Source organism: Cyrtonyx montezumae, unplaced genomic scaffold (assembly GCF_038088225.1).
Source record: "Cyrtonyx montezumae isolate F1298 unplaced genomic scaffold, pur_monq_1.0 scaffold_13, whole genome shotgun sequence".
NCBI lineage: Eukaryota > Metazoa > Chordata > Aves > Galliformes > Odontophoridae > Cyrtonyx > Cyrtonyx montezumae.
Genome location: NW_027071859.1, coordinates 37,974,855 through 38,119,033, shown reverse-complemented (window position 1 = coordinate 38,119,033; position 144,179 = coordinate 37,974,855). Strand labels below are relative to the sequence as shown.

The window sequence follows — 144,179 nt, the reverse complement described above, 5'->3', positions numbered from 1 at the left end:
AGACAGGCTAAGGGAGCTGAAGCTGCTCAGCCTGAATATGAGGAGGCTCTGGGGAGATCTCACTGTGTCCTTTCAGCACTTACAGGGATCCGACAGGAAAACTGTGGGGGGACTTTCTGGAGGGCATGTAGCAACAGGATAAGTGGTAATAGCTTTAAACTAAAAGATAAGAGTTTTAGATTGGGCATTAGAAAGAAATTATTCACTAAGGGGATGGTGAGGCACTGGCCCAGGCTATCCAGAGAAGCTGTGGATGCCTGGTTGGATGGGGCCTCGGGCAGTCTGATCTGGTGAGTGCCAACTCTGCCCACGAGGAGTACGAGGGTTGGGACTTTAAGGTTCCTTCCAACCAAAGCTATTCTGTGATTCTGCAGTTACAGAGTCACAGAACTGCAGGGGTTGGGAGGGACCTCCAGAGATCATCGAGTCCAACCCCCTGCAAAGCAGGCTGCTTACAGCAGGCTGCACAGGCAGGCGTCCAGGCGGGCGTTTAGTACCTCTAGAGAAGGAAACTCCACACAACCTCCCTGGGCGGTTTTGTGAAGGTGTATCCGTCGTACCTCTCTGTCTTTGAACTTGCAGGCTAACAGGGAGATTGGTAACACTGGGACTACTTCAGTGCTAAAACAAGAGCTGGTAATGTTGAATTTGATCTGCACAAATTTGTCAACGGCTGTTCAAAAATTTATGAAGTCTGCACAGCGTGGCATCTTCTAATTCTTTCTGTGCCCCAGTGTGAAATACTTCATCCAACGTGTAGCCTGCCTGGTGGCACAGCATAACCATGTGCCACAAGTCCAACCATCAATGTTTTGAGTATCACCACTAAAACATGTCCCTCAGTATTACATTCGTACTTCTTTAAAGTACTCCACCACGGCTCTGGGCAGCTTGACCATTCTTTCTGTGAAGAAATTCTTCCTGATATCTGATTTAAACCTCCCCTTGCATAACCTGAGACCATAAATGTGCTCTGTCAGATGATATTTAATATTCTCTGTCAGACAATGAGAAGTTCAGGTGATTTAAACAGCTGATGTGCTGTGAAAACACATCCTACCACAGCTGGGAGTTGGAGGGGATCCTAATTATCTGCCTCCTCCGTGTTTCTTTCCCTCTCTGCTGTGACACCATCCGTGTTGAGCTTTAGTGTGATGATTATTGGAAGATGCATCTCTCAGTACTCTTCAAGACAGATTTTTTGGAGGAAGAATCCTATTGTATTGTCTTGAAATTTTCAATGATAAATAAACACGTTGATGCAATGAATTATTTTCACAATGCTACTTTTGCCTTTTTTTTTTTTTCACTGCCCTTTTGGCATATAATCAGTAAGCTTCATTCACCTCCTCAGTTTTTTACTCATGTTGTGATTTTCTCCCCAATTGCAATTCTTTTTCCTCCCATCCACTCCACTTCTCCTCTTTCCATCCACTCCACTTCTCCTCTTTCATCTTTGGACCCATCACCCCAGGAAGCTTGGTGAGCATGTCTTACATACAGGTGCCACAGGACTCTTAAACATGCTGTGGAGAATCCAGTTCATTCTTGGGCACAGGTTTCTGAGGAAGGTGGCTATGTTACTCAGACTCACTCTGCAGAATACAGATAGACTTTTGTGCTGCTGCCTAACTCTCTCCACCTCCTCCAGCATTACCAGCACAGAGCTACCTTCATTAACACATTCAAACTGCTGTGCACATGCAGCATCAGTGGCCCATGGATGCGTGTTTTCTGTGAGATGAGCTATATAACCGGGTTACTTTCACTGGTCAAAGCCATCTTCTTCCACTAGCGAACAACTTAATTATTTTTTCTTCCTCCTGGTCCAGGGGGACAGATTATTGCAGACAGATGGGCACAGAAATATGCAGACATTAGCGGGGAAGGCGGGGTGCTGGCTGCCAGCTGCACTGTCACATTCAAGCACCTGGGGAATTGCCTGAGCCTCCCCTGTGTGTGCTGGTGACCCTGTGCTGCTCTGATGGGTTCAGGCTTCCCATGTCACACATGAGGAGCCCCATGCAGCCTCCCAAGCTGTGCTGCACAGAATCATAGAATATCCAGAGCTGGAAGTGACCCACAAGAATCACTTAGTCCAACCTCTGGCTCCACACAGGACCACCCAAAAATCAGATTGTATATCAGAGCATTGTACAATGCATGCACTAGGCCACAGTCACATGGACACAATTCTTGCAAAGCCATCTGCTTGCGTCAACACTGTATTTTCCTTCCCTATAGCTTTACAGCCATCCTTTAAATTTGATGCCATTGCTGTCTCTCTTGCCACTGCTGCTTTCCCCCTTCCTGCAGGGTCCCCAAGCTGCCTGGTTGGCAGGCCCAGTTCCACGGTAGGGAATCAGGTCCTCTGCAGGGTTTGTATTAGGAGGGAAACTCTGATGCTACCTTACCTTTTGAAGGCAGGTTTGGGGCTGTGTGGGGTGAATAAGCAGAGCATTCAGAGGTTTCAGGTCTAAGGGGCTGTGCTCCTCTTACCACACCTGCAGCCAGTGCTGGGGTTGTGATGGTCACAATGACAAACAGCCATCAGAAGTCTGCGTACTCCAACATTTCCTTAGCTCAGAGAGTAGCTGGGCTTTTCAGCTAGTGAGCCAAGGCGAATGCAGATTGTTGGCCCTCCCTTAGTTTAATTTTTTTTTTAAACGCTTAATTAATTAATTAATTAACTAATCAATTATATTTAAAAGGACCCAGTGATGAGCGGTTTTGTTAATCCTCCCACTGAGCCACTAAAAAAACTTTGAAATGAAGTCAGCAGCTGGAAACCCTGTCTGCAGTCTGCTTACCCTCATCTGCATTTTGATTTCTCTGATTTAGTGGAAGGCACAGGTTGTCCCTGCCAAATATCCCTCTCCTACCAAGGGATGTACAAGGTAGAACTGCCCAAAGCAGCCTGACTTATGAGGACTGCCACCGCAACACAACCAATGCATCCCTAAACATTTAGTAATAAAAAATCTGTTGTTCTTTGGTCGCCAGGATTTAACAAGCCTAATCCCTGGGAGAGGTGATAAAAATTCATTAATCTAATTAAATACTTCTTATTGCCAAAGTGACTTTGTAGAGTAGCTTTGCTGAAGGATAAGTGCAAAGTAAAATGGAGTCCCAGCAGAGAAACAAACGTTAGACTTCAGCAAGCTGGTACATGCTTCATTAAACTCATAATTATCCTTTGGTTCTAAGTAGCTGATAATATTTAATGAGTATCCAAGATAATTTAAAGAAAATGTTTACTAATGAGGAACAAACAGTGCTATGGAAAACTGATATCTGGGGTACCATATCCGTGTATCTTACCTGTATCTCATGTACTTGGTTTGGTACAGGAGATTTAAATGTTCTATTTAACCACAGGCAGCCACTGCCAGCTTCACTGCCGCCCCATGTGAAGCACCAGGATCCCATGGTAGGAGGACATGATGCAAGCAGGCAGTGCTGCAGGGGGTGACAATGTGAATCCCAGATGCTGAGCACCCTGAGGTCTGCCCCTCTTAGTGATGCTGATGGGTTTGCTTTGCCCAGAGCTTTCTCCAGCTTCTGGCTTCTCCATTTTATGGGGGAGACCTAATTTTTGGCTTCTGCAGGGAGATCAGTGTGGTCATGGCCCCTGGCTGCACGAAAACCTTGTTATTAGGGCAGCTTGTGCCTAGGTGTCTTGCAAGATGGTCTGAAGCACTTTCCTCCACTCCAGCACATGGAGGTGGCAAGCAGGAACAGACAATGTTGGCTTGGAGTCTTCATAGAATGATGGAATCATAGACTGGGTTGAGCTGGAAGGGCAAGGCTTTGTCAGAGCTCACTTGGTGTGAGCTGGGTGTCCTGAGAAGCCCCTAGGTGCTGGGATCGGCACTGCTCCTGCTGCAGGAGGATAGGATTTCTCCTGGGAACTCATCTGGATTTCATTTTCCTCTTGGAAAATGTTACTCGTACCCTGAATATCTTGATGTCTGCAGTTCAATATGTGCTTATTTACCCTCTCACCCTTTTTCTTCTTTTCCTGTTGGAAGTCTTTTTTTGTCTAGTGCTATGTACAGTGGTGATTCCTTCTAATTCACGGCAGCTTTTACAGTCTTACTTTTTTTTTTTTTGCAACTCTACCAATTTTTTTGCAAACTTTAAAGGGAAAATAATTGGGCTTCTGGCAGACTACATCTCATCTGTTGGTTGGTGAAGCAGCCAAGCACAAGCAGGTTGTTCTCCCCCAGCATTCCTTCATAAGGATGGCTTTCTTCAAGGGAGATGTTACTTTAGCTCAGAACACCCTACATTGGAGATACAGAGGGCTGGATCCATTTCTGGGAGCTTGGGCTGATTTTCTCAACACCAAGTCTCTCCCCATCCAATAATTTTCCTGAGGCTGCCCAACTGGAGAGATGCAGTCCTGCCTCAGAACTGAGGTTGTGGTCAGGACCCCTTCTGTCAGCCTTAACACTGAGGATTTGGAGTGGATATTGGCCACAGAGCCCTCCAAAGCCACACAAGCTTTCCTACAATGTGTAGTGAACCCTGATAGCAGCTGATGCTTTGAAACCAGACAGCAAACAGCAGAGCAGAAGAACATGTAGATATAAAATTAATGTAGATATTTCTCACTTTCATCATAACAAGAAAGCATCCTCTGCTCCAATATACTTGCATATAGCCTTGTCTCCTGATGGCATACATGTATTATTGCAGGTATTCTGGAGCTGGAATAAAAGGACATGACAGACCACATACACGGGCCTATTTTATGACTGTGATTATCTTTATAAGGTGCTTAAATGTGGCAAGTGCAATATCCTATAAATGGGTAGGTAGATTAGATCTGCATTTCTCAGCAAGGGAGTTTATACCTGCTTGGCTCACTTGGATGCTACATTTCTCTTTAAATGCGATATTGCTAGCTCTTTTTTTCTGCCTTTAACAACTGGGTTTCCAACTGGCAGCCTCATAGGGCTTGATGCTGCAACTTTGATCTCAGATGGATTTTTGTATATAAAAACATATTTGACAACAGCTTTACAAGCAGTTATGTTAATTCATTGCTTGTCTACTATCCTGGCTACAATAAATGTTAAAAATGTACATATGGAAAAGTCTAAGGAATATGTACAGTACCACCCATCCTTGCACCCAACCCTGCTCCCCAAATAAAATCCAGGACAAACCCCTCTCATGGAGAAAGGGGAGGATCATGTTCCAATGCCCCGTCTTTAATAGACAGGACAGTTATCCAAATGGTACTTGCCCTGACCTGGAAGTCCGGGACGGGGTGCATAATGCACCCCCTGTGATTCAAGCAGAGACGGTCAGAGATCTTCTCCTCCATCTGAACTGCCACAAGTCCATGGGGCCAGATGGGATCCACCCAAGGGTGCTGAGGGAGCTAGCAGAGGTGATTGCCGAGCCACTTTCTGCCATCTATCAGCATTCCTGGTTATCTGGAGAGGTCCCACAAGATTGGAGGCTTGCCGATGTGACTCCCATCTTCAAGAAAGGCCGTAAGGTAGACCCGGGGAACTACAGGCCTGTCAGCCTGACCTCGGTATCAGGGAAAGTTATGGAACAGATGTTATTGAGGGAGATCACACGACACGTGCATGGCAATAAAGGGATCAGACCCAGCCAGCACGGGTTCACCAGGGGCAGGTCGTGCTTGTCCAACCTCATCTCCTTCTATGACTGGGTGACCAGACAGGTAGATGAGGGAAAGGCTGTTGATGTAGTCTACCTGGACTTCAGCAAGGCCTTTGACACGGTCTCCCACAGTATTCTCCTAAGGAAACTGGCAGCCCGTGGTGTGGACAGGTTCACTCTTCTCTGGGTGGAGAACTGGCTGGAGGGCCGTGCCCAGAGGGTAGTGGTTAATGGAGTTAAGTCCAGCTGGCGTCCTGTAACGAGTGGTGTCCCCCAAGGGTCAGTTTTGGGGCCCATCTTGTTTAATATCTTTATTGATGACCTAGACGAGGGAATTGAGTGTACCCTCAGTAAGTTTGCAGATGACACAAAGCTGGGAGGATGTGTCAAACTGCCTGAGGGTAGGGAGGCCCTTCAGAGGGATTTGGATAGGCTGAACAGCTGGGCTGAGCAAAATGGGATGAGGTTCAATAAGACCAAGTGCCGGGTCCTGCACTTTGGCCACAATAACCCCATGCAATGCTATAGGCTTGGGGCAGAATGGCTTGAAGAATGTAGAGAGGAAAAGGACCTGGGGGTGTTGGTTGATGCTCGGCTCAACATGAGCCGGCAGTGTGCCCAGGTGGCTAAGAAGGCCAACAGCATCCTGGCCTGTATTAGAAATAGTGTAGCCAGCAGGAGCAGGGAGGTGATCATCCCCCTGTACTCAGCTCTGGTACGGCCGCACCTCGAGTACTGTGTTCAGTTTTGGGCCCCTCACTACAAGAAGGACATTGAGGCCCTGGAGCGTGTTCAGAGAAGGGCAACAAAACTGGTGAGGGGCCTGGAGCACAAGTCTTATGAGGAGCGGCTGAGGGAGCTGGGATTGTTTAGTCTGGAGAAGAGGAGGCTCAGAGGAGACCTTATTGCACTCTACCACTTCCTGAAGGGGGGTTGTGGTGAGGAGGGGGTAGGCCTCTTCTCCCTGATAAGTAATGACAGGACGAGAGGGAATGGCCACAAGTTGCGCCGGGGAAGATTTAGATTAGACCTCAGGAAGCATTTCTTTTCTGAAAGAGTGGTCAGGCACTGGAATGGCCTGCCTAGGGAGGTGGTTGAGGCACCATCCCTAGCGCTGTTCAAGAAGCGTTTAGATGAGGTGCTAAAGGACTTAATTTAGTAGTTGGGTAGAGATAGTGATAGGAGGATGGTTGGACTAGATGATCTTATAGGTCCTTTCCAACCTTATGAACTTATGAACTTATGAACTTATGAACTTATGTGTACCATCAGATTGTCCCTTTTTGGCTAATGGAAAGCTTATTTCAGAGGGGCTGAAAAATAGCTGGTACTTGGACCATAATGGCTGTGCTAGTGTCACGTCACAGTGCTTCACTGCAGCCAGGGTTCTTGTTCAGATGCATTGGCAGAGTGCCTGGACAGGCGTTTTGTTGAGTTTGGTGGTTTGGAAGCAGGAATTGAGGAAGATTACTCTATAACAATATTTGTAAGCCTTGCAACCACTGATGTCTTTAAAGCAGAAAAAGTGTAATTCTAACATCTGCCTTTGCTGTATTTGAGAAGGGCACTGCAGATGTGTTTCCTATTATGCTCCACAAAAGGTGCCAACCTAGCAAGCAGTCATCAGTCTATCGAAAAGAAACCGTCTGTTCACATCTTGTGAATGCAGGCATGTGAATGCGAATGGTTCGTGCACCTCATCTTGGAGACAGGCAGGCTCCCAGCCAGTTAAAAAATGCCCTCTCCCATTAAAACTTGTTCCTTTCAAAATCCAAAGTGCTCTTCCTATTTATCATCTTAGAAGTGAATAGAAACATTGATATGTTTACAGCTATGGTGAAGGGTAGAGCTAAGTACAGCGGTGATACGAACTGCAGAGATCAGTGTAATATAACATTATCCTTGTGAAATGCAATTATTCTAGCTCTTGTTTCTAAATAGTTGTTTTTCTCAGTGTGAAAGCTAAATCACATAACATAACAATTTTATATGTAAAAATGTAAGATTTCTGTTCCCAGCAAATTTCCTTTGATTTTACAGGTGAAATTGCATGTAACTAAACCATTTCTTAAAACCCACAGGGGATGCACAAAGCAAAAGTGAAAAATGCCCTCCAACAAACCAGCCCAGGGGAGTGAGGCTAAAAGGGACATCTTCTCCTCTTGTTTCCCATGGACATGTAAGGGGAGGTGGAACGCAGACTAGGAGCTTCCTAGTGAATCCTTCACAGTGTGTCAATTTCTCCGTTTACACAAAAGTATCATTGGTTTCAGTGAGGGAATAATATGTGTATAGCACTAAAATTAGGCTGTGATTATAGGCTTAGAGCATTAACCAGACTGTGATTCTTAACTCAAGGTGTTTCAGTGAGATTATGACTGCAACTCTTGGCTGGAAGTGTTGAAAAGAGTAGGAGGAAGCAGGGGTCCAGCTCTTCCAGCTCAAAATATTGCACCTGAAATACTATGAAACTGGAATTTTGTCACAGTAATGGAAACAAAGGGATATAGAAAGTCAAAAGTTAAGAAAAATGAGAAACTTTGGTTAAAGGGTAGAACCCTCTTAGCTTGTAAATTAATTCTCATGCATTCTTCATCATTCGGTATGTAACATTTGACTCCCACAATTGAGATTTAATTACAAAACTGCACCAAACTTTCACAGGTAAGCTCTAAACGCTGCCATCATTTCACTAGGACAGGCTGAAGACGTTCTCCTCAATGATTTATGAGCAGCACGTATTAAGTATCCAATGCATGCCAGGTAATTGTACTGAGATACTAGGTTTTCACACCAGGTAAACAAATAAGAATAATGGAAAAACAACTGATTAATGGTTAGCTAAGAGCACCTGTGGGCAGTGTGCTTCGACTCCGAAATGCGAGGCTTATCATGCAGACAATAGCTGCTGTCCCGTACAGGTCACTAGCTCAGCAGGGGTGAGAGCTGGAGGCCTGCAAAAGGGGACCCTGAGAAAGGGCAGAGGAAAAGATGGCGGGTGTGCAATGGTTTTTGTGGTAAACAGGTGGGCAACTTGACTTCAGAGCTCCATCTGTGGCAAGTTCAAGCAAATGTGAAAGAAAATGTGCTATACATGCCATGGACAAGGGCACTGCAGGCTGTGTGCATCTGCATGAAATTATGCCTGCCTAGGCCCTGCTGGTGAGCAGCCCTGCCTCAGCCCTAGATTTATTCCATCTGTTATTAATGATGACCCCGAAGAACTGAAAGGAAGCTGCCCTTGCTCCTCCTGAGGGTCACTGACACACCGGTGAACCCAGTTTGTTTTCCAGCATCAGGTGTCTGGGCCAAGGGCCTGCAGGGTGCCCTACCCCAGCCATGCTGTGGGAGCGCAGGGCTGAGCTGCCTGCAGCCCCTGGGCCGGGAGCAGGGCTGGTGGGCCACACTCGTGGGGTGTGCAGCTCCACAGGGCTGGGGTACTGCTGGAGTGCACCAAAAGGCACTGCTTCACGGGGCAGTGCGGCAGTACTTAGAGAATTGAGCTGAACCTGCCTATGGTGGTGGAGACACTTCCATTTTTGCACTTGAAACTTCACATCCATTATGTCACGGGTACAGCATAGCGTTCTCTCAAATTGTTTGTAATTCAGCATTTAAAATGATACGGTGTTGTAAGTTAAGCAATTATCGAGACCTCAATTCCGAGACACAGAGGTTCCAGGTTATAGGTCTCCTGAGTTTTATTTACTTTAATTCATGTCAGCTCATTATCAACCTCATCAGCAAGTGCAGACTTAAAAGTAAGCCTGGATCAGTCATTATTCTGGGTACACACATGTGGATTAGGGCTCTTTTCATCTGCACAGTTTGGGAAAGGGGGATGGAAATCTATATTGTTTCACTTTCCATTATTCAAATTTGGAAAATAATTTTTAAATGAATCAGGAAGGCCATGGAGATCACTAATAACATCTTTTGTATCAGAAGTAATTTGGTTTGTAACTCTCTATGATGAAATCAAATAATCCTTTTATATCTGACCAAAATTACCTTGCAGGGTTCATGTTCTGTTGCTAATAATTATCATCCCAGTGTGTCTTTGAGCCATTAGGCATTACGCTATGCCGGTTTTCATGAGGAGGGTATGAGAACTGGAGACCTGATGGCTGTGTCCAATGGGCTCCCTGAGATGCACAAACTTTTCAGGTGACTCCTGAGTAAGGTCAGCACAAGTGGCCAAGCAGCACTGAAATATCTCACAAACTACAGACCACTCTGCATGTGCAGGAAGGTGTCGTAGTCCTCCGCTACCCCGACCTCCTCCACTCAGCCCAACTTAGTCTGACTGACTTTTGAAGGATAACAATCAACTTTAAAAATCAGATCAGTTGGTAGCTAATTAAGCATGATCATTCTCATTTCAAACGATGTTGTTTCAGAGTAAGAACACAGAATTTCTAAACTTCTGTCGGAAAGTGTCAACTTAAAGTTTAACTTATTTTTTTGTAAAACTGTGGGAAAACTTCATCTCTGCAGTCATGTCTCTGTCCCCAGGGATTTTTTGCTGCACTAAATCTCATAGCTATGTTTCTCATTTTGGGCATCACTCCGCACAGGTGGAGAAATATGATTCTAGTTTCTTCTTGAAAGCTTTACTTTATTCAGATTTCAACATAAAACATAGTAAGTGTTGGTGTGCTAGTCAAAATTTCATAATTTATTGGCCTTGTGCTGATGAATATAGAGGTGAAGCCTCTTTATATCCCCTTCCACTCAGAGGTCAATCTAAAACCTACAAAATACAAGCTGTTTTGTAATGTAGCCTCTGTATTAATTCTAGTGCAGGGATGGCATCCTTATATTCATTTTTAAGACACACCCATCACCAGGATTTTGCCTGGAGCACAGGGCAGGTCATGCACTGGATGCCTGCTGCCAGGATGCACACTGTGCATGTGATAACAGCAATGGGACAGAAAGAAAAGCTGTCATGTTGCACTTTTAGAAACTATACACTCTTCTTCCAAGGGGCATGGAGTTGCAGAACCTTAGGGTTGGCTGCGGTGGGTTCTGCCAGCTCTGCCATTGAGCTCAGCAGTCATAGTGTCCTATTTAAAGGCAGATGTAAAAATGAGGCAGGCAGGGAGAGATCATTTCTCAGATAATCTGGAGTCAGGCCATTCGGGCCTCAGCAGATTGTAACTGATATCTTGATTTTCAGCAGGAAGGAAATGGGTGGCCAGGACAGTGTAATGAAAGGCTTTATTACCATATGACACCTTGAAAAGCTTGACTATTGTACAGTGACAAAGAACGAAAACTGCTTATTCAGAAGAACCCAAAAAGGAGAAAATAAAATCAAACTTTGCCAAGAGCCTAAAGACAGTGTGAAAAAAAAAGACTTGGCTGGCACATCAAGTATGGTTCCCTCCCTTGTGGTTATTGCTGAGGTGTTCCACTGAGGTGACATTACTCTGCTATCTAACATGGTATTGATACCAAAGTGCAGTTTTTGTCTGTGCTATCGCTGTATGACTGGTGGGCTTTGTCCCTTCTGTGGCAGAGCAATAGCAGGGAAGGCCAGCAAGGAGCAGCAGCTGCTGCAAGGGGTGCAAAGTTCTGGAGTGTGACAGAGCCTTGCCAGCAGTGACTAGCAATTGTTTTCCCTCACTTTTGGTGGAAAAGTGTGTCAATGGATGTCAAGGTAAATTCTTCTCTTTCTCCCTTTCTTCCCTTCCCCCTCAGCTCCCTCTTTCAAGGCTGTCTTTGTGTCATCTCTTCAAAGTACACTACCTGTAAAATATTGATTCACAGCAGGCTGAGCTGGCAGGTTTAGATTTCTTTTTCACTGGCAGCAATAATAAACTACTACAGACAGTGCAGACTCAGTACCAGTCTCATCATTGCACCACAAGCACATCAGCCTGTCTTCTGTGTGATAATGAAAAAAAGACCCAAAGGTATGTGGAAAGGAAGAAGGAGCTGAGCAACAACCACCAGAGACATCAAAGGTGCCTAAGGAGGCTGTAAGTTGAGGATGTAGCAAGTGCCACCCTAAATAGCAGTAACAGCAGCTCTGTTTATTCAAAATAACATGTCAGAAAAAAACAATACAATAAAACAACCAGTGCCACCTGAGACAACAAACTAGAACAAATAAACCCTCTCCTTCCTCTGTTCAGCTTAAAAACAGGAATACCACCCACTCCTACCCTGGTCTTTATGTTGTTGAAAAAAGTGTCAGAAGTGATTACAGGAAGGTAAAACGACCCTCAATAGCTTATGGCAGTGCTACAAAGATTGTGCCTGGTGGGAATGGTGGGTAGATGTATGTGTGCTATGAAATGTGTTCTGTTTTGATCACAGGCACAGCTTCCCTGGCTTACTAGCAACAAAAGGAGCAAGAAGAGGTCTTGGCATAGGCCAGGGTCCTGCTCTGCTGGCACTTCCCTGCTCTGCAGCACCGAGGTGACAGCAACACACCAGCAGGGGACAGAGTACATGCTGTCTGCAAACAGCTGGGGCCTGGGACATGCTCAGGTTAAGCTGAAGCAGTGTATTCTTTTCTTCAGGATAGTACACCTGCTGTATTACTATTCTACTGAATATATATATGTATATATGTAAATCTGTATATATGTATATATGCATATACATCTGGCTTTTTTTTCCACTCAGATGTCACTATTTTTATTCCAAAGAGCTCTCAGGTAGGAAAAAAAATAGGAAATCATTATATTATCATTGCTGTTTTCTTGTTTGTTTGTTTGTTTGTTTGTTTGTTTTTTGTTGCCACCTCCCACACTTTTAAGAGCTTGTTGGTAGGAAAAGCAAACTAGTGATGCCAATAGGGAGGGATGAGGGCTCTGCCTCTGTGTTCTGATTTTACTGAAGCTTTCAGAAAGTGGTTCAGGCTGTCTAGACATCCAGCAGAGGAGCTACACTTGGCTGGGGGCCTCCCCAACTGTCACCACGTGGGATCTAGTCCTCTGATGTCTTTCTTGTCAAGGGCAAAAAGGCAGACTATAACAGGAGAGCATTTTTGCAGCAAGTCGTCCTAGTGCAGGCTTGTCTCATCATGCTGCTGGTGGGGAGAGGTTTGCAATATGACAAACTAATCATACATTATTGGTTTACTTATTTTGAAGGGTGTGAGGCAGCTCTTGATTCCTCTTATTCAATGTCTGATATTTTCACCTGCACATCTCCAGCAAAGTTGTTGATCAAAGGGCCAGAAAGCATCTCTGAGTCCAGAAGAGACAGTCCTGCAGGCTCCCATCTGCTCCTCTTAACTTTCAGGGCCAGCATCACACTGGGAAGCCCTTCCAGCAAAGGACCTGGCTAGACCAAGGAGCCAGTGCTGCAGTGTGGCCACTGGGATGGAATTTTGGCTGTATCCAAACAGATGCTGAGGGACTTTGGAAGGCAATGAGAGGAGGAATACTGCCTAGCTTTGGGTCTTCCCAGATGTCTGTGTCTAAGCTAATCCCCTAGACAGGCCTGATGAACATGAGAAAGCACTTTCAGTGTGTATTTTGCCAGGGCTGCTAAGGAACTTCTGCTTAGGGAGTCCTATCACAGCAGTGTCTGTGCACAACCTCCAGTGGAGGGCTGTTCAGCTGCCATCTGACAAGGTGGCCAAAAGGTGTCACACTCTGACAGTGCTGTAAAGTCTGGCTGAGTGTAAAGTACTCAGAAATTGCAAACGGTGTGTCCAAAATAATGAAGTTGGCTCAAGAACTCTAGATGCTTGGCCAGCAGTGCTGCTGGGCCTGGGGATGGCAATGGATGTGTGAGCACCCATCAGGCATCCAAGGCCAGGCAGTGTCTAGCTGTGCAGCCCATGCTGAGTACAGCAGGGATTCCTGTCCCTCATTATTACTCAACTGCTCATTTCCATGAAACCCATAGGAATACTGTATCTTTGTGAATTCTTTCTCCTTTGTCCAAGGGGATCAGAATTTACTAAGGAAGGACAGGTACTTAAACATCATTTCCTTGGGAACTAGGGATTGTACTGAAGACAAACTCACCCGGGTCTAGGTATAAACTCTGTTTCCAGGATTCAGGTCTCAACAACACAGAAGTCAGGAGGTGGTAATGCTGTGGTTACAATTTCGATACTGTGGCTTTGGTGCTTGATGCCAATAATTCAGCACCAGGTTTTGTCAGTGGGATTTTCCTGCTGCATCTAGTAGCAGCACCTGGAACTGGATGTAGGCTGCATCACTGACAGAGTGCAGGGAAGAAAGCGACTCCCTTCCCACGTATCCTCTGCTTGTTTGGATGTAGTCTTTCTTGTATTGTGGTCCAGGATCTTGGACCTTCATTTTGTGCATCATAGGCAGGAGGCCATGCTCCCCTCTGGAGGAAGGTGAGGGTCAGTGAAACGGGGGACCTGCCTCCCTCTTGAGGCCATTCCTCAACTCTTAGACATCAGGAAAACTCAGTCACGAGTGGTGTCTCCCAGGGCTCATTTTTGGACTCCTGGCTCATTGAATAGGACTCCTATTCAACACCTTTATCAATGATCTTGATGAGGGAGTTGAGTGCACCCTTAGTAAGTTTGCAGACAACACCAAGATGTAAGGAAGTGCTGATCTTCCAGAGGATAGAAATGCACTATAGTGGGACCTGGATAGACTGGATCAATGGGCCAAGGTTAACTGTAAGAGTTTCAATAGGGCCAAGTGTTGGGTCCTGCATTTTGGTCACAACAACTACAGGCTTGGGGTGGAGTGGCTGGAAAGCTTCCTGGCGGAACAGGACCCTAGTGTACTGATGGACAGTTGGCTGAATATGAGCCAGCAGTGTGCCCAGGTGGCCAAGAAGGCCAATGGCATCCTGGCCTGTACCAGGAATGGTGTGGTGAGCAGGACTAGGGAAGTAATCCTGCCCCTGTACTCAGCATTGGTGAGGCCCCACCTTGAGTACTGTGTTCAGTTTGGGGCACCTCACTACAGAAAGGACATTGAGGTGCTGAAGCAGACCCAAAGAAGGGCAACAAGTCTTGTGAAGGGCTTGGAGAATATGCCCTACGAGGAAAGACTGAAGGAACTGTGGCTGTTTAGTTTGGGGAAAAGGAGGTGGAGGGGAGATCTTATTGCTGTCTTCCAATTCCTGAAATGTGATTGCAGTGAGAGCGGGGTTGGTCTCTTCTCACTGCTGACAGGTGACGGGACAAGGGGAAATGTCTTCAGTTGTGCCAAGGGAGGTTTAGGTTAGATAACAGGAAACACTTCACAGAAAGGGTTGTTAGGCACTGGAATAGGCTCCCTGGGGAGGTGGTTGACTCACTGTCCCTGAGGTGATGAGGATAGTGAATTTGACGCAATCTGTACCATATCATTCCACGTGAAGTATATTTTCATATCACTGGAGTTGAAGCATGTTTTCCTCCTTCCTCTTCTTCCTCTTCTTCTCCCTCCCCATCCCTAGGCCACGAACTATCTACATCTGTTTTAACTTCTGCTTCACAACTTAAAACATTGGTAGGCAAGCACCATGTACTCTATCTGCCTGAGCCTCTTTAGACTGCTACTAAGATGTCTTCCATTTCCGTTGATCAAGGCAAGATGATTTTTCACTTTATTGTCATTTGCACTCTTTCTTTTCATTTATTCTCTGTCTTGATCAGTGCTTTTTTGCTCGCATTTGGGTACAACAATCATGTGGTGCTGCTTCTGTCCACTAACAGGACTTCTCATGCAATAAGGCTACTGCTGCGAACACTTGCCAGAAGTAAATGTTTGAAACATGTTTTTGCCTAAGATTAAAGAGTTTTGGTGAGTGAGGCTGAAATTTGCTTCTGTGATCATTTAGCTCAGCACAGCTCAGTGAATGAAGTGGAATTCCCAGCCTGTCATTCACAAATTCCATCTGTAATCTGGTATCGTGATGAAGACTAGACCACCATGTGAGTGGTGAGGCAATGGTACAGGTTGAAGAAAGAAGTTGAGGGTGCTCATCCCTGGAAGTGTTCAAGGCCAGGATGGATTTGACTTTAACCAACCAGGTGTAGCTTTTGTCCTAGAAATAATATTGTGCATAGTCTTTCCACTTTATTCCCAGTTTATGGTATACATTAAGCATGTCTGATTAATTTAGACTTAATTCAACTTGGTGTTTTAAAATCTTTGTTTTTATATGTTCAGGCCTCCTGACTGGTATCTTTTAAATTCCTTCTTGGTTTCATGTGGTAGACTTCAAAATTTTGCTCATGATTTAATTCAGTGTGTCTGTTCCTTGTTCTTCTCAGTTAATAAAAGTACAGCCATTCACTAGAGGTTTGTCTTTTGAGGAGTTAGTTTTTGGTCACAGATTCTTTTCTGTCTGAGAGAAGAATCTCAATAAGAGATGTGATTTAAGAATTAATGTGGTGGCTCTTGGCAGAAAGCATCCCAAAAAGCTCTTTTGATTTACTATTTTCACATGAAGTCTTAAAAGACATTTTTTTGGAGGGGGAAATCCTCTTTGTTGAGATAGGATTGATAACACCCTTGGCAGTGCTGTCCCAATTAGAAGGTATTGAGCTTATTAATAGGGGGATGTCCAGGCGGTTTGTGTACTTTAAGGGGCTGCTCTTAGAGGGAAGCTGAGCAAATCAAGGAGAAAAGAGCATCATTTTGTGCAGAAAGAACTGCTGTTTAAATTATCACCTATTGAGAAGCCTACATCTTCTAAAATAATACTGGGTAAACACTTGTCTGCCAGGCAATTAAACCTCTTTTTAATTTATTTTTTTTTCTTTAAGAGGACTGCTCACATATAGCAATTGAGACAGAATCATGTCCTGATATTGCTAAACTCTGTGTTTCCTTATGCAGTTCTACAAGCTGATATATCAGGGAAATTTTTATCCCACAGTAGTGTTTATGTTAACCTGAACACATGCAATGAATGCCAATAGCCAGAGTTAAGGTTACCTTGGCTGCCAAATGGAAATTGTCTTTTAACATATGGAAAATAGCACAGAAGCATAAAAAAACACCCCTGCTGGCATGTAAGAGAGCATGAAGCATATGCACAGAAGACCTTGGGTCTGAGCAGCTCCTGTGTGGGTCACTGAAGGTTTTGCCTGGAAGGGGGGAGAGAAACTAACTCCTGGGTGCTGGGCTGAGAGCTGGGCTACTCCAGCTTAACATAGTTGGTAGAATACAGTGCGTCTTGAAACTGGACCTGAAGTCTGCACAGCTGCAGCCATACCACATTTGTAGATTCAAGCACTTCCATCCTTGGTTAAGTGTCTGCCGTATCTAGCATGGCTTGGGGCAGAAGCTGATGCCATCAACACCATCTTGGAGAAGGGGAGTTTCCTTAGACTGACCTGGGTGATGGCTTGCACTAAAATGTGGGTGGGGCAAGGTAGGCTCACTGGTGACCAGGATGGTGGAAAGGAATGGGTGAATGGTGGGTGTGACTGAGGACAGCTGGGGATATTCCAGGAGTGGAGTCAGAGCTGGCAGAGACATCGTCCCCAGGCTGGCGTAGCACGCAGAGGGCAGTCTGGGCACTCGCCCCTTCGCTCCTGGCTTGCAAAGGGAAGGACAAAAACGCACAGACTGTTCTGAGCATTTCCAGCATTTAAGAGCTGATTGACTACCCTTTGCCGGGAAGTGGTGAATGAGCAAGGGCAGCCAATCCATGAGTTATGCTAAAAAATACTTGGGCTCCTCCTTGCATCCTGTTGGTGCTCACAAACTGTAGCCAACCTGCTTATCCCCTGAGTTTCTTTTTCCTCTTAAATGAGATTTGAGTGCTACTTCGTAGCAGTCACAGTTTTCTCATCATTGGTGTTAATGTATGAGTGAAACAGTCTCAGAAGGAGATGGAGAACCTTAATAGTTTTAAAATAGAAGCGCCAAGACCTTTGTGTGTGTGTGAGAGTGCGTGTGTTTCCTCTGCCATTTAATTGATAGCCATGTTCCCAAGAAAGCTACTGCATGATGAGGTGTTGACGTATCTCCCTTTAACTTGTTAACCCTAGCACTGACCTGTTACAATTACTCTGCAAAAATCACCACATAAAACAGCACAGTAAAATGGCTACGTACTGAAAATGCAAAAGATGGGACTCTGCTCCATGACTTGCACCAGGAAACCAAAGCTGGCCACGGCCTTCACAGGGAAAAGCACACTATTAAAACTGCACCAAACTTTGAATAAAGCAGAAGCATGAGTACTGCACATTTGCAATATGAAATAATCAGCTGTGAAGATTTTGTTCTCAATATACAGATGCAAGATGATGAGACCCAAATCACCAAAATCATTCCACATTCAAGGCATGTTCATGGGGCCTCTCCTCCCCAAGACGATAAGCAAAAGCCACACATAGTAATTAAAAGAATCACAATCAGTCTCTATTATTTGGTCATTATTCAAAATATTCCAGGGTTTGTGCAAGAAGGTATAATGGGTAGACGAGACAAATTTTCACTATGCCAATCCTTTTTTTATTATGTTTCTGAATTTAGTGTAACACAGTGATGATCAATCCCCGGAGACACCTCTGGCCAACATCATGACCAAGGTAGAATGGAAGGCCACACTGCTTAGCTATTCTTCTGAAACAGTATTGTCTAGTCCCTTTCTACACATAGGCTTGGTAACAACTGCAGTAGACACCTGTAGGACATTTAGAAAATGATGTGGTAGAAATAGGAAGTCTTTGGGGCAGGGCATCATGCTGGCTCTTTTGCAAATCTTTTGCTAGGCACCAGTGCTGGACATCATGGAGAGCCCATTGGCCCTGCTGTTTGCAGCAGAGGTGCAGCCCCTGCGATCTGTGCATGGAAAAATCTGCCTCAGTTGTCACTTAGGATGCAATCTGCACAGTCCAGGAATGCCCAGACATCCTTGCTTGGCTGGTTCACACCAGCCTGGGGAAGCCATCTCTGGGCAGGTACAAGTCTGCTCTGCCACATCCTCTGGTGTCTTTTTGTATTCCTGCAGTGATAGACCAATACTTCCATGAAAACAGAAGTCCAGAACAGTTAGAACTGAACAGATGAGATACTGTGAAAGCAAGGATATGTCCTATTCCTTTGACAAAAGGTAGATGGCACAGGAAATCTTTCAGCATTTTCAGTACAAACAGTTTCTGCCAGTGCTAGATATTGATTACAAAAATGTATCTGCCATGAGACTGCTTTCAATTAAGCATTTCACCTTCAGATGTGAAAATATCCATTAACCTTGTTGGCTACACTTCAGTTGGCTCCCAAAGTGAAGTGTAGGTTTGCACTGTTTTCTCTAGTCCTATTTGCCTGTTCTGCAGTACCTGTTGATACAGTGCCACACAGAAACTACTGTTTCCTGTGCTCTCTGTTTTACCAGTGGCAGGAAACACACCTGAGCTGGGATACTCCTGCAGCAACATGTTCTCCCTTTGTTCTCCCATCCTCCTGCTCAGTACCTGTGCTCCTGCCACAGTACCATTGCATCCATGTGCACGGCAGTGGGCTGTGGAGCTATTATAGACTCATATTCCTTGTGTCAAATCAATGATGCAGGCATACTGCTACCTATGACATTTGTCTATGTGGCCCTATGGGTCAATTCTCTGCAAAAACAGGAGGAACCCTTGTATCAGTGCTGCTCTGATGAGAGCCAGCTGGCATTGCCAAAGCCCTTAGGGATTTGATTTAGTAGTTGGGTAGGGATAGTGATAGGAGGATGGTTGGACTAGATGATCTTGTAGGTCCTTTCCAACCTTATGAACCTATGAACCTATGAACCCTGTGATGCTGTTATTGTGGTGTGAAGGGTCTCTAGGACTTGGTGTATCATTGCCATCCTTTCTGAAAGCATAAATGACCGAATCCATATTAATAAAGAACAGTAATTTTTAACATCACATCACTAAGGGATTGTTCTTACCAGAAATACTGCAGCAAATGTGATTGGCAAATGAGGTAGGATGTTATTAAATGGAAAATGTTGTGATTACTTGTCTGTCTTAAGTGTCTTTCATATAAAACAAACTGACACGCAGGAGATCGGATTAATATCATTCTATTAGTGTCATGATCTTTTGCAGTTTCAGATGTCCCAAAATTCCCCGTTGCTTGTAAAACTGTAAATATGATATCAGGAATTATTGGTGTGATTATATTAGTTGATCAAAAGCCTGGCAAAAGGACCCTGTTTTAGACTATTTAGCAGAGTATAACAATTATCAGATGTGATTATATACCATTATAAACGGAGGAGGTGTTAAAGATTTTTGCTCAGTCTGACACTCCGGTACTGGAACTATTACCTTTAGACCTGGCACTTGTCAACAGAGTACATGTTTGAAAATGTCAAGCCACTTGGAGAATGGTTCTGAACATTCAGCCCCTCTTACAACGTGATTCTGGTGAGGGCAGCACGGCTGGGTCCTGCCCTACTCTCTTGGGAATTGATGGCAGTTGCCTTCTAATGAGAAATGCACTGAGACTCCGTACCAATGTCACCGTGGAGTCCCCGCTGAGAAAATGACACCAACAGAGAAAAACGCTCCTCTTTTGGTAGGGTGCATGAATATAAAGAGACTTATAATTGGATTTCCTTAAAGACTTGGAGAACTAACACTCTTACAACTCTTCGCATTGAAAGGAAGTTCTTTTAAATTCTATTAGTTCTCCAGCCTACATTTTTTAGAAAAGTAAGATGTACGGCTTCTGAAGCAAACCAGGAACAATGAGGTGAGCAGCATTTGCATTCACAAGTAATTCTGTGGTGGCACATTGTCATCTTTTGTTGAAATATCACAACTTTCAAAAAGAATCATTTGAAGCTAAAGAATTATGTTTCATCCTGTTTTCTAAAAAGTTACGCTGAATACACACTTTGAAATGACAGTGTGAGATCTGACTGCCCTTTAGCATTGGTCTGTCACCTAAGGTGCCTGTGTTCAAATCAAGGTCATTGTGTTTTCTCTCATCTTCTGATCACAGTATACACGGGACTATATCTACACCACTGACATGCCAACATTTGGCCTGAAAGCCTGTGACATTCCATTTAGAAGATGATCAAGAGTGAACTAATAAGGGCATTGGATTTAAATACCAATCTCTGCACTGAATGGTTCCTCCAGATCAAAGTTAAAATCAGTGTAGATAGACGCGCCATACAGAATTAATGCTCTACAAGATTGAAAGGCGATGTTTTAAATATCTGAGGAATGTGGTGCTGAAGGACTTCTGAGCTTCTGAGCTCACTAATCAGTAGGAGAGCATTGTCCCAAACTTTTAAGACAAAGCAACTACTGCAGAGTTAGGAAACACGAGACTTCTCTAGTATGCCAACAGTTTCTTCCTCTAGGCAAATAGAGACGAATAGCAACAACAATGTACAGTCAGGCTTAAAATAGTCATTAAAAGCAAATCTGCTTTAGTATTGCAGTTTGGATCAGGTGTATGCCTTTGAAACACACCTTTACCCCATGCTGTGCTTTAGCTGTGCTGTGTAAAAGCCTTTGTTCTTACAAACTTTTAAATGAAACTAAACTTAGGGATGTGCTCCAGGAGTGCACGCCAGCCACACATGGGCATTCAGCTCATGGGACCAGGCTCAGAATGGTCTGAAAGGAAACGTGTATGGGATCAACATTAGGTTCTCAAAATTAATGGTTAGATTATCAATCAGTGGTTATCAACTAATGGTTGATACTAGAGAGGCTCTAGTATCTGCAAGTTTTCACCCTGCTCTGCACTGTTGACTAATGTAATCGGCACAAACAAGAAATATTTGGACCTTTCACTGAAGAAGAATTGCTCTGTGAGTTCCAGGTTTTTATTTGCTTATTTACAGCCTCACTGCTGTCTTATCTGTTAGCAGTGTGTGCTTTTGCGCAGATAGAGGTCTGGAGTCCAGTCCCATCCTCCATAACTTCTCCTCCACAACTCAGGCATAAAGCTTGCCTCATGTGCTGATTTTTCCCCATTTGCTAATAGGAGAACAGTACATCTGGGGAAAGTGGTGATGCTTGTTCTGTCGCCCTGGGGAAAACAGGTTTTGAAAGTGAGTTATATAGCAAAGTTGGTTTTCTGGTTTGTTATTTTTTTGAGCCAAGTTCTGGATAGTTTAAACAGGCAAAGCTCCAATCTAGACTACTTCTGAGGAGAACAAGTGACTAAGACCGGGGTTTTGACATCAATTGGGAGATCTGAATTTAATGCTGCAGCAGAATGCTAAATCATGGCCTAAATCAATGGTTGAGCACGAGATAAGAAGGTGTGGCTAATCCAGGGAGCTCAGGTGCAAGCAATGAACCTGAGTGACTCTGGGTCCACCCCTCCTAGCTCTCATTTTAGCGTTAGCAGCCAAGGGAGAAATTCATTACTTGGCTCATGGAAAGATCCATCTCACATCTATTTCCAGGCAAGGAGAAGCAACCCATTCTTTGCAATGATGGATATCTTTGCTCTAATACTGAGGGAACTTGGATCACTGCATCCAGGATGCCTCCCTTAGCCTCCAGATACCTCTAGTGAGGTCTCTGTATTTTTATTACTAGCTTTCTCTGATTTTCTAGGGCTGAGCATCTGTATTGAAGATTTTTGTCACTGCGAATACACTAGGGTGCCAAACATTTCAGTACCTAAATTCCAGAGGGATTTTGGCACTTCTTTGACTACTGGGAACCTCATTTCTTTGTGTGTCAGTGCCTTATTTGTATAGTGGAGATAACAGCACTACCCCATCCCATGGGGATTTTGCAAGCTGAAATCCATGAATATAGTCCTTAGGATTAGCAGAAAGGCTATGATGTTTGGGACCATAAAAATAGCCAGGTACAGCTTTTAAGGAAACAGTTGGGTGAGATATTGGGAGGGATTTAATTTCACTCTGAGCAATTAAAATGAGAAAATGCCATAGTTCTAAATTACAAAGAGAGTGTAAAACTGAACTGGACTGGATTTTACTCCGCTAAAATGAGAAAATATGCAGATTTTGTAATTAGGTAGTGGAATTCTCTGATACATTGAGTTGCTTTTACTATCCAATGGTTTACAAAATAAGAGTCGTTTCTGAGACCTATTGTAATGGGTTTAAATATACCCAGTGCCAATTAATATGAATGGAAAAGGTTGTACCTGAACAGTCACATGCCTGGAACAGTGAGACTGTAAGTGGTGTGATTTATGGAGAAATCAGTTCTGTGATATCTAAAGCAGAATTTACTTGCAATTTAAGGAGGAATTAAATAATCTCCTGGTGTTCCTGCTGCTGAAGATCATCTGTAGGGACAGATGACAGAGAGACACCAGGTAGAAACCCTACTATGGTGGCCTGTATGGGTATGAGAAATGAAAATTATTTTAAAATCCACAAAGAGAATGTACAAGTATTATGACTTGTGATGTACGCTGCTCCATTTCTACTCTCCTAAGCTTCTATACAAGTGATTGCCATGTTGAGTCAAGTGGCCAAATAGAGGGACCTCAGCCCAGCCATTACACACATTTTCTCTTGATAGCAACGTCTCAGGTGAGCAGAAAGGTCCAGGTGACCATTGTGTTTTAGTGCCACAATATTCACTGCCTTTGCAGTAAATGCTGATGACATCTGCTGCTGACACTGTCTGTGAATCCTCTTCTTTGGGACTGAGTATTTCTTAACACGCGTCTGGTTTTTATTCTTCTGCATCCATCAACATTCATTCTGCAGTCTCCTAGCTTGCAGTTATAAAAACTGAATGTTTGTTTTGAATGATCAATCTTTGCTATAATACCACCATTGCAATGGTATCAAAGTAATCTCAACTCCGCTGCTGTTTATTCTATTGACCTACAGAGAACTACGGTGTGTGGTTACCACTCATTAAACCATACCTGCCATCAGTTGAGCTTGCTGTTTGTGTCAGTCCCAAACTTAGTGGGATAGTATTAAGGAAATGTCTGTGATACACAAAAGAAAAGAAACTTCAAAAAACAAGATTGTGTCATGGAGTCTCATCTGCTTTCTGTATGAATTCCCCGCTTAGCAGTTCCTGAGGACAGCACATAAGGTGGGAAGATGGAATCATTTCCACATGTTGCAGTTGTTTTTGGGGCATGTGGGAAGGAATGCAAACATCAGACATCCTCAGCATCTAGAGAGGACGGTGTCCTTAAGTTCCAGCCACCTGTGGTTGCAACAAAGTTTGTCAGTAAGGACTGAGCAAAACCTTAGTTCAAGAGGCAAGACCGCCAGCTCGTAGACTGGCAAATACATTAGTCCTCAAAACTGAGCTGAAATTCTGTTTTTTAGTAATCATACTACAAGAAAAATGTTTCTGCTAATCTTAATATGCAGAAAGCATTTAGAGACTTATAGTAAGCAAATCAAGGAGTGAAATACCTTACCAACTTTGCAGCTTAGGGTTTGATGCTTGTCCATGTTCAAAGTGGCCTCTCTGCACATCTGCTGCACCTGTGCCTCAGGCACTGAAGTCATCTCTAGTCAGAGCTCCTGAGTGACCAGTTCTGATGGTAGCTTCACGGAGAGGCCTTGATAAAACAGCCTGTCATTTACTTACAGAAAAGGGAGGATGTTTTGATTTGCTTTTGGTGGAAATGAGACATACTGGGATGAATATAGGTGGGAAAATGATGTCAGAGAGGATAATCAACCTTTGTTACAACGACAGTACTGGCACATCTGGTTGCATGAGAATCTGAAACAATACGGTGATGTTAATGCATGGAAAGTAAGCTTAGAGATTTCAGATTGTTCATTGCTGAAAATGCTGTCTGAGAGGAGAATATGAGTGCATTTTATGTTTACTCCTAAAATCTCTTCTCTCTTGGGTTGTGTCCATAATTCAGCCCATTAATAAACAGGAACTTTCCATGAATCTATTTTATTTAGAAGCAGAACAGGTGTGAGGATTTAGTCACCCATTTAAATTGTATCATCCAGTGCGCAAGCTGGAACATATAGTTACACAAATACTTGCTGACATTTCACATAAATAAGGTGATCAAAGGCAAGACAAGTTTTCTCGGACTCTGAAATTAGGCAAACCATGTTTCCAGAAGACATCCTGTTCTGCCAGCAGACATCTCCTAAGAGATTTTACCACGCACAAGGTACAATTCTCTAGGAAAATGACTTAGAAGCAAGGGTCCCAAGAGCAACGTGTTCAATTAAGATCAACCAGTTTATTTCAAGCTCTGGCACACAGCTATTTCCTGCATATGAGAGGAACAGCTCTGCAGAAGGAGGTGCTGGAGGAGATCACTTCACACTGGGGCCTCTGGAGGGGGCTGGGAGCTCAGGCCAGGCAGGAGGATGGGGAGGCACCTGCGTTGTTGGGCCGGGAAGATTCTGATACCGGCTTGGGAGGCAGCTGATGGGGGCACTATGCCTTCTGTGCCTGGGTGCAGCATTGCTAGCTCCAGACACAGCCACACCAGCGCTAGAATGTGTGGCTATTGTCTCTGACTTCATGCTTAAATCTCTAGGACAGGAAAGGCTGCATCCTGCCATCTTTCTGTGTTCAAATTCAAATAACTCACGTAGAAGAGAGCTCGAGTGAGAATCAGCTAGAAGGAAGGGACCCAGGACTTAGCTTGGTTTGTTACAGCTGCACATCTCTCTTCTACACTAGCCGTTCTCATTATTTCATTCCGTTAACAGCAATTATTTCTGTCAGAAGCTTTTGCTTTTTTTTTTTGGAAAAGTTAGGAATCACTTTGAGCAACTTGATTTTACCAAATACTGCATTCATTATTTTCTCATCAATGCAACTGGTTGATTCTCCCATGCTTTGACAGGAGCATTAATAGAAATTACAGTCCCCTTTTACGAGAACAGCCCCTTTGTGACTGCCTCCTACTCCCTTCTGTGATTTTCAGAGAAATTCAGTTTCTGAAGACTTCAGTATTAAATACTACTGTTGTCGTTTCTTTTCACCGAGCACTATGTTTCCTCTTTCTTATTCTGAAAAGAGAAACCTCACCTCTGATGTAGGATTTGCATAATATGAACAGCAAAGCACAGCATCCAGGAGAACCTTCCACAGTTTTTTCCTCATTTTCTTTCCTCCTTCCTTCTCTTGCGTTATATTCTTCAGGTGCTGTTCTACTTGCTATTGAATAAGTAATCCTTGTGTAACTTAACATTTGCTTTGAAAGCAAAGGCATTTGTGTTAAATTTAAGTGTTGTATATGCTTCCATAGCCTTCCCTAACTTCTCTCAGAGTTGAATTTATAGATTTAAAGATAAAATTTCTTTTTGAACCCATGTGTATCTGAGACAGTGCTGAAAAGCATTTTAAAAGTAGGAGAAAATACGAGATTTTCGTGTTGCAAGAAATTCTGGGGGATATTTTCTGAGATGTTGTGCTCCACACCTAGATGTTATTGTATTGAAAATGATGTTTCCACACGTGCAGTGCGACTGAAAGCATGAATTTAGCAAAGAGTCATGCTGGTGCTGCCTATAATTGTTTCAACCATTTTCCATCTTAGAAATGCCTGGATATTTATATTTTTTACCTCTGCCACTTTGTCTTGCAAATAAGTCCGTTTAAAACACAGTAAAAGACCGGGCTGAAAGTGTCAGCAAGAAGGAAAAGAATTCCCACTCAACTTCCCGCCCACCCATCTCTCCCAATTTCCACTTATGTTTTGATAAAGAAACACTCCTCTACTTCATATCCCATAGTTGGAGGCACTAAATTTTCCACACTTTTATTCATTTTCTTCTGTTTTAACAAAAAGAAAAAAACCCATGTTCTTGCCAGAGAGGTACAGAGTGGATATTATCTAAACTTCCAGTGAATCACAGCTGACAGTGTTGCTATTTCTGGGCCAGAGAATCGCTCTTTGAACAAAATGCAATCGCTATGTCTTTTCAACCTGCGCTTCAGCAGAGTGAAACAGCAGGATTCCCGTACTGTATAATAACTGTCAGAAACAATTTCTGCTCTGTAAGTGAGGTGAAGCAAAATGTCAAAATATTTGAATACATTTCATTGAGGATATCTTCTTTTAAATTAGTGAAGGCTAGAGAAACAGAATCCTATTCTCTCACATAATAAATATGCATGGAATAGAGGGGACAAGTGAATTCTAATAAAGCCTGGTCCTCGCTCGTTAATGTGTTAGAGAACCACAACAATAAAACACAATAATTATTAGTTAAAGAAATGCCAGCATTCGCTTTTTACCAGTGCTCCTGAACGTATAAATTGCTATAAATTTAGACTGTCTAAAAGCACTGCGTTAATTACCATATTTTATAAAACGTCATGGGTAGAGGAGAGCAATCACAGGAACCCAGCCTAAGTACGTATATCTTGTTATAAGCACCACTGCATTCCTTGCAACTCATTAAGTGATGCGCATTACCTCTGCTTGTACACAGAGAAGAAAGGTGAGGAAAGTTTGCTAAGCAATGCCTCATAGTTTTACTGTATTTTCTGTCCCTGTACATCCCAAAGCACCTTATGAAGGAAATGACGGAGGCTTTGCAAACTTCTAGATTTGAGAGTCTTCAGTACTGCCTCCAGTTTGCAAACAACTCTCTTGTGTTCTCATTTGGTGCATGCACACATGGACCAGAGAGAAGGCTCTGTGTGTTAACAAACTCATGCCCTGCACTAAGCAGCTGTACAATGGATTCGCGTTCAAGAGAATGGGTGGATTGAATACCCAATCCATGTGCCCCAAGAGCTGACAGCCACAAAATCCTTTTAGGCAATTTAACGGTGGGGTCAAGAAAGCTACAGAGTGCCCCAAGAAGGGAGCAGCAACAATGGAAGGCACAGCTGGCATCTGAAGACCCTGAAGCAGTAAGGAAATTCTGTGCAAGTTCTGCAGCAGCTCTAAAATGTGGATCACTGTTGCATGCCACAGACAAGTAGACTCACTATTTTTCTAGAGTTGCTGCCAATCTGGCAGACCAAGCACTGAGACCAGAGATGCAGCTGGCACATCCAGCTACAGCCAGTGGAAAAAGCCATACTGAGCAATAAGGAAAGGAAAAGCTACCCATAGCTCCTGTAGTCATCTGTAGAAAAGGAAATGCCACTCTGTGAAAAGCAAGCTAAATACATATTTATATGAGTATGATTCTAGTAAAAGGAATATGTTAGTCTATAAAAATTTTACCTCCACTTTCCTGAACGAATGTTCTTGGTGACTATATTGAAATGTTGAAGTGTTTTTATCATTACAGTGGCAAGCGGAAATAACGAGAGCACTTTATGATGAGATAGACACACGTACACACACACGTATCCAAAGGCAGGAATTGTGTCAGTGAAAATTTGACTGGCCCCAAATTGATTTAGGATACATTAGTTCACAGAGCTCATTATGTCACATTAGGAAGTAAGATATCACCCTTATTTATTGTTTCACAGCATTGTTTTTTCATGTGATGCTAAAATATTCTCATCTGATAAGGCAAATATATAATTATTCGGGTATTTAATACTGATGGACACTACCTAATTCCTACTCTGTTTGACATTTTAACCTTTGCCTATCTAGAATCCACCCAAAAACTCTCTGAGGATGTAATCAGACCTTGCTAATGCAAATTACCACACTGTTTCAGAATGAAAGACAACAATCTTTGTTAGAACGTATACATTTATGTAGACAGGAAAAATAACTTTGTTGTGTGGGTTTCTGCTGAAAATAGTGTTAGTCAATAATGTCGTTTTGAAATGTTAATCAAATTGTTTGCATTCCCAACCCTTGCTACTAACCCAGATTAAATCTAGTAAATATCTATCTAGCTGCCCATCCATCAGGAGGGCATTTTGAGAGTAGTACAGTGCAGAGTGGGTAATGATAGATTACAACACAATGCCTGTACTGAGTGCACTTCAGTTCTACCAGTTCTAACAAAAGACATTACTATTAATATGGGTGATATCTTTTTGTCTGTTTTTTCTTTGCATCTGACTGATAGATTTCAGCTGTAGACAAGAAGAGAGTTGTGACTGCACTCGTTGTTTACACTTTTAAGGCAAACGGGCTATTTTATTTTGAAGGCAAGTGATAGCAAACAAATCATCTTGTTTTCTTCCAGATAAAACCTTCCTCATTTGTGAGAATTCTGATTGTTGATGTGATTGCTCAGCTGTATTATTTAAAATCATGTAGCTAGAGATTACAGGTTTCTTTGGTAATACTGGGATGAAATTACAAACCATTTCGGCAGTGTTCAGGGGATGATAATGGCAACTCTGGGTAATGTACAACAGTCTGCCAGAATTGCTGAAAAGAAACAGGAAATTTCATCTAATCCACATAAATCGAGTGTGGGGAATATCAGACTCTCTGGAAAATGCTTGCTTTCGTTCTGGCATGTCACAGGCAGCTATCTGGGGTGAAATTTTATCTCAGCTCATCTAACCATAGCAAATGCAGGATTGGTTGCAATTGCATGTTTGCAAGTATTTTGAGTAAATTCAATAATCATCATTGCCTTGTTTTCCTCCTCATTTCTTTCTGTTCCCCACTCTGCTTAATCTCTACCTTCTTCTTATGTTTTCTCATCCTGAGAATCAAGGATTTGTCACTAATATGGTTCAATACATCCTTCATTACCTATCTCTTTTCCACATCACTTTAACTCTGGCTAATTAAATCTTATTTTGTCTATAATATCCCTGGCTATGGTAATTGCTCCTTGCCTTGCTTACACTCTTTTGCCATCAGCTCTGATAGCAGGTTCCAGAGGACTTGCTTATGAGCCTGTGCTGTCCATGCAGCCAGGTGGAAGCCATTCAAAGGAGAGGTTCAGTACTTTTTTTAATGAACACCTTATAATGTATACAACTCTTTTTGCTCACTGCATAAAAGACGTGATTAATTATTTTCTCCTTTTAGTTGAAGATGATTGCTCAGGTTTTAGTAGTTTACCTGTTACTTCAGGCCAATAGCAACGAGCAAATTAAAATGACAAACTTTGAACCATAGTCCCACGCAACGACGACTAGTTTCAGACATACATACACCAGGGTAACAACTTGCTTTTGGAAGAATCTACATGGCATATATTCAAATGGCTTCAATTCCTTGAACAGCATTTTAAGTGTATGAAAGAATATGCTCCTTGGTAAGCATTAGGGAACACGCCATTTGCATTTCATATGTCAGTATTTTTTTCCTGTTACCTTGGCACCAAAGAACAGACAGTATTACTGTGAGTTTTCCAAAAGCTTAAAATGTTTTTCTTTTTGCTTATTTAAAAACGTTGATGGGGTTCTATCTGAATTTTCAGAAAATGTTTACTGAGGAGAAAATCAACCATAAAAAGGTTTACAAAGGTAGATATTTTCCTAGAGTCATAACCTTTCCTTACTTGCTTACAAGAAAAAAGTCTTGCAGTCTTCAATGTGGGAGTTCAATTGACTCAGTGGAATAAAGATGGTTTTCAACAAATAAATAATCGAGGAGGTACCGTAAGTCTGCTGTTGCCTTTCATGTATGCAGTGAGTCCTGGGTAATGTCCTCCACAGAAGCCAAAGCAAGAGCTGATGAATATAATTGACCCTATCCCAATTTAAATTTCCTGGATGATTTGATGTAGAAGGTTTGGATCGAATGTATTGAAGCAGGATAGCAGGTTTGGATCAATGCTTTTTTATATTACTGTAAGAGTAGAGTATCAAAATTCCTGTAAATATTTCTCATGTGGTTGCCAGTAATTATCCACGTAAACTACAAATGAAAAGCTTTATAACTCCCTGTAATTTAAAGTATTAAATCAAGTGCCTTCCCTATGTTTCTCACTTGTCCTGAGCTTTTATCTTTTCATCTCCTTCCTACCATAGTCTATCTTTCTATTTCCTGCATCCCTTTTCCTTCTGTCTTTGTCTGATCACACATTTTTTTTTGAATATCAGCCAGTTCCTTAGGTTTGTGGTCTCCTTAGGGCCTTCCATTTAAGCAACAAATGAAGCGCAGTGCAGTAGAAATGGGATTGTAACGAGTGGATCTATAAACTTACTGCAAAACATATCGTGTTACTATCTGGAAGAATAGTGGGATGCAAGGAGCATCAAGGTGAGGCCCTTGTTTTTGGAAAGGTAATGTTTTGCTTGCCTGGGACAGCTGTAAATGTGTTAGCTCAAGAATCATCACAGTGAAAATCTTCAGAAGAGCGTTAAACGTGTCCAAAAAGTTGTACCAGTTACCCACAAGTATTACATCGTTTGCCTTTGTGTATTTGTAGGTCAGCATATACAGCAGCTGCACACTGCTTTCTCATTTCCATAAAGAAACAAGGGATTTTTTTCTTTTTCACCTAAGTCTTTCAAATAATCAGAATATTCTCTAGTGATATGCAGTATGACTAGAAATACCTCTTTGGAGATAGATTAAGGACTTAAGTGTTCGGATTACTAATAGGATTCTACAACACCTTGTTTCCTTAATTCCAGTATATGCACTTAAAGACTACCAGAATGGGTAAAAGAAACAACCAGATTTCTAGAAGTATCCTAAGTTATGAAGTCTGCTTTGCCACGGGAACATCATATTTCAAGTGAGATATATTTGCTGTACACCCAATGAGTTAAATGTTGTGTTTCCAGTGTGTACAATGTCTCACAGGAGACCTGGGGCTTTGTTGTGTCATGCAACCCTTCTCAAAGCTTCAGCCATCAGAAGAGCCTGAAGATGAGTCAGGTGCAAAAGGGTACAATCTGTGCAAGTTTTAACTCACTGAGATGCAAAAGATAAAGCAAACAAATTCTGTCTTCTAGATGGAGGGTTTTCTCCACGAGGCACAGATGCAAAGAATCCCCCCCAAATCTGTAAACTACACGAAGATGTACTTTCATAATGGGGACACACATAACTTGGAAAAAAAAATGTTAATGAAAAATACAAGTATTCTGAAGAGCACAAAAAAAAAAAAAAAGAGAAACAAAACCCAAGAACTAACTGAACAGAGCTATCAATAATGGCAAAAGGCTAATTAGCTATGAAATTGAGAATAAAAATGTCTATAGAATTTGAAATGGAATATACAGTAGAGCAGCATCTTATCAAGAAAAAAGAAAGTCTTGGACCCTCTCAGAAAGATTTTGGCGCAGACATAATTCAGGAGAAAATGAATTCATTTAAGGCACTTCCTTAATCATAAGATTCTGTCTTACAGGAGAAACGAGACCTACAAAAATAATTAGGGGCACAGAGTGAATTCATTTACAAGGCGAAAGATAACTAGTTATCTTTGGTAGGTGATGATTAAGAGTGGAGAGGGATGAATAATAAGAATTTACAAATATTAAAGGCATAAATATACAAAAAGCAGATTATGAATATGCAGTGAAGTATTTTTAAACCCAAGGACCAATGTTTGGGCTGTAGGTGACTTATTTGCTAAGGGAAAAAATACATAAAATAAAGCCTTTCCTCAGCTCAAATCTGTCACTGACATGATGTAACTTCGTTATCTAAAGGCTACTTAGGATTCTGCTTGAAATGAATTTACTCCTGTTTTGGGAGAAAGTGTCTTCATTACCAAGCCCTAAGCATGGACCTGTGCTGCTTCTCATTGTCTCAGAAAGGCAGCAGTGGAGCACTCTGCCCTGTCCAAATGCTGTTGTACCGATGTGGAAAAGGCAGGGAGCCTTGCACCATGCCTGTGCATTTGGACTTTTACAGGGCACAATGAAGTTGTCCCTCAGGAGCATCAGGATCTTATCTGCGATAAGCACAAATAAGTAGTGAACCAGAAGGTGGTTTTATGGACTCAGATTTCTGCAAAAATCGCACAGGTATGAAAGCCAATGGGAAAGCCTTTGCAGAAACAGGTTTTCATTAATTGCACTGACATGTACAGTAGTGGGTACGAAATTCCAGACAGATTAAAAAAAATGTATTAACTTCCTCTCTCATATAATCCTAAAGTCTCAGCATGACAGGAGTTCTGTGCTCCTCAATGACACCCAGATCAGCATGAGGATTTATTGAAAGCATCTCTACTTAAGGACTGATCCATCTGCTGCACTGGGCAATGTCAGCACAACGAAGAGGCACTGCAAGCCAGCAACCTCCTTACATGTCTCACTCACCACCAAACTAGAAGTGTCCAATCTAGCAAGCTCTCACCTGTTGCATTGTGTAATCACAGCTGAACTTCTTGTGTAGACAGGATGTTTCACAATAGCTAGAGGCTGTCCACTGATATGGGCATCCGGAAGACACACTAAGAAAACAATAAAACCGTAATAAACAACACTAGCAGGTAGTTTGGATGCTGCCAACATCTGTGAGTGAATTAACTTGTTCTTTTAGAGTAGGCTGGAAAGCATTCCCTGTAGCAGAAATAAAAACAGCTTTTTGAACCACCTCGTCTCTGACAAAATCTGCTCTGTACACCCATACTAATCCTGGTGACATGAAACACTCCTCTCAGAAAGTGTTGCACATCAATTTTATTTGGAAGGAGGAGAGAAAGTAACTCATTTGCTGAAAGTGGGAGAGGTTTGTGGCGTTCCCTTCGGCTGCACAAGAACAAAAATCCAATGCATTAGCTCTCCTCAGATAGATATTATTTCACTGTGAGAGGATTCTGAAACTTAAGAGTTTCTTAGAAAATGGGTTTGATGATAATTAAATACATCCAAATAGGAATAAGCTAATCTCCTCTAAGAAATATAGCAGTATATTTAATTTCCCAGTCCTCAGGTTCCTTTCCAGACCATAACATGCATGATCCTTTTAAGCAGAAGTCTCCACTGATTTGGGCTTTACTGTCTTTAATCAAGCAAATCCACCTCTGCATCAATTAAGACCTGAAGAATTAGCACTGAATGTCATAAAAAATGTGTATTTTAATTACATCTACAATGCATAAATTGATTACATAAGGCAATCTGTTCCCCCAGTCTTCAGCCCTTCTTCTGTGTCCTCCATCCTGCCATTTGAGTAATATGGTTTGGAGCAGGAAAGGTCAGGATTTTGATACCTATGCCAGTGTGCTCCTCTGTACGATGACACAGGACCTCTTTATTTATCACAATTTTAGAAATCCGAATAGATGATTTCATTTCTTCTTCAGTGTACTCAGGTCTTCGCAGTGTAAAATATCATCTCTATCTGCTAGAATTATCTTTATCACCAATTACTAAAGATTTGTAAAGAGATGGTGGAAAAATGCAGGCATCCTTTACCACTGCTGGTATGGTAAGAACAGATTTTCTGGAATTTCCCCTAAAATGTCAGAGCGTGCTTTTATTTATTTATTTTTAATTTTATTTTGCTCATTCTAAGAATGCTGGAGTTCAGGGAATGAGGAGAGACTGTCTTCTGTCCTACCTATGAATTAATGCCTACATCTGCTTGCCACATGAGTTGAGGTGAAGCAATTTCACACTTCTTTTTCAGCTAAGTATTATGGTTTGCAGACTCATTTGTTACCAGATGTAGTCCTGATACCTATTGTACGAGTTGGCTTTCCCCGGCAAAGGTGAGTATGCAGAGATGATTTAAAATGGCGTATGTGCCCTGGCTTCGAAGTAGCTGGTCTATTTACTTTACACCAGCTGCAGGTCTTCTGAGGAACTGCTTCTCTGTTGGTTTTGGGGAGTCCAGGTGCGCAATTACAGTGGGAAAAAGAAAAGGTTCTTACTGTTTCACTCTCAATTTTATCAGCATATTAACGCTTGTACTGTTGAAGGCTTCTCTTTCAGCCCTTTGCTGTCAATACACTTAAAACCCAGAATCTAGCAGTACAAGCCAATTAAATCCCAAATTCACTTGTCAGAGCATTCCCTCTATGTGTCTGCCATGTTCTGGAGCCAAGTTCTTCAGTTTCTTGGTATTAGTCCAAGAGGAAACATTAGCAATAAATAACTATGAAGATCACTGTGCTGGGAATTAAAACAGTATCTATTTAAAGCACTCCATTAAAATTATCTTGAAATACATTATGTGAAAATTAAATAAAAGCTGTAATATTAAAACTCCAAAGAAATAAATGGAATGACTCCTGAAAAAAAAAAAAAAAGAAAAACCTGTAAATGAGGTGCCTGGTGTTTTTAAACTCTTCAGATATTTTTGGCAGCTTACACAGTAAGCCAGTGCTGTAAATCAGAGAATTCCAAACAACTTTCAATTGCCTTTAAGCGTATTTTGGCCTCAGCTCTCGGTGTGGACAAATGTCACTGAGGAGAAGAAATCTGGCTCAAAACTAGTGAAGTATGAGCACTGCAAAAAACCTTAAATATGCACAATATGTGACATTCTATTATATTTTTAACAACATTTCAAGGTTGGATACATAATTCATGGCATTTTTGATGTCTTGAGAGAAAGTATAGTGGTGTAAAATTTCTGGATCAGCATATTTTGGCTTGGGAATGTATCCATACCTCTGAAATATTTCAGTTCCCTTGAAACTATTATGAATATAAAAACTCCAGTGCTATGATCCAAAGTCCACTGAAAATTCATTCCACTTACTCCAAAATGTCATCTGAATCTGCCTGCACTTTTTAACAGGAGGGATTCATTCCTTGTTTTTAGTAGGTTATGTAGAAATACAAGGCATCACAGAAGCATCCATTTCAGTGAGCTGCTCCTTCAGAAACAGCAGCCATCACTTGGAGAAGGGACCACAGTCTTCTGAGTTTCTGTTATTGTACTTTTCCCCACAGTGGTAACACAAGATGCTCCATACCCAGCAGGTACTCTTGGCTTGGCATTGCATGAGCCTCAGTTTTAAAGTGATGTCTGGACAACTGCTGCCCTCAGTGCACTCACGCTGCCTTGGTGTGAAGGTCATGCTCATCCTGTGTCTGAGCCTCGACTAGAAGTGTTGAGAAGCGAGTAAATCTCCATGTCAGAAAACTCTTGAGAGTTTGTTTGCCCTTGGGTGGTCTGAATCTGTTCATTTTTTGTTGCTGGAAATGAAAAGTGAGCTGTATGGCTGTCTGTATACAGCTCTGACTCACCTTGGTGCTAAGGTCAACCTACGCTGAAGCACGATTCACTGCTTTGGCACACTGTGGCAACGAATCAAGAGTGAATCACTCATACTTCAGCCCTTCTTACCAGCCTTGAGAGGCCCCCAGGACTGTGTCAGCTCCCCTGTTCCTGCAGCTCTGGCATGGAGGCTAGCCATTATATTGTGCTGGGGTGGAGGCTGGTGGAGAGACCAGGCTGTAGCAAGCAGCAGCCACCACTGTCAGCTCTCTTCACAAGGGGTTTAAGGCAAGAAAGAAAAGAAGGAAGGAAGAGGGAGCATAGTGACAATAAGTAGTGTGTTGCATGCTTGAGCCTTGAAAAGAAAGTGCTGTTAGAAATGAAAATAAGGAATAGGTAATGTCCTTAGTCTCAGGAATGAAATATTCCTTTAATAACTGTTTTTCTTTACTATTTTTACAGCAATGTCAAAGTCTTGTGATTTTCCACACATCTCCGGTGGACTAGAATGATTCAAAACCAGCCATGTGCACCCAAAGTCCATCCCTCCCCACATAGCCCCACAACAGTCACTTCTCAGGGGGCTTCTGAGCATCCCACAGCTGGTGCATTCTTTTTTCCCTCTCCCCAACAGATTGGTTTGCAACTGGGGAACATAATAAATATCTACCCTACAGACTCTTTACTTTAGATTTCCCTTTTTGTTGCAGGGGAGTTGGACTAGATGAACTCTAAAGGTTCCTTCCAACTCAAACAATTATATCACCCTACAGTGATTCTTTAATCTATCTCCTCACCAGCGTGCCTTATTGCTTTGTTCCATGATGATGCATTCTTCAGTGTTCAGCTCTGCACATTGTCCCCTTACAGGTGCGGTTACTGGGAGAACAAGACTGGACAGAGAGCTCTCATATGAGCACGGTGTGCATGACTGTTCTAAATAACCCTTTTCCATAAGCACCATTAGCACTTGGAAGTGCCAAATTAAGAGCAATGTGAAATCTTTGCAAACAGTGACTAAATGATGGAGACAATAACAATGTAAATAACTTGGTAATTTAAATAGCTGGTTTATAAATAAACCAGAGTCAATATATATTCCTGCTGGTCTCTAAAGAAATTAGACCAGTAAATTCCTGTGAATCACAATAAGGAACATATTTTGTGCATTTAAAATAAATCTCAAAGCTGCATGATGAAGCACTTTTAATTATTGCAGAGTGGTACAGGCAGCAGCTTTATATATTTTATCTCTCAAATCAATAACAAAAGAAGGGCTTTGCAGGAACTGATGCTGTACTTTTGCAAGAAAAGAAGGTGTACTAAAAATGATACAGTCAAATTGCTAACCTTAGTTTGTCCTTGCTATTCACTTAATTTGGCCAATATCTTGAAAAACAGTCAGTTACTTCATGAAGGGTTACTGTACTTAGGAGATTGTAGTGAACCTTGAGCTGGCTAAAATTTTGCATTTTAGTTATAACTTAAAGGAAAAAAAAATGCAGAAATACCACTCTGACTTTTTAAGCAACAGTCACGGAAGCAGGGATAATTTCTCTAAACACTCTTTTTTTTTAATATTTGAAAGGAGCTCTGCAAGGTGGGCACTTGAGAACAGTATTTTATTTTAAAAGAAACTAAAAACTGCTCACAGTAGGCGAAATCCCCAAATGGAGCCTTTAGCCTGCCACATTCAGCAGGTAGCCTGGATTGTTAGCATAATAGTAAAACTCCAACAGTGACACTTGAAGCAAAACTTTATGCATTTTTAAAGACAGCTAAAAAAAATGAATCTGATCCTTACATTCCTGTTTGCAGACATGCCACTGGAAAAAAAATCCAATTTACAGCCTTGGTAAACCAAGGTGAGCAGTCCAGAGTGATCTCTGAACACCTCCTGTTCTTGCAGCATGGATGTCAGTCCCCTCTGAGGTTAATGTAGATCCATTTTCAGAAATTCTGCCTTGCTTATAAGCAGCTTCATGTTCAAAGGACCCCCACCTGTCCTTCCACAGCCCTTCATGACACTTTAGGGCCATTCTTTCGCAGTCACTTCTAATATCCGTGGTCACTGTTTGCTGCTGAGCACACATGGATGATCTGCACATACATGGGGGAGTGGGCACCATGTGGCACCAAAGAGCAAATGTCTGTGATGTGTTTTCTCCCTACTTTGTCCCAGCCAGCCTCTCTCCTCCTGCAGGAGAAAACACAGCAGTAAGTAGCACTTTTCCCAAGAAGAGCTTGGTTTTTGGCCATGGGATAGGGGGGAGGAGGGGGCACTGATTTCAGAAGACACACAGGGACATCCACAGGAGCACTGACTCAACTCAGCTCATCAGTCCTCACCCAATAGAGACAGATGCACTGCTTCCGAGTGAAAGAGAGCTATGTTCTGAATAGCAGCACTTTCTACAGCTTCTTCCCTTTGCCTATGTGTGCCAGCCAGGCTCCATGCAGAGTAACTCTTTTTAGCTGACAAGAGTCAGCGTGAACTCAGTGCAAAGCGACACGTTTGCCATCTGCAGAAAGCCATGGGTTAAAGCACAACTGACCTTCAAACCTCACCAGCATTCGCAGTGCTCTGCTGAAGCTAAATGCTCAGCTAATTTATGAATGGGACAACTCATCAGCAGAATTGTAATGAATAGACGATGTGCCCATTCATTATTTTTCCATTTCTAAGTGTTCATAAACAGCCCAGTGATAATTAACTGAAATTCTACCTTTATAGAAAAGTGACACTTCATAAATACCAAATTGTGCTATTGTCGTACGTACACACTGGGTTTCCATGGATGTATAAATTCAGCAATTACCTCAGGAAAAGTAGTTTAGTAAAGAAGAGGAAAGTCATGCAGCAATTAAAATCTGAGAAACAAACAGAACGTCCTCCTGATTCAAACATTCAATGACAGTAAACAGGGCAATGCAATCAGGAAGAAAGGCCCTGCCCTAATCAGTGAAGGTGATTTTTCACAAAGCTTGAGATGCAGCTCAGTGAGGGATGGCTCAACCCACCTGCAATCAGCTGAGGGAGGCTTTGAGACACTTGGCATCAGAAATTTGTGCCTGAGGAAGCAGAGCCTCGAGTCACACGACTATATCAGAAGGTCAGCTCTCTTTTACAGAACATACAGATGCCCCCAGATTTTTCCAGCCTTCTTAGAAAATTACCTTGCAAAAGATGAACTGACCTTTACCAGTGCTGGGCTTCACACGTAGCTGAGGGAGATGTAAGCTGCTTCTTTCATCTCAATGAGATGTTAATTCCAATTCCCTGTTTCTCAGGAGAGAAATGCTGGATCCTCCCAGTGTGGAGGGCTGTGGGAGCTAGGTGGATGTAGCAAGTGGGATATTTCTGGGCACTTAGGGTACCCCCGTGACAGGAGAAGGGAAGAGGATGCTAATGCTGGGAAGGAGAATCTTCCTCTAAATTCTGATGAGCTGTGGGGCGGCAGGGAAAGAGACTGACTCTGTCATCTTGGTCCATCATTCCTGGAAAACTTGAGTAAAGGTAGAATCAGTAGAATATTCAGCACAAGGTTTTAGAGGAGACTAGAGAGTACAAAAAGCAGTGCTGATGCCAGCTCTGTTTGTGCGGGTGCACAAGCAGTTCTGGTGCCAGAGCTCTCCTACCCCATCCTCAGTGCTGGCTGTGTTTGGCTGAGCTGCCCCCAAAGCCATCATGCTTGCACAGAGCATCTAGCAGTGCCTTCTTAGTTCTGTGTCCAGGTGCTTGAAGGAGTTGGTCCTGTATCTCCTTCTCTACATGGGGAGGTGGGGGAGACTGACACAGTCAGCTGCTAACACTGGTGGCAAAAGCATGCTCAGCTGCACTGCCCTTTCCCATTGCAAAGAGGTGCTTTGCCCCACAGCACTCTTTTATTGGGGGAAAACCCAGGCTCTCCAGCTCCCAGGTAAGTCCAGGTGCTTGAGGGATGAAGAATAGCACCGGGATGGGAGTGAGGAGCAGAGAAATTTCTGTTTTTCCAGAGGTGCCGCTTGGCTTATATTGCTACTTCACTTGCAAGCCCAAGGTATGAGTCTGGGGCCCAGGGCAGTCAGGAAATGGATCCCCCATGCTGACTTGGTGTGTGCACGCACAGCTTGAACAGTGCAGTGCTGCTTTTAGACAACTCTTTGTGGACCCTCATCTGCACGTAGCAGTTTTCCAGCGGCCAGGGTGATGAGGAGATCCTCCTGCCCACAGCAGGTGCCAGTGTTGATTCATGGCTCAGCCCGCATGATTGCTTAGCTATGCAGCTGCCAACCCCCTGCTTCCCACATCTCCATGCAGTTCCTGAAGCGAAGACTTCTCCAGCGAGGAAATGCACTGGGCCTAGAAAGGCAACTTCTTTTGATGAGGACCTTTCAAACCTCTTTGACCTGACCTCCCTGACAAAAGAGCCCTTCAAAGAAGATGAACTGTTTCATGTGGCAGCAATTTCTCACGTCAATCAAGAAGATTTTTTTTTTCTTATAGCAACAACTCTCTATCCTTTCCCCACAAAATTATTCACTTTAATACAGCTATCCTTCTCTCTACAGTGAACACCCTTGGGTAGCATCTTCCAGGGTGTCACAGACACACTCTTCAATTCATAATTTCCATATTTTATTTTCTTCTAAAAAGGGGGGAAAGGGAATGAATTGAGCTTTCTTTGATTAATATTCTTCTTTTTGCATTTTTAAAACACACATCTTCTGAAGAGCAAGCTACTGCTTGAGATCTGGTGGTCTTCTGAATATCTTTTAAGGAATAGATGCTCAACTTTTCTCTCTCTTTAAAAAAAAAAAAAAAAGATGGAATGTTTGACCTGTTGGCCTTGAATTTTTAACTCAGCTTTCTGCCTTAAAATATCACTGCAGCAGTATTTGAACTTCTATGACATTGGGAGATAGAAGTCGGATAAATATTTTTGATCTTGAAGTAACTATTAAATTGCAACAGGAATCCGTAACCTTGAACCATATTTTAGCCAAGAAGGAAATGATATGGCTGCACAATTCAGAGGAAGTAATAAAATTTGCTTCAAATGGCCTACAACAGATTTCCAGCACATGACATTTTCCTGCGTTGAATGGCTATTCTCTTATATTCCTGCCAGGCTCAGAGGGAGCCTTGGCCTCATCTGCAACTCAGGAAACTTCTATGTCTTTGGGACGGAGAGATTTCCTTCACAGTGATGTAAAGCATCTGTCCTGATCCTTGAGCAGGAAATACGAAAGAAAGATGGAGAAAAGAAATTCTCTAGCAGATTAGTTTGGAAGAAAATAATGTCCTCCTTAATCTGTTTGGAGATCTGAAACACCTCAAGTGCTTCAGCCGAGATGGATGGATGGTCAGGAAGTCAATGAGGTGGTCAAACACATCCACAGTTTAGTCATGTTGTCACTGTTCCAGGGCTTTCCTCCCATTTCCACATTCCTCCATATGGCTGTCATTACCTCAAATGTGTGACATGCGTAAGTGCTGGAGATGTTCATAAATAAAATTCTATGTGATGCTAATAGCTAAGAATGTGCATAGCTATCCTTTTAGAGGCTTCTAATTACTCTTTACCTCCCCATTTGTTCAGTTCTGTTTTGTTTTTTCCTCAAACTGATAAGTAATTATTGTATATATTTGTTTGGAAGATAGCTTGACTTAATAAGGTTTTATTTTTTAATTAGAAAAACCGTACTTCTTAGAATGAGACCAAATTAAGCCTAAGTAGTTAAGCCTTAGAAATGCAAGGTTTTAAAGGAAAAAAAAATCCATAGGAATACTCTTGGATTATTAATGTTGCAAAATCAAAGGTTCAAAGGCTGGGAAAAAGGGTAGAATGGCAGCTGATCCTTCGTTATGGTCTCTGAGCTAAGTTTCTTGTTACAGTGTGAAGCAGTTTTACCAGAATTCCAGGTTGCTCTGAATCATTTATTGCATGGTGCTCACCACCACTGTGCTTAGCCCCCATGTGATGGCAGAGCATCCCAACTGTCACACACAGCTAGAGCTGGGAATACTGCTGCTAGCTGAGGCTGGGACAGAGCTGTGCATTACTTCTTCCATTGCACATCGATGCCTGAGGAAAATTGAGGCTGGGTCATTTAGGTAGCACCAAATACAACTGTTCTGTGCCTGAATATACCCAATCTGCATATTATTTCTTTAAAGGCAAAATGAGCATTTGAAATTACCTTCGTGGTAGCTCTTACTTGGACAAATAGATACGGGGCAGGAAATCTCATCCAGACCTCTAGTTTCCGCGGGAAAAGACTTAAACCTACACTACCTGAGCTTCCACCTCTAATAAATGTACTTCAATCCAGCGATGATTGATGCGAGCAGCTTTTACAGACTCCAGCTCTCCGACAGATGAATTCACGAGAACGTTGAGGAGCAGCACCTGCACAGGGCAGAGACAGCAGATGATGTGCAGGCGGTCTCCTGGTGGCGGAGCTCGGCGGCAGGAGCCGGAGCCCCGCAGCTTGCCATCACCGCGGCTCCCATGGGGACGCGGCCATCCCTGGGATGGGGAGGAGGCGATGGCACCGGGGAGGGGGACGAGGGGGCTGGGGAGTGCCGAGGGAGGGTACTGAGGCTGTAAGGAGCGCGGTGAGGATTTGGCGTTGCTTCACGCAGGCGGAGGAGGAGGAGGGAAGTGAGAATATAGGGCACGGTTTTGTAGTAAACTAGGCTTCGCTAATGATGCGGCTCTCAGAACTGCTTGTTTTCGAACTTGCAAAGAGTCTGTCAAGTGCTGCCTTTTTTTTCTCTCTTAGGCTTTTCTCCTCATTACTGCGTTCTTTTCTTTATTGCCGTCCCATGCTGTGACTTTGATTCTCCTTTCTGAGTCACAATGCATCCACTGCCTCTTCATATCTCGAGACACATTTACATCAGCATTAAAAGAAAAGTGTATTTTGGCATAATAATTATATCCAGCTATTGACCATGTAATCAATAGTGCAGATCTGGTAGAGCCTCTGCTGTCGCCTCAATCAAGTCATCAATCAAAGCAATAAAAGCCAGAATGTATAGCCCTGTGAAGGTCCAAACAGCCACTTTATTTTAAAGGGCAAAAAGGGACACGAGTTGTGTTTTTTTCTCCTCCTGATCACATACAAAGCTGCCACATAGGATGATTTTAACCTTTTGTTCATATCTCCAGCCACCCCAGGATGAGGCACAGAGCACTTCGGATGCTGGAAGCAGACTGCAGGGAGCCCTGGGCAGCACAGAGAACAGCAGGCCACATCTCGCCTGGACATGGCAGGGCCTCAGCGGGACCTCGGCCACCTCGTGCCATGAGGGCACTGCACTCACTCAAGAAGCAAAAATCAGGCTGTCACAGCAACATGGGCCTATGGAGCAGGTCTGACCTCCCTGCAGCCACACGCATTGGCATGCCCTTGGTGTGTGACAGCTTCTCTCCCCTGGGGACAGCTGGCATGTCTGGGATGGCTGGCCTCTGTTCTCAGCCCTGCTTTCAGCCATTTTGTGCTAAGTCTGGCTCCTCTGTCTTGCAGCCCCTGCATGTGAGCACCGAGCCTCTGCTTCATGCTGAGACAACACCACTGCCCCAGTCTGCAGGCCCTCCTGCTGTTTCAGGGCCAAATACAGTGATGGCACAACCAGAGTGCCATGTTTACCTTTTAGGCCTGTAGGAGCAGCCCAGTGGGCCCACAGCAGACACTGCATTGAGTGCCACACAGTGTGTGTTGGTAAGTCTGTGCCTTTTTGAGCCTTAGAGCTGGCTCCTGGAGCTGTCTTTTAGTGGTATAGACACAGCAGCTGTGGCTAGGCAATGTGAGCACCTGGAATGCAGCACACTTCCATAAGGGTTTGTGAACTGGTGGAAGACGGTGCAGGGCTCCCTCATCCTGTATGGTAAAGTGTCTGAGCTACTTTGCTGTCTTAAATGAACTTAATTTTCAGGCAGGGTGAATGCTTAGCGCTATAGAAAGTAAGACTCTTAACAGAGCCTTATGTCAGGCATCCAGAATCCAAGGGGGACTGGTTTTCTATCTTCTACTTCTGTAGGATACATCATCATATAGGAAAATCTCTCACTGCTGCAGTCTTTCCAGCAATGTTTCTTTTCTTCCTTTTAGACTTTAAATAGAATGAAAACAACATTGTTTCTGCATGCCAGAGACAGTCTTGCATTGTGAGCGTGGCATCGGTAGCTCAGGCTCTGTGGTCTCACTCATTGCACTGACATTTCCTGATGATGGGTTCTCCTTCCTTTTCCCCTTCGTTCCCAGCCAGGGGTCCAGCTGAAGGAAACAGGAGAGTACCCAGAGCTGGGCTGCAGCAGAGTTGTTCAAGGTACCTTCTAGGTAGAGGCAGCTCCCAAATCCCCATGGAGGTCTCCTTTGGACCTCAGTCCTTTGGAGGGTCTCCTTTGGAGGGTCTCCTGGCCCTCAGTCTGGATCCACATGAATGTTTCCTGATTCAGCTGGGGTTTTTACACTCTGAGCAGGTGGCACAACATGGTTAGAGCTATAGTTGAGATGTGAATTTAATATACGACATAAATGCAGCCTGTGAGTAAAACAGAGAGGCTCAAAGTTTGGACTGTAATCTGAGACACTTGTTATGTGTGCTTTTAAAACGATGAGCTGGACATAAATGGTCCTCCAATACCAGTTTACAGATCTTTCTGAAATCCAACTGCAGCATCTGCTGGCAATATTGACAGCATATATGTTAGTTTTGTTGTGTGTTTTTTTTAATGCATATTCATGTGGTAGGTCATTTATACACAGCATAAACAATAACAGACCAAGGACTATGTCTGGTGGACCCCAACAGAACTAGGCTGAAAAGAAGATTTAGTGCTTCTAGCAACAATATTTTGTTGGCAATTTGACAGCTTTGACCTAAGCCAAGTGACAGCGTTAGGTGATACACAGTATGCTGACAACTTATTACATAAAGTATCATGGTTGGCTGTCAAAAGCTTTCTTGGAATCCAGAAATATAGCTCTGGCCAATTTTTATGGCAGCGAAAATGTGTTCAGTAATTTCTACCAAGGCAGTTGCTGAGTGGGAAGGCTGAAAGACAGGGCTGATGGAGAGTTATTTGATAGCAACAACAAGTTGGCCACCTACAATTGGGCAGGTTTATCCACATGGTTTTGTAACCTTCTCGGCAGTGATTCAGACTTTATGATAGTCTGGACAATTCCCTTTATTCTCAGGGGAAAAAAAACAAACGCCACCACAACGACAACATAATCCCAGAGAAAATAACATGCTACCTCATTCCTTTTTAATCCAAAAGTGCATTGGGCAGGAGTAGCAGTGGATGTGAATAGTGAAACAAAGCCAAGTGGAGTCTGTGACTCAGAAATAGAGAGTGCTGGGTCTCATGCTGTGGAGCAGTGGAGCTCATGCTCTGAGATGGCCAGTGGGCTCTGCTAGCCTTGTGTGGACTCAGAGAGTTTAAAGAGCACCAACAAGACCAGAATCTGGCCTCACAGGGAGCCAGTAATAAAGAAGAGATGAAACTTAGACTGTATCATGCAGTTTTGGTAGGAGGATCAACATGACAGGAGTGGACCCGTTGGGGCAGCAATAGCCCAGAAGCACTGGGGCTTTCCTTAGCATTCCTCACTTTGCTCTTGTAGGGTTCAGCACATATCCAAGCAGCTGGAAGGATGCAGAGAGGACAGGTAACTGTGCTGCAGAAGCATAAAGCACACAACACACATACCCATCAGCTTAGGTACCCTACAAACTTTGTCCAGATTGAGCCTTTTTGATGTAGCTTCTTTCCAACCCCAACCACACTGCGACCCTATAAAGACCCACTGTCCACTGATGCACCTGCTGGCTGCTGGCTGCCAGCCCTGGCTCTTTGGCCATGGTTTGTTGGCTCTGCTGGAACCTGGAAAGGAAGCAAAACTGGAGATGAGGCACAAGGGTTGTCAGTGCCAGCCTCTCCTTAACGTGTAGCATTGTAAAACAAATCATCGTGGTTACTGAGGGAGCCACAGGCAAATGTTTTTGACTCTCTGCACATGATCAGACAGGCAGACCCATTCTCCTGGCATGTCTGGCACAATCTTAATTAAGGAAGTCAGGATCTGCAGTTGCAACTGCAGTATCACATTTCACATAATGTGAGAATTGATGGTTTCCTACAGTCAGCACTGACAAAAATCTTTCCTTCCTCCAAGTTCAAAGCAACTGTTGAACATGCAGATGGGTTGTATCTACACCTTTCCCCTCACAGCAGAAAGCGCGTTATATGATTAAGAATTTAAACTGCATTGTGAGTAAGGATCCCTGCAGTTTTGAGGAATAAGGGTTTCCTTAGAAACCAGGAAATATAGTTTAGGAGCAGACGTTTATGAGGGCGAATATGTACACCATCAATTAACACCTTGTTTCGTTCACAAGTTCAGTTATATTTACAACACTGCTATGAATCAGTGAAAGCAGACAGTTTTGTGTGTGCATCAGGGCTGTGAAAGATGTACTCCGTGCTACCAGACAAACAGGGATTCACACCATATGGCTGATTCAGGAGTTTTGACCGATTTAGAGCAAATGCACGGTAATTTCCCACTGGGCTGGTTAGAATCAATATTAAGAAAGATTAGAAATGACAAACAGGGGAATGGACAGTGATTGTTCCCGGGTTACACCCCTATAGACCTCATGCGAGCTTTTGAAGCTTCTGACGTGGCAAAGCCAGTGGTTTGCACCTAGCTTCCATGGTATTTGTGTTGGGTCACAGTAAAATCCCACAACTGTTCCCAGGTCAAAGTGGAGGACAGCTGGCTGCAGTCTGATGTCTGGAGTTCATGCTCAAAAAGCAGCTAGACAGGCCACTAGAAGACTGTGGATGTGGAGCTTGGCACAGGCAACCAAATCCTGATGCTGGTTTCGCTGGAGCCAGTTCTGTATCCACCTTGGTGTTGTGGCACCCTCACATCACACGTCCACACCCCGAGATCTGGCCATTACAAATAGCGCAGCAATGCAGCTGACAAGCAGAAAAGTAAACAACTGTGGACCTGGCTGGCATAAAATTAACCCTGGTTTTATCTTGCTTTCACTGAAGGAGATTTATTCTCCTCCCTCTGCAAGCAAATGATTTAGAAGATAGTTTATAATTGCTTATGAGAGTCTCCTCAATTGAATTTCTGGTCAGCTTGCATAGTGGAAATGATGAATAATGAGTTCTGAGCCCAAACTTGAATTCTATATTTGGTGCTGAAGCAGGCATTTTGTGTGTCCCCGCTGCGCTGACTTGCAGCTGCTGCGATCAGAGCGCAGCACCCTCCACCTGTGGGAGCACCGCTGAGGCTGCACCCAAGGCAGGCTGACCCCCGAAGGACAGACTTCACTTACAGTTGGCAGAGGGTGGGAGCTGAATTTTTTCATCCAGTGGCTTATTTCAGGCCGGGTGAGCTGAAAGAATTCAGTGTAAAATGTCTCAGCTAATTCTGAGGGGAGGTTAATAGAAACAATGCTTTCCCATGTTAAAAAATTCATCTACTTTAGGAACTCTCTCGCAAAAATGCTCTGGAGTAATGCCTTTCTATTTGTCTGGACGGGTAACTTCCTTATGAGAGACTTGGTTTTTTTGCAATTGTTCTGAATACTCTCACACACAGGTCTTTTAAAACTGGAATTAATACACACTCTCTAATATAATAGTTGGTTTTCTTAAACTGAATGATTAAGTAAGTTAATGACACACTGGGAATTTTTTTTATGACTTTTTAATTTTCCCTTCTATTAATTCTCTATTTGGATTTTGGGTACCAGTGGTCTACAGTATTCATTCTGTATGCATTATACTTCCCAAGAGAATACATGAGGGAATATTAAGTAAAAAATTCAAACCTTACATAATACTCAAACTTAATTTTCCCTTGCCCACCAAAGTACATACCAAACTGTGAAGAAGAACAACTTTTTCATCATCTATGTGCCATTTTATTTCATTTCCCTTTTTCAGACTGCTTTATTTTATGCTGTTGCATTTTCCGTATGTTGTTTAATTTTTGGTCTGAAAGTAGGTTTGCATTTTTCTCATGGCTTGCATGGTGCTCCTTGTCGAAATACAGCGATTTAATTTTTGCAGCACTACTGGCATCAGAGAGGACTGGAAAGACAACCACAGCCTGGAAAAGATCTCCTTTCTTCTGAAGATCCACTGCCTCAACTACAACCCCTTGCGCAGAAGATGTCCTATGCAGGCTGCTCTGTTTTAGACACAAGCTTGTTTCAAAATCCTCTGGCTGATGGTAGTAAAATCAGTTCTGAAGTGAAAAGTGCAGTTATGGAAGTAATGCCTAATGCAGATAATTGCAAAGAGTTTTTCAAGCAATCTCTGCTGTCACATAAGCTGTGTTTTAGGGTTTGATTTCCCCACCCATGCAATATCCTCATTCAGTGCTTGTGTAACAGGTAGATTGTCTACCAGAAAATGAAAACATAACAGACCTAAGATCCATGCCATCTGACAAAATGTCTGCACAAGCTTTAGAGCTGGGAAAAAGAAAGGCAATCCTGAGAGGCTTGTGTATGCCTTCACATAAAGGAAAGAAAAAAAAATAAGCACGCCTGAGCCATAGTTTCATCTGAAGTATTGCAAAGATTTTCCCTAGGAGTAAAAGCATGTGAAGGACCCCATCCTGAACAGGATCAGTGCTATTTTTGATCCACTGCAAACATGAGACCTCAGTCTGTAAGAATATAGTAGGCTTAAAAATCCAAAGAGCCTACGGCAGTCAGGTGAGCCTGGTGGTCACCTCGTGGTGCTTCCATCAGGCTGCTGGCAGATGTGCTCAGATGTGTGCTGTCTGCTCAGCCCTGTTGGCAAAGCCACGACAAAGATAAATGGAGGTGTGAAAGCCATATTTACCCAGCTTTAAACATGCTCTGTGCTGAAGATTTAAGGGCTTGCTGAGAGGTGGTGCGACAGGCTTCAGCAGGGCCCTGATGCCTCATTCAGGTCATGCCTCCTATGACTTCTCTGAAGAGAAATCTTCCTAAGGGAAGAGATGCAGCGTGTTGTTTGGATGTTTGACAAACAGATTTATATATTTGTGTTTTTTTTGTGGGCAAAATCCAGATGGTAGTGAAGTTCAAGCCCTGATCTCAATACAGCAGGAACATTGCTCTCCCAGAACTATTCAAAAAATCATTTAAATCTCCCAGATAGCAAATAAATCATATATGAAAAGAAACAAGCACTGGAAGCTGAGATCCTACAAAAAAAATTACTTTTTAAACAAAGTTGATTTCACATCATATGTCAAAAAAAAAAAAAAAGAAACAAGGGTGGAAGTATTATATTAATTTTTCATTGTTTGCCACTTAAATATAATCTTAATTTAGCATACCTTTAGGCATTAGTTTTACTCTTTATAGACTTAATATTAAAGCTGGAAAAACATGAAGCTGCAAGAAATCTTTGTGATAATGTATATTCTCACTGAGATGAGCCTGTTTTCAAATTTACATAATACTGACAAAACTGGAGTAAATTGTTGATATATTTTGAGGACTGTCAAACTATTTTTCCTTCAGGATGACTTTGGAATTTTACGGTGAAGTGTGGCATAAAGCAGACATCAAGATACTACAAAAACATGTCTTTAATGAACAGTCCTTTACTGCATAAAGAAGTCAGCATCCATACCACGTCTCCTTTCAAGAAATCCCTCTTGACTCTATCTTGAGTCACTGATAGAGAATACAGGGTGTGAATGGCATTAAACATGGTAATATAAAATAATAAATAAACTTTCATTGTAAAACATTATTTAGCTAGGTCTTGGATGGTGAATAAAATATTCATGCATCAAGGCAGTCAAATCTTCATGCTACTGCTTTCCAAGTGCAAGGGATGAAGGAGTGTTGGTGTTACCAGGCATTACAAGCAGAAAGGGATGTGGGCACCTTGAGGATGTGTACTAGCTTCTACACTGGAGCAAATGAGGTGGGATTCGACTGTCCAGATGTGCCCTGCAGGCGGTCCTACAAGGAGGGTGTGAGAGCTCTGGCCACAGCTGTGGGAGGCTGTTTTTCTTCAAAGCCTGTTCTGATCCCCAGAGGATGCAGTTCCAATGAGACCGCAGTCCCTGGATAGATGAAGGCAGCAGTGAGAGAGGTCTGGCTGCTCCCCATCACATGCTGGAGTTACAGCCCTTCCAGCTCCTGCTCTTCTTCCCTGCCATGAAGCTGTGCTGGCCTTAGTGTACTGCGAAATAATTCAGCAGAAATAAAAGTAAAACGTTTCAACCAGGTGGAATTCAAATAGTATAAAATTGTGATTTGTGAAGCAAAAAACTGCTGAATGAGTAAAAGAAAAAGAAGCATGAAAGATCTCATATTAGTTTTTCCATTTCAAAAGACTCACCTGTAGGGTGACCCACCCTATGCAATTCTTCAGGCTTTAATTAATTAAAAGCAGGGAGAAAGTTAGGATTTTGGTGCAGGTTAAATATTCCAGACTTGAACAGAAGATGTTGCTTTAATGACCTGGACACTATCCAGGAAGTATGCAAAGGCTAGCAGGCACTTCTGACAGCTAATATATCTGATAAAAAAGAGCATTCTGGCCAATTAAAGAACTGGGGTAGAAATAATGGTTTGTCACCGAGTGTGTAGCTGAGGCCAATTGGTCCAGATTAACCAATGGGTTATCCTTTGTAAGTGAATTTAAAGGTCACAGTGAGCTGTCTTGGTGGGTAAAAGATAAAAATGTTAAATTAATATGGTGGCAAAAGATTTTCAAATGTGAGACATGGAAATAAAAATTAGATTTGCAAATCATGCAAAATCACCTGGAGTGGACTAAGCAAATTGCTCTTATGGCAGAAGGTCATTAAGAAAAAAAAGTGTGAATAAAAGTATGAATTCCATCCACAGTAGAAAGCAGGTTTCTTTAAGTATTCACAGGTAAATGTTTTCCTGAAGGGCTTCATTATAAACTAACAACTGGGAGCATATGCATCTGTGCTCTTGCATGGAGTGAGTGGGGACTGTTTTAGGGCTATCTAGTTTCCACTTTCTACAGTGAAACACATTATTATTTTAATAGCTAACCTCCACAACACTACTTCATCATGAAGGGATCATCTCTAATCTCACTGTACATGTTTGTATGTTATGGTTTTATGATTTTTATGAAAAATTATAAAAACATAACATTGTATTTTCATTTCAGTTAGTATTTTACCATGGCCTGGCCTGGGGACAAATCCCACCAAGGAGGACTTTTCCATCCTGTTTTTCTCTACAACTTTCCATCGCAGAGAGAGGTCGCACTGGACAAGGACGACTCCACTATGCCCATAAGTTGTATTGGGAACTCTAGGATGTCCATGGTGATAATGCTTCAGTGCCTGTGTTTTGACTGTGGTATCCTGTAGTGTAATGCTACATGAGACCAGAGTCACTAAGGTTATGTTGACTGAGTATCCTGAGCTAAACACAGGCAGCAGGGTATAGAGAACTGAACCCAAAATATTACAGTCAGTGCTGGGTGTGATCCTGTTCCTCCCATCCTTGCTCTACACTTGCTTGTTGCTTGGTCCTGCTCGCTCCTGGTACTCTGATAGAGATGGAGATGTGAATGGCCACTGATGGGCTGAAAGTATGTTTATATTATAAATAATGACTGGTCAGCTAAGAACTAGACCAAGGAGAGATTGCAACTTCTTGCTCCTTCCACTTTGTTCCTGTCTGGTGTACATATTTGTATTTTAACATCCGTCTTACAACCTCAGGTCCAACTGTGGCGTGCAAACTGTCATTCCAGCAGGATTTGCTACCAGAAAGCAGCAGAATCCCTGAGAGGGCTCAAAACTCTTTTTAAAAGCACAGAACTCCATTCGGGCACATGGCATTGAAATACTGATGCCAAGCTTTGAGATTTTGGGACTTCAAGATTGGATTATTACATGTATACAACCAGTGATCATAAACTGCATTTATTTTACTCTACGTGAGTGCCTAGAACACCCCAAACACACATAAAGCAGCTATTTATTTCTTTGTGGAGCATTTAAAATACTTGTTCTTCCGTGGATTACCTATGTGAGTGAATAAACTTAAACCAATAAACAGCTGATTCTGAGCCACATTTTCAGTGGATATTAAAAAAAGATGTGCATGTACCTATGAAAGTGTGCATTGCCACATGAGGTAGATGCATGTAAATGAAGATATCCAAGTACAATGTCCATAAAGTGTTGATGAAAGGTACTTTATTGACATTGAAGTCACCTTGTTGAATTGCAAATTTTGGCTTCATTTCCTTTTCTGTAACCAGTGCAAAAGCAAAGAAAGGATCTGATTTCCTGGAAGCAGGTTTGTCTTATCTGTTAATATATAGCCCCACCTTTTACACTGGATGAATATATTTGTATGTCCTTGGTTGGCATAACTTGGAACAAAAAGGAGGAGATATCTTGATTTTACAGAGAGAAACAGCTATTTTGAGAATGAATTCTAGGGAAGTATTCTAATATTTCTTTAAAGAAAATATGGAAATAAATCACATCTAGCCAGAGCAGTAGGAAATTGTCCTTCCAGTAGAAGGAATTAAAGCTTTTAGTACATGGCTTCCTACAGGGGAATATATACTGCTTTATAGGGCTTTGTAAAAGAAAGCCATGCTAAAGTTAGTTAAAGTTGGGTGTGAGATTCCTTAAAATGGGAACTTTATAGACAGTGAATGATACTTTATTCTAATTCTCATTTTTGAAAGTAATTGACAATCTTGGACCTAGGCTGAGTTTAGAGAGCACATGAGAGCGCACCTTGGTGATGGTGTTGAGGATTCCGATTGCTGCTCTAGCCCAAATGCGACTTGCACACTGAATGACAGCACTGCATTCAGCTCTGGGGCACCCAGCATAAGAGAAGCGTGGACCTTTTGGAGCGAGTCCAGAGGATGATCAGATGGAGCACCTCTCCTATGAAGACAGCCTGGGGGAATTGGGATTGTTCAGCCTGGAGAAGGAAAGTCTCTTGGGAGACCCCACTTCAGCCTTTCAGTGCCTAAAGAGGGCCTACAGAGGGGCTCTTTTCCAGGGAATGTAATGATAGAACAAGTTGGGAGTTGGACTTGATGATCTCTAGAGGTAGTACTTGATACTCAATATTTTTTTTCAAGACAGCACTCAGGCAGTGCCATTTCACAGCTTTCTGCACCAACTTAGTTGTATCAAAGTCTTACTCATCCTCAGTTCAGTGCAAGCTCCTAAATCCCTTGCTCATTTTTGAAGGATCGCTTAGGATGCTTCTGAAACTTCTACCTTGAGTCTCTTTGCTGGCACCCTGAGAAAATGAGGCAATGGATGCAATATGAAATACATAAATACACCTATTTAATATTTGACATTTTGATGAAAACACTGTTCTGCTTAGATATAGTGCTGTCCATTCAAGTGCTGCAGTGAAAAGTATCTCAAGTTCACAGAGCTGGCAAAAACTCCTTCTGAAATCAAGATATTTCTTTAATGAGATGCAAAGTACAAAGAAGTAAAGCTTAGTCAAACTTTTCCTCCACTCCTGGTAAGTAATGTGTAAAATAAAAACAAACACATCCAACGACAACAAACAGAGGCTTCTTGACCCAGCTGACTTCACTAGCTGGTGCTGTTTTCTCCCCTTTCCCCAGCTGTCATTGCATCTCACCTCCTGTAAGCTGCTCAGTCTCATTAAAAGCAATATGGTGAAACTAGCCACATCATTATACTCACTTAGACCAAGCTCCTGTAGCTAGCCCTTACTGCTCATAATAACTGCCTCTTAGGATTTGTGAACCCCTATTAGCACCTCCATGGTGGTGGGTTTTTCTGTTTGTTTTTTTTTTCCTTTTTTTTTTTTGTGTGAGTATTTATTTATTTAATTAATTATTTTTGTTATTTTTGTGTTTCGTTTTTTTCTTACTTAGAAATTTACATGTCTTCAGAACAACTAAAATTCACAAGAACAAACTAATTAATGGATTCCAATTTTGACAGCTACAAGAAGACAGATGAGAAAGTAACATGCTTCTGGCAGCGTGTTATCAATTGGGAGGCACCAGTGCATTGCCTCTACGTGGCACAGTGAGCTGGAACCGACACTGACAGATGACACAGCCCTTGACAGTGAAGCCTGTATGAGCTGACAGCTCCACTCGCGCTCAGGCAGGTCCACATTTGGCACTGGAACTGAACCAGGATGATTTGCAGAATATGCTTGCTTTTATCTTTCCCTGGATATACAGTGGGCAAGTTGAATAATACTGCCAGGTTTACATCCAGCAGTGGATCCCAGGATGTATGCTAGAAAATTACAGCTGTAATGTGTGTTAAGACTTTACTATCTGAACATAAAAATAAACTAAAACAATTAACAAGCATAATTACTTCCCTGGCTTCCCACAGGCTGGTCTGTGTCTCCTAGCTGGACTCTCCAACTGTGGGGCTTGCTTCAAGTAAGCCTCTGCTGCATCTGGGCACCTGAACATTCCTCTGCTATGCAGATCCTGCAGTGTTGATGAAGGGGTGAACACACACACCATCCTTTCTTTCAGGTGGATATTAGCTGGGTTTCTCCTGAAACTTGCAGGACCTTGTACCTTCAGGCCTATAGCTCCTCTGTCAAACTTGGTTGAAGTTGGTCAAAGGCTTAAGGGATGGAGAGAAGATGCTGATGCACATGCAAAGACAATGCGTGACAACATATAACTAATCTCCTCTGATAACAAGGCTAATATGGCAGTCAGAGTTTCTTGATTCCATAGATTCAAGAGAGATACCTACAGTCTTAAGAGTAAATTTAGTTGGAGTGCAGAGGCCCTGGCAGCCTTATCTAATTCTTCCCTAAGGGGACAGAGATGCTGGAGGCACCTGCATAAGTGCTTCGTGCTGGGGTGAATTACATCCCAACAGCAAGTATCTCATCATGGATTAGTATGATAGGTTTTTGTTGCAGTCCTCCTCACTTAGTGTACACATATGAACTCAGTCAGACACTGTACTTGTTTAAACGGAACAGAATACAGAATCAATATTCTCTTGTGGATTTAAGAGTTTTGTCTTAATGAAGAAACAGTCCAGTCAAATTAGTTTTAATCAGCCCAGATTTTCAAGAAGCTTTTTTCCTTCATCTCTAATGCTATATGTTGTTTTTTTTTCAGATCCCATTACAGAGGAACTGTGAGCCCTATTAAAGGGAAAATCCAAGTTTTATGGCCCTGGTGAGGGGGTTTATTGCAGCCAGCACATCTCCCTCTCTCCCTCTCCCTACAGCTCCACGTGGTCTCTCTGCCCGCTTCCATCCTGTTTGTTATGGCCTCCTTTGGCCCCTCAGAGCAGCTGTCAGTGCTCCCCTGGCCTCTCACTGAGGTGACACAGGCAATAACGCCCGCATGAGCCAGAGCGGCATCGGGCACACTTGGCCACATTCAGCACCTGTCATCAGGAGCTATTGGAAAGATCGATGGGGGGTTATATAGCCTTGTTTGTGCACATGTGCCTCAGAATAGAGTGCATAACTAGTGAGAGCATAATTCTGCTAGCTTCACTGGGGCCATTTGTATCCTTAATATCATGTTCATGTTTTAAGGACTTTGCCAATTCAGGACCTAAATATGAGATTCGTGTTGTAGGCATATTAGCCTGACTCTCTCTGTGCCAGTGTGGCCCATGCATACAGTCATTTGGGGTTTTGTAGGACCACAGAACAGGAGGTACATTTACTCCAGCCTGTTTTTGACTCTTTTGAAGTGTAAGAGAAGAAAAAAAGTTCATTAAAAATTGACAGCTGCTTACTTTTTTAAAGTGCTTTTGTCAGTGAAGATCTTTGAGGACAACATTAAGTGTTTTTTTTTTACAGATATTGATGTTTTTGCTTACTTTAACACTTTCAGATGATATATATATACAAAAGTTCTGCTGGAAGATTTCAGAAAAAGCTGTTTATTGAGGGTCAAGATCAACAAGACTTTCCTTTAAGTCAACAATTCCTTCTTCCAGGTTGTTTTTGTGCATCACACTCCTCTTCCCAAGAAAGTAACCAAAATCCACAGCCCAAGTGGCTCCAGCTTCTCAGGTAGACCATGTCATTGGGAAGAAGTTGTCAGTATCACTGTTTGTCTTATGCTAATGAGCAGACAGTCTTATCCCATCTTCACAGTCAAGGACTGTGGAAGAAAAGCAATTCCCTAAAGCAGTATTATCATCCCATGCCGAACCATGAAGCTCCTGGTTCTTCTGAACCAATGGCACAAGGCATTGACTGCCACATTCTCATCTCCACCAGTTCTGAGTGCAGAGTTACTGCTAAGTACTTCCTTTCAATATCTTATAACTGCATGAGAAGTTAACTCCCAGAAAGAAATTTCAGATCGCTCTCTTCTTAGCCCAAAACTGTTTGAAATCAACAAAACACAGAACAATGGCTTTCACCATGAAATTATTTTCAAAGTCAGAGGTGCTGCATATCCTAGATCTAGGTCCTTGAACAAATACATTGCATCAGGCTAATATTCTACAGAGAAAATGTTCAGATTAGCTAAGGATATTTGACCAGAGCTCTTTCTTTCATTGTTCATGCCAGTGAAAACTTGTCTAATAAACCAAATAGCAAAACATCAGTGGTGTTCTTAATTTGTAGGCATTAAAAACAAACAAACACACCTATCCAGGGATAAAAAATATCTTATTGATACTGCTTCTGACTTAAGAAAAGCCTTCCCAAGCACAGAAAAAACATGCTGTGGAGGTGCTCAGGAGCATTATAACTGAGTGCCCTGGATGTTCTTCTGCAAAGGTCAACAGAAATAGTTATTTAGAAATCAGGTCCTCGCTTCAATCCCTCCAGTATGAAATTGAGCAGTGAATTGACTACCCTTCATAATACACCCTGGGACAAGAAGCTTGGCTGTTGACTATTCAGAACTGAAAACATTGCCATTCCATGGCTTCTTTTTTCTTTGTCCTTTTTTTTTTTTTTTTTTCTCTGATATTGGTTGTGAGAGTTGCATCCTTACACACTTACAAAACAAAGCAAGATCACTCAACAGGCAATTTTTGAACTCTGCCTATATAGGCTGGACTAGATCCACATGAAATATTTATGAGTAAGCACAGATAGATATTTGCACAGAGGTACATGGATATAGACAAACTCAGATTATCTGGTTTTCTCCCCATAATCAGACTGTTCCTGGATGACTCACTTAGATATATTCTAAATGCCTTATATTTATATTCATGGTGTTATACATATCTGTGTTCTTGCTGGCTTAGATAGATTTTTAAAATGCCACAGTGAAATTTCATGGAGCCTGATAAAGCTGGAAAGCAAACTTTCTTAAACAGAATGAAATGGTACTGTCTAACATCATAGAAGGCTATCCAACATATTCTCTAACTCCTTTAAATGCAACACTAAGTGTGCTGTTATTTTTCCTTGACATTTTTTGATCAAGTTTTCTTTAATAACCTCCATCATATCTGCAGCCCAAGAATACAATAGCATTTCTTTACAGCCTTGTTTATCAATAAACTCTCAAGCAGGGAAAGCTATGGTGAACCACTTTCTGTGATGTGCATGAGGAAGCTCACTGACCTCATAAAGGCTCTGGCAGTTCAGACCAGTAGGACCTGACTTCTCTGCTGTATCCAAATTATGGAGATCGACATAAAATACACTTAACATTTCAGCTGAGTGTGTATTGTGATACTGTCAAGAAAATAAAAAGTGCATTATATGTACAGAAAGAAAAACTATTGTAATTTTTTTGGTGATATTTTTATTCTATTCTCTCTATCCTGCACTGAGACACATACAAGTGGTGTCCTTGACTGCTTCCTGTCTTTGCTATGAAGCCATTCTATATGGGAACTGTTGAATCATGGCCTGAACCACTTGTTGATCACCTGAGGCAAGCAGCTGCAGGAGCACAGGTGAAGGCAATGCACCTGTGTGACCAGAAGGGGTGGAGTTTGGCTCCACCTCCCCCAGGCCCCATTTAAGGGCTGACCACCACCAGGGAAGGATCTCTTGGTGATCTCTCCTTTGTGGTGTTATTGGTGAGCCTCTCTGTATTTACTGGTTGCCTGTTTACCATCCAGATAAGTCAAGGAAAACATACCATCCACCTCGTTATTGAGATTCATGGTTTCTAGGAGATAATTTGGGGGAATTATCACTTTGTGTTTTCCGTATTCTCATACTTTTCTGTAGACATCTGCCCTTGGAGAACTCTTGATGATAGGGTGTTGGGTGAGAAGGACCTTATACTCTCCAGAGTCAAAGAGGCTGGGAGCTGACATAAACTCATACTGGTTTAAATTCTCAAAGTAGGAATGGTAGCTGATACTCAGAGTGCATTAAATGCTGACAATGACATTTTGCTCTTTTCTAGAGCATATACTCCTCACAACTTCTGTTGAGTAATCAGATTCACCTCCTTGGAATATCCTTGTGAAGCCACTTGTTGCTTGCCTCTTTTATCTGGGAAGGGCTAGTGTGTTGCTTTTTTGTGGTAAAATCACAGTGGGCATATGGCAAATGGGATTCCACGAAGCATGCATGGCTTTTTCTGCTGCAACCCTGGAATACTGAAATGAGCAGTAGGGGAAGTGCAATGGGGATAAGAAGAAATGAGTAAGTGGGAAAGAGTTTATTCTTCCGTGAGTATTACACACTAAATGAAATTGGAACAGCTTTTTTTTTTTTTTTTTTTATGGTGAGGAATAGACTACCCAGTGGTTGAATAACAGAACAGAGGTTCAGGTTATGCTGCTTGAGTTTTTGCCCTCTCCCAGTAACTTCATGAACATCTATACTACTAAATGAATGAGGACCAAAGATGAAGTACTCACTCTGGACCCCAGTAACACATGCTATTGGTTGCTTTCTCACTCCTAGATTATTTTGGATGCATGCAAACAGCGCATTCAAAGACAAGGCACCAGCGTCTTCCCTGTGGAACTTGTTCCCTGAAAGGCAGTGGGGAGGGGACTGCCTTAGGCCTAGCTCTCTGTGAACCCAACACAGCCCATCTGCAAAATGGAAATGATAAATCCTTCTGCTGTCCTTTCTGACAAATCTTACTTCAGGAGCTGTCCTTAACAACAGTTCTTAAGCAGCCAGATTAACAATGTCATGATTCCAGCTAGAAACAAGAAGCACTACTGTAAGCTTACTAACTGAAAAATATAGTTTTCGATAAAGTGGTTCTAGTATGAAATTACAATATTTTCCTTTACTCTTCCTGAATGCAGATGCTTGTGAAAGATGTTATGGAGGGTTCATCAGAAATGTGTATAGGAATTCTGCTTCAAAGTGTTATCAATAATTTACTCAATTAGCCGCCTATGTTTACTGTACTTGTTCTTATAATGTGTGCTGTGTTACATTTGTTATCTGTAATCTCTTTGTTGATTTTGATTCTCCTGAAAAGCATTTTCTCTTCCAATGAGAAGTAACCAAAAGGCCTTTCATTCAGGAAAATGTTTGGCATTCAAATGTCCAGGATACGTAGGAGTTGTATCCTTTATGCGCTGTTTCATTTAGAGCGGCTTAACTCCTTCCTGACTCCTGCACAGTGAGGTCAGATTTATGGATGCTGCTGTAGAAAATGATGATGCTGTCATATCAGAGTGTCTGCCAGCTCCGACCAGGCTGAGCATCTGCCCCAGGCTGAGGCTTGCAGGAGACAGGGAGCTCTGCGGGCACTGGCTGCAACATGGAGCTGGCTGACCTGGGGAACTGTCTGAGGCTCTTATGAGCTTTCTCTCTCTGAGAGAGAAATATAGAAAAAAAGGTAGGAACTAGCACCTGGCTAACCAGCAGAAAGGTTTCAAGCCAGATGACTCACTTCTGGAGGAGTCAGAGCTCTTCAGAGAATATGACTTATGAGGGAATTCAGTAGCTGGGATTTATTTTTCAGGGCTTGTAGCTCTTAAATGGTACTGCATACAGAAAGAACGTAGACTTCAGGCTCACGTACTTTACTCTGAGGACAAACTTCATAAGTGTTCACTTGTTGTGACTTACCCAAAAGAGAAAGCAAGTTTTAAAACTCATTGTTTTCCAGATCATAAGACCCTGATGTTTACTATGCAAAGATGGCAAAACAAGCATCTGCCTCTATTTGTGAACACATCATTTGTGAAAGCATCCTTCCTGAATGAGAGAAGTTTTATTCTTCTTACGAGAACTGTCTTTTTGTTTTTCCCTTGGTTCTGCAGATGGTGCTTTGCCAGAGGTCATGGAGACAGTGATCTTGTAAAACTGAGTTACTTCATGCAGTAACAACTCTGGCTGCTTTAAATATCCTACTGGAATAGGACTAGAGTGGTCAGGAAGAGGCTAAACTGATGAAAGTGTGAACATCCACTCCAAACAGCTGGACACAAGGTAAGATCATAGGCTCAGAAGATTGTAGAATCATAGATTAATATAATTATTTGAGTTGGAAGGGACCTTTAAAGGTTATCTAGTCCAACTCCCCTGTGATGAACAGGAACATCCACAGCTTGGTTAGTTTACTCACAGCCCCATCCAGCCTGACTCTGAATGTCTCCAAGGGGAGATTTAGATTGGAAAAGACCTATACAATCACTAAGTCCAACCATCACATAACAAGATGTACCACTGTAACACAATGGATTACTTTGAGCATAATTTGATTTTCATTACCTTTAATATTTCACATGATCTGCAACAGCTCATTCCTTTAAGTCCTTCAAGAGTTTGTTGCAGCATAATAATATATATCAGAACAAATCCACAATTTACTCTGGATATCACTGAAAATTAAATGGCGTGTAGGCCCAAAATCAGGGATATTACCCTATGTAATAAAATTTGTGGAGTGCTTACCTTTGCAGTAATAACCAGAGGTGATTATACTATGTGATTTTCAAGAATAACCTTCCCACTGAAAATTGCTTAACGTATATTGATATCTTTTCCCTTCAAGTCACATAAAAGATGTTTTGAGTAGCTTGTTCCACAACACTTCGCAGCTTCAGAACAACCCCTTCCACTTGGGACAGAGAATGATTTGATATGTTTGTGATAAAATTACAGGCTTCATGTCATTGCTGCTTCACTGCAATATGACTTGAAAGAGTCTGAATTAAACCCTAACAGCAGCAGTTCCAGCAATGGCAGTTTTTGAGTAATTTGCAAGTCTATTTTTAATTAACTGTTTTTGTTATATTTACTGTAACTGCAAACAAAACACATTTACAGAAGATTTTGTTGAGGATTCTTAAACTTACTGGTTAAAACCTTGCCAGAGCGTTGATGAGTGAAAAAAAATGTTGCAGCTGTTGTTGTTCTGTGAATGTTGTGGATTTTTTTCATGTCACAGTGAAGGATAATAGGAAAAGGTGATGTAAAGCAACCTCTTACAATCCACCACACTGCTACTTGCAGTTGGCACTTTTTACTACTACTACATAGTACTTCCACGTTTCACGGTTATGGAAGTGAAGAATGGTCATAAATAATGTAGGAAGTCTCCTAATTATAAAGAAAAACATATCCAAGTAATTTAAAAATTATTTTACCAATGGAGTACAGCTGTATTTTATAATTACAAGGAAGTATAATGTTTTAATGAGCTAAACGATGTTGTTAGCCTAAGCACAATGAGATGAGCTGGAAGAGTAAACCTTTCTGTCAATAGCTCCTGTTCTGTGACCACATCTCCTACTCTATTGCAAGGTAGACCTGACATTACAAATGTTTGCCTTTTGGCACCTACCGCATCAGAACAAAAGAAGGCGGAATTGCTACACAATGTTTTAACTCTTTTCCTCTGGAAAGCAGATGCAGGCAAAGAAAATCACTTTGAAGCATCCTGGTGATGGGGAGCTGCTGGCCTCCCACACACAGTGCATAAGATCGGAACCTGCCAGCTGCATTTCCTGCTAGGAAAGGAGCAGGTGGACAGACTTCAGTGACAAGGCACCCTGCTGAGCAGATCCTGCCTGGGCCCTGCAAATTCCCCTATCCAAAACACAAGGGGTTTCCTCTTTTCTGAATGATGAGTCCCGCAGCAATCCCAGATATTAAGAGGGGGCAGGGCTGAGGCCTTCATCCTCATAGCTGCAATAGAAGGAGGTGCTGGTAGTGTTTCTCTGATTGACACAGTACAATGGTACTGTTTCCCTGCTCCTCCTTGTCCCAGCAGCAAGAAGGGAGGAGTGGTGAGATGCAGGGAAGGTGCTAAATGCCCAAGAAGCTCCCTTAAGATGCTATTTTCCTGCCAGCAGCAGTGTGTCGCACCAGGCAGACTCTGCCACATCCAGAGCCCTTGTGTTTTGGTAGGGCTGGGATTTTCAGCACTTCTAGGTTTGGACACCTGAGGAAGGATCTGTACACATTAAGATGCCTTCATTTAGGGTTGGAGTCATGGGGGTTTAGTGGCATCTTACTCACACTAGGCTTCCAGCTGCTGGTCCAAAGGAGAGTTGCACATAGGTGCTATGTCATTATCTGCCAGACCTGTGACCATGTCTTACATATTACAGAACATCTCAAATAACATCAGGTGTCTGTATTTAGGCAACTAATCATGGAGATTTCTAGAGGCATCTACCAACAGTATTGATAGTGTTTATTTATTGAGACGAGCTTACCTGCCTCCTATGCAGGCACAGAAATATATGCGTATATATCTAGAGCTGAGAACCCACCCAAATTTTTTTCATTCCATTGAAACTGGACATCCTTAATTGTTGATGAAATTGCAATGAAGTCTAAGATGTATACAACTTAAGATTAGGTGATTCATTTGTGAAGTTAGCTTTAAAGACTAGTTACATGGGAGCAGAAACAGCACATTCATCTGTAGCATGCTGGCTTACATGGCAGCAATATGAGCTACTAACTGCAGAAGACTACAGAGAGTAAACTGACTTCTAGTGTCAACGTGCAGGTTGTCCTCCTGCTGACATGTAAAATGGGCTGCTGTGGAAAGCAGCATTTCTTTTAACTGAGCTTTTACTGTACTCAGTTGCAAGATAGCTAGCTTTTGTCAGCATGCCAAAACATGAGCCTACCACATAGGAAGTGCTCTTTGCACCTGGTTATCTATAGTTGAATCCAGACAATCCAGTTTGTTCCTGTTTGATCAACACCAAATCAGATTAGAAATTTTAAGTACATATCTGCCAATATATGAATGCTGATGAGATTTCTTAATTTCCTCCTAATGCTGCAATTGAAAAGCCAAAATGGAGAACAAGAAATAGACTGTTTCAGCCAGCTGTTGACTACATATTAAAGAAACAGCAGGAGGAAACAAAAATAATAGTAGACTGGGTTTAACTTGAAAAGTCGTAATGGGTGATGAAGAAATGCCAGTGGATAAAGTTGGAAACCTAAAGAAATTGTACAGTTTATACAAGGAACTTTATTCACTTGGATTCAGCTCACAAAGCCTGGTGCTTAAATAGGATATATAATCCCAAATTTAGGTGCTGTAATGGGCAATTATCCCTGGGTGAATAAAAATAAAACAGGATTTGTGCCTCCTATTGCAAATACCTATGTATGAAAAGCTGGAATCTAAATATTTGCTTCACTTGCTCAGAACAATTATCAGGCATTATATTTTAAAGACTACGCTTTACAGCTTGCAAACAACAGTCATGGGTTTTAATGTATTTAATTTTACTGGCTTGACTTTCACATATGTTAAGAGCTTTCTATGTTGCATTGGAAGCATTAGAAAAATTATCTTGCCAGAGCGGTATCAAAGGGTCTATAAATGAAAGTCAGGTCTCAGTTATTCTATTTCTCAGCATCAGGGTCCCAGGTATTAGTCTGAGGTTTCTGCTACCTCCCCTATGTCAATGTGAAAGTGAAATTATGCAGTGAAGAATGTGCTAGGATAAGTGAAATGTTTTCCCCTTCTGTTGTTGTGTTTTGTCTCCTTGCAGTTAAAAGCAGCATAAAATGTGCAATTGCGTCCTGTTTGCTTGATATTAAGATAATAATTTCCTGCACTTGCCCATAGAAACAACACCGCAGTGAAAACTGAATACATTCCTGCAGCCTAGGAGCACCCATAGTAAATAGCTCTGTTCTAAATTAAATAATAAAACTTTTCTAATTAGGCATGGTAGAAAGGCTGAAGAAGAGTGATGGCAGGAAATACCTTTTTCCTCATGCTATGGGGTTGGAAATGCAGTGACATCATTCCTCTTGCCAAGCTCTGGAGGAGATTATAATAGGATATAATTGTTGCTTGCTCATTTGATTGAACTCCAAAACTATATCAAATAACACTTAATTATACACATGAATATCGTTACAGAAGAGAACTCAGAACTGAGAGCTCAGTGTAAGCAGAAGCATTTAATAATTATACAACTCCTGTAGATGCAAATAGATAACTCACTGCTAATTAGTATGGAGTTTTATGCTTGCAATATCGTAAATAAATTCAGTGAAAATTGGTCGGGAGCCTGAACATACAGTTTTACTATAGCTCCATCTTGTATGTGCCCTCCGATTACCCAGCACGCTGGCTAGCTGTTCGAGGGACGCATTTGATATCTGGCCAAGTTGAAAGGTCTACTGGAGGTAAAACAATGCCCACCCTTTTACAAGGGGATCATTGTTGCTTAACAATAAAGCTCTCTGGCTTATTTGAATGTCAACAATTCAGGAAAGTTGATGTTTGGAGCCATCAAATAAAATGTTTTTGTGAAACAGTTTATTATTTCAGTGGTAATTATTTGAATCATTCATGGTAAAGGATGTTTGCTAATGAGAGCTTGGCTGCTGTAAATTCCAGGGAGACTGAATGCTCTTTGTGCTGACAAAAAGGCCCAAATCACTGGAGAGAGACTGACTGGACAAATCATTCATCTATGCAAATGCCAGCTGAAATGGTCAGATGCATTTATTACCCTCCTCATTATAGTAAACAAGGCAGAAATCGTGACTGGCAGTTATCAACTTGCCCTGAAGTATGATTTGTTCTCCTACCACTATTTAAATGAGAGGAAGAAAGGCATGCCACCAGGGACTTTGTCGGTTTATAAAAGAGTAAATGTCACATAGCTCAGTGCTTAAAGACTTTTGATTGACAAATGTTTTATTTGACATATCAAACAATAATGGTTTTCATATCAAATAGTTCATATTTGTTAGCAGAAATTTAACCCTTGGAAGAGTGAGAACTGATTTTTCAGTTTGCTCTGCATCCAGATGGAAAGTTGCAAGTAAAAAGAAGCTCCAACTGGGCGGACTGGAAAGACTCTCACAGTACAAAGAAAGATGTTTTTAACAGAGGCTTCAAAAGAACTGCTGTCCTAAGGTGGCATACAACTGAAGAAAATAAAAGACTGATTTATATTTTTCCTAAAGAAAATACAGTATTGGTTTGAAGAAGCTCTAAATGGGATCTGTCTCATCCTCCAACCGCATTCCCAGAACATTAATGGCTGTATCAGGACAGGCTATAGCCCAGCTTGTCTGAGGAATGCATGAGCTTTGATAACCAGAGATATTACTGGGGAAAATAAAAATAAAAACAAAAAAGAAACAAGTATAAAAACAGTTGTGGCTTGCTTATTTATTTATTTATAGTGTGTAGTTACTGCTACGTTTCAACATACATAGGTTTCTGTGTTGGTAATCTGTCACTACTGAATACGAACCTATTATTATATAGATGGCTTTAAGGCCTTATGTAAATATTTACAAAGTCATACGTCCTCCAGTGGAATTATATGTCACTAAGTAATGTATTTCACATCATTTGCTGATGATGTCTTGTCACGTTTGTTAGCTGGTAGAAGAACCAGATGGAAGGAGTATGAACAGTATATCCAAATGTGAACATACAGTTTTATAGTTCAAGAATGATCTGTTTCATCTGTATAGGTAGAAGGACCTGAGTCAGGTCCTTTAAAACTTTTTCCATCCAGAACACTAAACTGGATCTCAAGAATGAAATCCTGAAGCAGAGGAAAAGTGAAAGATCATCAGGTATTGTAAGAAGAGAATAAGCTTCTTTGATAGTGACTTGACGGGAGAAAGAAACCCATAAAAACTTCCTGCCTGCCTACATTTTCTAACATACACATACTGTTGCGATGGCATTCTGCACTTCAGGTAGCCTTGTAGAGAAATACTGAACAGAAAAGGAGTAAGAAAAAACATACCAGAAGGGTGCTCTGGGTTATCATCAAAATATAATGTGATTTTAATAACAGTATGAAAATGAATAATACTGCCTATTAGCTAGCGTGATAGAACAAGGAGTTAAAAGCAAACAGTGTCTATATAATGCTTTATGGCTCTTCTGAATCAAACATTAACTGATTCATTTTCTCATTAGCTCTGTGAAGTAGCACTATTAATCCTCCTTTGTGATGGGAGAACATCTGCGTGAGTAGATAGGTGATAGATATTTAAGGTCACTTAGCTGGCTGCAGCAGCCCCAGGTGTTACTACTTAGAGCATCTGATTGCTGCTTGCTCGCATAGCTATTATGGTATGCTAGGGCTATGGATGGAGACATTTCCTGCTGAAAATGGATTGCCACAGCATTTACTTGCACTGGATATCTCTGCTAGGATTGTTCAAAGGTCCCTCTTATTAATATAATTTTAAAAACACTTCTTGCCATCATAGCTGTCACTACTGTCATTAGAAATGCAGTATTTTCCATTGCAACCTGAGTTACTGATTCCTAGTACCAGTATCCGACCTGTGGAAGCAGGCTGTCCTGGCACATCTAAGTAACAGCCTCAGATAGTTGGGCTGTGATACCTTGTATATATCAGGAGAAGTCCTCCACACATCTGCTGGAACCACAAGGACATCTGACTAGAAACATGTTAGGACAGAGGACTAAAAACATTCTGGCTGATCATTAAATACTCCAGTGATTAATAATACAGAGAAGAAAATATCCCCCCCCCCCCCTTTTTTTTTTCCTAACTTAGTTCTACTATTATATCCAAGTTTTCCTTGCATTCTGTTCCTAATGCAGTCTGAATGCAACTATAAAAGTCATTTGTTACCAGCATTTTATAGGCATTTTGAGATTGCCTTTCTGTCTCAGGACACAGCCAACCCTTATTTATGAGATATGCTCCTTCTTTCTACACCCCCTATTCCCCTTTTATCATCCCTCTGCTCCTAAATCCTTCCTCTGTCTCAGAATGTGGTGTGTTTAACTACTCCCACTGGCCCTGTGTTTTGGCTGTCATCAGTCTCCTTCAGACCTGTCTCATCATTCCAGAACCACCCCTTCTGCAGGTGGTGAGGATGCTGTCACCATAGTGCAAGAGGCAGACAAAGGTTAGATGCAGAGACAGGACAAGCCACTGCAACCTTGCAAAAGCTATAAATAGCATTCTTGGCTCCAAGATTTTGCAACTGAAGAAGAAAGGCAAGGTGCTAATGAGGAAGGGTGGAGCACCTGCTCTTTGATGACATTACCAGCCTGCATTTTTTCCATGGAGAGAAAGATAAAGAAATTGATTAATGTAGTTCAGAAAGGTTTGAGGATTAATTTTCAGGAATGTGAAGTAAACAACACTTTCTCAAGCAGTCAGTATGTTGCATCTATAGCAATGCCACCTTCAGGACTCACAGTGTGCCCAGAATTAGCAATTGTCAGGTAACCAGGAACAGTACAACACTCAGTCCACAGGATTATAACATTGAAAGAGGGCAAAAATCTCACTAGCATTGCTGAGTAACTTTCATTAATGCATACTGAAAGCTATCAGCAAGAAGGAAAAAGCCATTGTGGAGGTGAGTGTGTTGCACACACACAAGCAGTTTTCTGCACATCCCAAGCCTCCTGAACTTGTACAGGAATTGCAGATGTCACTGCAGCTTCAGGATTGGACTGATGGTCCCTAACTATGTCCTCCAAAGAGTACAGAATGCTTCTTGTACCAGGAAGAAGAGAAACCAATGAGCAAAAACAAACAAACAAGTCCAAACCCCACACTTCTGGTGAATCTGCTGTATTTAAAAGCTGAGAATGAAATAGTTCTCCCATGAAAAGGCATTCCAGGGCTCTTAGCAACTTTACTTCATTACCTTGTTATTTGGATGAACCAATTATTTACAGTACCAGTAATTCACTGGCAAATCTCAGCCATGACATGGTGGAGGAGAGAGCTCCAGGAAGAACTGACCTACCTACGATCTTCCTTAAATGACTTTATAATGGGGTAAATCCAGACACTTCAAAGGATTTATCCTCAGTTAGAAGTGTATAAATCAGTATGGAAGTAGGCCAAATATTTATATATATTTGTAGTAAAAAAAAAATATTTAACAGTAACCTGAAGTCATTGGCAGATATGCTGAATAGCCTAGAACATAACAGAGAACGGAAGAAATAAACTGCAAAGACAGTTTTACATTAAAAAATAGTTACTTACTCAGTCTGATCTGTATCCCATACAAAGATATTAATACCAGTCTTTCCATTATTCAGAACTCTTTCAGTAAATGCATTCAAATTAACATAACCATCTATTTCCATGTGAGCAGGAATTCATGCTAATTGTACATTAATTCCGAGGATGAATAATTGAGGTATCAGATGCAAGAGCTCAAAAACCTAAATCTTATTTAGTGCTAAAGTAACAAGTCCTAAGCCTTAAGTTAATCAAGAAAACTATATGTAGGTCTTCATTAACACACCAGGAATCAATCCACGGCTGATAAAATCACAGACCATGCAGGCTTAACTCTATCATACTTAAGTCATTCTGAACACATCTGTGTTTCAACTTTCACGGCACTGATAATGTTACAGCTTGGAATTGCAGCCACACATTGTGCTATGAGTCCTCTTTTCAAAGCAATAATGGAAAAAATACATTTTTAAACAATGTCTACTTTTTTTGGGGGTGGGATTGGGGGACCAGCTCACATTTACTCCTGCTTCTTTAAGTTTCTCTACAGCAATGCTGCACAAAGAGCCTATGTGTACATATCATTCAGTGTATGATTTCTCTACATATGTATATGACACTATGTTGCTTGGCACTGCTGCTTATTCATGCATTCTCTATAAATATTACCTAGATCACAAACCTTCACCAAGTATGGAAAATAGCCAAATTCCTGCAAGAAAATATGTTTTAAAAATCTCTAACTGTGCAAAATAGAAGGGAGCTAGCTAAGTAAACTAAGATGCAAAAGCTTTTAACTAAGAGCTAGATTGTTTATGGCCAGGTGTAAGATGGAAATAGAAAATTCAGTTCACTATGGTAGAAAATCCCAGTGTAATTAGTAGATAATGAAAAAAGTCAGACTTTTTAATTCTCCGTTCTGACTGTTGGAAAGCCAAGGTAGTATCCATGCTCACTACAGAAGTGTCAGTCCAGTTGTTTCTGTTAATGGAGAAAACCCCTTCCTAAATGGAGATCTGGCTATACTATTTTGTACTTGCACCATGCCCATAATGTGTAGGATATTAACAAACTGGAAGGATCAAAGGTATTCCATGCAATCAAGTGTGCACGTGCTGAATTGTAATGCATATTGTGATCTGTCCCATCACAAAATAAGTGTTGCAATGTGTTCTGTGTATTTTCATTCCTTTTTTTTTTTTTTTTATAATAAAACATAGCAAGCAGTAAAACTGCCTTCAATTTTTGTGGGTAATTTTTTTAGTACTGTTTTTAAATACATCACTTTTGGTCCCATACTTACATGATATCTTTAGCAGTGGAGAAAGGTCCTAGATAATAAGCATATGTCTTTACTGCTAGTGTATTCATAGAGCTGACAGTGGCTTTTCTGCATGTAGTTGATGCACACATTATTTCTGAAAGAAAACTTCAGCACATCTGATCCTTCATGTTGGAAGCTTAAGAAACTGGCTGAAAAGCTCCAACAACTCTGTGTTCATTGACACTGATAACAATGCTCCTATTGAACTGACTGAAAGAGTGATAGGAACTTCACAGTACTTTTCATAGTTCTCCAGGTTTCCGACCCTTGGGTGGAATCAACTTACTGTTTGTCTTCTGTAAGCATTCAGCTCTGCTGAGCTCTTCTCTGATCTTGCCATTGTGAAATGTGACAGCGTTTGGATGAGCCACAGACAGTTTTGCCACCACAGAACTCAACTGACATATAAAAATATATCTGGTCACACGAACATGTTATAAAGGATTGAAAATAGTTATGTGATGCTTGATGAGAAGCTAACAATGCGTTTTTGTGAAGTTAAATGACATACCTCCATTGAACAAATGTGGTATTGAAGTACTGCACTGCAGCTGCACATATTCCCTTGGCTTTTGTGCTAAAAAAAAAATGCAGTGTGGCCTTTACACACAACTATTTCAGAACTACCAGACATCAACTTCTTGCTGCCCATGCAGCCATTATACAATGAAATACGAAGAAGTACTGGAGTGATAAAGGACAATTAACAATTACTGCCAATCAATACCATAAACTCACTGAAACAGAATCTTGCTAATTATTAGAACATTCCTTTCATCGTGAAAAAAAAAAGACCTTGCTCGAATGTACCTTGCAGCTCTTTCCAGTTGTAATGTGAAGAGAGAATCGATTGCCCCTGTTCCTTAAGCACACATTCCTGTGATACTGTTCTGCACTCCTAGCAGGCTGCAAGGAAAGCCCAGAGACCAGAAGCAGCTGGCAGTGCAGCAGAAGCACTTAGCTTTAGAAATCTGACATTCAGAAGGTTAAAGCAATGGGACCAGTGTGAAGAAAGTAGGTGTTTTGCCAGAATTGCCTCTGGGAAAGTTTTTACGGCACAGACACCTAGAGCATTTCCTTGTCTGCTGGAATAGAGAAGTGCTGGTAGCCCAAGGGCTAAGGGAATTTCTTACTTATTCTTTCAATTGTTATTCAGGTTTCAACGTTACTGTATATCTTACTGAAATGTTATACAAGCTTTACATTCCCACTCTTAAATTTCAATTGAGTACAGTAACAAGCTGTGCAGTGTCAACACAAAAGCTTAATAAGATCGTATCTCTGTCTGTCTCTTTAGATTCCTATATGAAGACTACTGCTGGTTAAAATTAGCATATTATCCTTACTGGGTCCTACTGCTGCTGACAAAGGATTCTGACTTAAAACTTGTCTGAAGATTCTTGCACAACAACCTCCCTGGATACAGTGCTTTTCATTATCTCAAATTTCCTAATCCTCATTAAAAATCTCATGAAGACTTCAGTTAACACATCCTTTCCATCTCAGCACAAAGGCAAAAAGGAATGTTTTTTAACCATAAGTCCAGGTAACACTGTATTTGGTAAATTATTTTTTCTGATTATTTCTGTGTTGTTTTTTTTTTTAAGCTTAATTACATTAATGCAGAATACCTCTGCAATAGCTGCAGTCTTTAGGTACTGCAACTTTTTTTTTTTGTTATGTAATTTGATAATACATAGTAGGTACTTCACAGAAGACAGAACACGATATTGCTCTTGCCCCAGTGACTGCAGAGCCTGAATTGTGCGTGATCTGCTGAGAAGCAGTGCCAAGCAGCAGGGAGATTGTTAGATGAAATAGTGAAGCAGTTTAATTGTACATTATATTTAAGCACACACTTGTACTGTGGCACATCCTTCTCTTTATCTTTTAATAAAAACACAGGAGAAAAAAAAAGAAGATAAAATGCAGTAAATGTGATTAACTACAAAATTTGGTGTTTTCATAGAGAGTATTAAAAATAGTGTGACATGGGGAAAAATCAAAACACGGGGAATAAAAAATTTCTTCTGCAAAAACAGCCAGAGAAATAGAAGGGAACTCTTTTCTCTCTTCATTCAAGCTGGCACAGAAAGCAAGAACTTGTTCATCCTGGTTCATGAAAACACATACAAACATTTAAACGTACTGAGTGAAGAGACTCATTGACTTAATACACTATCTCTTCCACTTCAAAGAATATATGTAATTTCACAAATCAAAAAGCAGGAATGCTGGCCTAAAAGGCAGCGAGCTGCTTCCTGTGGTGGGTTAATATCCTGGGATGCAGAGGAAACAGAACAACTCACTTCAATGGCAACAGTGCCCTGTGTACACAGTGCTGCTTTGTGGTTAGCACTTGAGTGCGTCTGTTGTATTAAAAATAATACACTGATTAAAATGATCTCATTTTTAGAGTTTCACTGAGTACTTAAAATACACAGCTTTGCTAAGGGATAGCAATATCCAGTTTCCTACTGGGAGCAGAAACTGATGACTTTTAAGTCAGGCAGTTTTGTCCATGCTTAATTTAGAGAATGTTTTCTGAAAATGAACTCAACCATCGTTTTTTTTTTTGTCACATTTCAGTTAAGTATCACCTGTTTCAGGAGGAGCTGCTATCTCAAGCTCAGGTAATGCTTCTGTGCTGAACAAACAGATTTTTCCTTCTCACTACAAATGTACTCCTTATGTTCTGCAGCTTTCCTTTAGTCACTGTTTGGAAAAGATTAAATAATAGATCTCTTTAGCGTTATGCCTCACATGGAAGCAAATGTAACTTATTTCTAGTGCCCGCGTTGCAGATTGCCTCATTAAGCAATCATTGTTTTCCACTTGGTCTAATTGCCTGCACATGAAACTGTTGCACGCGTAGAAAAAATCAGAAAGTATCGATGAGCTTGGGTGGTATTTTCTGAGTACATTAAAGATGATTAAAGATCTCCTATGCTAAAGGCAAATGCCAGGCAGCGCAAGGACTGCCCAAGGGATTCCTAGTGGTAAGGCACACCATGACCACAGCATGCCACGCGCCTTCTGCAGCCCCATCTCCTGTGGGGCATCGCTGTGGTGTGGGAGGACTGTATGGCCTGACAGCCATCTCCGTCAGCACCACAGGACACGGAAACCACGCTTCAAAAAGCATGAACGCTTGGGCGTGTGTATCAAATTAAGGAAAGGAGTACGGAAGCAAAAGATGACACGTTCCAGTTAGGGTCTCCAGAGGTAACTCAATCCGCTGGAGCAAGCACTCATTAGGCCCAGCTAACATAGGGCTCCCCAGCACCACGTTAAGAGCCTGGTCAGGCTGGGGCTGGGGTTACAAGCCGCCTTTTCCCAAGTCTTGAGGAAGAAGTAAAGCGGTCTGGGACCTGCCAAGAGCAGAGTGGCTTCCAGAGAGCCGTGACAGCTGGCAGGCGTCAGGCACAGAGTTAAACACGGAAGACACGAGCAAGAAATGATCTGGCTCAACCCCTCCCCTCTGCTTCGCACTGCAATTAAAAGCACACAGCGCCAGGCCGGCCGGCAGCAGCCCAGTCCCAGCGCCCCGCCCGTCACGGCCGCAACGCCCGCCCCCGCCGCGCCGCGGACAGGCGCAGCCGGCAGCCCCGCCCTCCATCGCCGTGCGGCGCTTCCGGCGGCGCCAGGCGCGGAGGCGCGGAGGGCTCCGCCCTGCGGACGGGTACGACGGCTCTGGGCCCCTCCTCTCGGGGCCGAGCGGGGAGGGGGCGGCCGGCGGGGGGCCCGGCCTAGCGGCGGGGCGCGGGCGGCCGCAGGTGGGTGCCGCGCTCCGGGGGGCGGTGCTAGTGCTAGGCCTCGGCACGGTGCTGCGGGGCAGCTGGGCGGCTGGGGGAGCGCACGTGTGTGCGGAGCTGGAAGGTGTGCTGCTGCGGCTGGCGGGGCGCGGCACGGCGGGGTACTGCTGAGTGGTGTTTACGTGGGGCTGTGCGGCCCAAGGGATGGGCGGTGGGCAGTCACGGTGTGATTCGAGGACCTGCAGGGAGGAGGAGGCTGGGCGGCCGCTCAGCAGCCTGCGGGGTATGCACGTGTGGGACGGTCTCACGGCGGCTCTTGGTCTGCTAATTGAGAGCATCTCTGAGGGGTAGTGTACAGGTGTGGCACGCTGCTTGTGCACTGCTAATACCCGGGCTTCCTGGAGCTGCGATGCCACAGGCATTTACTCAGTCACAAGAGAGGAAGGCCGCACAGCTGTTTGGAGCAACGTGAGAATTGTGGCTCTCCTTTTTCCTGCTAGGGAAGAAGGTTTCCAATGCAGGAGATAGGCCAGATGTTCAGAGTGAAGTGATACAGTGGCTTTATGCGTTGTTTAGGAGCTACTTTTAAACAGGTGGCTTGCACATAGTGGGAAGTGGTTTCTGTGATGTCAGGACAACCTCTAGCAGGCAGTGTGGTCACCTTGGCTACATAACAGATGCTCGAGTAACCTTTATCTTGGCAATACTTGCAGAGTGAGCCATCATGTGAGCTCCGGTCCTTGCAGGGAGGAGGAAAAATTAGGGAAATAATCAGAGATGCTCATATTGTGAGTGTTTTGTTGCTTGTGACAACAATGCAGTCAGGATTTTAAATGGACAGAATTGTCTTCACATTCTGTTGTTGAAGGCTGTAAGTTTAGAAGTTTCACGTATGTAAGATGGCAAGGGTTTTTACTGCCAGAACACATTGCATGAAGGAACAGAAAGTAGGGCCTGAGTATAAACTACACTGTAAGAGCTTATTAATTTCTGATTAATTTCAGCTCCAAATTTCAATAGTTTGAGTACAGACACTGATATAATCTACATAATCAACAGTGAGAGACGCTCCTGTTTGGTAAAAATGATCTGTTTTAGCTATGGTGTAAAGCTCCAGTATTCCCTCTGTGCACTGATGTTTAAAGAGATTTCTCACTGACCATCTTTTAGCTGATAACACATGTACAAAATCACTTCAATCTTTCTTTAGTTTTAATACCATCTTTTCTGTCATGTATGCGTTCCTTATGATTTGTCATTGTTGCCATTTCTTTTATACTCAAGTGAAAGAAAACTACACGGTACTCCCCAGTGTGAGATTAGCAAAGCTGCTGTAAGTAGAAATTACTGCCTCCCTGTCTTTTAAAAATCAAATTTGGTGTATCTGTGGCTCATACATACAGCATTTACTTCTCTTGAAACAGCATGAACTCTGCTCTAACACCATGTGTTGCTCAGGGATTAGGTATGCCAGCTTCTGTTTTTCTAGGTATATTTTTTTACACATACCCTGTTATTTTTGGTATATATTTCCCACAGTTTTTCAGCCTTCTAGCTGGTAAATAACTTATGTATTTCTCATATGCCCTGTTTCTGCACTTATAGGAGAAAATTGAATACTGTCGTGTTGAGTTTACAAAAAGACCCAAAATGAATAATAATTATTATCAGGATGGGTTAGCTGGAAGCTAGAGAACAGATTTGTGTACATATGTGCCCTCTAAAAAGGTGCGAATTATTATCATAGTATCACCAGAGTTGGAAAAGACCTCCAAGATAATCCAATCCTACTGTCCACCTACCATCAATATTTCCCCACTAAACGATGTCTCCTAGTACTACATCTAAACATTTCTTGAACCCTTCCAGGGGTGGTGGCTCCGCCACCTCCCTGGGCAGCCAATTCCAGTGCCTGGCCGACAAGTAACCCAAAGAGATCCTGCACTCCTGAATGCTTTTGTTTAATTAGTGTCTATTCCAATGAAGTATGTAGAGAAGCAGTGTTTTTCTTTATCAAGATGTGTTGAAAGAAGGAAAAGGTGAATTACTCTCAGAAGGCTTTTCACATGTATAGAGTTAATTATATAGAAGAAGGGGATTTCCTCACATAATTGAAACAGTTGTCAATTAAGTAATGAACTGCATAGGAGAGATTGTATGTACTAGTAAAGCTAATGGGTTGTGATGAATTTTGGAAGAAAGTGGCATTTCTTTCCTAAGGAAGTTTTATTCTAGATCTAGCTTAATCTGATTCTCTGAGTCCTGTCTCTTCTGTAAAATTGAAGGCATCCCTTCCATGGTGCTTTGAGCTTGGTGACTTGGGGCTCTTGTAGTCTGGCTGCCCCTTTGTGCCAGCATTGATTTCTGTGAGGTGTGTTGGTTTGGGAGCTTAGCTGGCTGAAGTTGGCTCTGGCAGGAAAGAGGAGTGGGGATGGGTAGGCCCCAGAGTTGAAGCTGCTTCACGAATGGGTCCTGCTCTGGGACTGTGAAGCAGGAGTGTAGGCAGGGTGTAACACCTCACTTTGTCCCCACTGGTCATGGTGTGGTGTTGAGAATTTTTTATTGATCCCTTGTGCCCTCTGTGTTAGCTCGTGGAGGCTGCTGGGCATTCTGTAACATGGTTTCTGCCCCTTTAGCAGTACCTTGAGGGAAAGAAAAAAAACAACTAATACAAAAGAAAGCAAATAAAAGGAAAGAGGCCTGTTGCTTGAGAGGAGTATGAGAAGATAGAAATATTTATTAAATTTTAATTTGTAGTATATTAGCTGTTGGCAGAAATTCTTTATTCAGAGGGCAGTGAGGCACAGGCACAGCTGCCCAAAGAAGCTGTGGATGTCCCATCTCTGGCGGTGCTCAAGGCCAGGTTGGATGGGTCCTGGGCATCCTGAGCTGGTGGGTGGCAGCACTGCCCACAGCATGAGCTTGGGACTGGGGATGCCTTAAGGTCTCTTCCAACCTAAGCCATTCTGTAATTCTCTGAATGTACAGCGAAGGGATAGCTGCGTATGCCAAAGAGGATTTCTTAAAAATAATCAAACAGTTTAGGAAGGGGGAAAAAAAAATTCTCCACGAAGGTTCCAGAAGTGTTTATCCTGATGCTTTGCTTAGCCCTGGGCCTGCATTGTTGTACATGCTAAGTTAGATCCCTTTAATTGGAAATCAAACCAAGCTGTGTAGTTTCTGAACATCTCTGTACATCACTGCTGAGCTATGTTTAATGTAATTCTTCACTAGCTTACTATCCTTCGATTTCCTCTGCTATTTTTCATTGATCTTTTAATTCTGCATTATTCTTAATGTTTTTAAAATGTCAAGAGAAGTGTTTAAATTTGTATTGTAGTCCTAGTGCTTATTTATCCTTCTTTGGAGATATTTTTCTCTTCCCTCTGATTTCTTTTTGAGCTACTGTATCTTATATTACTTTTAACTCTTTAAAAGTAATTTCCCACCGGTAACATGGCTTAAATGAGCGTGTTTGTATGAAAGCTATGTGCTCTGCTCTCTTTTTTCCTACTTCCTTACTTGAGCCTGTTGGCCCATGTCAGCCAAGATAGAATGAACAATGCCAATCTCAGGGCTGTTGGGTTCTTAGTGATTTTATGAAAATCACAGAAGTTGACAGGGGAAATGGCCCTCAGCCAGCTGGTTACTCTCCTCTTTGTGAGCAGCTAGGGAGCATGGCTGAGTTTGTGCTTCTCATCATGAGCAGGTCAGTAGTGTGCTGGGCTGTGACTGGAGGAACCTCAGATTCACACTGCTAGTGTGAAGTTACATAGGGTGCCTGTGTGAGATCAGTGCAACTGCTCCTGACGTGCCCCAACTGGGTGATTCAAAATTGAGTTCTGTGAAGTCCTAAGTTATGTGGAGCAGGCTTCAAACTGTGCTCATCAGTGAAACTCTGTTAAAAGCTTGTGTCTGTGCTGATCTACACTTGATGCCAGGGCTTGACAACAGTGAGTTTGTTGACGTTTAATGTCTTGGCAAAACTGTAAAGAGACTTTATTTAAGAGGGAGAAAACTGCAATAGAGGAATGTATTTTTATACTTCACTTGTGTCTTACGACAGCCCCATGCTGAAATTATAATTTTATTACTATTATTTTTATTTTAGGAGAAGTGATTAGGATTTTTAGCACTTTCTGTTCCCCAGTGTCTTTTCTAAAAGATGGTTCAACGGGATGTTTGGGAGAATGTGACATTATTTGGCTTTGGCATTCCACCAGGGCTTAAAGTGAATCCAGAATGCCATCTTATGCATTTCCTTCTGCTCTGAATGTCAGGAGCAATTCATGTTGTTGACAGCTATGTCAACATGTGAAGCTGAATGAAGGACAGGAACTAAACAACAAGCTAATAATAGAGGAAGCAAGGAAGTGAGAATTGAACACGTTGTTAGTAAGTTTTCTCACTGTCATGAGTAAGAGGACCAAACAGTGCAGCCAGCCTTATCTGTTCCTGCATGCACCTTGTTGACAGCATTCTAGCGGAAGAGAGCTGTTCATATGTGCATTTTGTGAATATCAGAAACAAGTTACCCAAGTAATATGCATGTAATATGCTTGCTTACAAAAGCTACTTTGCTTCCTATCTACTTTGCTTATTTATGTACAGTAGTTGAAACTCGTGCTTTGAAAAGGTCTCTCAAGCATGGCCCCCTATCTACCCATTCTGTCTGGTAAAATCAGGTCCCGTATGTACCATTCCAAACGGTAAAAGTGCTTTTTGTCTCATGTTACTTACTTTTTGATGCATCTTCTGCAGTTGAAGAGTCCTCGCTGTTGGTTCAGCGGTTGCAGCATACCCTGAGATGTGCTAACTGGCAACTCCAGCGTGGGCTATTGAGAGCATTTCTTCTGAGATATGCTTAGTCATCTCTGTGCCAGTCCCTAGCAGGTTGTGGGCAGTGCTGCTTGTTTTTCCTGGTGAAGCAGACAAATAAGCTAATCTGGAGGCCAGCAGAGAAACGGTCTGTGGTAGTGGAGGCTGTGATTATGCAGTGCTGTATTATTGCCCTACTGTGTTGCATATACCACCACCAGAAATCAGAGAATACAATCCAAGTTATGTTGTGTGGTGGTAAACCTAACAGTTTACATCATGCAGGTATGGTGTGGCTGCTAAATATGGGACAAGCATGCGTAAGAGGTTCTTTATTAGTAGGGAGTATGACACAGCCCTTCTATATCCTGAAAAAAAAACCAACAAAAACATTCAGCTATGAATATTTATTCTCTATTGTAAAACCTGCTTGTTTGTTTTAGTTGTAGCTCGGTTTAGACTGTGCAGAATGCATTGGTATCCTTAATTGTGCTGATGTTTTTATTTAGGATGGCTGTCTATGCAAATATAGTGCATCTTGTGTATAGTTGAATTGTTACCTAAATTAAAATATTTTCCCTTATCAGAATTGAAATGCTTTCTGTGGGGACTTCTGCTTCTGATGCCTTGACTCTTCTGAAGACTTACTTTGTTGCATGGCTTAAAAGAAGATGATACTGTTAATGGATGGTGAACATCCTTCAGGAGGATGGCAACCCTTCAATGGTTGGTTAATGCTGTCATGGACAAATTCAAAGGGTAATGATGATATTTTTGTGAAGCTGTTCAAGCTAGTTCTCTGATCTGGGAAGGACTGCGTTACGTTTTTATTTTAGATGAACTGCCTGTAGCAATTTTGTTTTACTCTGGAAAAAAAATAAAAAAAATACAAATAAGAGTAATTAGTTTTCTGCGATAGCTGTCCAGCTTCTTATATGAGCCATCCTTGAAGAGTGTATTTAGTCTCCAGACTTTACTGTAGTCTAGATACATGTGAGCTCTCTTTAAATGAAGTAATCTGGGTCCTGGGAACAGTCATAGTGCAAACTAGAGCAGTGAGATAACTTAGGTTTTGTTGTGCTGTGTGTTACTGCAGCTTGCCTAGGTGTCCAAATACTTCTTTCAAAAGTTGTTTTTTCTTTAAATTATTTTAAAACTGTGGTGTAGGTAGTTTGATTTATAAATTTGGAAGCCTCTTCTGTAATTATTTACTGTAGAAGATTTAATTTCATACTTAACTTCATGAGTCATTGAAATATATATAATTTTCCTTTGATTGTGCTTGGTAGATCCTTGAAAATAGTACTTAATTTCAGTATTAATGTTATCTTTACTTGAGGGTTAGTTTTGGCTAATGTTTCTTCATAATCTTCTCTTTTAAACACTAAGTGGTAAGCCACGCTTAGTAACCTGCAGACAACTGTCATAAAATGTGATAGTTTATTAATGCTTTAATAGCAGTATGTTGTTGAAGAGGATATTTGAAAGAGTAAAGTTTGTTTTCTGGGATATATTTTATCTGCTCACTGTGTTTATTCGTTCTGTTTTTGTCAGCTCTATTTCAAAACACCACAAGCTGTTATTGCACCTTATAAAGGACTCCTGACCTTTTGCATCTTCATGAGTCAGATCTAGATGCCACCAGTGTTTCCCATGTTAACAGTTCTGAGCATGTTTTACTATATGTGCCTTCGGCGCCGAGCTAGGACAGCTACAAGAGGGGAGATGAACAGCCGGAGGGCAATTGAATCGAGCACCCGAGCCTTACCTATCAATGTTGAGATAGTTCAGTATGCCAAAGAAGTGTTGGATTTCAGCTCTCATTATGGTAGTGAAAACAGCATGTCATATACCATGTGGAATCTGGCAGGTATTCCAAACGTGTACCCTAGCTCTGGTGACTTTACTCAGACTGCCGTGTTTCGAACTTACGGGACCTGGTGGGATCACTGTCCTAGCGCTCGGCTGCCATTCAAGAGGACTCCAACCACCTTCTGTAGCCAGGACTATGTGGAGCTTGCTTTTGAGGAGCCAGTGTACCCCACTGCTGTGCACGTTCTGGAAACGTATCATCCTGGAGCTGTAGTTAGGATTTTGGCGTGCTCTGCAAATCCTTATTCACAGAACCCACCAGCTGAAGTAAGGTAATTTTTCTTCTTCGTTTTTTGTGCTTATCCTATAAGATGTTAAGTATTTGACTCACTAATGTTTTATTTCTACATGTGTTTAAAACTGTGGTGGTCTGTCTTCATAGCAGAGATGTGGATTTATTTATTATTGCTTGTATCAGTTAACGCAGATCCTAATACCAGATTTAATTTGGATAAGGACAGTTTGTGTTAGAAGTTTCTGAGCAATAATTACTATGTATACTCAGAAATCCCTTGTGAAATGTCAGTTCTCAATAACTCTCTGATAAGAAAGGAAAACTGCCCAAAAGGGACTGGGGATTTGTGGCCGCAGTGTCACTCTGCTGCATGCTGTAGGTTGTGGGTATGTTAGAATCAGACACTGTAACTCATTTCATGTGGAAACGGGGCTAAAGCCAGAAGTATGGAATAGTCAGACAGAAGGTGATGTCGTATGCCTGATGTTTATTTCTGATTTGAGCTGATCAACAGGTTTGAGTAACTCTTGATTTTAGGCTTGTTTCACAGAACAAAAGCAGTGTGTTTGTTTTTCCTTGTAGCTGGAGCTCCTGATGAAGTTCCAGTCTGGGAGTTGGGGAGGGAGAAGGGTAAGAGTGGGGAATGATAAGATGATAAAGTGCAGTTAATGAGGTGTGAAGCTCATAGTGAGGAGGTGTGGAAATGGAATGGAGAGACAAAATTATACAGGATTGCCAAAGGAAAAGACAACTATTGGACAAAGGACTTAACAAAGCACAAGCTGTGGAAAGCAGAATAGCAGCAAACAGTGTATTCATCTGAAGTGAACAGTGCAGTAGTATCAGCCCTGCTAATGCTTAGGTGCTAGATGTTTGGTTTTTTTCTGACCTGCTTTTTAAAGATACAGCTAGGAAGTATACCTTAGGGTTTTAGTATTGCATGCTTCCTAATAGTAGCCTGTTGATGTTCACACCTGATTTTCTAGGACATATAAATAATGTTATGTGTTTAGAATTCCCAGGTAATCTGTTTTGTGTGATTCTGTTTATTACTGTTGGTTAGTGAGTTATGCAGCTCTCTTAATATAGTGAGTAGACACTGCACGGGTCTAAAATAAGCTTCTGAATTCGAGGAACTGTGATAGGTCAAACTATTAATGGTAGGTCTAACTTAAGTAGGAGTGTTTGGCACCAATACAGAACTTATTTATAGTATTTTCTGATGTAAAGAGAGCTTTTCAAATTTAGAATGTAATATGAAATGATTTTGGCCAATTACTATGTGAACTTTAATTTTACTTGTTTCTTTAATGATTTAGGATAGATTTTATGTAGAGATTATTTCTGTAACTGTTGACAGTATTGCATTAGAGTCATAGTAAGATGGTGTGCTTCAGTACAATGCAAGAATATACTTCTGTGGAAAAAAAGTGCTTTCTTAATGCTATGTTATAAAAGTCTCTAACTAGTTATTTGTTCCTAAAAACTCATTTTTTTAAGTTTTGTGTAAAGATCAAGAAGTGTTCAAGAGATGTTATCAGAGCTATTTAGTATAGTGCACTGGGAAACAAAAAAGCGGGTATCTAAGATAAAATAGAGAAAAATACTCATTTAAAAAGCTTTAGGATTTGTTTTAACTCTTGGGATGTGGTCAGACTGAGAGCTGAGGTTTTCTGTTTTTCATAAAAAGAAATGAAGTTTTTGTAGGACTCTGTCTTTTCCTTTGGAGGTGGAAGTATCTCCTGTTCTGTTTGCTTAGGTTAGCAGCGTTTATTGGCTAGAAGAAGGTTAGCTGTCTAAGTGAGTCTTGGGACCAGTTGTCTGTGCTGCAACTACTGAGTTGCTTGCCAGTCTAGATACTAGATAAATGCTTTTTAGAGAAGGAATTTGGCTTTTTCTTACCTTTCCTTGGGGATTGACTGTTCAGAACTGTGCATTTGGCTTGCCTCTTACTTTCTTCTGAAGGAGCCTAGTGCATCCTGTGCACAGAGAAGAGGAAGGAACTGTCTCTCTATGTGAGGTAGGCAGTATTTATCTTTCACTCACCTGTGTGAGGATGGGAGTATGAGTTGTTGCAAGAAGTTAGCCTTTCTTAGATTGGTGCACATCCAACAGTTTGCTGTGTGGAAAAGCTTCTAAACTGCGAGAGGCTCTGGAAGGTCTTGGTGTATCATAGTCCTTGCTTAAGATTTCATGTGTTCTTGTAGAAAAATATCTGTAGCTGGCCCTCAGCTGCACTGTTTTTCACTTGATACTTCACTCATGTCAAAGAATGTTGGGTGTAGGTGCTCAGAAAAGGTCTTCAGTGATGATCTCCAGTGGTGGTGAATTGTAGATTTTTGTCAATTATAACATTGCACAACACTGTCTCGGATCAACTGTTTTCAGTCTTTTTACTCGTGGAATCCATTCTTCATGTAGTGGGAGAAAGCAATTATTTATTTTTCAGTTTGGAATGTATTTGTGTCTGACTAATTCTGATGCTTAGACACAATGATTTTATTTCATTATACTTCATCCACAATTTTCAGCAATTGCAGTACTGTCGTCTCTTTTGTGATGAAGAAGTCTCCCCCTGGCTTTGTTATATTATGCTTATTTTGTTATGTTATGATTATACAGGCATAAGCCTGGAGGTTTTGTTCCATGATGCACAAAAATGTTTGTTCTGGGCTTGTTGATGAGGGTGATTCCCTCTCCAGCCAGCAGAAGAGTCACAGCTCTGCACAGCAGTAATGGGACCACTACAGCTGATGTGGTATCAGCTGAGCCTGGCCAGGAAAGAGAGACCTTTTGTTTTAGTTTTTTGTACTGTATTTGATGGATAAGATATAGCTAGATTCTGTAATGAGGACAGAGTTTCTTTTTCCTCCTCATCTATCTGGAATGTTTACTCCTGACAATTCCCTAATGACTTCTTCGGTATCAATCCTTTTGAAACATTCTGATGCTCCCAGTACTTTCTTAGTTACTGTCAGACAGAAAGAGTTTGTGTGTTTAAATGGGAGCTTTCAAGTCAGAAATATTTTTTTTCCTGAAGTTTTCAACTTCTTCCCTTTACAAAAATAACTTTGATTTTTGAATTTGGAATATAAAAGAAAAAGTGGTCCTTGTTCTTCTTCAATCGTGGTCTTTTTTTAACTTAATTTGACAGTTGCTCTTATCTCATGTACCTTACAGTGACACCACGTATTCATGTGCCTTTATAAAAGCTCTAAAGCAGTTTTCTAACTAGTCTGGGATGTGTGGCGGTGCTTGGGGATGTTTCATACTGTATGTCTTCACTGTTATGCAATGTTTGCTGCTTTTGTAGATTGGGATGTTTTATGTGATTTGTCATTTGTTTGTTTGCTTGGTTGCCTTTTAAATTTATATTTCTTCTTTCCCTGGCTTGTTTTCCACAGATGAAGTATAGTACTAGTAAGGTTGTTTCTCAAAGGTGAGATGCTAAGTGTTTTACTGGCTGGGAGCAGATCCAGAACCACCAGTGGCAACATAATGCTTTTTGTAGTCATGCTATTTCACAAAATAAAAATCATAGAATTGTATGGTTTGAAAGGGATCTCTAGAGTTCAAGTCCAACCCTCCTGTATAAGCAGGGTCCCTACAGCAGGCTGCGCAAGTAGGTGTCCAGACAGGTCTTGAATACCTCCAGAGAAGGAAACTCCACAACCTCCCTGGGCAGCCTGTGCCAGTGAGGGTAACCCTCACTGTAAGGAAGTTCTTTCACATATTGGTGTGCAACTTCCTATGCTCCAGTTTATGGCCATTTCCCCTTGTCCTGTCCCAACAGACCGCTGAAGAGGGGTTGGCCATATCCCTTTGTCTTTGTCCACACTGGAGATATTTATAAACATTAATAGGATCTCCTCTCAGTCTTCTTTTCTCAAGGCTGAACAGAGCCATGTCACCCAGCCTTTCCTCGTAGGGGAGATGCTCCAGGCCCTTTATCATCATTGTGGCCCTCCACACATTTATTACTGTTTAAACATGAAAAAAAAATTTAGAATTTTGCTTAATGTTCTTTTGAAGTTCAGATTTTGATTTGGAGGTGAACAGCCTGCCTCAATATTTTTAGGCATAGCTGTGTTTGCTGCATGTCAAATCTTATTCCCTTTCTGGAAATCTTGAAGCCTATAAGCTGCTGCAGTGAGAACAGCAAGCTAAGAAGATGGTCAGTGTAGAAGGCTCCATGTCCTTCTTTTTGGAAGCTCATTGTATATAGGCAGCAGGCTCTCTAGAAGTTTAATCCAGGTGTGCATGTCACAGATTCTTTGCTAACAGACATGCTTGATTTAAAAAATAAGAAAATAAAAACCTCCCATTCTGATAAATGGGATAAACTAGAAAGGTAGTGTGCTGAATGTGTAGTATCATCGGTCTCTTGTGTGAAGACAGTGGCATTCCAATGATTCTCCTACCTTTTGTTCCCTCTGAGTCTAAGATGAAGGCATCCCAAACACTGCTGATACATCAACACGTTACAGTGTAGTAAGGGGACTTCAGGGCTGTATTGTATCTGTCTAGTACACAACTTAAGTTCTAACCATTACTTCGTGACATCTTCAGGAAAACAAATCTTTCTGTTGTCTAGTTGGCTGTCACAGAAGAATGAGTTCTGTGTTGGAGTGACAGTCGTTTTTGAGAAACACAAAAAAAGCTCACATGAAGAAGGCTATTATTTCATATAACTTTTGCCATTTTACATAACCTTTGAGCATTCTTAGAGTCTTGTTTGCTGTTCTGCTATCTCTGGTATTTCAGCATTTAATTAAAGTAGAAATGAAGATCTGCATATTCCTTTATGGTAGATTGTGGAGGTGCTGCAAACAGTTCTTATCCACCATGGTTTGAGTGGTTCTAAAATTTTCATTACAGTGAAAATCAGCTAGACTTGAGGACAGTGTCCTGCCTTCAGTCATTTGATTTAACTTGATTTTTGAGAACTCAGATAACCTAGTTAAGGAGGGGGGAAAACAGGAAACTTGCTTTGAATTTTCTGGATGTTGAGAGACAGTTTCTTTTTCTCTTGGGTTAAATAGATTCTGGAGAATCTTAAGATTGCCTCTGTTTCTTCTAAACTTAGTAGTGAAGCTAATCAGGTACCCATCCTCAAACCAGAACTGACTCAAAATACCTCTATTCTAGAGGGTTTTGAAGCAGATAGCTGTAATGAAAAATGCTCCAGGACAGAAGAAATGCAGTCCTTTCTGTGGCCTCTTGAAAACTTAAGATTTCCAAGTATATCTTCGCTTCCATTCAGATTGCACAACAATGAAGAATCAGAGCACTGATCCTAGATTCAGAGACTGCTTCCAGTTGTATCGCTGGGTGTATTAAGAAAATGATAGGGAAGAATATATCTACCAACCCTAGCTCAGAGCAATTACAATGGCCTGTTTTTGTGTGTAGTGTCAACAAGGGAGAGAACAACAAATGCAACCTTGTAGACTGGAGGTTTTGTAGTTAAATCAATAGCTAACTCCACTGAAGATGGATTAGTGGGCTGTTGATGAAAAGGAGAAAGTAGTAAGATGAGGTCTGTGGAAAGTAGTTACTAATCTTGTTCATCCACACTTGGTTTGTAATGCGGAGTCTTACAAGACTGTAAAAGTCCTGCTGTGACTTTGATTTACTGTTCTGTAGTTTATTACAAGACCAGTAGCTGGAGGCACTGAAGAAGATTGTTGCTCTGCAATTTGATGAATCTAGACCTCCAGATGCATTTTCTTCTAGTACTACTGCTAGTTAATCCTCTCTCCAGGGCACCAGAGGAGAAGTCAGTAACTATGGCATGTTCTGTTAGAAGTTGATGATACTGTATGTGTTATTTAGTGTGGGGAAAAAAAGAAAAGCTTAGAGTTTCCCTCAGGATAGTCTGAGTGGGTATATGGAAGTGTCTAAGCAAAATACCAAGTGGTGATCTGAGTATGTTCAAGAAAGGTCATGTGTAGTGCCAGCATTAAGTTATTTGCATAGTGAACTGACCTCTGCTAGAGAGTGTAGCAGTGGAACTAAATCTGTTACTTTTTCTGAGAGTTGAAGTTCCTGTCCTAAATTAATGAAATGTTTTATAGCGGCCTTCCAAGTACCTGGAGGGAATCTACAGGGAAGCAGGGGGGGACTTTTTAGAAGGGTATGTAGTGACAGGATACGGAGAAATGGTTTTGAACTGGAAGAGGGTAGTTTAGCCTAGACATTAAGAAGAAATGCTTTACTGTGAGGGTGGTAAGACTCGGGAACAGGTTGCCCAGTGAGGTTGTGGATTTCTCCTTCCTGGAAGCATTCAAGGCCAGGCTGGATGGGGATTTGAGCAACCTGATCCAGAGGGAGGTGTCCTTGCCTATAGCAGGGGATTGGAACTAGACTATCTGAAAGGTCCCTTCCAACCCAAACCACTCTATGATTCTCTAAGTAGAAAGTTTCTCATTGGAAAAAAAATATATAAATATAAAATATATAATATATATATATGTAAAAAAAACTCCATACTCTGTTAATCTTACAGCAAAGTTTACACTGCAGTGTGTGCTGACGTGCCATGCATTCACCAGTGCTGCATATTTGGTTTTAGTTCATTGCTTTTTGTTTTCCTTTGACAGAAGATGTCTGCAAGCCTCCTATTGTGCTGTAAGGTATCTGTGAACAGTGGCATGAATAGGATAGGGAAATTTACCTGTGCTTTCCTATGTCCATTGTGAAGTGGAAGCTTCAGCCAGTATGGATTAATTTTCATATCCTTGAAATAGGAGCAAATATCAAGCTTCTATGCCTTGTTAATATTACATTATGTTTTAATGGGAGTACTTCCCTATGTTTACTTTCTGTTATGATGGACTGTTTAAGCATTTGATTCTGGAAAACAAAGTGCGTGTAACGTTTCTGTGTGTTCTACAGTACCTGTCAGTGCTGAGCAGTACTTCCAAGCAAACTGTAGTGGCGTCCATTGTGAGGAGCAGAGGTGCTCAGGTACCTCCTAGTACCTATCTTCCTAGCAGGCCCAGCATCTCTGAGGGACAAGACAAGAAGGCTTGAGCTGGGTCCAGGCTGATGTGAAAAAGGTAGAAGAGATGGGGAAGTATCTGGATTTTGCACTAAGATGGCTGTAAGCGTAAACCAAATGGAGTAGAAGCAGTAACTGCTGGAGGTTTCTTTCTTTACTAGAAGCTAGACTTCAGGATGAGAGAAGGGAGAGAAGGTGGTCATTTCTGGAAGTTGTAGTTTGTGTGTGCGAGTATGTGTGGAAGCTCTGTGCGTGCCCTGGAACACCCACTGTTACCAAATCAAAAAGGGTAAAAATACTTCAGTTTAGCAGTTACCAAATTTTAGTTATTTTTTCAGCAGACCCTTTAAAAAAAAATGATGTGAAGATTCTATATCACTGTCATATTTAACCATGACATTATATTAATAAGATTATTTGACAAAGGAATACTTCTAAAAGTAATATTTTGCTTACTTTGGGTAAACTGAGCGCAAGGTATTTTTTTTAAAGGAATTTGTTAATGCTGCAGTTTGAACCACTTTGATGGGAATGAGTGAGAGCTGTGTGTTTGTTTTTTTTTGTTTGTTTGTTTGTTTTTCCCTTTGTATATTTTGTGAAAACCCTGTGGGAAGTGAGGTCAGCTGAGTGTGTATTTGGGTTGCTTGACAAGACTGTTCCCTGCGTATTTATACTAACAGGCAATTGTCAAGACATCTTTAATCTATTGGCTGTAGTAACCTTACTTGTGAAGTGTTAGAACAGTTTGTGTGGATATAATGGTAATCTAACACAAGTGCATGACAGTAAATGTACAGTTTGCTTTGTTAGCAATGCAGAGAGAATATGCTGTAGTTATAGTGTGCCCTGTTAAATTCATCCTTGGAAATTTACCCAATCTAGTGACAAACATAATGATTTTCATTGGCCTTTCAACCACGTTTCTTGCTTCTTAAAATAATTCTGACTAAAGGACTGTCTGTGTTCAGAAACTGGTTTTGTAACTTCAATCTTTTTGTTTGCGTGCACTTTTTTTTTTTTTAAACAGATGGGAAGTCCTCTGGTCTGAGGCACCTACCAAAGTGAATGGTCCCCAGGCTCGGCAGTTCACACCTAGTATCAAACAAATAAACTTTCCCACAAACTTAATTCGACTGGAAGTGAACAGTTCTCTTCTGGACTATTACACTGAATTAGATGCGGTAGTACTACATGGTGTGAAAGAGAGACCTGTGCTCTCACTTAAGGCTTCAATGATTGATATGAATGATATTGATGAAGATGAGGATGAAGAGAAGTATGGCTGTGGAATGGATGCTCTTAATAAACAGTTCAGCATTGTTGCCTTCAGAGAATGGCCGAGCAATGGATACTTCGATAAGCTGCCTTATGAGGTAAGAAAATCATGTTTGTACTTGATACAGCTGTCTTAATTAATTGCAAAGGTGTTGTGTGGGGTACTGATCAAGACTGTTATTTTTCCCAGTTCCTTGTGTTCTTTTGTGAGTCTTCAGTCTGACAGTATTTGCAGTTATGGTGGTTTTATTTCTCAGGAATCTCTTTGCTTGTGCACAGTTTCTTATTTGTGTTATTTGAGCCTTACATTTCTGACTTTTGAATTTAGGATATTCCAGTTGTTACAGTAGTTTTTAGTTCTTGACAGAGAAGACACGAAAGAGAAAGAGTGTGACCTGGAAGCAGAAGTAGTTTGTAATTGGTTAAAAGTTTCTTTCCATGATCTCTTTTATAAAAGCCCAAAACTGTGTTCCTGCAGCTGCCACAAAATGTTCATGTTATTATGAAATGAGGTTATTTTGTGCAGGTGTTTTGAATCATGGTGCAAGTAAGAAAAAAACCAAAACAAAAAACCTATAGCTGAACTTCTGCAGTCTTACTTTGATGCATTTGCTACTCTATATTCTATCATTGGCACAGAAAATAGTTGTAAACTACTCTTTTCAGATCCCCTGTCAGTGGGACAGTTTTAAGTGGACTCGGAGTTGGTGTAGGTAAATATTCTCTCTCCTGTAGTTTCCTGTATGGTGTTGCTGAATATTGTGTGATGACCTGGGGACTCTTACTGGCGTGTCACTGTTCATTGGAGGCTGATACACTAGTCAGAGTAAGGAAGGAGAGTCCAAATAAGCACCTTTGCCTCTTCTGAAATAAACTGGGTTAGCACAGAGTGGAGGGGAGCTACTGCTTGCTGCTTAGAACTCTGTCCTTGGCAGTCAGAATTGTTCCTTCTGACAGTTTACTTCAGTAATGTGTCAAGTGCTCAGAGTGCTTTTGGCTTGAAACAGGTAGGTTCATTTGTGAAAGTGAAGGAGGATGGTGAGAAATGCTGTTGCTGATTGCAGGGCACCTACTCAAATAGTTGTGTTTTTTATCATGCCTTTTTATTTATTTATTTTTTAATCTGTAGAACTTTGCTCTATAAAAAGGAAACAGAAAAAGAAAATATATCTGCAGGAGAAGGGCAGAATCCTTTTCTTCTCTTTTTTGTAGTGCATGAATCGTTGCTGGTGCTGCTGTGAAACAATGAATGAGGTTGTTAATTTCAACCTGAGTTAGCAGTAGTATTTTTTAAATTCCCTAGAGTCCATATAGTGGTCAGTGTATTTCACTGTTGGTGCTTGTGTATCAGTACTGAAGTCAAGTGGTTTAGTGTTTATGCAGGGGTGTGGTTGAGTCCAGGACGTGTAAATGTTTTTGAATTATTTTTTTAGTGTCTGCAATTAATTATGGAGAAAATGTGATTAAAGTCTGTGAAGTCTTGTTTGAAAAGGCTTGATAAGTTGATTTGTAGTATAGTTGCCAATCAGAGGGGCAACTATTAATTGATCTCATTTTTGTTCTGTGTAATTATACCAATCACCAGGATTCTAATGTGCATAATTATATGTAGTCTTGTTATACTCATGAACTTCTGTCTCTGTACCCTATTGTGCTTTTCTGCTTTCTTTTTTGTGTACTGGCTTCCTTTTTTATCCATTTTTTTTTAACATGTTTGCTTTCATGAATGCATTTTTTATGGTCTATCAATACCAGGCATTTTTTTTTTCCTGCTACTTTGATTTAAAGAACCTGAAAATATGGCTAGAATACTTACCAGAAAACTACAAAAGAGTATTCCTGGACTGGTTTTGTGACAGCAGCAATAGCAGTCTCTGCTTTCTCTGTCCAGCTGGAAAGCTTGGGTACAGAAACAACAAAAACGTTGTACTTTGTAGTATGGCAGCATTTTATCCCATCTGATATGGGAATGGTATCTGTGTGCTGTTTTTGAAAATGACAAGTGTCAGATTTTTCTGGAAGTGTTCAGAGAATGTACTGGTGAAGTAAAGAAACCACCAACTCCTTCCAGTTTTGACGTTGATATGCTACATGAAAAAGTAGTATCTTTTTATAGGTTCATGCGACGCATTATGGATGTGTAGCTGTCCTTAGTCTTCATACTTGCTTGTTTCTTACTAGAGCTGTTTCAGGCTTTTCTTACTATCCTACATAATACACAAAATATTCTGGCTGAATGGTCTCCTATGCAGATCTTAAAATAGACAACAGTTCTTCTGCTTTCTGTGTCTTTCTGAAGCTTCTGCAGACCATGCTTTCTTAGCTTGTTACTTTCAGAAGGGCTTGCTGCCCTGTGAGCTCTAAAAATGTTATGGTCTCATTTGCACAAAATGAAAGAATGGTCACATCCTGGAGCAGAGAGTACCTTAGAAACAAAGAACTTGATAGAGAATTTTCCTTCCCTGTTTATGTGCTGCTAACTGATCCTTAATAGCTGTAGAGTACTTGTTTGCAAAATTACTTTAAAATTGAGAGAGAATTTTGTAGGAGCATCTTCATGTTCTTACCTTTCTTGTTTGACTAGCTTGTGCTGCTTGCTTGTAAAGGAGTAAGGCCTTTGTCATGTTCAGACCTCCGGGTGTCAATCGTTTTGCAAATCTGAACAAGTTGTGAACCTTCAATAGAGAGGAGAAATTCCTGCCACGGTGCACTGTGTGTGCAGTGTGAGGTTTACTAAGGTGTGCAAAGTACCAAGAACTGAACTTCTGCTTCACTGTGGTGAACAGGAGAAATACTGCATGCTGCAGTCCAAACTGTCTTGAAAATTTATGTAAAAAAATAAAGCAATTAGATCTTTGCCGTCCCTTGAAGCTGTTTTCTTTTTTTCTGAAACTGCATGGATTTATGAGCAATTTGTGTTTACTGGGAAAGTGAATTTTAGCACTGTGTGGATTTGACACCTGCATTTCAGGAAGAAAGGGCCTTAAATGTAAGACCCTTAACTTCTACTTAAAAGAAGCAATAAACAGGAACATTTTCTGGACATATGCTTTTTTTCCACCTCACTTCTTGCATCGTTCCAGAAACAAATCTTTCTAGAATATTTGTAGGCTTTTAGATAATTGGTAAGATTTTATACCTCTCTTTGGACTGAGAATTTCACAAGAGTTTTAGAAGCTGTTTTAGCAGCTAATCACCATATGGCACAAGATTCCCTTCAGGTAGTGGCTTACATAATGCCTATTGCCAAAGCAGGCTAGGCTCTGAGTGATGGCACATGGAGAATATCTCTACAGTATTAGTCTTCCTGAAGCCTTGATAATTTGTGTGGCCTACCAGTAAGATGCTTTCCTCTTCTTCAGATCAAGATGGGAGTTAAGACCTTCAGCCCTTCAGTGCTGAGGGGATCAGTGCTTGTATTCTTGTTTTATAAAATGCTTTGGTGCAGATGACTTTATGTGGCTACAATGAGGAAAATGGATTGACTTAACTGATAGCGTGCAAGCTATGGGATCACGAAACTAGGAACTGTTTTCTTAAGCTATCCTAAGGAATGCCAGGAGTGCCAGGATGTCATCATCTGCTGCTTTTCCTATTTGTTCACAGATCCTTTATCTGAACATTTTTTGATGGTAGCTCTAGTTGCAGAACAAAAAATAACAAGTATTCCTGAATTACGGTTAGTATAGGCTGACATGTTTTCATATTGAAAGGGCTCAAATAGAGGAATTGAAGGAAGAAATTCATAGAAAGTGCTGAAATTTTAGGCTTGACTAGTACTTGAGCGTTGTCTTTAGACAATATCAGTTTCTGCATTATTGTACTATAGCCAAAGACAGTGTATTATTAGTTATAAATGGTTACTGCTTGCTGTGATTCATATTAAAAATAGTAATTAAAAAAGCTGCAGAAACTTTATTGATATCTGTTGTTAAAAGCTTATTATTAAAAGCCTGAAGTGTGTGATGGAAATCCTGTGTGAGCTTGTAAGTAAACTTTGATGCAGTGTATGAGATTCGTTTACATTCTGTTTTTTGAAGATGTGTTTTTGAATTTATAACTCATAATGAAGGTAAATGTTTCAGATGCTACAGTCGGGTACTGTGGTGATTTAAAAAACAAACAACAGGCAGATATGATTTGGGATCTTTTTGGTGTGCAGATAGCACACTGAATTTATATGTTGTTGTTTGCTGGGTTGTGAAGGGTTACTACTTGGAAACCTCCGATTTTTGGATGTTCTTTTGAGCCATAAAGATTGTAAAAGCAAAGAGACCAGCACGAACAAGGAGGTGTTACAAAAGAAGGAAAATGAGTGCTCACCCATCTCTGAAGATCTAGGTTCACAGGGAAGGAGCTCTACAAAGGAGGGATCTCCAGCAAGAGATGCCACTCCTCAATGCAGTCAGTGGCAGTCAGTCCTTAAATGAGGTCTAAGAGGGGTCATGCAGGTAAAACACCTTCACCAATGCTCCCTGGGCTGAGCAGATATTTCCTTCAGGTGCTCATTCAGTGGTTCAGGCTGTGACTCAGCAGTTCCCATACACAAACATTTATGGGTCTTACATCTCTGAAACTGGACGCGTGCAGTGTGTTTTGCCTGGAAATGGGACAGAAAGTACTTATGTTTTTGTTTTTGATCCATCGAAGGCAAGCAGCATTATTTTAGCTAAGTTTTGTCTTCATTTTTCCAGTTATCTTTGTTTTTACTGAACAATTTATAGGAGTGTGGAACAATAAAGGTTGCAATAATTTCTCATAAATCCTGAGTTGAAAGATTTGATTGCAGGAAGCAATGTTATAATCAGATTTTCAAAGTGGATACTCAGTTCTGTGAGGTTCATGGACACTGAGTACAAGGTGGCACAGTAGAGCGCAGTATGTCACACACAGCAGTAACACATTGTATTCTGCCCTGGGATACACACACACAGGTAGTGGATTGCTGACTGATGCCAGCAGGGGTTAATGTGTATTAACCTGCAGATTTGGAATATGTATATATATATATTTTTTTTAAACAAGAGCAAGAAAAAAAATGTCACTATGACAATAAAAAGTACTTAATTTTATTTTTTCATCCCAGATATTTCATCTTGGGTGGGGAGGGGTTGCAGTACTGCCCGTGTTATGAAATGCTCATTGACATCATCAATTGAGTGTGAAGGGATATCGGTGAGATATATATATGTAGTTTCATTCTCCCATTACTTTTTCTGCTCAGAAATCACAAAATGACTTATCCAGTGAGTAGAATTAGTGTTTCTTTGCGTCAGACATTAATTATACCATATTAATTGTAGGCATAAATTTGGTTAACTGCAGCTATAATTGCTGAGATGTTTACTCCAGAAAACTTAATAAATAAGCATTGGAAAATTGTGAGGGAGAAGATGAAATGGATATTTAGTTGGACTACAGAATGCAGAGTAGTTGAAAGGTAGAAAAACAGCTTGAAACTGTCTTCAGAATATTGAAAAATTGTTTAAAGATAACGTATGCTCTTTGAAAAATGTGTGTATTTAGGTACCTAGTGCTAAAGGGGCAGAACAGTTTCTCAAATCTTAATCTGAACAGTGGGTCTGAGTGAAGCAAAAAAAAACCAAACACCCAGATATTATCTTGGAATCACCTCTATGTTAGCTCCTGGTCAGCTTGCTCTGTGTTGTATCACAATAACAGCATTTTAGGGAGTGCCTTTTGTTGACCGTTGGTTATTAACTGCAGTGTGTATGTGCAGTTCTTTGCTGTTATGTTGTAGTGTCTGCTTTGATGCTCAGCATCTAGCTGAGGTAAAAAGCTGGAGATGTTTTTAGGACAGGGAAGAAGGAAGGCTTGAAATTAGGCTTGAGAGAAACCTCAGTGTATGCAAATGCTTCTCTGGCATTGCATTTAATGTTAAGTTGCTGGGAAGCCCATAGATACGTGTTTGATGTCTGAATAGTAAATCTGGGGGAAGAATAGGGCTCTCTTCTGTTTAAGCTGTTGTTTTAATTTACACTGTTTCACAGATTCATTGTAGAGAATTAGTTTTCCCCTTCTGCTTGAAAGCGATTTACTCACTTAATTACGTAACTAGAATGCAGGTGCTGATAGCTGTGAAAGAGCCACAGTAAACCAAATGCATTTTTTAGATTGCAATTTCAAGTGCGTTTTGTCTCAGATTTCTGAGCTAAGGGAGAAATTTTTATTAAAGATTTTTGTTATTCCCTAAAGTGATTACTTATGTGTATTTCTGTTAATCTTTCCTTAGAAAGAAAACAGGAGCGTGATAGGAGATGGGATAATTCTACATCTGAGTGTGAAATAAGTCTTTAAAAAAAGTATATAGTGGTGCTAGTGAGAAGGGCTGGTGATTATTCTGAAGCTGAGATGATTCAATTTGATAAAGGTAAAAAGGGGGGGTGCTTTCCAGTTTGACTCTGTCGTACAACCAGATAGAGATTACTTCGTAAAAGAGGAGCTGAATCTGAAGTTTTACGTAGTTGCATAGTCCATCACCAGTGGGAGAGTGGAAGAGGATACGATGTAGAAGGCAAAACACTGCTTTATTTATTTATTTTATAGAAGGGAGCAGAGGCGTGACTCTGAGTTCGGCTCAGGCTGTGGGGAAACTGGGGCATGGTATGATTATCATATACTCTGCAACTATGCTACCATCTTATAACTAAACTCAGAGAAGAAAGAGGATCCCAGCACAGTATTACGATCAGTGAAAGTACAGACACTGTGAAGGGAAATATGTAAACGTAGTGTTTACATACATATCACTGTTTAAATTAGCATGGATAAAGAAGCTTCCAATGTGAAAGCTTCCTGTCACTTTTATTTGCTGATCTGCCTTTCCCTTTCTTGTTTGATATGTTGTCAAATCGAGAAGGAAGTGCAATCCTAATAGTTTATCAATGATTTATTTGAAAAGTTACTCTTAAGTAATAGAATTTACTTTACTTTGAAGGTGGAACATCTTTTCTTATTCCTTTGCAGTTTTTCCTTAGCATTTCAAGAGCTGTATGACCATCTGTGCCTTTTTTTTTCCTTGTTTTTAATATAGCTCATCCAGTTGATTTTGAGTCACCTTACGGTACCAGACCTGTGTAGACTAGCACAAACCTGTAAACTACTGTACCAACATTGCTGTGATCCTCTGCAGTATATTCATCTCAGTTTACAACCTTACTGGGCAAGAATTAATGACACATCTCTGGAGCACCTACAGTCTCGCTGCACTCTCATCCAGTGGCTGAATTTGTCTTGGACTGGAAACAGGGGAGCCATCTCTGTTTCTGGATTTAGCAGGTCAGTGCTAAATGTTCAGCAGTATTTTGACAAGCTGTTCGCAGAGCTGCTGCACAGTACTTTGTCACTAAGTAACTGAAACCTTGCTAGAAGACAGGAAATATCTTTGATTTACCAAAAAGAGTGTGATTGTTATGATGTAGGAGGGGATGCGAACACAGTAAGAGGTGCTAGATATGGAAGTAGAAGTCTCTTCAGTCTGTAGGCTGTAAGCTCCAAACTGCCTGTGACTGAGAGTTGTCTTCCAGTGGGAGTAGTGTTTTGCTTTCTTCTGGGATTCTGAAAGACTGCATGAGAACTAAGTAATAGGAAATCCATCTTATGAAAAAAACATTTGCAGTTGTTCTGTGTGCAAATGAGTCATCAGTAGGACTGTATTAGAATGGCTGCAGTAGTAAACTGATTACAATGCGTGCTTACAAGGTATGGGCCCTAAGTAATCACTGGAGTGCAATGTAAATGCTAATATTTTCATAAAACTGATTTAAAACATTATTCCTGTTGGAAAGCAGGGGGTTTGCATGTGCATCTTCACACTGAGCTAAAAATATGACCGTGCTGTAGGTTATTAGAGCAGGAAATATGCGGGGTTTCTTCTCTGTATAACATCGGTGTTCTCTGCTTCCTTAACATCATTTTTTGCTTCTTTGCTCATTTGCATTGGTTAAACAGCATCTATCAACACATTTCACTTAAACAAAAGTTGCTGCATCAACTAAGAGATAATCAGTGGTGGGTGAACTTGACTGATAAGAAACAGAAGCGTTTAATATATTTAAATATGTCTTCGCTTTCATTTTTATTCTGAATTAAAAGGTTAAAAGGTATAGAAATGGTTTCTTTCCTTTGGTACCTGAGTACTTTCCTTGGGGCACTTGAGTACAGTAATTTGAGGAAATACTTTATCAAGATGAGAATGTCACTTCCTTTTTAGTGACCTGAAGGTATAATCCAAAAGCCCTATGCTGTGCTCTTTTGTTCTTGCTGGGCGAAAAAGGAGATGGGCATCATCTCATTGAATTGGATACAGAAATTTCTCCTAAATTTGGATTTCACGTAAGGTAGATCATTATGCAGTTTCCGAAGAATGGAGATGCTTTGACTTTTATAGAATTCTGTTTCTTCCTAGTTCACTCTTCAGAATATGAGCGTTGTGGAGGAGGTTGACAGTTGTTTGAGGAGGGTGTGTTGCTTGTTTTCTTGGTTACCTGCTGATATCTTCCTAAGAACTTATTCATGTTTTCAAATCGCAATTGTTTTTTGAAGGAATGAAATACTTGTCTGTATATGAAAGTAGAGAATGTTACCACAACATTTGTTAATGTAAAGGCTGATCTTGCTCCCCACTGCATTCGTGTTTCTGAAGACATTTGCTAGCTTCTCTTTATGCTTCTCTTTGACTTTTTTCCTGTTCTTGGCATTCTCTCTGTGCTGGAAATTTTTGGTATGGCAGTGAGGTATCCTGTATTAGTAACATGCTATGTTTTGTCTTCCTGTAGCTTGAGATTGAGTTCAAACTAGCCTAAATTGCTTGTTCCAATACTTCAGGTTTATCCATTTTATGGTAAGCTGCTGTATAAACAACCATGAACAGCTGTCAAGCCACTGCAGTGGAAATGCAGAGAGTTCTGCTAACGGTTTGAAGGACGCCGTTACCTTACTTATAAAGGCCAAGATATATTTGTCCATTTAAGGGGACAAAAAGTTACTTTCTAAATGAATTTCCTAAGCAACCTCACAAACACAACAAATTGTTGCAGTATAAAGTCAGCAAAATGCTTAACTTCTGTTCAGTAGATTACAAATGTTTAACTTCTGCAGAGCCTCTTTTTATTTTAATTCTTATTTTTTGCACTTTTCTCAGTACTTGGTGTTAAAATTGACACTGTTGAATTGAAAACCAGTAGAGTTAATTTGATTCTTTCAACTGGCCTGTTTAGATTCTGATTTCTGCAAGTAGATGTTTGTTTATATGATACTTCTGCTTGATTTCATTTTAGAAAATATCTTTAAAATATTTTTATCCACATTTTCTTATGAGGTAAATTGTATAAATTTATGTGCTGCTTTAAAAAAAAATCCAAATGTATTTTCCTGCAGAAATCTATTAAAATAGAAACTTGAAACTTTTTTTAAGAGTAGTTTAAGAAATGACTGAAGCAAATATTGTGTTATCATGAGCAGATAGAATGCTTCAGGCGTATGAACATCCTGAGGCAAAGCTAAAGGTATTTTAACTTATTGATAGCATCTACTCCTTAGGGCTAAAAATGGCTATCATAAAATTTTCATTTCAGCATATAATATAAATTAACTGAACTTTGTCTTTTAGATTGAACTAAAAGTATACAGAAGAGTGAAAGACGTGAGTATTTCAGCAATCTCAAGTGTCTGGAATATAAAATAATGGGGAGTAAACAAATATTTCACAGAAAACTTCATATAATCAGTGCATTCTCTTGACATTAGAGATGTGCAGTGAATCTGTTCATACAATGGGGATGTCAGCATGGGATAATAAGACCTGTATAGGAGAAGTGAAGCAGGTTGATTGGAGGTATAGTAAGCACCAGGATGTTGAATAATTGCTCTGAGTTTTAAACAGGTAAATGATGATGGCAGTGTAGAAACAGACTTCTGTGTGCAGATTTCTTTGTATCATTGGTAGTATTAACAGTATGATTCTGTGACATAATCATTAGAGGAAATGTGATATACTAAAGAGGGTTCTGAATGTATGTGTAAAGGTGTTTTGGAGATTTTGTTTGGGAGGTCTTAGGCAGTCAACTCTGACATGAACAGTACTTGTCTCTTGTACTTTGATATTTTTATTCTGGATCATAGGAGATATGATACAGACTTGAATTTTGATAGGGCTAACTCACTTTCCAAGTCTGAGGCGGGATAGAGTTGGAGGGAAATGAACATCAAAGCAGAAAGCACTGGAAAGTGAGAAGGGGGATTGCAACTAGATAATCTTTAAGGTCCCTTCCAACTCATAAGCTGTTCTAAGAGTAAACAAAAAGAGTGCAACACTGTAGTTTAGAATGAGAGTGAACCTAGAAGTCTGTTCTAGTGCCTTGCAAATGAAATGTACACATCAGATTCTTACAGATTGTTTGATCCTATTTCATAACAGATAAGAAGGGAAATACCTTTAGAAATTGTCAACAGCGCTGGTAGTAAAGAAAAAAGACTGAGATGAACGACTGAGCAGAAAGGAAGATATTCCTGTAAGTAGGATGTAGTTAATCTTCAGTGAGTAAGGGAGAGGTATGTGAGGAAGCGTTCCTTTGGATAGCAAATGCTTTTGTTGGAGTTGGCTCTTCTGAAATGAAGCCAGGTAGGCATCCAGTATTTGTGAAGTCTCAATAAAGGAGATACTTCTTCAATAAAGGAAATACTTCTGTCCTGAAAGCCTGAGAGCCCGTGTTCTAACTTGCTATAAGCCTTTGGAGATCTGTGTGGAAAGAAGTTAGAAAAAGCTGTGCCTAGCAGTCTGTGCAGTGCAAGCAAAGGCTGGGGAGAACTCAAGTTCTGGCTAATGTACTCTGCCATGTTCTAGTTGCTGAAGCCCTCAAATTTCTCTTCCTGTTTCTGTTCACTGCTTCACTTCATGCCTATTGGTTTGTTCTTGTACCATGCTGTGTGTCCCCCTTATTGCCCTCGACTTACTTTCTTCTTAATGTCTCCTAAATAACTTATTCCAAAAAGGAAATCCATGAATAAGTTCAGTGCTCGTTGCTGTTTTTGCTCTGTCTCTGTGTTCTGAGTATAATGAATTTAAGTAAAATGTTATCAGGATAACACTTTAGGCTGGTGAGCTTGTTCTTATCCAAGTCTAGGGGATTAAATGAGTGCTTCTCTGTACTAGTAATGTTAACTTCTAATACTGACAGGAGGAGAAAAGTGTTGATCTGTAGCAATATTTATAATGGCTGGGCCCTGTTAAATTATATGGCACTTAACTTAACATCCATTATTGTAATGGAATAGTTAATAAAATATTTATCCATTAGCAAATTGGAAGCTAGAAGTATAACAAATGGCAATTGACAAGGTTTTATGGAAACTATCACCATTGAAACAAAGCCAGTGATTTGTTGATGAAAGAAGCCATGCAAATGTGTTGTTAAAGAACTCATTAAAGAGAGGAATTGGCTAATTGGCAATCAGCAGTGAATCAATATGTCTCTACTCAAAGTTCTAAGAAATCTACTTCCTTTTTCTCCATGACAGTGTTGAACTGTTGAGCTGGTCTGAAATAGTGCTCTGATGTTTAGATATCTGGTATTAATTTTTGTGAACTGTCATGTCATTTTGGCTCTGACACACCCATATAAGAAAGCTCACAGGTGTAGCTTACAGGTGAATTCACTGTATCTGGTATGAGAACAACAAACAGTTGCTTGATGTTTGATTATATTTTTTTATAAGCTGAAATGGATTCTGAAGAGAGACTGTGGGAGGTGCACAAAAACAAGGGAAAAGATTTGAATGCCATACTTGAGACCATACTTAGCAAAATTTCTGAGTGCTTTGTCTCTTTCTCAGAGCCTCTCTTTGTCTTTTTTCCATAAATTGATGAACATAGGGACCTATGAAGGTCATCTACTCTAAACTCCTACTTTTGAGGTGCTGCTGACCCCAGCTTGCTCTTGGAAATTTCCTGGAGTGGAGGTTGCAGTCTGGAATCTCCTTTTCTCTCCCTGTTGCATAGGTTCTGTATAATGAAAGAAAGGCACTGGGAGATGCATAGCATGCAAGATGAATCAGGAAGGCTGATGATCATGAACAGCATGTAGGCTTTTGTGTAATGAGAAATAAGGAAAGAAGATTTGATAACATGCATCTTGAAATGGGGACATCTAGTCCTCCATTATTCTTCAGTGTCATTTTGTAATACCTCCACTGACTTAGAGCAAATGGTAAGAAAGCATCTTCCAACTTTCTAAACTGAATATTCAAGGCCAGCGAAACCTTTGTTTTTCTTCTCTCCTTGCAGTGATGCTTTTCCAATTAGTTTTCAAGGTAGAATTGTTTTTTCAGGCTGATATAGTGACATTGGTGTTCTTATATCATGTATAGCATAATGTAGTCTTTTGTGTTTCTTAAAATGTATGTGTCAAATAGTGTTTTGTACAAAAGGTATAATATCTAGGTTGCATATGGTATCTAATGCTGGTGAAAAAGCCTTAACTGTCAGACCACCTTTGGTTTTTGAATATTGATGTCTAACTCAACAACTCATTAGTTCTCTCTTCAGGATTTGTACAGATTTGATTCACAAGTAATTTCTTCAGAGTGGTTATGATTAATTTATTTTAACCTAATCATGTTTTCCGTTAATTAATTGAGTTGACATGAGTGCTGTGGTCTCGGGGTTTTTCATTGCTGGAAGAAAGTATTTCCTGTTTTACACGCTTAAGGTTTTAACGTTATTCAAAGATTTATTTTTCACTAGAAATGTGAATTTTTGCAGGTTCTTGAAAGTTTGTGGCTCTGAACTTGTACGTCTTGAGTTGTCTTGTGGCCATTTCCTCAATGAAACGTGTTTGGAGGTCATTACTGAAATGTGTCCTAATCTTCAGGAGTTAAACCTCTCATCATGCGATAAGATACCACCTCAAGCTTTCAACCACATAGCCAAAGTGGGCAGCCTAAAGCGTCTCATTCTTTACCGAACAAAAGTGGAGGTAGGAACAAGTGTTTTTAAATTTCAACTTAAAAGCAGTTAATGCCTAGCACATGCCTCAATGCTTGTGATTTGTTATCTGTCAGGTTTTTTTTGTAAACTGTGTGCTTCTACATCCAAGGTGTAGCTAGTTGTCTGTAGTGGTGATAGAGTTAATGTGAGGTGGTTAAAAGGTCAGCCACTTTGAATTGTAGGCATTTGCTGTGGAGTTTGTTCACAATTACCACAAAGGCAATGTCCCTCAATACCTTGTTGTTTTGTGGTAGTTGATCTGTGTATTGAGATCTTACATACTTAACAATTACCTTTTTTTTTTTTTTAAACTAAAATGTAGCAGAGCCCTGCCTTGAAGTGCTTTTGGATAGACCTCTGGTTCACCCTACCACAGGTGTATCTGTTCTGTTTCTAGATCTGCAGCCTTTCTGTAAATCTCAGGTACATCTCCTTACCTCACTTGGTGTGGACTTTGTGAAAGATAATTCACACAGCTTTTTTAGATCTGAGGAGGAAGTCTGAAAAGCACTGGTGATCTCTGTTCTCTGGAAGAAGTAATCTTCAAGGATCTGAGATTGTTGTGTCAGTGATTAAGATTGTGTAATTTTGTTTCTACTGATTGAACAATCGTCTTGATTTTACTCAAGTAACTTAGTTTGAGATTTCACATTTGTGATAGAGCAGCAGCTGAAGTACGTTCTGAACACGACTGGTATCTGCCACTTCTCAGCTATCATTTTGCTGAGCAGAACTTGAAATTGGATTGGCTGGTAAAGATTTCCTTTTTTTTTTTTAAGCTTTAAATTGTCTTTCATTTGTATGGACAAGCACCTGCTTGTAGCTGGCAGGAAAACTGGTTCATAATCAAACTTAGGGCTTTGCTTTTTTTTTTTTTTTTAACACGTTTAAACAAAAGGCAATGCTCCCAGCAAAACATTGTAAGAGAAATTTTTAGAGATACAAGTAGGCAAATTGGACAGGATGCTTTCAAGTTGTTATTATGAAGCCTTTTACCAACATACAGATTATAGAATCGCAGGTGGAAAAGTAAAAGGAAGAATTTATAACATAGTATCTGAATCAGAGGATTAGAGTTGCACAAGTGACAACTTGTGACAGTTAAATAAAAATAGCATTATTTCTCTCCCCATTACCTTTTTTTTTCATAAAAATGTTTGCTTTCCTCTAAAAAGTAGGCTGCTTTTTCTTCTGTGCTCTTCATCTGATACTAGGATGTGAGGTAGTAACTACGTGCAAACAAGACTAGATAGTTTGATCCGATATGCTATGGAGCAACCTAGACTTCTCTAAGGCATATCAAAGAACTGTAACTTAGCATTCTTGATCTTTTTTTTCTATTTTTTGGTTAAAAATCTGCTACTGCTGCTTCCTTGTTGGAGCTTCAGACAATGGAGCAATTATTATGTTTAATCAGTAACTTGGCATTATATTGTTATTGGCTGGAGCTGCTCAGAGGAAAGAATCTGAGGCTGTGAATCGACTATGGAAAACTGCTAACAAGTATGTGTTTGTTAAGAGAAAGAAAGAAAGAAGGTGAGATGAGCTAAGCTTTGTGTGTGCTATGGTTCTGTGCAGAAATTCTTTCTTGGAATCCAAAAGAAAAAGGCATATAAAAAATCCTTTCATTCTATTTGGCACACCATTTCCCTAAGTAAATCAGTAGCTTGCCTTTTTTTTCCCTCTAAAGAACAAACCAAGTTGTTTTTTTTTATCTTAATTTTCTTCTCTCATCATATTCTAGAATAGCAAAGATTCAGGTCCAGTGTTAACATGCAACTTTTTTTGTGTGTGTGTTAGGCAGATATGGCATCCCTGTGTATTAATCTTCTCACTGTACAATTGGGGCGATATGCTTCTGGAGAATTTGATTCAGTTGTGAAAATCTGAAGTGGGGAATGAATATGGAGAGAAACAAGGAAAAGGTTGACATGTAATGAGATGTCCAGTAGGGTATCACCATTTTCTTTTTATGCATCGTACTGCACAACTAGAGACAGTCACTGAAATTGAAACATAGTGAAATTAGATCAAATAGGAAAGGAGATACCTTTTATGCTTGTAAACAGTCAGATGAATTTATTGTCACAGCTGATCAAAGTAAACACAAGTTGAATTATTTAATGGAAGTGATCATATTTCTGTGTGCCCCAAATGGCAACACTAAAGAGAAAAATAAAAGAAAAAAACATAGGAATTAAAACTTTAACTGACATTTGAAGAAGCACTCCTCTGTGTTGTTAGTGATGCCTGTGGAAAAGGGGTTATGTTATTGCTCTGCAAGTATCAAACCCCGTTGAAAATGCAGTACTGTGCTAGAGCGCATCTGCATAAACAGTACAGCCTGTTCTTCTAGTTGTTAATTTAGGTGTGCGATTAAATAACATAAATTATGGAATTAACCTTCTCTGTCAGTCTTGTCTGTATGGTCATAAAGCTGTTTATGTTCCTGCATGACGCTTTATAAAGTACAGCATTAACATTAAAGAAGTGTTCAAATGAAAACAAATTACCATGTACCTGTCTTATTACTCAGACTGCATCTTTTTCCTTTTTTTAATGAAAAAAGGGACAAATTGACATTTAAATTAGTCATACTTTTCTGCTTATGCAATTGTGACACTGAAACATACATTCTGAGAAAATACTCTTTAGAAAATTAATTCTTACATGTGAGGTACAGGAGAACAGACTTAATGTTTGCAGCATATTATGTAATCACCTGAGCAATCCTTATGGCAGTTTCTTCTTGTTTTAACCATTTCCCTGGAATGGACTTTTCTCTAAAAAGCACACTGTCTCTATAGTCAAAGCTTCACCTTTGAATTGTGTGCTTTCAGTGACTTGTGCAATTCTGATGTTCTGCTACTTACTGTCTTTTAACATGATCAAATCCTCATTTATATTTTGGAAGTGTTTATGATCTTTGATCCTAACCCTGCTGATTCTTAAGGCAGTAATACATAGTGTTATTTCCTTGACTTAGTGAGAGGACATTTCTGTGTACAGAGCTGTTTTCCAAACTCTGAAGTGAAGCTCCCAGCACTCTTGAAGTATTCCTCACTGTCTTTCAAGGAGTGCCCAGTGACTTTTGTTAACTTCTTTGAAGCCAAACAACAACAAAAATTCTTACATAACTATGATCCTCTGCACTACGTGCAGCTGTTTTCAGTGCTTTAAATTCATTATTGAAGGTTTTGATTGTGTATCTGCTTGAAATAAATTATAACATACTTTGAGAAACAAATCCCATTTCTTTTATAAGTTTGGCTAGATTGAGACTCTGTTATACTTGTGGGAGGGTTTTGTGCTGGAAGTTCTGGTATTTGCTGATACACGACTCCTTAGCATTTATTCATTGAGAGCATATTCACAGCATAATTTAAGTAATTGTTGGCATTGTTATGTTTAAAAACCACAACAAACAAAGAAGACATTATTGTGTACAGTAATGGGCAATGCGTATCTTTATGGCTGAAGTACATAATCTTGATTTAATGCTTGTTATGAAGTATTTCATCTATGTACACAGCACTGTCAAAATTCTATTTTAAAGAAACCAAAATCACAATTGCAGTAGAAAACCTTGAGTCTCATTATTATAAATGTTAGTGTATGATTGTATATTTCATGTTGCATAGTATGGTTTATAATGTCTGAAGAAAAAATTTGGTGCTTGTATTACAGATACAAACTGAAATACAGAATGAACTGAATTAAAATCAAATTGCACTGGACAAATGACTTTGTTTTGCACACATTTTAAAGTATTGTATTTATAAATTCTAACAAGATATCTCTGAACAAGAGCAAATTTGGAACTCGGGCAGCTGTTAGAAAAGGAATTGGAGGATTTTAGATACCTAGAAGATGCATAGGAATCATAGTGGTAAATGTAATTGCTCTTATTTTTTTGTCATGAGCAATTAAAAAGTTAATGCTGACATAAAATTGGACTTCTTAGAAGTAACCTCTTATAGCTGATGCTGTATTTCTGAGAACTATTATCTACAACTTTTCAGTCTGAATAAAATTTCATTGGCCTGGGCACAAATCCCTAGGATTAAGAGTTGCTAACACTGAAAAACAGTGAAAGCCTCTAGCTAGAAGGTATGTTCTTAGAAGGGAGTTGAGCTAGTGACAAATAGGCAGTATAGGACTTTAATGATGTCTGCTGCTTAGGGAGTTTTCTTACTTGCCTGTTTTGTTTTTTTTTACATAGGAAGTTCTAGCATGATAAAGTATTCTTTGTTGTAACTATGAAATAGGATTTCATGGGTGAAAGATTAAGACTGTGATAAGTAAGAAATTTGTAACAGGGCATTGTTTTTTAAAGGATTGATGAAAAATACTCATACCAATCTTTCTATATTTCTGCTTCTCTGAGCCAAAATTGGATGGAAGAGTTTCTCCGTTGCTGACAGTGGGTTCAAATTATGAGTTGTGGGGTTTTTTTTCCTTGCAAGGAATCGTACTAGAACTTCCTTTCATCTGATTTTACATACAGAAATAAGCTGCCATTCCAAAGGTACTGTAGTCATGTGGACTGAAATCTGAAGTTCAGAATTGGAATCCAATGATGTGCTGCCATTGAGATTGTCTCCACATTACACAGGAGCACATAGCAGTTTCTATTCACTAAAGAATTTCTGGGAGCTCCAAAGCTGAGTTCACATCTAGTTAAGTGTCTTGATTAGTTTTTACTGTCGTTGGAAGTAATTATCTCCACTTTCTGAAATATTTTTGCAAGAGTTATATATGACAGAGTTTATAGTAGTGAGAAGGGAAACTACAGTGCGAAGGAGGACAATCCAGGATGTATGTTTTAGGGGGAGAGTTATGAGTCCTCTCTGTAAAGTTGTTATCCCAGTGGCAGGAGTATCTTGTTTTCTGGGAGTGGGATGCAGGAGATGTGTGCTGCCAGCATGGCCTTTGGGCAGCCCCAGGCAGCACACTCTCCTTTTCTTCCTTCAGGCTGTGCAGAGGGTGCTCCACAGGACTCCTTTACCAGCAGAGCATACAAAGGATTTTCTGTGTTTCCTTAGCAGCTTTGTGATTTCCACACTAAAAAATTTGGAACTTTAAAACCTCACAAACCAAAACCTGAAATGGTTGGCTTTTTGAGAGCAGCCCCTTGTGCAGGAAAGCTCCAACTGCCTGTTGAATAGGGAATGTGTCCACGGGAGGTGTGTTTGGCTTTTGGAATGGCAGGCTGTCCCCACAGCCATGCCACAGTGCCCGTTGCATCTCTAGCTGTGACTTAAGTTCTGCTGCCAGCCATCATCATCGTTCTGTTTTTCTGTTCCTTGAACAGTTTATTTGACTCCATGTGTGTCTAGTGATAGTGACAGTATTGGTACTGTAGCTGTCCAGAATAAGGCAGTGAGAATGTTTGCATTAAAAGGTATGTTAGGTGTTTGTTCTTGTAGATGAGGCAGCTGGATTTCGTTGACAATAAAGCAATATTTCTTATAGGAGTTCAAGATGGGTCACGTACCTAGGGACTTAAAACACACCATTGTATGACATACTTGTGTCTGACGTGGTCGATTTATACATTTATAGATTTTTAGTTATATTTGAATGTCTATTTATATATATTTTAAAGATTTCATAGCAGCCGTCACATTTATCAGGTGATGGCCTCATCCTGTCCATACTAAACCAGCGTATGTATTTAACATCTCTGCAAGTATCCCCCATTTTACATGAATTGTGGAAAAGAATACCGTGTTCCTCATCGAATCACTAACTGGTTCACTCTTCACAACACATCTTTGGTGAATGGCAGTGTGTGACAGCCATTGAGGTAGGCAGCTCATTCCAAAGGAGATTTGAACTGTTTGTGTAACGTTAGAAAGGGGGGCTTGTAGTCACTGGTCTGTCATTGCAAAAGGTTTGGCCTTGATTTCTGTTAGTGTGGCTGCTCTGTAAAATGAATAAATAAATAGAATTCCAAATGCTTTTTTGGTTCGATTGCTTGATCCCAGTAAATAGCCTGTGTGAGATGATTCTCTCAATGTCAAATGGTAATGCACACAAGATTTCTCTTCTTGATTTTGTTAAGAGCTTGTTTTTATTTCTCTTAAGGCAAACTGTTGTTTCCTTCCTCTTCCCCACCCCCCCCCCCCCCCCGACCTGATAACCAGCTTTGTCTTTCACAGAGTTCTTCGTAGGTGTACTCTCATCTTTATGAGGTTTCATTTTAGTTATTATTTTTATGCTTATTATTTTGAAGGAGTTCTTAATCTGTTAGGTATGTCCATTTGCTAGTTTCTTTATCACCTTTACTTTTTGACTGCATGTCAGTAATTGCTGTGCCATACTATTTCTGTGCAGGACAAGGCAGTTGTCTGTGAAGCAGTTCTGCATCTGCAGTGGTAGAGGCAGCACTTACGATGTGTGTGCTGAAGTCTGAGTTGTTTTGATCTAATCTCTTCCCATCGTTGTAAGTTTGTCAGCCTGAACCAGCTGGTTCTGATCTCCTTTGTTGTAAATTTAAACCTTTTGGGGACAAAAGGAAAGCTCCTGTCAAGATCATGAGTAGAGAAAGCTTTTTGTGAATGCATTTCTGAGAATATTTTGAAGGCTTAACTTAGGGGAATATGGGTTTATTTGAAGGATTAAGAGATATACGTACATTTCATTGGTCTCACCTTAGTCTGTAGATCTCCAGTTCTCGGTTCTCCTTTCCAATTGTTTCACGTTGCAAAATACTAAGGGATGGGACATTGACTGTGACTTTTATGAGGAAGACAGAGTACTTAAGAATACTTTGTGGTTACCTCCTGCTTGCCCAATTGACACACTTGCACGCTGGGTTTTCACTCAGGTTACTAGTTCTTACTGCAAAGAATACTATTGTCAGGTGTTCTGTCAGATCACAGGATTGTAGGGGTTGAAAGGCACCTCTAGAGGTGCCTCATTGAGTCCAACCCCCTGCCGAAGCAGCTCCCTAGCCTAGGTTGCACAGGTAGATGTCCAGGTGGGTCTTGAATGTCTCCATGAAAGGAGACTCCACCACCTCTCTGTGCAGCTGTGCCACTGCTCCATCACTGCACTGTGAAGAAGTTCCCATGCACATTTGCGGGGAACTTCCTGTGCCTCAGTTTGTGGCCATTTCCCCTTGTCCTGTTGCCACACTGCTGAGAAGAGTTCAGCCTCATCCCTTTGCTTCCTGTTTCTTAGGTGTTTATAGCCATGGATCAGATAAAGAGCATCGCAAAATATAACTGTTGCATCACATACATGCTGTTTTTTGATGTCCTGTATTAAATGTCTAATTGCTATATCAACTTTCTTAGCTGAGAGCATTGAGAAATGTGAATTTGACTTGTACACAAACAGCATGTGACAGCTGTTGCTTAACTACTGATTATTTAGGGTTCCATAAATCTCTACTGTTTGCTTGATCAAATCTTTTGATTATTTTCTGTCTGCTTTATGAAAAGTTGATTGTTCATGGAACCAAGTTGCATAAATATTAGCTGGTACAATTGGTTAATATAGTCCTAAAGACCCTGATTCTTACCTGAAAGCAAATATCTTAAACAGTATTTTAACACTGATCAGTAGAATAAGATGAAAGTGACACCTAGTAACATCCGTAAATACTGTGATTGCACCTGTTATTAAATATAACAACTGCATAAATTCATACACAAGTGCAACTCACTGCAAAGACCCTTCAGTATGCATTTTTAAAAGAGAGATAAGTAACTGAAGTATGAGAAAAGAAATTGTGGTTTTTAGGAACTCTCTTAAATTAATTCCTTAATGTTATGGAAAAATGCAATATTCTCCTGGTAAGCCTGCAAATATAGGCATGTTATCTGATATTTGCCTGAAACTAATGTTATATAACTATTTGAATGTAAGTGGAAACAACAGGGTTGGGGGCATGGGGCAGGGAACATTGGAGAGGAGGTTGTCATTTGGAACTGATAAGAAAAAATATCTTCGTCCTCTCATACAACACAGTTATGGAGGAAAGGAATTTAAGCTTTTTTTCTACCCCATCTTGAAATGTTAATGTTAAAATATTGTTCATGCAAAACGATCAAAGACTGGAGGTGCATCTTTCATGGGTGAGCAAAGTGTAACACAGACAAGAAGGGTTTTTTCTGTTTGAAAAGATATTAAGCTCAAATATTATAGCTCAGGCTATCTGATGGATGCTTTTCCTTATCGTACCAGCATGAGAAATTGTACTTCTGCATCATGAATGCAAAAAATTCTGAAAAAAAATTGCAACAGGATTCAGCCTTCCCAAGTGTTTTACTCTGACACCAGTATTCAGTTTCTCCACTGTTCATTCAAGCCAACTGCACTCTTGCTACTTGTGAGTCAGAACGTACATGTGATGTTTAAGGTCTTTACAAGGCAGGTAGGGTAGAAATTAGTCCAGTATCAGCTATTTATTTGTTATATATACAGCACATAAATGTCTTCCAGGTCAGTCTGGAAAAGAAAGACTTATTCATGTTTGGACAGAACTCTCCTGTCTCGTGTGGAATGAGTTAGGATTTCAAAAGATAATCTCTCTTCTTGTCCAAGTCAGGATCAACTCTGTTGATGTCGTTTCTGACATGTTCGTCTAGCCTGTTCTTAAAGACTTGAGAGACTCTTCAGGGTGTCTCCTCCCAATTTCTGAGTTTCAGGACTAACTGTTGTGCCCTCAGATATTTCTGTAATCTGTTCCACAAGGCTGTGTTTAACAGCAGTATTGTCATCCTTCTGTGCACCTTGATGTCAGTCTTCTCTCTTAAAGTAATCTGTGCATGGCTTCAGCTGTATGCATGTTCATCATCTGAAAGCCATTCCTGGAAATGAATAATAGGATCTTATTTGGCTGCTTAGAATTCCTCTTCCTGCTGTTCATAAGTTCATAAGGTTGGAAAGGACCTATAAGATCATCTAGTCCAACCATCCTCCTATCACTATCTCTACCCAACTACTAAATTAAGTCCTTTAGCACCTCATCTAAACGCTTCTTGAACAGCGCTAGGGATGGTGCCTCAACCACCTCCCTAGGCAGGCCATTCCAGTGCCTGACCACTCTTTCAGAAAAGAAATGCTTCCTCAGGTCTAATCTAAATCTTCCCCGGCGCAACTTGTGGCCATTCCCTCTCGTCCTGTCATTACTTATCAGGGAGAAGAGACCTACCCCCTCCTCACCACAACCCCCCTTCAGGAAGTGGTAGAGTGCAATAAGGTCTCCTCTGAGCCTCCTCTTCTCCAGACTGAACAATCCCAGCTCCCTCAGCCGCTCCTCATAAGACTTGTGCTCCAGGCCCCTCACCAGTTTTGTTGCCCTTCTCTGAACACGCTCCAGGGCCTCAATGTCCTTCTTGTAGTGAGGGGCCCAAAACTGAACACAGTACTCGAGGTGCGGCCATACCAGAGCTGAGTACAGGGGGATGATCACCTCCCTGCTCCTGCTGGCTACACTATTTCTAATACAGGCCAGGATGCTGTTGGCCTTCTTGGCCACCTGGGCACACTGCCGGCTCATGTTGAGCCGAGCATCAACCAACACCCCCAGGTCCTTTTCCTCTTTACATTCTTCAAGCCATTCTGCCCCAAGCCTATAGCATTGCATGGGGTTATTGTGGCCAAAGTGCAGGACCCGGCACTTGGTCTTATTGAACCTCATCCCATTGAGCTCAGCCCAGCTGTTCAGCCTATCCAAATCCCTCTGAAGGGCCTCCCTACCCTCAGGCAGTTTGACACATCCTCCCAGCTTTGTGTCATCTGCAAACTTACTGAGCATACACTCAATTCCCTCGTCTAGGTCATCAATAAAGATATTAAACAAGATGGGCCCCAAAACTGACCCTTGGGGGACACCACTCGTTACAGGACGCCAGCTGGACTTAACTCCATTAACCACTACCCTCTGGGCACGGCCCTCCAGCCAGTTCTCCACCCAGAGAAGAGTGAACCTGTCCACACCACGGGCTGCCAGTTTCCTTAGGAGAATACTGTGGGAGACCGTGTCAAAGGCCTTGCTGAAGTCCAGGTAGACTACATCAACAGCCTTTCCCTCATCTACCTGTCTGGTCACCCAGTCATAGAAGGAGATGAGGTTGGACAAGCACGACCTGCCCCTGGTGAACCCGTGCTGGCTGGGTCTGATCCCTTTATTGCCATGCACGTGTCGTGTGATCTCCCTCAATAACATCTGTTCCATAACTTTCCCTGATACCGAGGTCAGGCTGACAGGCCTGTAGTTCCCCGGGTCTTCCTTATGGCCTTTCTTGAAGATGGGAGTCACATCGGCAAGCCTCCAATCTTGTGGGACCTCTCCAGATAACCAGGAATGCTGATAGATGGCAGAAAGTGGCTCGGCAATCACCTCTGCTAGCTCCCTCAGCACCCTTGGGTGGATCCCATCTGGCCCCATGGACTTGTGGCAGTTCAGATGGAGGAGAAGATCTCTGACCGTCTCTGCTTGAATCACAGGGGGTGCATTATGCACCCCGTCCCGGACTTCCAGGTCAGGGCAAGTACCATGTGGATAACTGTCCTGTCTATTAAAGACAGATGTGAAGAAGGCATTGAGAACCTCAGCCTTTTCCTTATCGTCTGTGGTTATATTGCCTGCCTCGTTGAGTAAAGGAGGGAAATTTTCCTTAGTTTTTCTCCTGCTGTTAATATATTTGTAAAAGGGTTTCCTGTTCTCCTTTACAGCAGTAGCCAGCCTAATTTCAAGCTGGGCTTTAGCATTTCTAATTTTCTGCCTGCAGATCTTGGCCAGTTCTCTGTAGTCACCCCAAGTAGCCTGACCCATCTTCCAGAGGACATAGACTCTCTTTTTCTCTCGGAGTCTCAACAAAAGATCCGGTTCATCCACACTGGTCTTTTGCTCCTCCGGCTTGACTTACAGGACTCCGGGACTGCCTGCTCCTGTGCCTTTAAGATTTCCATCTTGAGGAGCATCCAGGCTTCCTGGACCCCTTTACCCTTCAGGAGCAAGTCCCAAGGGACCCTTGCAACAAGCGTCCTGAACAGGTCAAAGTCTGCCCTCTGGAAGTCCAAGGTAATAGTTTTGCTAGTCACCCTCTTGACGGCACCCAGAATAGCAAACTCCACCATTTCATGGTCACTCTGGCCAAGACAATCTCCAACCTTCACATCCCCTACTAGTCCTTCCCTGTTAGTGAAAAGTAGGCTGTTTGGTGAACAGTCAGTTTTTAATAAGATGGCACAATTTTTCCTTTGACTTGGATGGCAGAAGAAATTTGGACCACTAAGGTGTCTATTGTTTCCCTTTTGCAGTTTGAGCATGCATGACGGGGAGCAGGTACAAAGCCAGCCCTTACCTTTGCCACAGAGAAGCCTTAGAAAGTCTCCAAACTATACGTATCTTGGCTACTAAGCTCGTAAATGAAGTGTTGTGTAGGGAGTCTTTGATCTGACAGCCTCTGCTTGTCTGAGAATGTGAAATTGGATTCTCTCCAGTTGTAGCTTGCTGGTCCAAAATTTAGGTGGCCTCTGCTCCTCTTATAACGAGCTCTGACATCTGAGGTTTGGCCTGCGTTACAGCTTCGAGGTCAGGTGATTGCCTTGCTCTTCTCTGCTTACACAGGAGCGTTAACACTCATCTTGTGTTCAAGACAAGTCAGAGAGAGGAATTGTACAGACAGATGGCTTGAAACAGTCAGGTTATTACAGTGATAGTTCTTTATATGCAGTGCATATGGATTCTGTGTGCTGCCATTCTTTCCTGCTATTTTGATGTCTTTAACCACCTGTATTTGCAATTGACTGAGGCATACTCAAAGAAAGGTGGTTGTTTTTTGTTTTGTTCTTTTTTTTTCTTGACATATGCAGAAACAGCCTCCAGTCACAAGAACAGACAGGGCTTCTGAAGGAAGTCTGCTTTCTTGTGTGGAGGCATGTGTGCACTCCAGAAGAGGAATTAACCTACACTGAGTATAGCTACTGTTGAGTAACTTAGTGTTTACTCTTGTGCTAGATTTGGCAGACTGAGTGATGGTATGCTGTGGTGCTCTACTTTATTACTTGCGTTTCTGGTGCTTATCTTCTTCCTGTGATTTTTTTTCTTTGTTTTTGTTTTAAATAGTTGCTTGAAGTAACACTTCAGCTACTACAGGTTGTGAAAAGACATTTGGTAATGTGAACTTGGTGCACACATTACTGGAAGGACTCCCTTGGACTAAAGTATTCCAAGAGAATAACCAAATTCCTGTTCAAGTTAACACGAGATCACTTTTTTGATCAAAACTACTGTGAATATTGATCTCCTCACCTATTTTGCTCTTCCTTGAAGAAGGATCATTATTCAATAGATCTTACATCCAACAGTCTGCTGAGAGAATCTATATGCATTTCTGAATTATGTCAATTAAGGAAAAGCATTTCTGCTTCCTGTCCTTTCAAACCATTGTTTAAAATTCCATTTTAGAAACTATTGCTGAAAAAACATGGTCAAGTACATTGAGGAGGTATTCAGTTTTATTGTAGAGACACCTGCAGAAAGCCTGCTTATCATTGGATTTTAAGAGACTGATGTATTTAGCTTTGATATTTGATTTATAGAGAGATGTGTATTTTTATTTATCTAATTTGGAAGTCTGAGTAAGTTCTAAAGCTCATAGCTTTCAGTGAGGTAAAGAATAAAAGATGTCTCAGTCTATTGGACTTGCTTGTTTATTCAGTTTTAATGCTTCAAATAAAGCACTTACTTAATAAGTACTTTCGCTAAAGCATATTGGATATTTACACATTTACTAGCTTTAAAGTACTCCTAAGTGTTACCTCTTTTATAATGACTTTTTAATGCTTTTATGTTTAATTCCCTAGCCTATCCTTCTCTTTAAAAACATAAATGAAAGTCAATTGAGCAAGCAGACAGTGGCTTTGTGAGATCTCTGCAAGGATATTTGTGAGGAAGGCTTGTTTGTACCCTCAACCTTCAGGCTGCTTTGGGAAAATCAAATCTCAGAAGGCCAAGCTGGCAGCTGAAGTTCCATCCATGTTAAGTGTTGGGTGTTTCTAATTGCTCCCCGGAGATGCCTAAATTAGATGTCTGGAATAGTCCCTGTGAATACTTTACCCTCTGTTTCTGTTCTGCATCTGCTAGTATTCCAGTGCAAGGGATCAGATAGTTCTGCACGGTGCCGTGAAAAAAAGATAATGTTCCCACTGAGTTTCACTGGAATATAATGACTGAAAAAACCAAGTAAAGCATTTTACCAGAAACTTTGTGAAAACAAGCTAACTTGTGTTAGCTTACGTATATACATGTGCATACATATATATAATGTATGTGTACATTTTATAGTACACATGTCTGCAAGTTGGTCTACACACTGGCAGATGATTTTGTCCTTTGTATACTGCTTTTTGGTGGTGGGGTTTTTTTTGAGAGAGAGAGAGAAACTGTTAGGTATATCCTGTATACATCCACAGGCCTCAGTTATTGATGTGTTACGAAGCTTACTGCAGTTTTCAAGCTTACAGAAACATAATAAAGTGGTAAATGCACAGATATTTCTATTTTGAATCTCAGGCTGTGTTCTTTGCATTTGAGTATGTTCCAAAGCCCAAAGCAGAATATGGCTACAGACAATGCAAAGAAGTCCTTTCTTTGTCTTAGAAATACAAATAAAAAATCGTGGTTTCTCTTGTCATAGAACAGAATGGCCATGTACTTAACATTTCATAAGATGCATCTGGCATTCCAGTATAATTTCAGGCTGAGTAACGTGCAGTACTTTCTGAAAAGAATGGCCGTGTTAAATGGCAGAAACATGACTGTAAAGTACACATTATATCTGTTTCAGCCTGCATGCTGGTAGTGACAGGTGCTCAATGGTTGTCAGCATCCCTGTCAGCACGGAGACTCCTTTGACATTAAAGTCGCCAACTTGGTCCCAGTGCTGTGCTGCTCTATTGGCAGTTCCATCATGCTGTGGCCAATGGGAGAATGTCAGAGCTCTGCTGTTCTGCTGGTGTGTCACCAGCCCTCTGTGTTTTTGGTCTGGCCTCGCCTGTTGTTTGAACTTGCCACACTTATTCTTCAGCAGCTTTCCTGGGGGAAATGATCTGATAGGTTACGAGCGTATAGGTATCTTCAGGGCAATTCAAAACCACATCCAAAGCGACTTGTGTAAAGGTTTGTAATGATTACTGTTACTTTAAGCCAATCAATGGGCAGATTACCTGGGGACTCATTAAGTGGCATTTGCGGTGTCTGTAACAGAGTTTTGAGCTGTGTTTCAGGAAATGCAGTGACAGCCTTTAATGCTTAATTGACCTCTTCTCTTTGTTTCACGTTCCATGTTTCCTTCTGATGTGTTCCCTGGTGGCAGCAAACAGCCCTGCTCAGTATCCTGAACTTCTGCTCAGAGCTTCAGCACCTCAGCCTGGGCAGCTGTGTCATGGTGAGTAGCTGATGTGCCGTGTCCACACCTGTACTTGTAAACTTGACCTGGATCTGTGTTTCACAGAGGCATGTTAAATGCTGGGTTGATGTTAGGTGACTTGTCAAACTTCTGAAAGATTCAAGTTGGATGTAACTTAGTCGTCTTTTTAAAGATTGTACATTGGTTTTGTAGGCTTAAAATCCAACTTGTATTTTTTTCCATTGTTCCTCACCTTCCTAAATATTGGATCATTCCTAATATGCATACTTGCTTCTTTTTTCCAAAACAAATAAGTCTTTTTTTTAATTCATACCAAGTCATCATTCCTAGCAAGCTAACACTTGTGTGTGACACTACAGTCATAAACACAAGAATGCTTTCAACAGAAACTATTTGAGTCATAGACTTCCTTTCTTTGAATTAAAGAAAGAAAATGTGGGACTTGGAATTCCTGCACAGAGCTTAACTAAGCATTATTGAATATGCATGTCAGGGTTGTATGCAGTGGGACTGAACTTGGTATGTTGTATCTGGTGATAAACACAACTGGTAACTCAGCAGATAGACTTCCCTGTAGTTTAAGGAGCAAGTGACAGAGCAGAATTGACTCAGATTTTCCCCACTTTGACTTGTGGACAGAGAAGGAAGGCAGTATGATAATTTTTACAACAACTCCACTCTTCCTATGATTTTTTGATAGTGGATTGCATTCCTTCTACCTGTGGAGTTGTAGTACTTTGAGCCCCTTTGGCTTGTCTGAGGTATTAATGCTTCCATAAGGAAGTGTAGCAGCTGATCAACTTAGAATGGAAATAGGTGCCCTCTTTAAATGCACTTACACTTACAATTGCTGTTCCTATTGTCATAAAAAAGCAATTTTAATAATCTCTTGTAGAAAAGAAGGGAGTTTTCAAAGAAAATGAACTTGTAACTGCATTTTCACTGATCCTCAGTGTCAAGTGAATATAAAAGCACGTATGTCTGGGACTAAATAGAAACTTTATTTTTGTCTTTTGTAGGAGTAGACCTCAGTGTACAGTGAGTAATTTTCAGAGCTCTTTAGAAGTGACAAATGCTCAGGACTGATCTGTATGTGTGTTAGCAACTAAGAAGTCTTGAAACACCTGTGTGTGTCTGGAAGGGTAGTATATATGACACAGTGTTTATTTTCCTTGCAGATTGAAGACTATGATCTTATAGCAAGCATGATGGGAGCAAAATGCAAAAAGCTTCGCAGTCTGGATCTGTGGAGATGTAAAAACATAACTGAAAATGGAATAGCAGAGTTGGCTTCAGGCTGCCAGCTTTTGGAAGAGCTTGATCTCGGCTGGTGCCCCACGTTACAGAGCAGTACGGGCTGTTTCACAAACCTTGCGCGTAAACTCCCGAACTTGCAAAAGCTCTTTCTTACAGCCAACAGGTCTGTGTGTGACACAGACATTGAAGAGCTTGCAGCTAACTGTACTCATTTACGGCAGCTAGATATATTGGGTAAGAAAATATAGGAATATTGGTATATATTTTACTGTTCTCAGAAGCCTAAGAGTTATAAAAGGAATCCATGTGGTCAAACTGCCTTCTTATATACATATATATATGAAGTATGGTTTAGCCTGTGAAAAAAATGAGAGGTAAGTATTACTGCAGTGGGTTTCTGGCATATAAATCCTTTGGATTCTACTGGCTGTGAAATTTGATTGTTTAGTGTTAATTACTTAAGCTGAGAATTGTGTGGACTTGTTCCAGTAGCCTTTAGTTTCACAATAACCAGTATATTTAATGGACCTCTTCAGGTTTTGTTCTCAGAAGATCAGGTTTCTCTTTCTTGTTTCTGCTTTTGTTGTTTTATTTCTATGAAGTGTGACAAAGTATGTTTATAGTGGGAGACTCTGAGTAAGAAACAGATTTCTGCTTTTGCACAATACAGATACACTAAGCAGTATTAACAATTTGTCACTTCTAACAGGAACTGAATTTGTCTCTTCAAAGAGAAAAAGTATTATTAATAGCAAAATTTAAAATGGAATCACCATTGAGGTGGGAAAGAAGTGACAAGGCGCAAAGAATGCATCAAATCTTAGCTTTCTAATCTTCTGTAATGTCTATAGGTGACAAATATTTTGGGAAGTCTGATCTAAGTGCACTTTGGACTCCTGAGTAAGGACTTTTAGAATTGTAGTTTTATTCTTTTGTGGTGGAATGTGAGGTTTTCTTTAGAAGAACGAGTTTATGACAACGATGGTGGCCTTGAGATTGATGCGGGGAAGGTTTCTTCATGTTAACTTATTTTCACGGGGCTGGTTGAAAAACAAAGATTTAAATTATGAAAGAAGAGAAAGTAGCTGCACTGCATATTTTCAATAGTTAATTATTTTTGAGAAAGTATTACATTTAGATTGGAACTGATGCTCCAGAGAAACAGAGCCTTTTACTCAAATAATGTTACAAGCAACTTTAAGGCCTGTCAGTATTTCGCATTACCAAAATTTACCATATGGCTTCAGATTGTCATCACGATATAGACAGTAAATGCTCTTTACCATGAAATTGTTTTACTCATCTATAAATGAGAAAGTTACCGTCTCTCCAACATGGAAGGAGAATGAACAGATGAAAACTGAACTCTGCTTAGTGCATATTGTTCTGGATTAATGCAATAAGCTTTCGGGTGGTAATATATGTTTTTGCCTGTGGTCAAGGGAATCTGTTTTGTAGCTAGATTATCAGGGATATGTATTTCGCTGTTCAGACATGAAAAGTTTCCAAAAGACATAGTGAATACAGTCTTTCATAAACATGTATGTTCTCCTGACCACCCACATACACACTATTACAATGGCATTGTGTCTGCCCACAAATTGGTCTGACCTTTTCACTGTACCAAAGGCTGCGGAATGAATAGCTCAGTTGTGTTAAGCCTGCAGATAAGTCTGCTAGTTCTGCTGCCTCTCTGCCAGCACTGAAGGGTTTTTGCCACACTTCTCCTTTAACAATTGAATTCGCATTTGAATTCAGTTTAACATCTCATTGATGTTTTCATAGGAAAATGCGTGAACATGAAGAGGGATTCTGTTCCATTTGGTAGGTGCCTACCAGTATTGCTGAGTCAAGTGGGTTTGTAGTCACCATCTCCTGATAAAACTGCATATTGGGTTCAGCAGGGTGCTCTCCAGAAGATAGACAGTTGAATTATCTACAGGTTGTTACCAGAAATCTCAGTGTCTGCCCCCATAATTCACTTTCTTCTTTCATAGGAATACTTAGCAGAATACAACTTTTTTTTCTCTACTATAAACAGTCTGTACGAGGTGATGATAATGTATGTGAAGGAATGATCCACCTATTTTGGTAACAGTAAGAAAACTCTTCATATCTTTTGAACATGGGAGCCATTACATTACAGTCTGTGGTTCAGAGAAGGTGTTGTCAAGCGTGATCACAACCTTGCTTAGGTCATCTGGAGGTAGAATTGCCAGATGTTCAAAAGTAAGCGCAGAAATCTGTTTTATGAACCAAAGACCTCGTCTCTTACATCACAAGAATGCTGAGAAAGTTATAAATCTCATTACGTGCTGTGACTTCTGGCTGCTGATATAGGACCATTCTATCACAATAAACTGTAAATTCTTAGTGTGACAACAGGTCTGAAGCTATTAGAGGCTTGAAGTCAGTTCTCAGCTTCACAAGGTTAACCTTGAACATTGGGTCTTCTCTGTGATGTGAATGAGGTACTCTTAGTGCATCCTTTGTCATCTCCCAAGTAAAGTACAGGCTGTGTTACCCATGTGTTGTGAAGGGTACTGAAGTATTACTGCTAGGTTAGCAGTGCATGTAGAAAGGAAACTTACTTTGTCCCAACTACACTGCATAAAAGCTTGATTTTTTTTTCCTTTTATTTCCTGTGTACAGGGACTTAGCTAAGTAGAGATCAGAATGTCTCACCTTGCAGTATAATCTCCAGCATGGACAATACTTTGCTTGTTTCTTTGTGCAACTGGTAGAACTTAGAAATGTCGCAGGGAGAAATTCTTGTTTCAATTACAGAATATATAATATACAGAATATTTATACTCCCACTGTTTTGGGGACTGAAGGAAATCTAAACCTCTGAAAGATAGCTTGTTGAATTGTTCTTCATTTAAGTGTTTAAAAAAATATATTTTATGTACCCTGAATTCCATTCTTAGGTGGTAGATCCTGCAGCTTGCAAAAGCTTTCAGTGTATGCCATATCAGCTGCTCAGTTGCATTGCTGTGAGTCTACCAGCTGCTGTCAAGGATGAAGAATAAGTCATATTAACTTCACTTCCCAAAAATCTTAACTGTCTTTGTCTTGCACAAAGAGCAATAAAAAGTAGGCACCCTTGCTACTGCAGAATTCGTGTACTACTGTCTACATACCAGCACCTCCTACACGTTTCTGAGCAACAGAAAAACCAACTGCCCCCTTTCCGGCTGTCAAAATCTCCAGCTTTCTCTTGAGGACATCAACACGTTGCTAGTCAATTCAAACATTTAAATGTGCACCATCTTTAAACTTGTAATTTGAGTGCTATAAATTGAGTAAAATGTAAAGAATAAAAGGCAAATCTGGTTGGTTAGGGAAGTGAAGGAAAAGTGAGAGTGATTGGGAGAATAGTGCTAGTTATTTCCAGTGTATCTCCCTTTTTAGCCTAGTAACATCTATGTGTTATTTTTGAGTAAGTTGGAAGATTTTTTTTTCACGTGCACCTTTTTGAGAGTTTCATATTATTGTATTTTTAAATGAAATTACTGGAGGCACATTTAAAGAAAGAAAACCCTTTAATATTAATTCTTATCATTTGTGTAGCAGTACTTTTTGCCCCACAGATAGGGACTCTGGCAGTTTTCCAGATACAGTATTTCTGTAGCCATCATATACTCCTTGACTGCTCTAAAACTTGAGGATTTAGATGTATGATGCATATAAATGAAATCATTTACAGCTGATAAATGTAATTGTTCTCACAAATAAATCATTACTCAAAGTGCCATTTATGAAGAGGATACCAGATAATTTATTTTTTTCTGGACAATAAACTGAGCAACAGAAAAAAAAAAGGCAGATGTCAGTAGACCAGTTAGGAATTTACTTAAAGAAATGGACAGCATAGGAAAAATTGTATCACATAGGTCTAAAAGCCTCCAAACTATAGGAAAATGTGCAATATAGGTAATCAGCATATATTGTCAGTTTTTGAAAGGCAAGGAAAAACACACTTCTGAAATGCTTTTGAATGTGCTTTTGAGAAATGTCTCATTAACTCCACCTTGTATAAGTCAGTCTGTGGACGATGTTTGATTGTGCCCTGGTGTGAATGACCAAAGACCAACCATATTGCTGGCCTTTTTAGCTTTGGAAAAGATCTTTCCTAACATAAGATGTTAAGTCTGGGGATGAAGAAAGAAAGAGGTGCAGTAAAGCATGTATTTGTGTAACCTATTGGGTTCTAAATCCATCTAAAAGATGGAGCTGTAGGGCAATTGTCAATGTCCAGATAGGAAGGAATGAAGAGGAGATCTTCCTACACACAGAATGGCCAGGCATCTCTGTCTAGCATTTTATAGAAGCATTGGATTTTAGATCTTAAATGCTGAGATGCACAAACAAAACCAGTTCTAAGTGAAGGTGCTAATACTGTAGCAATGTTAGGGTTGGTGGAAAGAAGATAGCTGAAACTCCAGGGGAAAAAAAAATACACTGACATGTTAGAGGAGATCCTTCTGCTAGGACAGCAGTACTATGATACAATTATGATTAAGTGAAGTAAAAAACTAAAGATATAAACATTTGTATGTGGGCCAATAGGACTGCTATATTGACCAACTGACCATTGTGGTGACAGTGTTTATATGATGGTAAGAGAGTTAAAAGTCACCATCGTGATACACCTTAATTATCTCTCTGTAGATGAGGTAAAATTTGGTGGCAGGGACTGTTCACAAAGAATGTCCCTAAATAATTAATCCAAGAGTAGGTGAAAACCACATTTAGAGACACGCATGCTTATACAGAGAATTACAGCAGGCTACTAGAAACAGTCATCCTTCTGGAAATTAATCCTGTTCAAAGGAGGGAAATAGGAAGGTGAAACAACATCACAGTAAGGCAGAAATAAGCTGTTGGTTAAAGGTAGTGCTAAAACACTATTGCAGGTATGTTGGAAGAAGTTTATAAGAGAATTAATCAGACTGGTAGGTAAAACGTGTGATCTGGCTACTCAGATACAAGAAGGCTCTTGCAGGAAAGCATCTCTTCATAAGTACTTGCTGCAAGGGCATTCAAATAGGCTGCAACTTCTCTCCAGGAGATTAGCCTGGAAAGTTATCTTAAAATGGAATGCTGATGCAGGAAGCTTTTGAACAAATTAATAAGTTGAGTGATAATGAATTGTTAGGACTGATATTTATGCAGCAGTTCTAAATAAGCTCAGATGCCAAGATGTTCATCTTACTTCTGGTATATGGTTTCTAACTTAGATGAGCCTCAATGCTAGAGAAGTAAAGGGTCACAAATGTGCAACTGGACATAGAGTGTGTTAAGATATTGTGAAGGAGAGCTCCATCCCTGTGAGATCTTTCACCTGTTAGCCTTTTCAAACTTAGAGTTTCTTAGAGTTTGTGGTGAAGGTAAACAGTGATATAATCTGGATAGGACTTCAGAAGTTTGTACCAAGGCTGTTCTGCTTTTATAACAAGCTGCTTTCTGTCTTAGAGAAGGGGTTTCAGAAAGGAGAAGCAGAGGATAAAAATTAATTGTCCCTTTGCACGAGGAAACTAGGGTTGCTACTCTGGTCACCAAGGATCCATAATGTGATAGGTGCTGTCTCATCTGTTCATGAGTAATACAGGCAAAGGGGTGAGTAATGCCATGCTAGAACTTGCTGATAATGCATATGCAGTTAAGTTTTTCAGCTTTAGATTTTTCTTACTTAAGGCTGAAGGTTTGCAAAACAATCCTGTGATACTTAGTGACCAGATGATAAAGCAAGAGGAAAAAAGAGTTCAATCGAGCTTATGAATGATTTAGAAAAAGTGAAATGTCCATGCTTTACCAATAAATGTCTGCCAGTAGATATTCACAGGCCTGCTGCGTGCATAAGTCTCTTTAGAGTCAGTAGAAATTGAGCAGCGTGTCACACTGTAGATGTCCATGCTTGGTTTACTTTCTGAATAACCTACCTGACTACAAGCTGTTTCAGTAAGGCATGGGTGTCTTGGGCTGCTTGTTGTAGAATTGCTTAGATTGGAAGGGATGTTAAATATCATGTAGTTCCAACCCCCAGTTGTGGACACGGTTGTCAGCCACTAGATCAGATTGCCCAGAGTCCCATCCAACCTGGCCTTGAATGCTTTCAGGGATAAGGCATCCACAGCTTCTTTGGAAAACCTGTTCCATCACCTTATCTTCTGACTAAATAAGTAGTTCCTAACATCTAGCCTAAATTTCCCCTCTTTTAGTTTAAAGCCCCCTTGTCCTGTCACTGTTAGTGTAAAAAGTTTGGCCCTCCTGCTCATGACCTCCCTTTTTAAGTACTAGAAGGCTGCAGCGCTGTCTCTCCAGAGACTTCTTTTATGGGAGCCAAACAAGCCAAACTCCTTAAACCTTTCTTCATAAGGTGCTCCAGCCTTCTGATCATCTTCATGGCCCTCCTCTGGGCCTGCTCCAACAGCTCCGCATCCTTCCTGTGCTGGGGAGAAATGAACAAGCAAGGCAGGAGTCGAGCCTACAGTGTTCTCATCCATAGCCTGATGTGTTATCTATTGTGCCACTGGCCCCAATAAAATATATAATATATTTCAAGTAATAGGCAGCAAAGCTTCCTTTTTATTTATTTTTTTATTAAAATGTAAAAAAGCTGTGTGGATGCGTTGTTGCTGATTATTAATTTATTTTCTTCTAAAAGTAACAATATTGTATCTGTTGTAGTTTCCATGGATATAAATAGGAGGCATGATTTTCAGAGTGATGTAAGAGAACAGGGGTTGTCTTCTGAGAAGTGTTCCTGTATGGTGCGGGTTTAATACCTACATCCACTTTAGAGTCCTAGAAGCCTTGCTGGTGTATTTGGGGTTGGAAGAGCCTATAATAGCCTGTGTTGTGCCAGTCATTGCAGCCAGCAGAAAAGTCCCAAGAGCATGAGTGCAGCCAAAGCCCAGGATCTAGTCATTGGGTCTTGCAGCTTTGGGTATTTTGGTCAGCTTCTACCTTTAGGAATTTCTCTTGAAGTTGTAAAGTTTCTCCTAAGCAGCAAATGATGTAATTGATTAGCTGAGTTAGGAAAATGCAATGAGCTTCTTAAAGGCAAAAATTATACAGAGACTGCCACTGAGAAGTTTTTTTGTTTGAAACCTGATTGAAATAACGTAAATAAAAATGGCATTACTAGAATTCTTTTCGTGCAATACTAGCAGCTTTAAAACAAACTAAAACTTTTTTGTAACTTTGCCTTTTTTCTGTCTCTTTTGTTTTCAAACAGGGACGAGGATGGTTAGCCCAGCATCTTTAAGAAAATTGCTGGAATCTTGTAAAGATCTTTCTTTACTCGATGTGTCCTTCTGTTCACAGATTGATAATAGAGTTGTCCTGGAGCTGAATGCCAGCTTTCCTAATGTGTTCATAAAAAAGAGTTTCACCCAGTGACTCACTGCATATGCTGCTATGGAATTCCTTTGACAGTTATTTCCTGTGAATTTGTGCTGATTTTTTTTTTTTTTTTAAGAAAAGTTCCTATGAAGTAGTGGAGTGTATTAATTATCTGCACAAATGAGTAAAATACATTTTAAATTTAAGTATGTTATGCATTTCTTAGAGCTGATATTGTACCTAACATTTGTTTTACTTTAATTGGTGGCACTGCATGTTTTTAAATACTAGCAAGAAAATGAAAAACATCTTATGTGTCCCATAATAGGGTGCTATACACAGTAAACTATGTTAATATCTAGAAAAAGAAAATGTTGAATACCAGTTAGGAAAAAAAAAATGGGTGCTTCCTTCTTTATTGATATGTGTATGTGTATATCTAAACGTATACAGGTACACACACACAGGTGGCATTTTAATTTGGTCTGCAGCATAACATCTTATGATCAGGCTTATGGTTAGTTGTTTTAAAAACTGTTTAAGCTTCATTCAGAATGGACTGAAAAGGCAGGCGTTCTTCCTTTTTTGTGGCAATTAACTGTATCTGATAGATTTTTTCATCCCTTCCTCCATCTGAAATGTAGTGGTGTTTTACAGTCTCAGCATAAGTGACAAAACAGATGAGATTCAAGAACCTTCCACCTGAACGTGTAGCAGAAATGAAAGAGAAAGTTGCCAGCTGCATCTTGGTGTTGGATATAAAGTTTGAGCCATACATAGTGTCATAACTGATGCATAGAAAATTCCAGACCAGTTTTCTTTGAACAGTCAAGATGGTTGGTTTGTATGCATCTAATTATCATGCACAGTATCGTAAAAAATAGTACTTAGGTTACTGCATTAGCAAATGTCCCTTGCACTGGAATAAGATCTATCAAGTAGTAAGAACAAGCATCTTTGTTCAGTAAAGCAGCAATGAAAATTCAGTGGTTTTGAAAGGAGGGCAGTGTGTTTTGGTAATCCAAGGGATTGGATTTGGTTTCTTTTTCTGTATGTGTTTTCTTTTTTCCCAAGATGTGAGAGCTCCAAGTTCTGTTGTACTCTCTTCAGCACTGTTGAAATGTTGAAGGACAGCTGTGTCGATGAACTATGATAAGGGTTTCTTCCTTTTGCACTTCCTTGGATGAAGCTTTTCTCTTTTCTTGAATACCACTGCTAGAATGCATTGCTGTGTACACCGAGAGTTGAGTGTTTTACTTTTTTAGCTATTGTTGAAGAATGTGGACCATGAAATACATCCTGTGATTTGATACTGGCTCCGCTGTTGCTGTCATGATGGCACTTGCTACCTACTGGAAGAAGAGGGAAAAACTCATCTGGCAGAAATATGTTATTGCACTGAGGACTACTGGCAAAGAGTACTTCCGTTCACACAGTAAATAACCACGCAGTGCTAGAGGACCACTACACAAATTGTTAAAGATTTGACAGTCTCTGCAGTTCCTGGATGAACAGTCTGAACTCTTGTGCTGGTGCCAATGCTTTTCAAACCGTGTCACAAAACAACTAAAAAACATGTGTCTGATTTTTATAAGACGACCTTTTTTTTTTATTATTATTATTTTTTTTAGTGTTACAGAATCTTTTGGGAATTCCAGATCCAAAGAAGGGCATGAACAGTTGGCTTCTTGATTTATATTTTTTTCCTCTGCACAGATGGCACTATGGGATTTCCAGACAGATCCATTCCAATTTTATTTTGTTTTTAAGTAACCTGGACATTATCAGAGAATTTCAGATTCAGATTTTGTTTTCCCCACTGACAGATGTCAACTTGGCATGATTCTATGTGAAATTTCATTTCTTTCAATCAGGTTTAGGTTGATTTACTTTCTGGGAACTTTGAATATATATATATATATTTTATCTATAAGTAATGTTTTTCATTGTAACTTAATATTGAACGTTACTGTCCTAGCTGTAGAAGAATACAGGTTCAGATAATGGGACTTTTCAAAGAACAGTATTTTAAAACAAATGTTTTTGTTGAAAAATTTCACTTCTCAGGGTGCATCTGTGTTTCATTCTCTTTTTTTTTTCTTAGAGATCTTGTTTTCCACTGTAAATAGAATGGGATACGGATGAAGTGATATCCATTGTGCCTTTAAACTGGTTAACTAAATAGCATAGTGTCATTTCTGTAGCATCAGTGAATCAAATAAGTGTTTTTGTAGTTGTGTATGTGTGAAGGATTTCATTTTCTGTTGCTTTTTAGGTGGTATAAAGGAGGTTTAAATAGACATTTTGTTGTTCATACTTAGGGTTTTTTTTCTTTACTTTGTGCCTTCTGTTTGAAGCTGGTTTTATTGAAGTTCTCTACTGTAACTTGAAAGATAAATTGAAATCTACTCTTTATTTTGGCCATTTAAAATTTGGCTATTGCTAATGTAATTAATTCAAATAGATGAGAAATAATTGGAAAAGACTTCCATCTGTAATTGTACACTTTAACCTTCACTCAGTGGGTAAAAAGCTCTTTTAGCTTTGGCTTTATACCTCCAAGATGTCTTCCAGCAAAGCGAGGAAAGACTGGACTTCACATTTCTGATATTACCAAGATAGTAAAACAAGATACTTTTAGACCTTCCTTATATGTCACAATGAAGCAAATGTAAGTTGCTTTATTTTGTGGTTTTATTTTACACTTAGGTGTGTATATGTGTGCACACAAATGTATGTACTTGTATATATATACTGATGTATAAATCTCAGCGTTTTTCATGTAAGAATTTAGTGAAGTACAGATAGCAGCAGAAGGTGTTTTCTAGCAGCTGTGTTTTAAAATGTTTTACAAGTGATGGAGAGGGCTGTGTTTCTCTCCATCCGTGCAACAGGAAAAGCCTGTGGCCTGGGCAGTACAGGTGTGCTGGATTTCCTATGTTGCTTTGCCAAAGTGCCTTTTGTTTGCCTACAGGTGAGAGATATGACAAGGTATGGTAGAGTGTGAATGCAAAGTCCGATAACTACTGTGGTCTCTCTCCATGTGAAGTGGGCATATAGAGGGACGTTTGTTTTAGTTTCATTCAATCCAAAGTGAGCGATGCCAATTGTTCTGGAATTGAGTGGTCTCCTCCAACGTTTGACCATCTCTCAGTCACATAATCTACATTCTGCTTTTAAGGATATTCCATTTTTTTATCTCATCTTTTGATGTTGGCTGTCTGTCACAGTCATTGTAGAAGGTGTGTTTGGCAACAAATGTTTAAAAAATGCATTGCTAAAATGTCCTTTAAAAAGAAAAAAAGACATGCTATGAAGTTCTGTCCTTAAACTAAAGGGGGATTTGCTGTACTGTACGTATGAAGTTGGCTTGAGCTGTCATACAGGGAGACAAGTCATTCATTGTGGTCATTTTTAAAGTTAATGGGAATTTTGCCACTTAACACATCTTCCGAAGTGTTGATGCTCCAATTCAATGGTGTACTTACTTGTGTTCATAATTGTGATTATTTTGGTGGACTAAATAGCTTTCTGGATGTGGATGAGGCTGCTTATGATTAAATTATGCACTTGATTGACTACATTAGTGAGCAGGACTTGTGTAGAAGAATGACTTTGCACAGCAGTTTGGAACTTCTAATCCCCAGGTACTTAGAGGTCCAAATTTCAGACCAAAAGAAAAACAAAAAGCAAAAAGCCAACAAAATAGGGGAAACTCATCATATTTATTGCCCAATTCTTAGAGCTCTCGTGTCAGCCTTTCCAGATATAAGATGTCCAGTAATCGTGGTATGCAGTGAGTTGGTTTCATCTCGGTAAGTGCTATTCCTCTGGAAGTTAGACTGGTTTAAGTGAGGAATCTTAGCACCTCTAGAGAGCTATTAATCTCCTCCTTAGATGTTTGAGGAAAGTCAAATGAATCGTTTCCTGGGGTCTCTCTAAGGAGGCTCTGGAAGGTGCAATTTAGTTCAGGTTAGATACTTTGCTTTGAACTGAGGTTAATTCCATCCAGCGTTGTACTACCAGCCTTGGAATAGCAAAAACCAAAACCAGAACAGCATCCATCCCCCAAACATCAGAATCTTTTCAAATGAGTCCAGAAGGAAGCAAGTCAATGGAGAAGCTGACTTGAAAAAGTCAGATTTTATATTGCTAGGATCTGCTTCTACTCTTGAGACCCTTGCCAATGCCCATGGTGTCTTTTTTTCTTAAATTAAAATGAATCCCCTTTCTTTGTTTTAAAACATCATCCACCTAACTGGCTATATGTATAGTTCTGTAAATGCATGAAATTAACTGGAAAACATAATTAATATATTGTAGTTATTTTTATAATCTTTCGTATTGCTGTAATTAAGACTATGACTACTTTAAGTGCTCTCCTGTCATCCGAAATGTTACCCGCTGTGCCCTTGCAAAATTGTGTGTTCAGTCCTAATTTATATGTGTATACTTATGCATCTTATGGGATATGTTTCACAGATCACATCTGCAGGACTGCTGAATTTACAAAGACTAGAAAAAATGTAGCATTTTCTTATATGGAGCTTGGGAGTGGCTTTATGTATCTATTTCCATGTTCATTATTACTCTTCTGTGATGATTCCATATGTTGTAGCTTTTGATATTGCTAGGCTAAAAATTCCTGGTTTAATGCATCTGTACATGCTATGTTAGACACAGTCGACGTTTTTCCAAAATAAAAGTGTTTGTCTTTCACAGAGATGGTGGTTTCTATGACTCCACATTTCTGATTTGATAATGAAAGTACTCTTTAATTAAACATCTTACTGTGTGTGGGACAAGATGTGATGGTTGACATCAGGAAGCATCAAGACATGAGTCTTGTTTGCTAAGGGCCTCGTGGTCCTTCAGAGAAGGACCTTGGAAAGAGGTGGCTCTCATTAGGAAGATTCAGCCTTAGTAATAGCAGACAGTAGTGGCATTTGTCTGTTCAGCTGATGGATAAAGTAGTGTTATTTTAGTTTGAATTGTGGAGATCTGGATTGTTTTGATTTAAAAATATCTGTTATGACAGACACCCTAAGTAGTAGAGGATCCTTTGTGAGGACTGAAGTTTTTCCCTTCTGTGTTTTGTTCCCCTTCTCTAGAGACAAATGAGTCTATTAAACAAACAAACCCAGCAAGCACCAGAACACAGCTGTTTGAAATCTCTTGGATACTGAAGAAATACCAAGTGTGGAATCATTTAGGTTGCAGAGGGACCTTTTAAGATCATTTAGTTCCAACCTTCCTTTAATAGGGACAGGGTACCTCCCTCTAGACCGGGTTGTTCAAAGCCCCATCCAGCCTGGCCTTGAATACTTCCAGGGAGGGGGCATCCACAACCTCTCCTGGCAACCTGTGCCAGTGTCTGACCACCCTCTCAGTAAAGAACTTCCTAATATCTAGACTAAATCTGCACTCTTTCCAGTTTCAAGCCATTTCCTGTTCTCCTGTCACATACATGCCCTTACAAAAAGTCCCTCCCCAGCTTTCCTGTAGGCCCTCTTCAGATACTGGAAGGCTGCTATAAGGTTCCCCTGGAGCCTTGTCTTCTCCAGGCTGAGGAGCCCCCAGCTCTCTCAGCCTGTCCTCAAAGGGGGAGGTACTACAGCTGTCTGATCATTTTTGTGGCCTTCCTCTGGATCTGCTCCAAGAACTCCATGGGATTGCCCTAACCCTCATACAGGACTTTGCACTTGGGCTTGTTGAACATCATGAGGTTGGCATGGTCCCACCTCTCAAGGCTGTCCAGGTCTCTCTGGATGGACGGCATCCCTTTCCTCTAGCATGTCAACTGCACCACTCAACTTGGTGTCATCTGCAGGTTTACTGAAGATACATTTGATTCTGCTGTCCATGTCCCCCTACACAGATGTTAAATAACACTAGTCCCTCCCCAGCTTTCCACTAGGCCCTCTTCTGATCCTTGAGGAACACCACTTGCTACTTGTCTCCTCTTGGACACCGAGCCACTGATCACAACTCTCCAAGTGCTAATTCCTTATCCAGCAAGTGATCCATCCATCAAATCCATTTTTTCTCCAATTTGGCAACCAGGACATCATGTGGAACAGTGTCGTATCACGTGAGTTGAGAAAAGAATTATACCATTATACCATTGTGAAGAGCTGTTGGCTAGTGACAGTTTTACTCTCAGAACAGTGCTCTGCTTACTGTTAAGAGATGGGTTCTCTGCTGAGCACTGCTCTGTTTAGATTTACTTTCCTTGTTACAGTGCCATAGACTTCTGCACTATGTACAGCACTCTGCAAGCAGAGTCTATTCGTGATTTGGAAATCAGTGGCTGTGCCGTGCTTGCAGCTATTTTGGAATAGCTACCAACAACGAGATAAAATAATCAGGAGTTAGTGTGATCACAGGGGGGACCTTGCACTTTCTGATTTAACTTCCACTTACAGGCAAGTCCTAATTACCAGCTGTCCCTTGAGCCATCTTAGTAAAATTGATTAGGTGATCTCATCCTCGTTCTTCCAAGTGAGCACAAAACCGCTACAGCATTTCAGCATCTTGTGGCTTTTGGCATTTATCTTCTCACTGGGCTTGTGTCGAGGCTGAGCAGATCTCTACAAACGAGTTGTACTGGACGGTATCTGTAAATACTTCTGCTCTGCAGGCAGCACCACTGTCAAGTTATGCCCTGTTTTTTAATGACAAATCAAGAAGAAAAAAGGCATAACGACCTCTAAGCATGTTTTCTGTAGCTGGAGGATATTTGTATCACCTAATTTTGAATGTCTAGAGTGGGTGCTGAACTTAGGAGATTGGTATCCCAGGATCTATTTGCTCTTGATAGCTGCATGTCTACATAGGGCAGCTCAAATCAGTCTTGAAATGGCATCTGGAGAAGCTGAAGTCTATAAACCATGTGCAACTAATGTTAGAAACTAGATTCCTGAGCTGCACAGCATGTCCTGATGTGGCTGGACTCTGAGGAAGAGGCTGTTCGTCCTGTGATGCTCGCTACCAGTCTTAACTTCTCTTGCTTCCACCAAAAGAGTCAGCTTTCTGTGCTCTGTTGGTTCAACTGCAGCTGATTGCTTCCTACAAAATATCTTGGCTGGAAAGCCTTTTTATTTTCTGCTGTTTGAACGTTTAAAACTTTTTTAGCCTCCCAAATTGAATGCTAAAACCAGCAGGAGGAAGCAGGCAGAAAAACACAGTGAGAAAATAACAAGGAGCAGTGGGTGCGTGTTGGTTGGGCAAATGTCTTAATTTGAGTTAGCATACTCAAATGCTACTTCTGATTTTGTTTTAAAACTCCCTAATTTTTAGATACTTCCTTGCACTACTTCATCCGAAAGATGTCCAGATCAAGGTTGTTTATTTTTGCCTCACAGTGGCGGTTCAAGCCCTCGTACTGCTGTGAGCATACGAGGATGTAAATGAGTCCTACTTGGCTTCAGTGACTTTCCCAGAGAAGGTCCTTTGAGAAGCAGAAGACTGGGAAGTTTAGTCTAGGAAAGCTGACAAGTACTATTCAGGGCATGTTGAGGACAGTTTAGCAAAACAAGAAGCAGAAAATGGTGGGAGTGGTTCATGGATGTGCTTTTCATGGCTGTTTCCTTACACTGAGCTGCATGGGCTCAAGAAGCTAATATCCACATGCTTTGCAGTTGCAGTCCCAGAATATTCTGAGAGCTGTGTCTGTATGTGCAATCTTAGACACCATGTTTACTCTCTGTGCTGTCATTCTGTAAGTCATACACATTCAGCACTCACCCATTTCTCACTTTGAGCTCCTCGTAGTACCCTAGCAGCATTTACCTCAGTGTTCTGTATATTTGTCTTCAATCTCCCCCTGAGATTTTTTTTTCTTGACTACATTTCCAAATGTTATTTTTTCCCCAAGTATTCTGCTTGACCAGCAGTAAACTGAAAGTACATTATCAGTGTATAGCTCAGATTTGACTGCTGCATCTTCTCCACATAAACCCAAAGGTCTCTGTGCAAGTGCAGGCACAGCTCAGGCCCGGACTGCCTCCTCCTTGTCTGGATACCCATGGCAGAAACCACCTGACATTTGTTTAAGGTGTGAGATGTCACACGACCAAAGTTGGAATTAACGACCTCACCGAGTTGTCAGTGTCTGCTAATTCAGAGATGACAAGTGAGTTGAAATACATTCAGTGTACAGTGCTTACCTTGCTTTGAAAACTTAAGTTGTATCCCTTTGTGTTGCTGAATACCAGGGGTACATAAAAATAAATAAATAAATAAATAAATAAACTTGCTGACATTCATTGGTCTTCTGTGCATTCATTTAAGAAAAAAAAAAAAGGTGGAATAAATCATAAAATATAAGAACAGTTTGAGAGCATGTCTTTTCACTGTTCATTTTGAAATGTTAATCCCGAGACAAATTTGTGAGCTTTTCCTACTAGAGTGTATTACTGCTTAATATTTAGATTACTGTAGCTCCATTAAAGCATATAGGAGTTGGCGCACTGTGCAGAGTAAATGTTTCACTGCCTGAGGCAGTTTGTGATCTAGGTACAGAGCGAGAGACAGCAGATGGATCTGGGCAGACGGGATGTAAAGCAGAACATGGAGATGACAATGTAATGAGAGGCCTCCTAGAGAATAACTGCTGAATTTCTTTCCAAGACGATTGCCTACTTGAACGCAAATGATGCGACCGTAAAGTATTTTTAACCCTCTTAGTGGTAGGGGTAGTGGTGTATTTGTATTTAAGTGCTGCAGAACTCAAGTCTCAAGATAGTTTAGCACCTTTGAAAGAGGGAAATAGAAGGTGATGGGTTATTGGCTGGATGTATTTTGTCCAGAATCCCCTGGAAGGAGCTGCTTGGGTAGACTCTGTCCTCCTGTTTCATCGCTGGTCTCGAAAATTTATCATCTGATCCAGAACGTCTGGAGACATTCAAGACCTGCCTGGCTGCCTACCTGTGCAACCTGGGCTAGGGAGCTGCTTTGGCAGGGGGTTGGACTCCATGATCTCTAGAGGTCCCTTCCAACCCCTACAGTTCTGTGTTTCTGTAACTGTTTCCCAAATTGATGTAGGTGCCATCAGTGATCATTTCCTTCTAGACAAGGTTCACTAAGAGCGTTCATTGGATTCACCTGCTGTACTACTGTTAATTGTTGGAGGCAAGGCTCCTGTTGCTGCTAAAACGAATACTTTGTATATTTCCCGCATCTCTACAGAAATTTTCCTTAAGACTTCTTTTAATCTCCAGCACCCGCAGCCTCAGTGTGTGCTTTTGTCTCACAGCTTTGCCTCAGGCCAGCATCGCTTCACACATGCTGAAACCATCTTCCAGCAGCACCATACAGCTGCGGGAGCTTCTGGTTGTTGAGAAGTGTAGGTACGAGCCTGAACCCTCCCTCTGCACGCCCCGACAGTGCAGCTGGCTTCTGGCACACGCAGAGTGCACTTTTGGGCTTCGTGTCTGTCCTGTGTTTGGCGAATATCTCAGTGCTGCTTCTGCAGTTCTGAGAGTTAGTGTGCGTAAAAGTAGAGATTCAGGTGACTTTATGTGTAGGGCAAACTTGGGAAAAGAAAAGAAAAAACAGCACAAAAACAACGCAGACAAACCTAGATTTTAAAATATTTCAGGATTTACAGATTTTAATGCCTGGGAGGCTGCAATGCACTTTATCACTTCATTGTTTGTCAGGAATGCTTTATTATTTGGGGAAGCGAAAGCAATTATGCGTCCTCAATACTAACATAGATTTACATGTTATCAGCCCAGAGGGACTGAGGTACATTTAATGTTCTGTGAAAATGTTCAAAAAATGTCAGTGTGCCTCTGCTACTTTAAGATGCAACTGGCAACTTTAATTGAATGTAAGTAAAACAATGTAGACCTGATACCACACATTCCTCAAATGTTTATTCCCTGGTAATGTCAAATGCTGTCGTGTACGATGCAGACATTTATTATTTTAATGTAATGCTTCCCACTGATGTATTGAAGAAGCCTGAAATAGAAATGCTCTGATGCGATGACCACGCAGTTCTGAACTGTCAGGCTTCTTCTAACTCCTATAAAAGTGCAACTGCATTTTTGTAGCAAGGTCATATCCCTTTCTCTCGTACACACGGTTATATTTTATTACGGCTTTTCTTTTAGAAAGTGCTCAGAAGTAGCTCAGTGCTAATGAAACCCGGAATAGAGATAAAACAAAGTTCTGTTTACATCAAGGGACATGACTGATGTAAGCAGTTCTCACTCTTACATCGAGATGCTGCTGGAAATAGTTTGGTCTGGTGACTGCTATCACTTCTCAACACCTGTTTGTGGGACCCCGTGCTGGCAGCAGCTGTCGCTGGGCAGTGACTGCAGTGAAGTGTCAGTGCTGAACTGCTGAGCTGGGCCTGCTGGAAATACCTGGAATCGACGTTTGGGGATGAACTTGCTACGCAGTATCTGTTTAGACATTTTAGAAATAAAGAGACAGAGTTTAGCAGGGTCTGTTGTGCTAAGACAGGGGGAAATGGTTTCTAACTGTAAGAGGGGAAATTTAGACTGGAGGTAAATAAGTATTTTACCATCAGCGTGGTGCAGTAGTGGAACTGGTTGCCCAGATAGGTGTTGGAAGCCCTGTCCTTGGAGACATTCAAGCTCAGGCTGGATGGGGCTTTGAGCACCCTGCTCTAGCTGCAGGTGTCCCTTTTCCTTGCAGGGGAGTTGGACTAGATGACTTTGAAGGGTCCCTTCCAACTCAAATGATTCTATTTTCACTGCATTTCACTTCTGTTCAGTCGTTGTGGAGCGTTTTGTGTGTGCAATGATCTGACCCACGCAGAGGGTTTGCTTTGCTGGGGGGTAGTGAAACCCATACACCGCATTAAAGGACCGGGTAGGGTGACCCAGAGTGACTTCTTTCCTGCAGAAGTTTCCTCCTCTCCAAAGTCTCTGGCCACAGCCCAGGGCTGAGTATGAGGTCAGCAGGGCCTGGGAGCCGGCAGGCAGGGGCAGGGCAGGAGCTCCTGGGCTTGTGATGGTTGCACTCACTGACAAGCCTAGGGCACATCGCTGAGCTCCCTGCCCATTCTGCACGTGGTTGTGATCAGAAAGCGTTGGCTGCACCGCATGCTGATCGATCCGTGAGAGCTCAAGCGGGATGCGAGGCTGAACCTTTGAATTAGCTAAAAGAAGGGATTTGAAAGAGCAAAATATAGCGGGTACTGATCCAACCTAGAGATCTACAGTGCAGCTTTGATTTTTATTTTTTTTTAATACTTCTAAATAATTCAGTCTCTTCAGAACATGACGGCAGCTTTCAAGTGAAGGCATTGATCCGTCAGCGCCGCGCTCCGAGAGGCGCAGGGGCCCAAGATGGCGGCACTGCAGGAAGGAGGCGGGAAGGAGGGGAAGGGCACCTTGCACTGCCTGTCACCTGCTGACAGGCAGCGGGCAGGTCACAGCACACCTCGCTGTGGATTGCCACGTGCAATCCTGGAGCATTTCTTGTGTCTTCCAGTGGGAGGGGTCTGAACCTAAGGCACTTTCCAGAAGTGTCCTGTGGATGACTTCCGTGAGAGGGAATGTTGTGTTTTCCAGGCACTCGGGGCTGCCTAAAGAGCCAGGGGCTGGGTGGGAGCCGAGGGGCACAGGGGCAGCAGGGGCATCACCCAAGGGGCCGGGCACTGTGTTTTTAGTGGGGGACTGCTCGAGGTGAGCACCTGTGTACCACCCAAAGGCAGAACTGTTCGGTTCGGTGTGCGGTTTACACACTGAGGGTGTATGGCAGCATCAGTGCGTGAGAGGTCAGCGTCCCCCAGCTCTCCGCGGCCACTAACAGGGTCCTGCAGCAAAGCCAGCTCTGCCCTTTCGGAGCTGGGCTTCCCTCGTGGCTCCACTGCCCGCTCTGGGCTGAGCCCGGTGCTTCAGCTGACACCGGACTGAACCGGGCCCGAGCTGGATGTACCGCCAGCACGGATCCCTCTGCAGCAGCCGGAGCACGTCCCCAACCGGAGCGCAGCCGCACAACGGGCTGTTCCTTCCCGAGGAGGGTCGGGCTGGGGCGTTTTGTGCCCCGGCGCGGGCGTATGTTGAGAAAAAGGACCTGGGCAACCCGCGCACCCCCATCCCACACGCCCCGTCCCCAGGGCGCCCGGCGCCGGCCCCGCACGGGAGGTGGCGGCCGCTGGGGGGAGCCCGCGCTCCACGCGCGGCCCCGGGCGCTCCCCGCTGGGGCCGGGACCGGGGACGGCCCAGGAGCGGCTCCGAGGGGACAGGGAACGGGGAGCCCCGACGGGACCCCGCCCCGGGTAGCGCGGAGCTGAGGAGCGGACAGAAGGCGGCCCGGAGCCGGTCCGTGCCCGGTGCCGGAGTCAGACCCGTGGGCGGGCCGTGCCGCCGCTCCCTTTGTGCGCCCCGCGGGGTTTGTGCCGCGCGGCCATTGGGCAAAGGTTAGCAAGGCGTCCTTAGATCCCGCGTAATCCCACTTTAAATATTAAAAGTCCGAGCAGCCCGGGCCGTGTGTTTACCCAATGTAACTCCATAGATTTCCCTCCGGATCCGTACTTCTAAGAATTTACAGGACTTTTTTCTTTTTCTTCCTTTCTATTTTTTTTTTCCCACTCCCTCGTATGTATTTACCAAACTTGATTGGGGGTGGGGGAGCGGGGATAACGGCACCCGCAGCGCCTCGATGGGGAGCGGTCCGTAACGGGAGAGGAAGGAAAGATTCCGGCCCCAGGACACGCACGGACGGACCGAACCCCGCACCCGCACCACGAGGGCTGCGGCGGCCATGGGGCTCCGTACCCAGAGCTGCAGGAGAGCCGCAGCCCCCAGCCAGCGTGCGGGGAGCGGGGCTCGGGCGGGAGCACGGCTGTAATTACAATTCCCCGTCGGAGGAGCGCGGCCGAGGGACCGATCTTATCAATTAATGGTAACGTTAATTTGAATCTCGTGGAATAGGTTCGCTGAAGGGGCGCCTCCTTCTAAACATCCTCGTTGCACGACGAAAAGGAAAAAACAAGAAAAAAGGAAAAGTAGGGGTGGGGGGGAGAGGAATGCTTGAACCAAAGCTCAAGCAGAGGAAACTGGGGGGAAGAAACGCGCCGCTTTGGATAGAAATAATTATTTGCGCTCTTGAGGAAAAACAAAAACAAAAACCCCGTAAAAATACAAATATAAAAAACAGATTTGAATCTGCGAGCGATGGCAGCTTTTACACGGGGAAAACCGAGGATCGCTCCCGCCCGCCGACGCGGTGATTTCATCGTGCTCTCTCGGCCCGCGCGCTGCTCATGAGAAAAAAGAAAGGGATGGGAACGTGCGCCAACAGTTTGCCGTGAAATAAGAGTTAAAAGAAGTAATAGAACTAATCACTGTCTCCTCAAATCAAGTAGAAAACATTTCAATGCACTAATTAGAGTAATTAGAATAATAAGACTGCCTATATGTGGTAAGACAATGTGTACAAACAACTTTATTTAATGTATACTGGTAATCAGCGGTGCGTGCGTGCCTGAATGCTCAGTGCAATAAAATTCACCCCCGTCCGCCCAAACAATCAAATACAAATTAGTTTAATGATTGTGCCTGCTCGGATGTCTTAGAAATCCGCAGGCGGAGGGAAATAAATAGCCCCATCCTCGTGCGCGCCTCTCCCCTACTGACCGAGGGGCCGATGGCTCCGCGCACTTGGCAATGAATGACTGCAGACATGAATGAATCGGGGAGGGAAGGGGAATTAATGAATGAGTCGGGCCGAAAGCAGCCCCCGACTTTCGGAAGGAGCCTCTCGCCGCCTCCTGCCGGTGCTGCTCCGGGCGGGAGTGGGGCTGCGGGGCTGCGAGACGGGGCAGCGTGGCTTGGGCAGAGCCGGCTCCTTCCCGGTGTCTCGCGTTTGGGAAGTTCTTTTGTTAATTTCGCTGTTTCTGCTAGACCGCGCTAGCAAAAGCTTCAGCTCGCTCTCCCCGGAACAGCACACGCTCCTCAAAGAGCGGCCAAGCGCAAAGCTGCCCGGCCAGGAGAGACTTAACGCCGCGCTGCTCGGAGCATCTCCCAGCCCCGACGGCAGCCGCGCAGCACAGAGCCGCACCCGCACTTCCGAACGGCTTTTCTTATCCCTTTCTCAACGGGCCCGGAGCGGCAGCAGAGCCTCCAGTTACCAAATACACCAGAAACGAATCGCTCCGAGGCAGTGGGGCGGCAGAGGGCCGCGTTCTCCAGGCCCCATCCCAGAACCTGAGCGGCCGCCATCGCGCTCCTCTGCTCCCCGCGGCCCTTTCCCACGCGTGGGACCGGGCCGGGAGCAACAACCCTGGGCCACAGCCCCCTGCCCGAGGGTGGCCGGGTGCTGCTCTCCCTCAGTGCGCAGCCCCGCGCAAACCTCTCCATAACAAAGAGCCATAAACCCCCACCCCCAGCGTGGCTTGGGCCAACTTCTGGGGCCGGAGGAGGGTGAGGATGGCCACAGGCTGAGGCTGCCTCAGCGGGGTGATGGGAGGGCTCGTGGGCTCGGCCCCAGCATCCGCCGGCAGAAACCGAGGGCGAGGGGAAGGGGCAGCCCGACGGCGGCCTCCCCGTCGGGGCTCTGCGGAGCAGCCGACGGCAGCGTACTGCAGGACCCGGCCCAGGGAGTTACCGGGCGGGCCGTGCCCTTCTTCACGGGCTTCGGGACACCGATTTCAGCCTCTGTTCGAGCGGGAGGGGCGAGGAGCGAGTGCATTTCTTGCGACATCTGACAGAACGGCTGTGGCTGAGCCCAGCTCGCTGCGTGCACCCTGACATCCACCTGCAGACATCCTACTCTACCACCACCTCTCCGCGGGCTTTTCCCTCTTCTCTTTCCCTCAGAACAAGCAGAAAGAAGCAGCCACGCGGGTCAGCCGCCCTTTGGCAGCACACACCGAGCTGGGCACGCAGCAGCCCGGCGGCCACGTTGCATCCATCCCCGCGGCTTCGGGCCTGCCCCATGCCCAGGGCCGGCCGATCCCCTGCCCACACCACACGTGAGCGTTAGGAAAGACGGACGGCTCCCTCCGAGCCCCCCGAAGCGTCCTGCAGAGGGCAGAGGCTGCCTGCGTTCCGCAGCCGACCCGGCGGGATATTGACCAAGGGCTTCAAATCCATACCCGGCTTAAACATTTTACCCGTCAGCACGTCTGCGGTCACAAAACACTTCTTCTTTCTGTCACTTCGCTTCGAAACTATTGATAAGATCATTTAGCTGAATCTGTTCGGGATGAGTGTAATATTGACTAGGAGTTAGAAAAGATGATTAAATCTAATAAGCCGAAAAAGTCTCTGGGAGAGGGAGAGAGAGCAGGACGTTGCCCCTACGAAGCCGAGCAGAACCCTAAAGGCTGTAGTAGCACCTCCGCCACACGCTGCCGTCGGCACCCACCGGCACTGCCCCAGTGCACGGCACCCGACCCCGGTACTCTGTACCCGGCCCCGGCACACGCAGCCGCCCCGCTCCGGCCCCGCGACCCGGCCTTAGCGGTGCTCCCCAAGGAGAAGCTCCGCCTTTCCTTTCTTTTCTCCCTTCCTTTCTCTTTTCTCCCTTCCTTTCCTTTTCTATTTATTTATTTATTTCGGGGGTGGGGAGGACAGTCGGGCGATACGTTCTGCGAAGGCCGCGCAGAGCAGAGAGCCCTCTCTCCTCGGCCCGGAGCTCCTCCAGCATCCGCAGCTCAACGGAGCGACGTGCCAGCTCTGGGGAGGGAGGGCACCACTCCGCACAGCATCACCGCTCGGCCCGCGCCGCTGCGGGGCTCTGCGGGGAACGCAGCCCCCGTGCTCGGCTCCCGCAGCCCGCGCCTTGGGAGCAGACACGGAACCGTTTTTCCCCGGTATCTAAAAGTATAAAGGGGTGGCGGTGCTCGCACGGAGCTCACAGCACTGCGGTGCCCTCCCTCCCGATTTCAGAACTAAGCTATCTTTCGAGATAAAGCAAAGGTATTTCAATAATTCGAACAAACTATGGAGGTATTGTGCATTTCTGTTTTTATGTAGATAATAAAATATTACTTTAACATAAATATATAAGGATCTCTGCGTTTTTATTTTTTTTCCCCACAAGCACATCCAAATGTACCAAAACAAAGTATTGGTAAAGAGACCGAACCAAAAACAAAAACAAAAAAAACAAAAAAAACCAAACAAACAAAAAAAAAACCCAACCCCAAAAAACAAAACAAAAGAAAAAAATTACATCCCATATAGATTTGTTCACCTACTCATTTAAAGCTACAGAAAAACAGTTTCCAGAACCTGTTCGCTTTCAAAGAAATAAATATACATTGAGGCAGGCCACTTAAAAATGATATGAAAATATTTCCCTGGGTAGCATTTAAAAAAAAATAAAAGAAAAAATAAAAGAAAAATAGACAAAGAAAACATTGAAACTATTTCTGCATTTCAAAGGACAAATATTAAACATATATACAGAGTGGTAAGGTTTGTGTGGTAACTTTTTTTTTCTTTTTTCTCTTTTCTTTTTTTTTTTTTTTTTAAGTAAACCTATGTGGAGTTTGAGGCTTTTCCCAAACAGCCCCATTCTCTGACCTTACACACGGATCGGTGGGTCTGAAAGTTGGGTCCTCCCCGCACCACGGGCCGGCCCTGCTCGGAGTCACCAGTCCCCAGCACGATAAATAACCAGCAGTTCAGTACAGCCAAAAGAAAAGAAGAAAGGAAAAGAAAGGGTAGGAAAAGAAAGAAAAGGAAAGAAAAAAGAAAAGAAAAGAAAAGAAAAGAAAAGAAAAGAAAAGAAAAGAAAAGAAAAGAAAAGAAAAGAAAAGAAAAGAAAAGAAAAGAAAAGAAAAGAAAAGAAAAGAAAAGAAAAGAAAAGAAAAGAAAAGGAGAAAAGCTCGGTGCCCGCATCTCTGTAACAATTGTTGGGAAAGTGGGAAAAAGGCTTCTGCGTGTGTCCCTTTGAAACCATCGCTGTCTGACCAAGGGAAAAGAAGGAAAGGAGGAAGAAAGAAAGAAAAACAAATGTCACAGCGCTTGAAGAGACAATGGGAAACATGGTCTAACGCCTCAGCTGCTGAATGCAATATTTATATGATCTCTGCAAGAGAAACGCTTCATTGCTTTTTTCTCCATCACCGTCCAACACTCATCTAAGTAAACTTTTAGCTTATAAAAACGCTTTGCCTGTGTAGCACCCGTCTAAAGGGCCCCGTTATGAACGTGTAACTACCGGAGTTTCGAGTTCCCCTCATGTCTATGGATGGCGGTGCGCAGCACACACACAGCGCTGCTCCCAGCCCGCTCCGCGCCTCTCGGAGCTTTGTGTCGTGTGCTGTGTCCCCCTGGGCTCCTCTCTCTCTCTCTCTCTCTCTCTCTCACTCTCTCTCTCTCTTTTTGGAAGTTAACCGTTTCCCATCAGGATAATGCCACGAAATGCACTTTAAAACTGTTACCGGGGGGGGGTGGGGGGGGGTGGGGGGGAGGAGGTGTGTGGGTGGGGGGGGGAGGTGAATTGAAAGTGGCATTTTTTCCACTTCATTTCACCCTCCCCCCCGCCCCCCCCCACCCAACCCCCCCCCGGTGAAAGACAAGGGGCTGCCCGAGCGGAGCTGCTCCTTTCGTTCCGTACATGACGCTGCGAGCCGACCGCGGCTGGGGGGAGGGGGGCTGGGGGGGGGGGTAAGGAAAAAATAATAAATACGGGAAGCAAAAGGTGAAGGGAGCGCGGGCAGCGAGCAGAGCCGCTCCGGGAGGGGGTTCCTGGGGGGCGAGGGGAAGGGCTGCGGCCGGGGGGGGGGTACCGAACGTCCCCGTGCTTCTGTCGGGGCGGCCCCTGGAGCTCGAGGTGTTCCCTCCCGGCACCGCAGCCCCTCCCGCGGCCGCGTATTGCCGGAAAACGAAGTTTGCTCCGTCCCTTCGCCCCGCTCCCTCTGCCCCCGCGGGCGGCCCGGAGCCGCTCTGCTGCACGGCTGTGCGCACATCCTACATACATGTGTCTGAGCGTGTGCGCGCGTATGGCTGCGTGCGTGCGGCACACAACACACACCGATATACGTACTCCTCATCCCCCGCATCGGGTCGAGAGGGCAAGAAACCCACTGAATTTCTGTAAACTTCGATACCCTCGCAGTGCAAATGGCTACGCCTCAATACTGCCTGGGACAAGGGGTCCTTCCTCTCCCCGCTCGCATCCCCACGGGCGGATGCCCGCAGCCGCGCGTCCACCCGCACCGCCGCTCTCCCGGCCCGGCCCGGCCCGGCGCGGTACTCACTCCGCAAGGCCCGGCCGCAGCCCGCACCCTCCGCCGGGACGGAGCTCTGTGTCTGCTTGGATTCGCGTTCGCTTTCTGCTCGCTTTTTGTTGTTGTTGTTGTTTGTTTGTTTTGTTAATTTTTTTCCCTTTTTTTTTTTTTTGCGCGATTTTTTTTTTTGCTTTTTGTTTTTTTGTTTTTGTTTTTTTTTTTTTTTTGAAAGAGAGGAGAAAATTAAAAAACAAAGAAAAACAAAACAAAACAAAAACAAAACAAAAAAACGAAACAGCCCAACACTGAAAGGAGGACGCCGGAAAGGCGGAGGGGGGGGGGGGGGGATGAGGAGGAGAAGGACGAGGAAGAGGAGGAGGAGGGGAAAGGGGGGAGGGGGCGCCCAGGTCACTGCACGGGGGTCTGCACCCCGTGGTGCGGCGGCGTGTCCCTGCTGGGCCCGTACACGTCCTCGGCGCCCGGCAGCGTCCCCCCGGGCGGCGTCATGCGCTTCTCCTTCTGTCTCCTGTTACAAAACCACACTCTCACCACCTCCTTCTCCAGCTGAAGGCTGTCCGCCAGCGAGGTGATCTCCTGCGCCGAGGGCTTGGGGCACTTGAGGAAGTGGCTCTCCAGCGCGCCCTTGACGCTCACCTCGATGGAGGTGCGCTTTTTCCGCTTGCGGCCCTGCGCCGCGATCTTGTCTATGCTGGTGGGGCTGCCCGAGGAGGAGTCCGCCTCCTCCAACCACTTGTTCAACAAAGGCTTCAGCTTGCACATGTTCTTGAAGCTGAGCTGCAGGGCCTCGAAGCGGCAGATGGTGGTCTGCGAGAAGACGTTGCCGTACAGCGTGCCCAGCGCCAGCCCCACGTCCGCTTGGGTAAATCCCAGCTTTATCCGCCGCTGCTTGAACTGCTTGGCGAACTGCTCCAGGTCGTCCGAGGTCGGCGTGTCCTCGTCCGAGTGCGCCTCGTGGTGCGGCCCTCCCGCCGCCGCCGCTCCGCCGCCCGCCGGCCCTCCTCCTCCTCCCGCGGGGTGCGGTCCGTGCGGATGCTCGGCGCCGTGGTGCGGCGGCGCGGGCGGCCCGGGAGCTTCGTCGTGGGCGTCGCGCAGGCCGTGGTGGTGCAGGGCGGGCTGCGCGGCGCCCAGCATGCCGTTGACGGTGAAGCCGGGCGGCTGCGGGTACAGCAGCCCCGCCTGCGCCGCGCCGTTGGCCGCGGCCATGCCCGGCGGCAGGTGCGCCGCGCCGCCCGCCCGCCACGCCGCGTGGTGCCCGCCGCCGCCGCCGCCGTGGTGCACCAGGTGCGGCGCTCGGCCCGGCGGCGGCGGCGGGTGCTGCGGCGGCGGCAGCTCGTCGCCGCGCGGGGCCGCCTGCACCGCGGCCGGCTTGATGTCGGGCGGGCCCAGCGCGCCCGCCGCCGCCCAGGGCGACTCGCCGCCGCCGCCGCCCCCTCCGCCGCCGCCGCCCCCTCCTCCGCCGCCGCCGCCGGGGCCGCCGTGGGACAGCGCGGCGATCCACTGGTGAGCGTGGCTCAGCGGGTGCCCGTTGCTCTGCAGCGCGTAGTCCGCCTGCACCAGCGCGCCCGCGTCGCGGTAGCCGCCGCCGGGCTGCATGCCGCCGGGCGGCTCGGCGTGCACCATGGGCGAGCCGGAGGCGAGCAGGCTGTAGTGGTTGGAGGCTGCGGTCGCCATGACTCGCCGCGCCGCTCTGCTCGCGCCGGTTAAAGGCGCCGCGCATTTGACAGCTACTTTTGCGCCTCGGGCGCCGCGCGGCGCCCGCGCCCCCCCGGCCCGCGCGGCGGCGGGGCCCACCGCGAAGGCACGCGCGGCCGCCCCGCCCCGCCGCCGCCGCCC

At 42.0% G+C, this 144,179-nt stretch overlaps 2 protein-coding genes across 3 annotated transcripts; one reads left to right on the top strand and one right to left on the bottom strand.

Moving 5' to 3' along the window:
• The first annotated feature begins 72,905 nt into the window (after positions 1–72,905).
• On the top strand, positions 72,906–125,758 carry FBXL4 (F-box and leucine rich repeat protein 4). 2 transcript variants are annotated; one of them, XM_065731056.1, is made up of 9 exons: positions 72,906–72,965; positions 78,350–78,521; positions 79,317–79,906; positions 87,900–88,245; positions 95,202–95,446; positions 100,929–101,142; positions 115,493–115,564; positions 116,725–117,037; positions 124,047–125,758. In XM_065731056.1, exons 3-9 carry the CDS (start codon positions 79,398–79,400, stop codon positions 124,208–124,210), a joined length of 1,863 nt encoding a protein of 620 aa, XP_065587128.1. In that variant the 5' UTR covers positions 72,906–72,965; positions 78,350–78,521; positions 79,317–79,397; the 3' UTR covers positions 124,211–125,758. The 2 variants fall into 2 exon arrangements, with proteins under 2 accessions (XP_065587128.1, XP_065587129.1); XM_065731057.1 differs by lacking the exon at positions 72,906–72,965 and adding an exon at positions 77,961–78,047.
• A 16,126-nt stretch (positions 125,759–141,884) lies between these two features.
• On the bottom strand, positions 141,885–144,017 carry POU3F2 (POU class 3 homeobox 2). The gene has a single exon (XM_065731158.1). The coding sequence runs from the start codon at positions 144,015–144,017 to the stop codon at positions 142,734–142,736; it is 1,284 nt and encodes a 427-aa protein (XP_065587230.1). The 3' UTR covers positions 141,885–142,733.
• Between the last annotated feature and the right edge of the window lie 162 nt (positions 144,018–144,179).

Bases quoted from the DNA above. Each gene is read 5' to 3' on its own strand.
- FBXL4 (XM_065731056.1), top strand. From the start codon at position 79,398: ATGCCACCAGTGTTTCCCATGTTAACAGTTCTGAGCATGTTTTACTAT. The intron at 79,907-87,899 runs GTAATTTTTCTT...TTTTTTAAACAG, and splicing joins AACCCACCAGCTGAAGTAAG to ATGGGAAGTCCTCTGGTCTG. The intron at 101,143-115,492 runs GTAGGAACAAGT...CCCTGGTGGCAG, and splicing joins TTTACCGAACAAAAGTGGAG to CAAACAGCCCTGCTCAGTAT.
- POU3F2 (XM_065731158.1), bottom strand. From the start codon at position 144,017: ATGGCGACCGCAGCCTCCAACCACTACAGCCTGCTCGCCTCCGGCTCG.